Genomic DNA, 113,603 nt, shown 5'->3' with positions numbered 1-113,603 from the left:
GAAAGCAGATCAAAGTAATATGATGCTCCTGGTAGCATGGGCCAACGGGTGGCCTGGGGCTATGGCTGCCCAGCTGCCGTGGTGGCCCAGGCAGCCCTTGCTTGCTTAATAGTCTGACGCCTTTAGGGGAGATACTGACCTGTTAACCACACTCTCCCCACAATGCCCAAATAGTGACTGGGACCAGCCGTTCCTACCTGCGTTTCCAAATACGGGTGACTGGGATCCTCGGGAATAGACTGCTCTGCTGCTGCTGCCACCACGTCCTTGTTGGAGCAAGTAACTGTCCCGTGTTGAAAGATTTACACTGATATTTCTTCAGCTCTTATACCATCTAAAGAGTGTCAATTACAAGCTATGTTCGGCAAGTTACCTTTCACATTACCTCCGTCTAACTCTCCAAAATAAACTTGAATGGAAAGATAGTCTTCCCAGGCCCTTATGTCAAAACAAGGATGAGTTAGGACTAAAGGCATCAGTCAGTGCTGGGGAACTCCAAACTCTGTTCCTGCAAAGGCTCCAGCTACTTCAAAATGAGTGATGTAACTAATGACACTTCCCTTGACACGCGCTCCTGTTTCTACATTATGGTTCTGCTGGAAGTTTTGGGAGTGGATAGAGGCCTTCTATTATGCTCAGTTTTACTCCGAAACTAATTTTGATGCACATTCTTGTGAGAGTCAGGAGCGTGGGTCAGCAAGGAGTAACAAACCTACAGTGTATTAGGCTGCTCTCTGGGAAAGCAGCAGCTCTTCTTTCCAGCCAGAGGCAAGAGTTTGAACTATTCCAAATTATTTTCTCTCCTTAAGAGCTAGCCTTAGTCAAGGAAGGTAGAGCTGCACAGTGTGCTGCCTGGGGAAGTACTGCTCTAACTTCCTTTTCTTCCACTGGATGAGCAGCTCTTTTAGTTTAGATACCTCTACTACAAGTCACTCTCCCTTACTTATGTATGAAACACAAATAATTAACACCAGAAAACATTTAGAAAGTTTTGTTTTGCAGAGGAACAGATTGCTAAGAAAAAGTCATGTCAACGAAAGACTAGAAATACAGAACTTTACTTTCCAGCTTTACTATCAATCAGCATCAAAAATTATATGCCTTAAGATGACCACACAAAATTTTTTTTTCAGCTTGATGTAAAAGATTTCTCCTACTTCATTATTTTTGATCAGTTCTTTTGGAAAATGCTTCTAACCCTTCTTTATTCTGAAATATAAAGGCAATGATATGGGATATAGTGTCTGCTACCTGCACAAGGGGCAGATACGGCAACCAAACTGTAAATACTGTTTATCACAAGAAATAGTACCTATTCCAAGTGGAGCTTATACTTTCACCATAGCACCTGAGATGTTAGGGCCATATATTACCCTCATCAAAAAAGAAAGGCAGCCCAAAAAACAGAAGGACCAGTTCCTTGTAGATATATGCTGCCAGCTACCTTTATAGCTATAGTGATACAAGTCACCCACTGAGATTTAATAGATGCATTCAGAATCCCCCAAAGCTATAGTCTGTGCAGGCTCCAGCATCAGCAGATGCAGGAGCATTTCCATGCTCCCTTCCATTTCCTCTTCCCCTTTCGTTCTTTTAAAAGCTACCTGTGCATTCATGAGCACGGGAAGTAAGTCTGTAAGTTTTGTTTTCAAGAGCTGTTAATATAATGAAGTAAATTACTCCTTGGGTCTTCACCAGCACAGTAGCTAGTTCCTCCTACTGTTCCTGCCCATTTTAGGAGCCCCATCAAGGCTATCCATAAGACCACGGACAATTTTTTGCACTGACATGAAATCAAATCCAAAGTGTGGGCATGTTTCTACAGGAAGCAAGAATAAAAAACATGTTTCTTGCTTTTAAGTTAAGTGACTGGCATAATACTTGTATCAACATAAAATATACATCACAAAGGGTTAAGCATGAACATTTAACATAATGACAAGTATTAAACAGGGAAAAACAGTAACCTGTCACTCATGAATGAGAACATCATGTTAAGCCTTTCATAGAAATAGCATCTAGGAAAAAAAATCTCCTTAGTTTATTAGTAAAATTTAATCAATTAAAAAAATCAGATTAAACTAAGAACTACCTAACAGAAACTTCTGAATGTTTCTTACTGACCTATTAGCTAATCTGAAAGAAAAGAAAAGAAAAGAAAAGAAAAGAAAAGAAAAGAAAAGAAAAGAAAAGAAAAGAAAAGAAAAGAAAAGAAAAGAAAAGAAAAGAAAAGAAAAGAAAAGAAAAGAAAAAAGAAAAGAAAAGAAAAGAAAAGAAAAAAACCCACACTGTAAGCTTAGGTCTGTCTTTTTAGAAAATCAGACTTGAAAATCAAATACTTTTAGAAGTCTGATTAAATTTCACTGTGATAACAAAGAAGACTCTTAATGTACAGTGAATGGAATTTTAAATCAAAAATATTAAACATGATTTCAGTATTTTTTCCTTAGCACTTCTAACCCAAAATACAAACCCTGATGTTTCTAAACGAGTCAAAAACATCAACAACCTGAAGTCTCCCCATTCTGCAGGCAGGCACTGAAGCGCTTTAGTTTCATTTCTTAGAGAAGATTTGCTTAATGACTGATCTTGAGCAAGCCCTGTTGCTGCCAAAAGGGCAGATCAGGTCTAGCTACTGCACCACAGCAGGTTGCCTCTCTCCCCCTCTCTCCCACCCCAAATTAGTTTTTGGGTAGGCTCAGCGAGCAGATTCCCACTCGGTGTGCAGCCCACACAATCCCCATTGCCAACAAGGTAAGTCGCAGGTCATCCCCTTTGAGCAACGTGAACTCGTAGAAACCAACAAACACCAAGTGCAAAACCACACCCTGCTGACATAAAAACTGATCAGGCAATTCATGAATCTGATGCAATATATTCTTTAATATACCAGATGAACAAGTGCATGTGTAAGGTGCTGCGACACATGGAGTACCTTGTGGATGCAAAATCATTGCCATTGTATTTACCTTTCTGCAAATCATTCTGATGAAGTTTGAAAAGCTACTCGATAAGGGACTGAACTCACTGACTTCTTCCACTTCAAAATACTGTGCATTTTGGAATTGGTTAGCTTTAGTCTTTAGTCCTTACATATAGAGTTTCACATCTTTAAATACAAATGTACAAAACCAATTATGCTTATACTTACCTTTTCATGGTTATGATTCAAATTCTCTCATTCCTAAAATGTTCATAAAAAATAGTATCTTACCAAAAGTAAATCTGTACGTAATGCAATAGCCAGAATATCACCAATGAGTCCTAGATATATTTCATCTCTGAAAACCAATCATGCAGCACTAGCACTCTCTTGACTCTCCTCAACCATTTTTGTCCCCAACTAAAAGTAACCCTGTCAGGTCAGAAGTGAATCCAGACATTACACGATTATCTAGGTTTGAAATGCCAATGAATTTGGGGCAACTTGGACTTGTGAGAGAAAGAGACAGTCCTGCTCATTGCCACTGTCCCACTCACCTTGACGTCCCAAATTCCTACTCCTTCTTAATGCCAGCACTAGGGATTGTAAGGGTGCAGCCCTACAACTGTTAAAACTGAGCCATGAAAAGTCGTAAAAAAGGAGAAGGGGAGAGAGGGAGAATGCAAGGGAGAGGGAGAATAGACCTTCCCCTCTTCAGAGGCTGCCTGCAGTTATGCTAGATAAGGTGTGGTCAAAAAATAAAAAAGGAAATATTTAGTTGCAAATATTAACAAAAAAAATGGAACTCATGCTACATAATACTGCTTACTTGTAATGACTCATAATACAGAAAATACCAAAATTTAAAAGGCATTTGCTGAACCTGCAATTAGAAGAAAAAAATCATCACTTCTTGCATCAAGCAGGGAAAGTGGCTCTGGCAGTCAGAGGCAAGAGGCATAACCTCTAGTGTCATTTTACAGACTGAATCTGAGATTTAAAATTAAAGTACAATAAATAGTGTAAGTCATAGTTGTGAACAATCTTGCAAGTCTTCCTATAGTATTATGAAAACAGGACATATTTCTGAGTAAGGTGACAAATGAAGAGCTATTTCTTGTTATTTTAATAAAAAATACAGTGCTTGTAGTTACACTTCTACACATTAAAATGTAAATGTACATACATCAGACTGAACGTTTTTTCCTAGGTAACTTTGTAAAAGTTCCAAAAATAGTTTGTCACTTTACAGCATTATTGAAGAGAATATCCTTTTCAAAGGAATAAATGTCAACAAGTATAGGTAGAAAGAATACAATTGTGAAGACCACAATGAACAAGGTATAGCTGTCTTAGCTACAACGAGGAGCATAGGCCCTGGGTTCGGATCTCCAACAAGAACTCCTCTTCCCCCGCAAAAAGCATATTCGTATATTACGGTGTACACACTACAGATGATCTAAAGTGTATTTTTGTCCTTAATATGGGCCCTCTTTGAAGGATTCTGACAAGTCTTGATTGGCAGCATCATACTGGGCAATAAAATGTTTGAGTTCTTCAATGCATCGCTCACCTATTTCATGTAAATTCTGTCTGAGGGCAAACTGAATGGACTTCTCTAATGAAGGATCTTTATCAATTAGCATCTTCACTACCATGCCAAAGGTTTCACAGTCTTGTCTGTAGATCTAGAAGGAACACATTTGAGATGATTAAATGCAAGACTCTTTATATTAGCATACCAACAGTCCTCATCAAGTTGAAGAGCTACTACAGGGCCAAAACCAAATAACGAATATTGGATTAAAAATGAGTTTCTACTGTAAGACATATTTGTCCTTTCCCCCTCTTCTGGCTTGCTTTAACAGAAATATAACTAGTTCAAAACTAGCCGGATACAAGAAGTAATTGTCATGGGAAGAAATACCCAAAAAAGACATTAAAGAGTGACTTCCTCTTGCAGCAATATTTAGTAAATAATGTTAGGGTAAAGCACAAATACTGAAGTAGATTTTGAGTGCAAATATACATAAAACAAATTTAACCATGGAATGCCTGGTAATCTCTATCTTTATTTGAGGTAATAACTTAGCTGGTAATCTTCCATAATACTTTAAAAACAAGTACATTCAAATAGTTTCACCAAATTTGTTTGTTGACTATCTCTTCCTCATATAAGTCCTTGACAAATATAACTTTAATTAGTTTGCCTATATTGGTAATTCAATCACTAAGGAATGTATCTTCATTAAATAATTATTGGCAGTGGTTTATGTGAACTCATCTGATCCTGTACTACATCATATGAAGAGTTTGCAAACCAGCTATGTACAACTGTTGAGCAGTAACTTCTCATATCACTACAGCTGTTTTTCAAAAACTATTATCTTCAGAGGTTTTCAAAACAAGTCAGTGGACTAACTCCTTTCTTTCTTATTTATTTATTTATTTATTTCAAATTCCAGCTAAGTTTATTAATCCAAACCCCCACCAAAACAAGAATGTGTCAGAAATTCTTCCACTGCCAAATGCAGTTCATTTTCACATCCCTTTGCTCAATTTCCTTTTAGAAAATACACTGGACTTCTGAATGATGATAAATCAGTTTTATTTCTCTGTACCTTCTTTAGGAGAGAAGAAAACAACGTAAAATTTTGATACTTCTCAAAGTAATCATGCTTTGATAATCATATCTTTTAATGCTGAAAGTGTGCTTGTGCTATAACTTGTTGCTTTTTACACAACATTGTCCTCCCACATTTATGTAAATTATGAACACAAATAATGTAATCATATATAATCAATTCCTATTGTATCTATTGTATTCACAAGGAGAAGTCCACAGGAGCTCAAGAATATTCATGTCAGTAAAATAGGGGGAAAAAAAAGGAAAAAGAAAAAAAGCATTCTGCACACTAATGAAACTATGCTCAGAAATGCATTAATTAATACCTTTAATGATGATTGTTGTGAAATGTTTGACATCAAACATCTTATAACAGTTTAAAACAAGACTCATTTTTCAAACACTAGCTGACAAATAAAAGAAAGCCTTTTGGGAGGAACTAATTTTCAAGAGAGATTAAGAAGTCAAAAAGAAGAGAGCAAGTCAAAACAAAGTTGAACAAAACATCCTACAAGAGAAGACAGTGCGCGCACGCACGTGTGTGTGTGTGTGTGTGTGTGTGTGTTTTTTTTCCTGACATTGTGTTCCTTTTCTGCTTTGTAGATTTAGTTTTTCAGCAGTAAAATAATAAGGAATGCAGGCTCTCAAGAGTTCATTTTTCACACCTAGTGAAATATGGTACTTGCTAAGAGAACTTCAAACAGAAAATTTTGTTTCCATTTTTTTCAGATCCTTTCCAAGGTAAAAGTTCAGGAAAAAATCCTGTATCTGATTAGCCATACGACAGACAGATGGTATTTGGCTTTGGATACCTCCTGCCTTTCAAGTACTTGCAGCATGCTTGTTATCACCTTCCTAGAATGATTTTTGAAAGTTTTCTTTCCACCCCTAAAGCCATTATGTTTTGGGTGAAATAGTTCAAAAATTTACTTTTTCTCATTGCATGTCTATTTGTCCTATTTTATCATCTTGAAGTGTTCAGACTGAGGACATGTGAATGATCTTACATAGGTAAACTAACCTGGTGACTGACAGTCTCTGTAACACTGACACGTGGGAAGGACTGACCCTAATGGAGATCACAGACACACCGCTCTGTCTTTTGCACTGGAAGGCACCCAAAAGGTACAACTGAAGGAAGTACTCTACTTCTAATTGCTTTTCAAACTCACGGCAAATAGTATTATTTGCTATTTATCTCAACAAGCCACAGAGAACTGACACGGATATAATTCTTTGATCCTCACATGTAAATATTAACCTAATCCAGGCAACTTTCCCCCCCCCCCAAACTTTCACAATAGAAGACTGAAAGGAGAATTAAGACAGCCATCATCATCCTCCTGTCTGAAGTCACAGAAGTCATTTAATGACACAATAATCTGCAAACTAAATGCAAGAGATGGAAGTTTAAGACTTGGTGGCAAAAGACCTCTTAAAAAACAACAGCAAAGATAGTAGGAAGAGGGGGAAGAAGGCAGGAAGCGGAGCAAGAAGGCAATTCTAGCAAGAGAAAACAAAGGAAATAGCTCCAGCTCCGGTAGCAACAAATATGCGAATCATTTTCTCTCAACTGATTTTCTACCCTGGCTGCTAATTCTGACCCTCCTCCTGCATTGCCGCCTCCTCAGCTGTGCTGATAAACCTATTTGTATAGCTACAGCATAAATCACATCACTGAAATGATCCCTATTTAAATCCCTTCCCCTCCCCCACAATTAATGCAAGTTTAATGATTCAATTTTAAAAACGGTCTCATCAGCACAACTGCAGTAGTGGAGTGGAAATAGGAACTTCATAAACCAGTTTCTCTCAGAAGCCAATGTATGACACAACCAGCCCTCGCAGGGAAGCTATTCTGCCTTGCAGAAGGGAGTAGAGACCAGATGTATCAATCACAGAAGACAGCACAATAGCTTCACAGTTTGCAAAGTTTGCAAAAGCACTCAAAGCTCTTGAAAAAGAAGATGGTGGCCTTATATATTAAAATCCATCTTCTCCGCAGAGGAGGAGGAGGAGGCGGCGGCTATTTCTGGGAAATAGGCAGAGAATGTGAAGTTTGAGGAAGAAAAAAGGAAGAGCAGAGAAAACTTTGAACAAGTAAAGTCACTTGCTAAAAATCAACTCTTTGTTGTAGAAGAATATTGGAAGAACTTGTGGCTCAAAGTTTCAAAATATCCATATCCTTAAAATTCCATCATATATTGATTTTTAGCCCAGACCATGGAAAACTCATCTGTAAACATCTGGAACTGAACACTGAAAATGATTCCATGTGTGGGGAAGGAAGAAATAAGATTTCAGGATTGAAGGACCAGAAAGGGAACGATAGCAACAGCATGGTTATTCTGTCTGATACACGTCAGGTAATCCTAAAAACATCTAAAGCCATAGGGTGATCATTTACCGAGGCCATAACATACTTTTATTCTCTGACCTAAGCTACAGCACAAACATAATGGAAAGAACGTGGAGCACTTTCAACGAGCAGATGAAGGAGAAGCAGAAACAGTTTTTCTACTGGGGGAAAAAAAAAGATGATTTAGCTATTAAGATGTGCATATGCTGAACTCAAGTTCTCTTTGAAAAGATTTCTAAAGTCAGCAAATCTGGCACCCTTGAGTTCTAAGGATCACAAATACATACATCACTCCTTATTTTTACAGCATTTTAGCTTTTATTTTTATACAGTAGCAGCCTAGAGGCTCCATTTGAGATCAACACTCCACTGTGCAAGTCTCTGTAAAAGTGTTTGTGTCTTGACACAGACCTAAAAATGAGATGACGGAACATGTTAGTTAACACTGCTCATGTATTTGAGAAAGCTAACCCCAAAGTTGCACTGTTAGAACTTTTTAAATACAAGTAAAGCCTGAGCAGACATTTACTTCAAGTTCTAGTTGCAGAAATAAAAAAAAGTGCTACCTAGTGCCCAGGTACTTGTTCTGCCCATGGGCTGGAAGGGATCAAGCTCTAGAACTGACCAGGCAAAAAGGAACTTTTGAGAACTGCCTTACTCACCTATCTCCCTCCCATATTGTCTTATTTCAACTGAGCTGTGGGACACTAAACTCTAATGGGGAAAAAGAGAAGTAAGCAGCCAGGGAGTGGTAACACTTTAGACTGCTATAACCCTTCTGTGGTAATGACCTAAGAGTGGTCTTGGTTTACATCAAAGAATACATACTGAACAGCTCAGATGGTGGGTGGAAAACACCATCACCATAGCTTGATCTATGTTTGAGCCCTGGGTATGGTTGAAATCATGCTTAGCTAAGGAATATCTTGGTGACATGCTTATCCACTCAGAGACTCTACATCATTTCCTTTCTCTGCCCAGCACAGCCTGATACTCCTTGCCATATTTATTCTGGAACTGCTTGCATATTTAAAAAACATAGCTGCTGGGTAACATACATAAACAGAAGTGAGAGAAGAAACCAGAATTTAAGACTTCCTTCCTTACAAGAGACTATAGCACACAGAAGAGCAGAATCAAAAACTCTGTCTTCTTGGTCTCACAAGTCTTGCATTCCTGGCTGAAGAGCAGCTTAATTTTAACAGCAAGAGTAGACACAGTATACAAAGGAGATGAGGCCTGGAAAAATAAGGATGCTAGAAAGGAGGTATTCACAAAACTAATTTCAGCCCATGGCAGTTTCTCTCCACACAGAAAGGCTTTTCTGCTTTGGGATGATTCAGAACAGCAAAAACTACAGCTTTGGCTCTAAGTAGCCTTTGGGGAAGGGGGAAACAAGAGAAGTTCCTTGACTATCGGAAGGACCCTCTGGAAGATCATCCTCAATAGGCTAGCAGTTAGCCTCTGTCTCCCCCATGTCTGCAGCTGGTATATGGTACAACTGAAACGGGAAACAGGAGATGCAGATCTCTCCTCTCCCTCACAGAAAGGACTCCACTGAACCCTCATCTCCACTTCTGGGAGAATTGTTCCTATGCACGTGCTAGTAATAAAAGCTTAATATCATGACTGCCTTCTCCAGCTATGAGTTTGATCGAGCATGACTTTTTTGAACTTACTGCCCTCAGCATGCACACAAACATCCTCTTGAACAAGAATCATCAATGGACTCAGGTACGCAAGTCTCATGCAATCTTATACAAGAGGCTGGCAAATTCAGCTCAGTGCAAAAAGTGGTACTTCTGCCCATGAACACAAGTGGGACATCTTGGCACAATGGCGACCACATCCATTGAGTGGATGCGATGATTTAGGAAGCAAAATTGATGCCTTTGATTTCACCTGAAATTTCACTTTTGTAATCCCTTGCTCTTTTTTTTTTAATCAAACTTTCCTTCATTTTTTTTGAATATCCTTTTCATTCCTTATATTTCCCAGATTTAGCTATCACTGTCTTACCTCCTCCAGCACTGCTTTATCACAACTACGGGCAACAACTCAAGGCTCTCTGAGCAGCTGTGCAACACACACATATTTCCCACCATCAGTGCTTGTGAGTCAATGCATATCTTTAGGCATGCCTGTTTCTCAGCTCCTCATCCAAAGGCCAAAGACCCTCAAAGCTCAGTTCACATGGGGGAAGAATTTCTGTGGCTCAGAAATTATGCTAAAGAGCCTACGATCTTAGATACTACCTCACCATTGAGAAGATCCAACATGCCCAGCAACCAAAATCTTGTATCTGTGATTCATGTAAGTACTCATATAGTATATTATCTTCAGAAGAAAGATTCTTTTCAATTACTAAAGGGTATATTTCCCACAGGTACCAAAACCCCCATACAAGGAGGAGAAAAGCATTATGCCTCCTGACAATCATTTCTGACAAATGCAGAGCTTGAACTTGCAGAGCATTATGTACAGCACAGGTTTGAGAGCCAAATCATACCCCTGGAGACACAAAGCTAATGAAAGAGCAAGTTGCCCGAAACTTCTCTTGTTTCAGTGAAGCCTTAAGGCTCCTCTGTGCTAGACAGAGGTAACAGCTTTTGTCCCCCCAGCTAAACCAAGAAAGCTAGGTTGGTATAGCCCCTGGGTGGCATAAGCCAGCTTTTTATTTCCTCCAGAAGTACTAGCCTTTCCTTCCCAGCAGACCTAAAATAAGTCTGACGAAAGTATTCTTCTCTCAACACTGCCACATTTACACCAGGTTTTCCCAGCATGAGTGGACTCAGTATGAGGAATGATTTTCTCATACTCCTAACAGAGCTATGCCAAAAAAATTCGTAATGTAGACCTAGCTCTAAGCTAATTGCATATGCAGTAATATTTCACATTGTAATTGCGAATGCAAGTTCTAGCAAATTGGGAAGCTACTGTTCATTCAAAGACTTTAGTATTTCTCCCATCAAAGTAGTTTCAAGGGATATACTTGCCAAAGACATTTTTTAAAAGGAATTATCTCCCTCCAAATCACTTTTATGTACATACACACTTAAATACACACACACACACTATCGTAGGTTCTTCTTGACTGTGCAAATTAGACTTTATTAAGCTAATGTAAATTTACTCTCCTCAAGTACAATAAGCTAATAGTCCACTGAAAGTATAAACAGAAATTTTCATTACCACGGGGGGAATATAATTACATTGTTATGTTTATGTATAAAATAGCTCCGAAGGAATGCTCAGAACTGGCATTAAATGACTTGCAGACAATTCCCATGATCAAGACATTTAAAAATGGCCTTCAAACAAGATGAACTATTTTTCATGGTTACAAAAAGCTAAATTAATGTGTGACAAATATAATCCTTGGATACTACAGAGGTATACAATTTTTAATTATGAAATATCAACAAGTCTATTTTTCCTCCTTCTTAAATATGCACTAACAATTTTGCACTGACTCTGTGTCATAATTTTGGCGCCCATTAATCAATGTTTATAGGCCAATTAGACACTTATTGAAATGCAAATCAAGAAAAACAAGTTATTTAATCTACTATATAATAATGAACCATTCCATGTGAATTTGTTAGTCATTGACGTGTAAAATATGAAAGTTATTTGCACTTAAATGAAATTCTGCCTCCCTTCCCACTGGAAATTTCAAAATTCCTCATTCAATAGATTTAATCAGCTTTCAAAAAGGTTAAAACAAAACTTTTCGCATTTAAATATCTGGCAAAGACTTGCTAGATGCCTGTTAAATGAGTTAGAAGCTGCAACAGCCACCATTTTAAGAGAAGCATGACTTCTTATTTGAACTCCGGTTTGTCCTTAAAGGCTGCAGCATACACGTGGCATGCGAGAGATGCATCAAGGTCAGGAGCTGGGAGCCACAGCACCTCTAAGGATGGCTCTGGGAGGGCAGCTAAGGCTTTTCAACGCCAAGCTCTGTTGGAGCCACTCGCTGCTCCCTGCACAGGGCCAAGGTGCTTCTCATCAGCTGACTGGCAGCGTTTTATTTCTGGGAGAGCATATATCTTTCTAGCAATAATCTTTCTAACTGTCACCGCTCAGCCCCTCCTCAACCTTTCCTTCCCTTCCCTACTCAAATGCAAAATTACATTCGCTTGTGCATTTACTGAATGCTTACAGATGGCTATAAAGATGGAACATGCAGCTTTTGTTTGTCATGGTTGAGCAGAGCCAAAAATAATAAAACTAAAAAGCAATTAAAAAGACAAGTCCTCAATAATTGTACCAAGTATTTACAACTCTAGTTACAAAACAAGGACAGCGCTGCAGGCTGAGGCTATATTCTTCTGAACAAGAATAGAAAAAGTCAACTGAGATGGCACTATTTAGCAATCTGTTTATATGAACTATCAAGCACTCTCAACTCTCTTTTAAGTCAACATGAACAGGGAAAGTATATTATCACATAGGAAGTATTCAGCACACTGCAAGATAATATTTAAACTACTATGACTTGTATTTCCTGGCCATAAAATTAATTCAGAATATTTAGGAAAGTTCAGGACAGAATTTTATTCATGAACAGAATTTTATTTAGGAAATTTTATGCTTTCTAAATACTTCCTAATCACCCTGAGATTATTACAAACAAGTTTTCAATAAAAAAAAAAAAAGCAAGAAATTTACTTAAAATATATTGCCAGGAAAACAGTATATTTACTTTAAAGAACTTCAGTACCTTAGTTGGGGACTTAAAGTGAATGTTTAAATGAACAAGAACTGATATAGGACAAAAATGTTTATGACAGAATACATTTCACATAATCTTACATTTTGGCAATAGCAAGTACATTATTACCTCAAGAAATGTCTTGCTCAGTAAAGCAGAAGTCGCTCCCATGTGGGAGAGCGAAGACTATTATGTTACGTGGTTTTACTGGAGATAATTCCTTACCAAACCAACCAGCCCACATAATAACAGCATTCTAACACCAACTACAGGCCCTTGGAGATCAGCTTGTGTGTGGCCTAGATTTCATGGGCTTCCTTCTTTACAACAGATGTGCTGGATGAGGGTAGTGTTACTTCATATATTAACTTTTGTGTTCCTTAAACTAATACTGCTGTTTTACTAAGTTCTAGCTCTGTTCTCATAGAAAGTGTGTGCCTTGTGCAAGCAGATGATAAAGCTGAAAAACCATCCATGTTTATACAGGCAATTACAATTCCTCAGTTTCTAAACTTTTCTAGAAATATTGACAATCTCTTAAGGACATATCAGTAACACCTTTTCAATTCATGTTTAAGAACATCCAATTACATAAAATTTCATAGTTTAAGCATTTTGAGACAAAAAATTGTCTCAAAGAGCAACACTTCAAATACCTATTAATTTCCCTGTCTGCTCTGTAATGACCTTATAGCCCAGAAACTGCATTTTCATAAAACCATAAACTAAAACAAAATCCTAAAAGCTATTCTCTCTGAGGCATGCTGAAAAAATCCCACTACTTGAAACACACCATTTTGGGATTAAACTGGAAACAATCAGCTTTATGCCAAAGGAAGGACCGCACCCTGTAACTATTTATTTATAAAATACAGAACTGATGGAAAGCTATTTCCTAAATTTGTTCCACAGTAAACTTATTGCTCTATCCAAAACAGGAAGGGTGAAGTTTATCTACAGAAGACTCTATGTTAATTCTCTTGTTAGAAATGCTTTAATAATCTTCAGTTATCATGTCCACCGACCCTAAAGAAAAGCAATACTCATTTAAGCTTCATCAGAACAGGCTGTGTATTAATGGCAATAAATACAGGACAAATCACTCTTCCTTATCATAAAACACACACAAATGTTTTTATACAGAAAAGTACAATAATTTAAAATCCACACATATGGACTGTGTTGCAGTAAGATCACCAACAGTCCATGAGTTTTTACTAAGTGACTTGTGATTATTTAGTTTCTCCCCTCAACAAAATGATTGATGCTTTCAATTTCAACAAATATCCTCAGCTAAGAATGTTCTCAGATGTAACATTCTGCATTAAGAGGGCTTCTTTTTGTCAATAGGTAAGAGATAATTTTATCCTACAAGTGTTGGTCGCATTTTCTTCAGTGGCACAAAAGTGAGCAGCAAGAGAGGGGAAAAAAGAATCTTCATTTTCTAGTTAAAGAGTAGCTCTTATCTTATAAGACACCTAATAACTGACAAATGCACTGTTACTATAAATTCAAAGTTAGTGGATCTATGATTTTAAGAAGCAGCCCTTTAACGAGTATGGTTTCTCACTGTCACTGTGCCTAAAAAGCAACTTCATCACTCTCTTTTTAAAGTAGGGGTTAAAAAGAATGCTAAAGCAGATTTTGATATGCATGCCACAGGCTGGTTTTCTTCATTACATATGTAATATAAGGAAAATACTACACACAATACAGACTGCATGCAATGAACAATTTTTTTTTCAGAAAGAAAAAGCAACAGCTGCAAGAAAAACAATTACTTAGATTACCAACATTTTATTACTTAGTTTAGGTTAAACCTCAAGGTTTCTGAAAGTTTAGAATTACTTCACACATTGTATTAGCCTCACAAATCAGTTTTATTACTGCCTAAATAATTAATTTTTTTTCCATGTTCTAGTCATGGTCCTGCCTATACCTAAAAAGTCACTCTCACCATCTACCTAACTACTCATCTCACATATAACATTTAATAAAGGAAAATGTAAATCAAGACTATGATTTTGAAGACTTCTCCTGTAAGTTTTCTCTAGCTTGCATATGGATATGTTTTTCCATGTGCAGCTGTGACTGCTCAAGAGACTGTTCCCCTTTCCCACCTGCCACCATCCCCATGCCAGAAACCATCACCCCACTTTAGCTGCACACCAGCACCATGGAAGACTACTCTTTAAATCCATTTTTTGGATTTGGTTACGTGCTAAGAGACCAGTTGGGCTACAGGGAGGAATTCCCTACGATGGGGTGAGAGAGAAGCTGTAGATAACATCCAGAGATGCCATTTATCTACAGCCTTACTAGGGTATTTAGTTTCTTTGAGCTCATTTGGGACCGCTCATTGAATTGCTACCTAGACAAAGCAGACAGGATCCGTGCTTAATCAATTGTATACCACAGCAGGCATCTTCAGTCAAATATGAAATATCCAAAGAAGCAGAATGTAAAGCTACCATATCTCATAATGGCCTTGTGGAGATCAGAAGAGTTGCACGATCAAGTTTCTTATTGCATATATATTCCTTCTTTTTGTAATTTTTGCATTCAACACCCAAACTACTTTTTTTTTCTGAAACTGTTCCCACAATTTTACTTATTCCCACTTCAACTCACAATATAAATCCTATCCAAAAACAGTAAAATAAAAAGCATGCCCCTCTAAAGACAAAGCCACAAGAAGAAAAGATTCAGTCTCTTATGGTTAGTAAATCATATATCTTAGGTCAGTAGCTACCAAACTGTGGTCTAAAGGAACATAAGTAGGAGTTCTTCATTTACTTAGTAGATACCTAGTAAGTAGTAGTGGACTGTGTCCACAGTACTTCCAATTAGAGATTTGATCAGGAGAAATTATAGTTCATAAGAAATATTGAAGAATGACAGTTATTGGCTGGTTCAAAAAGCTTGGGAATCATTTATCTTTTCATTGTGAACTATTTTTCCATGTGAAAAACTGGCATTTTTTTTTATTTTAAAAGATCTTCTGAGCCCTAGATTATTGGATTCCTATCTCCTTGTTATAAGCCTTTATTAATAAGATAGTTAAGCAATGCTGCAGCATCTCAGCACAAGAACTGCTACCTATCAAACTCATTAAAGGAATGTCTGCACTGCTCAGTTCAGTGTCATTGAACATTTTCCAGAAGTTGTCTAATGGGGTGAACTGACAGAGGACAGATTTGGAATGAACTTGGCAAGATATGTGAACATACCCATGACTTTTTGAAGTGTTCGCTTGTCTTCAGGTTCTGGCATCCACTGAACAGCTTTGATTCTTTTAGAGTCTGGTTTCAGTCAGGCCTTATAAAAAGTATTATGACCTCTACAAGAGACTAGCATCACCAAGCAGTTTCTTGTGCGGTTTTGTCTAGCTTTAGCTCTCTATTTTTCAGATAGCTTATAGCAGCTTCCTGTGATGCCTGACACCCGTAAACTTTGAAAAAAGTGTGATGCAAGAAATTCACTAAGTCAACAAATAACAGATATTTCTACCAAGAGATAAAATTTGCACAAGATAGCTATATCAGACTTCTAGGCTTACTGTTCCTGGATTTATTTCATAGAATATCTTATTTGCTCTTACTGTAAAATAGGGAGGCTGTTAATGGCACAAGTAGCTTTTTTTTTACTTGTAATGATGGTACAGCATCTAGTAAATTAACATATTGGTCAAAAAATTATAGATTAAAATAAATTATCTGCTGCCCAGCAACCCAGTAACCTTCCTGCAGGCCAAAGAGATATGTTGAGTGTCATTATCAGCTTTTTGAATTGTGGTCACTCCAGAGATGCAGTAAGTTCTGTCTTTGGACAATATTCCAATATGTAGAACTTGAGCAAATCACACAGAGAAGTAAAAGCACGATTTTGATCCTTAGTTCAACTAACACCTTATAAGATTTCTAAATATCACCAACACCTTGATGATTAGAAGACATCCTCAAACAATCAAAAGAACTGTTAATATTTGCAAGCATGCTTACTTTGCCACATTAACCTTATCTTTAGATAAGCTCTCTTATTTGAATATCCTAAAAAAATTCACTTGGGGGCAGACACTAAAAACAAAACATGTCAAGCCATACAGTTAAAATCAAGGGAAAGAATAAGCATCTGTAAAAAACGTAGAGTATAACAAGAAGTGTTAATACTGCCAGCTCCTTCTGTAATAGGACTCACTAATTCCAAACAATACCATGATATTTCTAACAGTTATGTAATATTTTATAGCATTTTATATATTTATTCACCACAAAGATGATTTCTCACATGCATTCACAAAGCTGTAAGAACTCTTTATAACTGTTTTAAAACAAAATGTTTTGCTGGAGAATTCCTACCAGTTGAATAATCCTATACAGTCCATTGAAAAACTGCTTAAAATTTAATTAAAAAATGGAGTGAATATGCATTTATTCTATCTTTGACTCATTTAAAACTTTTTCTATCTTTCATTTTTTTATAATCAGGACACTTCTAAATATTTATGGTTCTCAAAAGCAAAATTTGGAGGCAGGAATTTTAGATTATTCACTGTACTAATAAGGAGGTAATACAACAGAAGATAAAGAACTAGATAGTGAAACTGGAAACCATGGAGCTATATATGAAAGTATCTATTGAACAGAATGTACTGTTACAATATAAATAAACTTTTTTAAAGCTATATATCTGAACAGAGTAATAACTCTTGCTGATAAAGTCCACTGATGCTGGAGCGATACAGTGTGTTTTGGATAAGAACAGCATGGAAAGAGAGCAATGAAGTTTCTTTTGATAAGCAGAACTAAACAGTTTACTGCCTAAGATAAAAATAGGTTTCAAAAGGTCAAACACTTTAATGCAATAGCCAAAAGAAACAGTACCATGCCATTTACCTTTTAACCTTACTTCATACAGGATTACCATGTGCTCTCAAAGATACAGAATAGACAGGGGTTATTCGTACAAACATATCCTGAAAAATAAGGCATTCCTCACTTTGTGCAGCTTTCCAGAACTTTTTTTTTAATAAAAATAAGTCATGCTAGTCAAGATCTGGCTGAACTACACTGTCTGGAAACAGAATTAAATGAGGAAAAAAAATGTAATGATTTAGAATAGACCAAGTCAAATTCAACAGAAAAAAAACACAATGACTATGAATGACATTTTCTCATTTCATTCAGAATTCTAGTGGGCTGTTTGTTTTTAAAATCAAATAAGGTTATAAACATTGCAGACATTCTACTTCCAAATCATCAGGTGAGACATTTTACTATTTCAAGGATTGCTGTCCACAGACGGTTGACTTGCATGCTAGGGTACTTCATTCTATTTAAGAGTACATTGGACTCATTTAAGAGTATATATCAGAGACTGTATGGAACAATAGCAGGAATTGTTTCACACACACACAGCATGTTGCCTTCCTTAGGTTAAGCCAGTAACTTACGCTCTTAATCAAGAAAATAAGACTACTGCTTTCCACTCGCTGGCTTGCAAAGCAATAAAACCAGATCTCAAAACTATTAGTTAGTTTTAATATGACCCCTTGACTTGCTTCATCTTAACTCTTTTTCATATTAACCTTTTTTGTTCACCTCATCTCTTTGTTTTCCTTAGTTCTACATTGCTTAGTAAACCACACTACAGTTAAAACCACATCACTCTTCCAGCTCCAAAGGCTTCATAGTTAGCTATCACATACATAACCAAAGACTATGGCATCTCATTATATTCACTGCTACCATCACTACTATTTTATCCAAGTTTTACCCCGTCTCCAAGCCTTCACTCAAGCTCTCATTTTATAACCTAACTTCCTGAAAAATCAGAAATTTATTTAAAAATATTTCATATCAATTCAAATATTCAAGTGTGTTTGTACTACTTTGTTATAAAATTGCAACAATTTAGGAATTCATATTTCATGCATTGCTTTCAAAACCTAAAAGCTACATGGTATGTTTCATAACTGAGTGGATATGTTATTTAAAGAACAGAAACAAACCCTGCCCACTGTATACAGGTACATACAGGTGTTCTTTCAGAACTCTCATTTAAAACATATACAGCAGCTTTAGGAGATCCAGTAAAAATCTGCTTGCTTAAAAGTTACCCATACATGCTGAGCAATCCATACTGAAATGAACTGCAAATATACCAACGAAAACTTGTAACCTTATACACACAAAACCTTACCTGACATCAGATACTTTGAGTATTTAGACTCGGTTAACCCGCTATGACCTTGCCCCTTTTAAAACCTTTCTTGATCCACAACAGATGTAACCAGGCTCATCACTTCATCCCTAACAGACTTATGCATATCTTAATAAAATCCTTCAGCTGATATATTTTTCAAGAATTGTCTCACTGTATAGAAACACTTAGTCAAACAGCAACAGGCTGAACAAAAATTGAAGTCTATCATAAGAATTCTCAAAGAAATAGATATGAACCATGTTCGTATAAAGATACTAGATTTTCAAAAATATCCAAAATCACTTCTAACAAAAGGGTTATAAGTGATCAAATCCTACTTTTCCAAAAGTAGAAAGGATCATTTTTATGAGAAATGTCAAGATTCAAAAAAGTGAAAAGACCAGTCTGCACAGAGAATAAGGAGAGAAATCAGTGTGCTCTGTAAACCAGATGTTACTTTCTTGGAAGTCTTCTAGAGCATAGTGCAGGTCTCAAACAAACAAGGAGTTAACCTTATATTTTCACTGATCTGTCAAAAATACATACATATAAAAAATTGTGTCTTCATGAACAAAAATGTATTTGAATTAATTTAGATATAGCAAAGAAGGAGTAGCCCTTGCAGACACTTTTATTCAGAGTCATTCCTCTAGCTTCTTACCACAACTTGAGTAACATCTACACAGACAAAAAGGCTCCAGAGCCAATTTATTAAAATGGAATAAGCTTCTCTCGGTAGTAAAAAGCCCACTCTGTTTAAAATACAGAGGAATAGTCTTAAAACAGTGTTTCCCTGATGACTTTTGGGGATCATGAAAGACAACGAAATCAATCTGACACTTTAATTTGAAGATTTCTTTCCCTCCCCCAATTATTCTCCAAAGAGTGGCTGATAAACAAGGTAGAAAATTCACACACAGTCCAAGAATACATTAGTTTGAACAAATTAAAAAAATCTGTCTTATCAAATCAAGTATAAATCAGTAATTTTAAACTAATCACATCTGGATTAGTATGGTAATGACTCAACACTACAACCATTTTACTGTGTATTTACTAGTGTATAGAAGGTAATTATCACATTTGGAATGCAGATGTAATTCTCAATCCATACGGAGCTTGCAGGAATAATAAGGCCAATAATTTTGTTGCATGTATTATGAAACATTTCACTGTGTTATTAAAAGCATGTATCATTTATAAATGGCTAAAGAAGATGGTAGCCTAAACCAGATTAAGAGTGAGTCAGAGAGCTTTGCAAAGCTCAGAATTAAACATTTAGGTATCCTGTTACCAGAAACTCAGAGAGAGAGAGGAAAAAAAAAAAACATTAACTGACTTGAGTGAAACAGGAAATAGAATCCCAAAGAGTTCATCTTTGCTTCCGATTTCAGAGAAAACATTGTTCATTGCAAGAAAACATCTTACAATAGCATTGTAAGAAAAAAATAAACTGAAGTGAGCCACGCTCACTTGAGTTACTCAGTGCTAAATTTCAGGAAAAAAAATAAGTATTTAAAAATTAATCAAGGCATGCTTGAATTATATCTGGATGTACATTTGAGTAAATAGATTTAGTTCTGTTTGAAACTTATAGTTACATTAAGAAATTACTCCTACTATTTTGATTTTTATTTGCTGAAAACCGTAGTAAATCGAACCAAATCAGACAGAGACATGAGGACAAACAGCAATGACTGACATGTTTGACAAATCCTTCAGTGAGAGATTTCAGGCACTCAGTGCAGGAACGTTGCCTTTCCTGACTTACTATTGTAGCTTTCTGTAGACACCCCAAGGGTACATAGAGGGGAAGACACCATACTGGACTGGTGTCTCCCCACTCCCCACTTGTTTCTGGCACTAGAAACAGAAATGAGTTTTCTTGCATGATACAGCATCTCCACCCTTTAGCCAGGGAGCAACTCCACTGCATTTGCCCATGGGCTTCAGAGCTTCTCCTGTGGAATTAATTCCCATCTCCACCCATATTCCTCTTGTTCCTCTATTCTTTCTTTTCCCCACCCTCTTGGCTGTATTTCCTAATCTTGGCATGAATCTTTTTGTCAACTGTAAGTCCAGTTCCACCCTCGTTCAATTCTTCCCACACTCTCAATTCCCAGCCCTAACTCTCCTGTCACCACAAGTCCTTTCATCTCTTCCAGACTTCCTCCACCCTCCAGTTCAGAGGTCACATCTTCTCACAGCCAGACTTAGCTCCACTCCACCTCTTCCTCAGAAACTCTTACCTCCTTTTACCTCCACATTCCAGATCCTCACATGCATCCAGTCCTCCTTCCATATTCCCCTTGCTGCCACAGTCTACCTCTCTTTATATAATAAACTTAGTCAGGAAGATTCCTAACTTGACATTCACCTGTTTCCCTACACTGGTTCAGCTTCCACCTGAGTGAAAAAAAACTTTTTTTTTCCTTTTGTTAGGCCAGTAACAACAGGGGATACACCAGTTGCTGCCTGGATCCAGGGAAGGTGCAGTTTCCATCCCTTTGCTTGGAGAGCTACGGGTGAGACTGCCTACCAGTCGAAGTAATATAGTTAAGAGGGTCAAGGAAGCTGCATCCAGCCTACAGGTTCCTTCAATGAACAAAGAAACAGTATCGTAAACCGTAGCAGATGGTCTTGGCTGCAATCATCCTGCTTTGTGACAGGTAACAGAAGAGCATTTCAAAAGAGCATTCGGCTCTACGCCAATGAGAGTCATGCGCCTGTGCAGGGGCATTTCTCTATAATTGTGTATTTCCAGGACATCATCACATTAGCTCACAGGCAATAAATAAATAAAAGATTCAAAAATCCTTTTCTGTACATTTTCCTAAAAGTGCAAAGACTCAAACAAAATATACGAAAGATGTTTCTGTTTGAATGAAAAGTGAATATTTAGTTAACAAAATCAAGCCGGCTCACAACCAAAGATACTGGTTATTTTGTCTGCTCTTTACTGCTGAAATCCATGCAAGAACTTCAGGGGCTCGTACAGGTGGGTACCAGCACAGTGCACAATTGTATCAAAGTCCTGCTCCGACAAGCAACCTGGTAGCAGCTGTTACAAGGGTGTCTAGTAACAAATGAACACTCCTAACTGAGCAAATTCTCCAAAATTCTCCAAACCAACGCTAAGGAAATTGAAAAATAGTGTGGTATCCAAAGGGAAGAAGAGTGTGTCGATCATGGCAGCTTTAGATAGCAGTGAAACAGAAATATTTTTAAAATTTTGTCTTCTCTACAACAAAAAGGAACAGTCAATTACTGTGCAAATGCCAAAACTACCAAAGGCCATTTTTCAATAGATTTGTGCCCCAAGATTAACCAACATTGGGTGTCTAAGGCAGTGCTTTCAAGACACTAAGTGTTCAGAGACAGCAGATGCATCATTTCTTCTAGATGCATAACATAGCATGCGAACTCGCTTCTGGCAGCAGAAGCATTTATGAAACCACATTGTGAATCAGAAAATTGGTTAAAAAAACATCTGGAGGCTTTTAACTTTTATTTTCCTGATCTAGTTCATGGCTGGACTCCACAAATAGCATTGTGCCGGCACACAGGACAGTTCAGCAGATGTAATTTCTTAAACTAAAATTGCCAAACTCTAACGTGCAGCAGAGGTCTGCAAAGGTATAAGCTTTTCTAACAACTACAACACTTGCTTAAGGGGATTCTCTGACATCTCCGAGAGGCAATTGTACTGCGGTCTTTCTCCATTGAAACTCTTACAGTTTCTTCTGTTGCCTCTTTTCATAAAGCTTGTAGGAACTAATCACCTTGAGTTATGCCTAAATTGAATTTAGTTGAAACCTGACAATAGATTCAAAAGATAGGGCAACAATGTGATTGCATAAGCTAGTTTCCCTAGGAAGCCAAGTTGAAAAAGCAAAGGCAATTTTCCAACTGTAGATCATCACTGAAAAGTCTGTGTCAGTATACCCTAATTTATTCTGATTTTGTGTTTAAAATGCTTGTGCAGAGATTTTTTTTTATTTAGGCAGCATATACTAAGAGAGTTATATATAAAGTTATATACAATACTAAGGTTTGTGGTGAATAATTATGGTCAAGTAAGTACATACAATAATAAAAGTGTTGGGGTGAAATCAAACATTTAAGCTCTTTGAGGGAAGGAGAGAGTGAAGATTGCTAGTATATCAACTAAACTATGGAGAAACGTATCACACACATCTATTAAGGGTTATTAGTGTCATTTAGAGCTATACTCAAAGTTTGGTAGTTCAGAAAATTAACGCAAAAACAGCCCTATAAGAAGAATGTTGTTCATGTTTTTTGAGCTTCTCATGACCCATTTCTCAGCATTTAATTTTTGTGATTTTACAAGTCAAACTGAGTCTCTTAACCTTTCAAGTCATAAAGTAAAAAGATGAAATGGGCACACTAAAAATGCAAAACTTTCGTTCTGTGGGGAACCTGGCCTTCATTTATCTGCCACCTTTCATGAACATTAAAAGTTGTGACGTCCATACTAGTGTATGTCCAGACAATTACTGAGGATTGAAAAAGTCACATTATCAGCGTAAATAGGAGTCAAACAAAAGAGGAAAGCGATTCTTGTGGGTTGGTGATAAATGATGATATGCATTAGTCATTTATACTCCCAGATAAAAAACTAATGTTTTTACAATCTTAAATTACAAAAAAACCACATGCATAAGCTACTTATGCAACAAAAGATTCTTTTTAAGATCATCTATGCAAGTAAATTCCTAATTCTGAACCCCTTTAGAATTAACTTCTTAAAATAAAAAAAATAAATAAATAAGAGAAAGCAGATACCAGCATAGGAGAGTGTGAGTTACAAAATATAGAAAGAAATAGAAAATTTAGAACCAAGTGACACACACAGTCTACCACAGAGATGTCTTTGGTCAGAAATGAGCCTTTGTTTGCATGTAAAAGCCAGTGATACATTCAACTCATACTACAAAAGGATTAGATTTAGAGGATTAAACTAGGTGCAGCAGCAAAGTTGTCTTCTAAATCCAAAATTCTGTTACATTAAGGTCAACCTAGCAGTCTATAACACATACTTGAAAAGACACAAAACTGCTGATTCTCCCTGAAGCAGATTTTCCCCAGCTACCCACAGGTTCTCTGTGTAATACTCTTCCAGCATTACCTACTGCAATCTTCCTGCCAGGCCTGAAAGCCTGGAGTAGAACCATTCGTGCAGGAGGAAAAGAAATTGCCTTCTGTGTCAAACACCAAGTTCCAACTGTTTCTTACCTTCACGCCCCTGTATTTCATTTACCACTTACCAGGAGTTTTTACATGTTCCCTCAGTTACCACCTTCCCATTATCGCACAGGATTTTGTGAAACTCAACCTCCTTTCCTTTATGACACTTCTCCATTTGCCTGTCATATACCTGTTTGAAGTGTCAATTGGATCCTTATTTTATCTCTAATAAGTCTTTCAGAAGAACAAACCTCATTGAGAATATTCACAGAGCTAATGGGTGAAAAACAGAAGCTAAATAGTTCCCTATGTACTAGTACAAGCTGGGGGCTGATCTGCTGGAGAGCAGCTCTGCAGAGAAGGACCCGAGAGTGCTGGTGGATGACAAGTTGACTATGAGCCAGCAATGTGCCCTTGTGGCCAGGAAGGCCAATGGTCTCCTGGGGTGCATTGGGAAGAGTGTTGCCAGCAGGTGGAGGGAGGTGATCCTGCCCCTCTACTCAGCCCTGGGGAGGCCTCATCTCGAGTCCTGTGTCCAGTTCTGGGCTCCCCACTACCAGAGAGACATGGAGCTACTGGAGAGAGTCCAGTGTAGGGCTACGAAGATGATCAGAGGGCTGGAGCATCTACCCTATGAGGAACAGCTGCAAGAGCTGGCCCTCTTCAGCCTGGGGAAGAGAAGACTGAGGGGGGATCTTATCAATGTGTACAAGTACCTGAAGGGAGGGTATCAAGGGGATGGGGACAAACTCTTTTCAGTTGTCCTGTGTGACAGGACAAGAGGCAATGGGCAGAAATTGAAGCACAGGCAGTTCCTCCTGACCGCGAGGGGGAATTTCTTCCCTGTGAGAGTGACGGAGCACTGGAACAGGTTGCCCAGAGAGGTTGTGGAGTCTCCTTCTCTGGAGATACTCAAGGCCCGCCTGGATGCAACCCTGTCTACCATGCTCTAGGTGACCCTGTCTGAGCAGGTGGGTTGGACTAGATGATCTCCAGAGGTCCCTTCCAACCTTGCTAATTCTGGGATTCTGTGACAGTAGTTTTTTGGGCTAGGGCTAGTCTGGAGACGATTCAAATTTCTGGAGCTAGTTATCAGGCATACAGAACTAGTTCTATGTTTTCTTGTTCTGTTTTAATCCAGTAAGCAACAGGTTTCCTTCCCTTTCCACCTATTCAGCAATGCTGAAATATCCTTAGAAATTCAAAAGATGCTATGTTCAAGAGAGAGCAGTTAAAAGAAACAAAAATGCTAAAAAGTTCAAACTAAACACCTCAGTGAGACAACTAAGAGAAAATTTTGTTTTCTATCCCTAAGATGGTTTGAATAATAAATCCAGCAGCAGTAACTAAACCACCTCTCATGTCCACAATGTCCTTCAGTATAGCAAGAACGAGCAGGAGATAAGGTTGGACTATGAGGAGAGGAGGCTGTACCTCTATTCTCTCAATTAAACTAAAGTTACTAAAGAAACTCCAAAACAATAACCCTACAAAAACTACTTCCTGTATTATGGCTCAAGCTATTTCCCATTTTTGTTTTTATCCTTTATTTTTCTCAGGAGCTTCTCCAGTGTCAGTTTTGTTTATCTTTCCAAGCATTCTTAACTTCTAACAAATTTTCCAGTAGGCAATTTTTCATAATTAATTCCTAATTATATTTCAAGGTCCACACATTTTTTAGACAGTTTCTTTTCTTCTTAATGCCTTTTCCAATCCTGTCTACAATCATCACTTCTTGAAACTAATCTTTCTTCTTCATAGCCTACTCGGTATATAATTCCTAAGTCTTTTTCCAACTTGTTGTGAGTTCTGCTGGATTTTTACTATAACATAAGATACCTTAAATGAAATAATCATTACTAGCTATAGATTGGAGGAAAAATAAAGGAAAAAAAAAAAGGTCAAATCCTTAATTTTCATTTTATCGGACCAAGTAGTAGGCCTTCTCTTTCAAACTTGAACAGTCAGGCACTCAGTGAAATAGGTACAATTCTCTTCCACATTTCCATCCATTCTAAGTGCAGCGATTTTGTCAAATACCTAACTACTACATTTAAGTCTTCCAGAGGTCTACTGACAAACTCTACCTTTTGTAAACAAGCAATTCCTTTGTTTAGTATCTTCGAATCTGCAGTGTTGCTTTATCATGTAAATCAAACATCACTATATTAAAAATTATATCAATGACAAGATTTGTCAACAGGTAGAATCCCCAGCGCTCACCAAATTCAAAATAATGTGCTTAGCACAGGCAAAAACCTGATATATTAAAAAGATAATACAAAATTAACTTGCTATCATTATTTATCTATGGAAGATTTTGTTTGACAGTTTAAGGTGCATTCCATCTAATTTATTTCATGTATTCTAAAAATGAAAATACACTGCTGTTACTGTATACATGAATACAACATAGTTTAAGTTCTGCAAAAAGTATTGCTTTGAGATTTATGTCTTAAATAACAACAATCCCTTTTTATCAGCTTTGCAATGAAAAAAAGCTGCCAGCAAAAAACTGAAACATGGTAATGCATTTCCTTATTGAAGTATACCTTGAGGTACTGAAGTAAAATGAGTTGCATTGACTTTGCATATGCAGCAGTTTGTAATTACAGACACTGCAGTGCATTCCAAATAACTTTCTGATGTCCAGGGAAAGGGAAGAGAATATAGCTATACAACTGGATAGTGAAGCGCTGTAACTTCTAAATCATAGTGTTTCCATCACAAGAAAAGGAAAGGAGCTAGAGGTTTCATATCCCATTACCAGTTTCCTGCTTTCAATTACCAGATTTGCAAGAAGAATCAATGATACTACAAGCATACTAATAAAAAGCCTTTACTTTCTCCATCTTGCAGTCCCAATCAATATGAAAACGCAAACAGCTCATATTCAGGGAATTGAAGCACTCCAAAATTGAAGCACTACAAAAACAGACATAAGTCCACTGAATAATGATGCAAATAAGCATGATAACTTAATAAAGTTGATTTAAAAAAAGGGGATTCTAAAGTAACTATTAAAAGACCAGTGAGATTAGCAAGTCAAAACTATTATGAAATAAAGAAGTGTCCAAGAATGCATAGAAAAAAATACATGATTTACCCAGTATATAAAGAGGAAGTACTAATACAAGAAAACTAATCAACCACAAAAGGATGAAACAAGACAAAAGGATGAAACAAGAATCTCATGGGTTAAGGCCCTAGAGGAAAGAGGGGTCCAGGAGAGCTGGCTAGTATTCAAACATCATTTCCTCCAAGCTCAAGAGCGGTGCATCCCTACGAGAAAGAAGTGCAGCAAAAGGGGCAGGACACCTGCATGAGTGAGCAAGGAGCTCCTGGCCAAATTCAAACAGAAGAAGAAAGTACACAGAATGCGGAAGAGGGGACAGGCTACTTGGGAGAATTACAGGAATGCAGTCAGAGTATGTGGAGATGCAGCGAGGAAGGCTAAGGCCCGGCTGGAACTGAGTCTGCCAGGGGATGTCAAGGACAATAGGAAGGGCTTCTTCAAATACATCAGCAGCAAGAGGAGGACTAGGGAAAACGTGGGCCCTCTACTGAATGGGGCGGGGGTCCTGGTGACAAGGGATACAGAGAAGGCAGAATTACTGAATGCCTTCTTTGCTTCAGTCTTCACTGCTAAGCGCAGCCCCCATGAATCCTGTAGCCTGGACATGAGGGAGAAAGTCTGGAGAAGGGAAGACTTTCCTTTGCTTGAGGAGGATAGGATTAGAGACCTTCTGGGCAGGATAGACATCCACAAATCTCTATGGGCCCGGATGGGATGCACCCATGGGTACTGAGGGAGCTGGTGGATGTTGTTGCCAGGTCACTCTCCATCATCTTTGAAAGGTCCTGCAGAACTGGAGAGGTGCCTAAGGACTGGAAGAAAGGCAAGGTCACTCCAGTCTTCAAGAAGGGCAAGAAGGAGGACCCAGGCAACTAAAGGCTGCTCAGCCTCACCTCCATCCCTGGAAAGGTGATGGAATAGCTCATCCTGGATGTCATCTCCAGACATATGGAGAAAAAGAAGGTGATCAGGAGTAGCCAGCATGGATTCACCAAGGGGAAATCCTACTTAACCAATCTGATAGCCTTCTGTGATGGAATGACCGGCTGGGTAGATGAGGGGAGAACAGTGGATGTTGTGTACCTTGACTTCAGCAAGGCTTTTGACACTGTCTCCCATAACATCCTCCTAGAGAAGCTCAGGAAGTGTGGGTTAGACAAGTGGACAGTGAGGTGGATTGAGAACTGGCTGAAAGGCAGAGCTCAGAGGGTTGTCTTCAGTGGCGTGGAGTCCAGTTGGAGGCCTGTGGCTAGTGGCGTCCCCCAGGGCTCACTACAGAGTTCCATCCTGTCATCAATGACCTGGATGAGGGGACAGAGTGCCTCCTCAGCAAGTTTGCTGATGATACCAAGCTGGGAGGAGTGGCCGACACACCTGAGGGCTGTGCTGACATTCAGACAGACCTGGACAGGCTGGAGAGCTGGGAGGAGAGGAACCTCATGAGGTTCAACAAGGGCAAGTGCAAAGTCCTGCACCTAGGGAAAAATAACCCTAGGCACCAGGACAAGCTGGGGGCTGACCTGCTGGAGAGCAGCTCTGCAGAGAAGGAGCTGGGAGTGCTGGTGGATGACAAGTTGACCATGAGCCAGCAATGTGCCCTTGTGGCCAGGAAGGCCAATGGTATCCTGGGCTGCATTAGGAAGAGTGTTGCCAGCAGGTGGAGGGAGGTGATCCTGCCCCTCTACTCAGCCCTGGGGAGGCCTCATCTCAAGTACTGTGTCCAGTTCTGGGCTCCCCACTACAAGAGAGGCATGGAGCTACTGGAGAGAGTCCAGTGTAGGGCTACGAGGACGATCAGAGGGCTGGAGCATCTGCCCTATGAGGAACAGCTGCAAGAGCTGGCCCTCTTCAGCCTGGGGAAGAGAAGACTGAGGGGGGATCTTATCAATGTGTACAAGTACCTGAAGGGAGGGTATCAAGGGGACGGGGACAAACTCTTTTCAGTTGTCCCGTGTGACAGGACAAGAGGCAATGGGCAGAAATTGAAGCACAGGAAGTTCCGCCTGACCGTGAGGAGGAATTTCTTCCCTGTGAGAGTGACGGAGCACTGGCACAGGTTGCCCAGAGAGGTTGTGGAGTCTCCTTCTCTGGAGATACTCAAGGCCCACCTGGATGCAACCCTGTCTACCATGCTCTAGGTGACCCTGCCTGAGCAGGGGGTTTGGACTAGATGATCTCCAGAGGTCCCTTCCAACCTTACTGATTCTATGATCCTAAGATCATAGGCAGATGATATCATTCAGAAAGGGAATCATCATCAATTTTTCTGAGACGCCTAAGGCAATATACCAGAAATTGAGAGAAAGGTTTTCTTGGTTAGGAAAAAATAAACTAACATGCTTAAACAACCTCTTATGTTTAAGTAAAATAAATAAGTTCAGAGGAAGCATGATACATCCTATGATACAATCAGACCAATGGTGAGTTCATCATTAACGGTTTGCTACACTACATTATGAATGCAAGTTTGAAGTGCCACAGAAAATCGAAGGAAAACAAAATTTACTGCTTCCCAATCTTTCTACTCTCATCTAGCCTATTACTCTTGTCTGGGCTATTCCTATCAGATACAAAGTATGTCTGACCTCATCCAGAACTAGAAATAACCTTTAAAGTACTCTAGTTACTGTTCCAGTTCCTCTTAACTTACTCACCTCTTAACTCATATTTTCATTAGGGTAGTTTTTCCTAGCCTAGATCATTTTAACTAAAAGGACCCAAGGCTCAAGCAGACCAGTAAGCTAATCTAAGGGAAGAGTAACCTGTTCCCCTGGCCCAGATGAAGGCAGAAAATAAGGTTCATCCAGGGTCAGCTTTGAGATTCTCCCTCTTCATTCCTTCCTGGATTCCCATTGGTTCAATATATTTCTTTATTTTACTATAACTGCCAAAACTTAACTGTATATCTAACTTACCGTGCTTTCTCAGTAGCTATTGTTGTCCAAGATCTCGAGCTACCTCCCATTTACATCCCCTTTCGCCTTTAAACTGTAAATAATGTCAACCATACATACATTCGTTGAATTCTCTTCCTCATCCTCTCATACCTCTATGACCAATGATTATCTTTCCCAGTGATGGCTCTCTCTTCTCCATTTTCTGAAAGACACTCACAGTACTTCAAACCTGTCTGCCTTCTTCATTTCCACTTCCTGTGCAATCTCTTGAGTCCACATTGACTCATCAACATCACAATTTCTAGATATCTTCTTTTCTTTTCATCTCAGGCCACATAACATTAAAAACAGAAATCGGAAGTTCTAGATTAAAGGTATTTAACATCCTGGAAACTGAAAAATACATTTTCTGTTTAACACCCTGCATCTTCAGCTGTTGTCAACAGCTTCAATTCTCTCAAGGAATGACAAAGTAAATATCACAGAAGTAGCAACCTCTTGTTCTAGGTATTATACAAATAGAAGAGAAAAGAGACTTTAAAGAAAAAGTCTAAGGATACTATCCTATAAGCACTAATTTTAAAACAGGTAGTGCACATATTTACAGGACTGGGCATGATATAAAAAAGCAGATGAAGAGTGCATGCTGTCAATGTACAATCAGACATGGTGACCATAAGCACATCCTAATTCATTTGTTCCAAGACCAGCAAAGGACAGTGGTTGAGAGGAGAAAAAGGCATGTAGATATATTTCTGTAAACTATGGAAAATGCAATCATTTTGTCATGACAAAAATGTTTTCCTAGTGTGATATTAAAAACAAGTCTTTCTTAAACTAAGATCAGCAATGAAGAGTTTCACTCTGAGTTATCAGTCTTTTTCTTCTCTCAAAACAGCACCTCCAGTGAACAGAGTCCCATTAAAAAGTGTAAAATGCACACACATGCATTTCAGTTACTATCATGTAAATCTTATCAGAAAAACAAGTTCAACAAAGCATGAGAACAAGTGACAATTCATCTGAAACATTTTTCTCCTCAATATAACTGCTAAAACGGTGCTGGATTTGTCACTTAACTGTAACTTTCGTGCAACAGTTGCAAGTAAGTGGCCTGAAACTGCAAAGAAATTGCACAGCAGATCTGGAACTAGAATCTGGATAGTCTGTTGACCCAGCCACACCCCTGTCTACCTACTTTTCATGCATTGTATCTGTGAACTTTCAAAAGCAAATTTTGAAAAATCTGTGATTTTCAGCATCTTCTAGTAAATATGTGACCAAATAAGGGCAAAGAAACAAGCAATTAAGGTAGCTGTTTGAACATTTTGAAATATTATTTTCCTGAATATTTAAAAACACAATTCCTTTGAAAGTCAGTCAGCAGTCATTAACGAAGCCTAGTGGTAAGTAGTAACTTACAAAAAAAAAAAAAAAAAAAAAAAAAAAAAAAAGTATAAATTCCTTCTTCAATGCTGCACCTTTGATTTTTTTTTGACAAAATTAAGGAAAGTACTTTGCTTATTTCATGAAATTAGTCTTCAGAAAATAATAGATTTTCAGAGGTAAGTTATGCCACTGAAACTTGTACATGCAACATTTAGGAAACTGGACATACAATAATGGACTAGTTAATACAGTGTTGCAGACTTGATGTCTAGACAAGATAAGGCAGCAGAAGCACACTTCAAGAATGTCTGCTACTCATGCTCATAAGGAAAAACAAAGAGATATCCTTTGTGTAACACTGACAGTGAATTGCTCCAATTGTGAATATAACACCAGGGACATATTTATCATCACCCTGGAAAAAAAACACACCAGCACATTATGTGCTAAAAGCATAAAAACTAAAAGTATAAAAACAAAAACAACCCCAAAACAATACAATCATATTGCATGTTATTAGATCAAAAAATATAAAAAGTGCACGAAACTGATATAAAAGCAGCCTATCACCATTCATAGATCCTGCATTCTATCAGAGCAAAATTCTCTATTATTATATTTTCAAGTACCTAGACCAGTCTTCGAAACATCAACCTAAAGTGTTCTATCCTATCACCTTGGGACAACTTACAACAACAAATTTCAAGGTTATGACTGTGGAGATAAGGAGGGAAGGACATTTTTAAAGACATAAGGAAGTGCCTAGCTCCCACCGAAACACAACAGACAATTACCTCACTTCTGCATTTTCAAAAATCATTCTGCATTTCTGACCATTCACAAACAGAACATCAAAAGCCACCACTAAGGACCCTACTACTGGCTACAGCAAAATACACAAGATAAATCTTTACACTGCAAAATGCTCCTACGGCGAGGGATAAAGATCAAAAATAAGATGCACCAGCAGGATGGAAGAGGTCAGTTTTCCCAGCGCTTGCTGTGGAGAGGTGTCAGGAATGATCTCGTTCTGCCAAGGACATAGCAGCAGGGCCTAGGGCAGAAAGGGAAACCAGCCTCTTTCCCAAGGGTGCTGAGCCTGTGCTGGGGAGCAGGGCCTGATATGCAGGTGAGGCCAGCCGAAAGAAGGGATCATAGCAAGGAGCTGGGACCTTGCAGCTCAAGGTGGGCACAGCAGACTGCAGGGAGAAGCAGGGAGTAGGCCCTGCAGTGGTAGATAGTCTCAAGAGAGTGAGCAGTGAAACACTGGAATAGGTTGTCCAGAGAAATGGTGGAATCTCCCTCCCTGAAAATATTCAGGGCTCCCCTTGACAGGGCCCTGAATTACCTAATCTGAGGTTCTTCTTTCAAAAGAAGGTTGGACCAGGTGATCCTCACAACTCCCTTCCAAGCTCAACTCTTCCACTATTTCATGACTGTGCTGGTCATTTCACAGAAGAGACCAAAGGCTTCCAGGATCTGTTGCCCCGCTTCAGTGTTCTCAAGCACCTGTGTATCTTAGCTATATCTTTTCTTCTCAAGGAATATTGGCAGACTTCAAATTCAAGCATATACTTCGGGGTTTTACTTATTTGGGAGTCATACAGATAGCTCCTAGCTCTATGCAGACAATGTCCAGATTTTTCCAAGTCTTCATGCATGATCACAATTTCTACTCTCCTTTATTAAACTCTCTGTTTCAGCCTCAGTTACTACAACTACAGGTCTGCAGTAGGTAGTCACTAAACAACAAATAGCAATTTGTACTTTTTAGTTGAAACACTTTTGCGCTATCCTAATCAGCATGCAAAGAATTTTATGTACATATATTTCTAAACTACATGATTTAGACATGAATGCTTGACATGAAGTCCCTCATCAAACAAATCTAACATACAACATTTTGCTGATGAGTCACAGGGATCATTTAAGATCATGTTCCATTTCAAGAGTCTAAATTTGGTGACTGTGTCATAACTTAACAGAAAGGATGGGTAGATTACAAAAGAACAAACACACCTGTATGAGTATTTCATCTAATTGCTAAAGGGTTTTTGTTTAAGAGAAACAATAGACTATACTACAAGGCCCCTCTCCATGTGCAGCAGGCTATTTCCCTGCAGTACTGCACTGAATATTGTTCACTGCCGCACAGTGTGTATTCTGTCAGTGCAGTTTTTGCCTCTGGGTCTACCTGAAATAGTAGGATACTATGAATTAGAAGTAAATATTTCGAAAATTTTTCTTTTCTTCCTGCTTGTAGCTTTGCAAGGAGATGAATGACAGGAGAGCAAAGCACAGAGGAGTCTAACAGGAGCTCAAAACAACAAGAACACTTGGCAATGACAATAAGATTATACATGACCTGAAAGAGAGACATTACTAGATCTAGAGCTTCAAGAGAAAGCACAAGAAAATCTGGGGAGATGAAACCAGACGAGGTCTAACGGGTCAAGCCTTCTAATCAAATCTCACTTTCTTAAGACACTAGCTGGACCCTCACCAATTCTCAGACACAAACCCAGTGGCACAAGGAGTTATTTCAATCCCGTCAGATTCCATTTCTTCTGTGGCTGTTCAGTGAGGGCTAATGGTCAGAAAGCCATTCTTTTAGGAATCATACTTTGCCGGGTGACAATTTTACCAATTTTTGCAGCATTATTCTTCGAAATGAGTATTTAAATTTTACACAAAAAGACATTCCAGAAATAATACATTAAAACTAGGTATTCAGAAGCTAGTTTAGACATCTGAATGAAATTTAACTTATTTAATCTATTATTATGAATTATCAAGTCAATCTCTCTTTTCCTAAAGTGTATTTAGGCTTACAGTTTACTTTTAAAATTAATACTATTACAAGTCATACTGTATCGTTTATACAGTATTGCTTATATAGATGTAATATATTAAAAATTGCATGCTAAGGACTAGTTTTACTGTGCAAAATCAGAAACATACTTTAAATTAAATAGAAATAACAACAAAGTATAGATTATATTGAGAAGTTCATCCAAAAAACCTTTAGCAAGTAGTTCATCATGGGACTAAAAATTTAGTTTACATTTGACTGGTTGCTCATTTTCCTCCTTCCCTGTCAATACTGGAGCATTCAAAAACAAAACTTACTTTTAGGTCCTGACAACTGTAAACCAGTGGGACAGTGCCTATATTTCTACAGAGATTGTAAAATACTGTGAATCTTCATAAAGCTTACAAAACAATCATGTAAAACATTAAGACTATCATAATACAAAATTTTCTGGAATTAAACATATTGCTGAAGTAGCAATTAATTACTTCCAAACATCTACCTGAAAAATTTCTAGGTCATTTGACAATGTTCAATTTAATTGATTAAATCCATATCTCTCCATATTAAAAAAAAAAAAGGATTTTGTTCAGTTGACTAAATGTATGGAAGATGCTTCTAGTATCATTCTAAAAATCTCATTTTAATTCTGTGAAAGCTGAGCGCTTCAATATTCAAATCAACAACAGGAAAAACTGGTTCTATGAAATCAAAAAATCTTTAAATTACCCCTCAGGCTATTCTGAGATATAAGCTTCTAAAAGTTTTCTGTTTTGCAGAGCATAAGCTAGATTTCTTCAGAGATAAGTGCCAACTATGCAACAGATAAAAACAAATGTCCTTTTCCAGATGATCTAATGTTATTATGCCCAAATTTCCATCAGCCTTGACTATAAGCCTATCCCTAGGAGCTGGAGGCAGACCTTCACCAGAAATAAATTAAGTTTGTGATTAGCAGCAGCATCAAAATGATCACAATTGCTGTTTTCTCAAAATCTGCTCCTATTCTTCAATATTTTCAGTTTGTTGTTTTTAAACAGTCAAAAATTAGATATTTGGCTGTAGCTAATTCCATGTACAAACTGGTGACCAGACACACACAGACTGTATCGTGACCCTGGTAGTTCCAGCATGCAAAGCAGGAAACACACCAATGTATGATTATGCAAAATCATCAAAAAATTTGAAAAAAAACAACCAAGCAAGAATTTGACTTTAAAGTGTCAAGAAAAAGGAAGAGTGTAAAGAGTCAAGAAAAAGAACAGTAAATGGGCCTGCAGGCAATGGAACAAAGGCCACTAGAATTAAGAAGGAAAAATGAAGACCCAATAAGTTTTATAGGATTATCTAGGACAAGACCAGAGAGTTATTTTCTTGAAGATGCTATTATTAGATAACTACGAGGGGGATAAGTTATCTGCATTTTCTTTCAATCTATCATAGGCACATACTGCCAACATTTTAAAGCAGAGCAAGTTTGAATAAAGTCACCTCTCCCACCCAAAACATACACTTTAAATGCAAGTCTCCAGATTTTGGCAAAGTTATTCTAAAAAAAATTTTTTTTTTTTTTTTTTTTAAGTCAGAGCACTTTACTCCAAAAATTCCTTTTCAGAAGGTACAGAAACATAACACACAATCATTTCATTGTTTATACATGAAAATCAATAGGCAATTGTAAATATTTTCCTTAACCTGCAGTGACATGATATTAAAGACTAACTGATAGATGAATACATTTCTACTGAACTTCCTCAAAGGTTCAATGTTACAAGTAACAGAAATCTCACTTTATATTAAATAGATCTGCAAGTACATAACAAGGAAAAGATAGAATGTTTTTGAGCACAATAATATATTAGACAATATTTCTTTGTCATCTGAGTAAAATTCTGCTGCAATCACAGCAAAATCCAGAAGTTCTTAATTTTCAGATAATGATGAAGGCATCAAGATTCGAAGTTGATTAAAGCAAAACAAACAAACAAACAGAAAAAGCTAGGCAATTTGCAGGGTCAATCCCATATTGTAAGTATTCAATTTAAGAGTATTACAATATAAAAATAATTTGCAATCATTTGATCTCATATAAAACCATATTTCTAAGTATATTTCAGACATTTGTTTTATGGTTGAATTTGAAACAATTACTCAAAGAAACAGACATTTTCTTGGATCAAAAAATAAACAGGTATTGCACATAAGTTACAGAAAACTACCACTAATTCTTGTGTATGGATAAATTTTATACTTCTTCAGTAATGTATAAATATTAAATAGGTCAAGATGTCATCATCATACTACCTCAAGAGATCAGATTACATTAATATGCTCCAAGGAGGAAAAAGACCAATATATTTCTAGCAGATCAAAAACAGAGCAGGGCAAACCATTACACATGCAGTGTTTCAGTGTCAAAAAGCCTGGAGGACTCACCTGTTCGATCTCCTTGGTCTTAGTTGCAATTGCTTTTGAACGGCCAAGAAGCTGGCCATCCTCATATAACTCTGTACTATCCGTCATGTTTGTTTCCGTTTCCTCTGTTTGTTCAACATATAATGGAGCTGAAGATCCAGCCTTAAAAGAAAAAGATTTTTCACATTTTTGAGAACAAAATAAAGACCTCAAAATATGAGAGTAAAATAAAATATCAAATACAGTTATTCAATTAGATATAATTTTGTTCATCAGGACTATTACTGTTACCAGGTAGCAGTTAGAGGTAGGGGAGTTAGAATCCATAGATAAGTGACATCATAAAAATAACTGTGATCCAGTCTCTTAACTGTGGAAGCAGAATGATGTCAGATAACTTTTACCTGCTCTTCCTGTGATAAAGAACTTGATTATGTGATACTTACAACATTAACCAGCAAGAAATCTAAAATAAAAGCGGGGTTAGCTTTCTAGGAAAGAATAAAAATAATACAAATCACAGGCAAACAAACAGGGACAGGTCACTTGGCAGGAATATAAGAATGTGGTCAGAGTATGCAGGGATGCAATGAGGAAGGCTAAGGCCCACTTGGAATTAAAACTGGCAAGGGATGTCAAAGGACAACAAGAAGGGCTTCTTCAAATACATCAGTAGCAAAAGGAAGACTAGGGAAAAGGTGGGCCTGCTGCTGAATGGGGTGGGGGCCTGGGTGACGAAAGAAACAGTGAAGGTAGAGTTACTGAATGCCTTCTTGCCTCAGTCTTTACTGCTAAGGGCAGCCCTCAGGAATCCCAAAGCCTAGAGATGAGAGAGAAAGTCTGGAGAAAGGAAGACTTTTCCTTGGTTAAGGAGGATCGGGTTAAAGATCGTATCAATTCATGACATTGCGGGTGTTAAGAGCAAACTTGACACCCACAAATCCATGGGCCCTCATGAGATGTACCCAAGAGTACTGAGGGAGCTGGCAGATGTTACTGCTAGGCCACTCTTCATCATCTTGGAAAGATCGTGGAGAACTGGAGAGATGTCTGAGAACTAAGAAAGCCAGTGTCACTCCTGTCTTTAGAAAGGGCAAGAAGAAACTACAGGCCAGTCAGCCTCACCTCCATCCCTGGAAAGGTGATGGAATAGCTCATCCTGGATGTCATCTCTGAGCATGTGGAGGAAAAGATGATGATCCGGAGTGGTCAACATGGACTCACCAAGGGGAAATCCTGCTTAACCAATCTGACAGCTGCCTTCTATGATGGAATGATCAGCTGGGTAGATGAGCGGAGAGCAGTGGACGTTGTGTACCTTGACTTCAGCAAGGCTTTTGACACTGTCTCCCATAACATCCTCTTAGATGAGCTCAGGAAGCGTGAGTTAGACAAGTGGACAGTGAGGTGGACTGAGAACTGGCTGAAAGGCAGAGCTCAGAGGGTCGTCATCAGTGGCGTGGAGTCCAGTTGGAGGCCTGTGGCTAGTGGCATCCCCCAGGGCACACTACTGGGGCCAGTCTTGCTCATTTTTTTCATCAATGACCTGGACGAAGGGACAGAGTACCTCCTCAGCAAGTTTGCTGATGATACCAAGCAGGGAGGAGTGCCTGATGCATCAGAAGGCTGTGCTGACATTCAGACAGACCTGGACAGGCTGGAGAATTGGGCAGAGAGGAACCTCATGAGGTTCAACAAGGGCAAGTGCAGGGTCCTGCACCTAGGGAAGAAAAACCCCATGTACCCCATGTACACATTGGGAGCTGACCTGCTGGAAAGCAGCTCTGAGGAGAAGGATGTGGGAGTTTTGGTAGACAATAAGTTGACCATGAGCCAGCAATGTGCCCTTGTGGCCAAGAAGGCCAATGGTATCCTGGGCTGCATTAGGAAGAGTATAATCAACAGGTCAAGGGAGATGATCCTGCCCCTCTACTCAGCCCTGGGGAGGCCTCATCTCAAGTACTGTGTCCAGTTCTGGGCTCCCCAGGACAAGAGACATGGAGCTACTGGAGAGAATCCAGCATAGGGCTATGAAGATGACTGGAGGGCTGGAGCATCTGCCCTACGAGGAACAGCTGCGAGAGCTGGGCCTGTTTAGCCTGGGGAAGAGAAAGCTGAAAGGGGATCTTATCAATATCTACAGATACCTTGGGGGGACAGAAGGGGGAAGAAGGTCAAGAAGATGGGACTAAACTCTTTCAGTGGTGCCAAGTGACAGGACAAGAGGCAATGGGCACAAATTGAAACACTGGAAGTTTCACCTGAATATGAGGGAAAACTTCCCTGTGAGAGTGACAGAGCACTGGAACAGGTTGAACAGAGAGGCTGTTAAGTCTCCTTTTCTGAAGACATTCAAAACCTGCCTGGATGCAATCCTGTGTAACATGCTCAGTGTGACCCTGCTTGAACTCAGAGGTTATCCACTGGAAATACAGGAAGAAGAGAGCCTAAACCTCACTTTAGCTGTTTGAGCCGGACAGCTAGTAAAAACTATCTAGATTGTAGAGGGAGCCAAAAGATGCAAGACAGGACAGGAATGAATTGCCTCTAGAACAGGATCTGATTTTTTTTCTCTCTGTCAACGCCTAACCTTTAGATGACTATAATCAAACAAGTTGATCTCTGCAACGACACCTACAAACTGTTCATGTGATCTAAGATATACTACAAAAGATACCTCTGGGGAGACTGAGAAGCAGCATTTGCAAGACTCTGGAGAAACTATATCCATCATCTGAAAGTTACATCATCTCAAACTTTAAATGAAAGTTGAAGAGAAGAAGAGTTAAAATGATCACAGGACTGATGACAGGATTAAAATAGACTATCTTACAAAAGAGACATTACACAACATATGGTTTGTACTAAATGACACATAGAAGTCTCCTGCTGGAGGTAAAGGTGCTAGTTAAAAACATCATCCTTACTAAGGACTTGCTGCCATCTCTTTGCCAGAAATTACTGCCTACCATCCAGGCTGATAAGATTGGGTCAACTCTGACAACTCCACAAGTCAGTCTTTGTATGACTAAAAGCCTTAAGGCAGATCATACATGTTTATAAGAGAAAGGCAAGGAATTCTTGAAAATGGTTTACACACACAAGATGACTAGGCGTCTCTCAGAAGCCCACTCTTTTCTGGAATGGCACCAGACAACACCTAAATGGTTGGAGAACACCTAGACACATTCACATCAGCAATCTCCACCAATTTGTGTCCTCCTACAATCAGGGACTCAGGCTATTGAGTAGGTCTCATATTTTCATTACCACAAGATCCACAGCTGAACTGAAGAGCAAGATGTTTGCTAATCTCTTGCCAGTCTAGCTGCATGAGCACTTACCAAATGAACTTCAGTAATAAATCAGATGGGTTAGTTCAGAAAAATCAATTTAAACTGTTCAAACTAGACAACTTACTGTTCCCTGACATGTATTAATACATGCTTGCAGAGCCTACTCTACTAGCAGATCAGTAAAAGTAATCATATTTGACAGAATGGCAGTAACAAATACATCTTCTCCTACTATTGCAGGATCCAAAAAAGACCATGTATCCAAGGGCAGCAAAACAAAATGAAAAGTGATAAAGACTTTGATATAGCAAGGGGTAGACTCCAAGGAGGGACAAGAACAGATGGGTATAAACCGACAACTTAATTAATGTTGAGTATTAATGAAAAAAAAAGTTCTGGAAAAATCTAACTGTAGTAACATGGGTAAAATTTTTAAGATAGAAGAGGACCGCTTTCTGGAAAGGAATACATGACATAGCAGGATGCCATGGCAGGAAACTGAACTCAAAGAACTAGAGTTTTCCTTCTAGTCTTACATTTTAATTGTTCACTCACACTTTGACTCAGCAGTCCCTTGCTAATTTTAGGAAGCTCATCAGGCATGCAACCTTACAACAGCGCAAGAGTTCCTTGGAGAACCCCTGGGGGAGTTGGAGCCTTGTTTTGTCAGTTGTAGATCTAAATGAATTCAAGCCATACCCGCAAAACTTACCGTGTTTTTGTGGAATTTTTTTAAAATAACAAAAATCACAAAACACAAAAGCCTTAGTCTCCCTCTCTCTTCCTTTCAACAAATACTTAACAGCACAGGCAGACAAATTCAGGGATAAATTACAAATTATGACTTCTAGAAGAGTGCAGAAAAACAAAAGTCTACTGTTGTAGCATTTTAAATCAATCTACGAATATTCCTGTCTTACATCATATTCCGTAATTTCTGGTAAATTGCTTTCATCAGCCTTCTCTGACTTTTCAGCTGCCCACTTGCTTGCAGCTTCTGCAAGTTCCTTTTCTGATAGTCTGCTGCTCTTATCCAAGGCCTGTACAAAAACATTAAATGAAGGTTTAACATGAAATACATATATACATGGAAATGCACCTTCAAAAGTTAAAAAAAAAGTTATTCAGATCCCAAAACATTTAAAAGACAAACAAGCTGAAGATATCTTATTTGCTGATTGATTCATTAAAAAAAGAAAAAAACAAAAATCAATGAATAAGCTAGTGAAAAACACTACTTTCAGAGTCAACTTTATTAAGTTCACAGGGTAGACAGAACAGAAGAATTGTTCAATACTTTTACTGAGTTTAAAGAGACCTGGATCAAATAGGAGCTAAGGAGAAGTCCGATACAAGTAGGGACTGATTTAAAAATTCACTTCGCTTTGCAGTGACAAAAGGCTGTAACAGATTTAAACACAAACAGTAAGCACTGCATATACTATTCAACTAAGCTAATTAGAGACAGAGAGTATTCTATACATACTATAACCAATGAGAAATATGTCTATTAAAACCACGATTTTTTACTTGGGATAAGCGTTGATCATTTATAGTAGAATCAGTCCTGGCTTTATGGCCTTTTAATGGTCATACAGATGGAAACAGTCATATAAATAGTATTTAAAAATCGGTATCACTAAGAATATGACCTAGCTTCTACTAACAAAGCAACAAATAGACGTACCAAAAACAATTTAGGAACAGCTAACTTTACAAATCTCATTTTGATGATATGGATGCTTTATTTGTAAAACTGTATATATAAAAGCATCCATTCCAGAATCTATACAACTGTAAATATTAAAAACTGCAGCATTAAGATGGATATCCAAAAAAGATAAAAAAGAATCCTCCTACTTGAAAGATTGTCACAATCCTCACCCAACAGCTGTTTTATCTTTATTCAACAAATACAGAGCTGAAAATCATGGACCAGTTATCATCAATTAATTTGAAATTAGATAAAGAGGCAAAGGAAGCAAATACTGTGACCTGTAGTAAGACTGCTTCATCTTCAGACCTTTTGTGGTTCCCTCAAGTAAAATATAATGCATACATCTTTGTGCTGTGATACAGCATAAAGATAGAATTCACTTCTAGACCAGCTGGGATAGAACCATCTGGGATTCAGTATCATAAAGATGCATTTACCTCAGGTAGGATACCTCTTTTCTTTAATTATAAATTACAGAACTAAAAAAGTCATGAGGCTAGGAGAAGTTTCATATTAGATGGGGTACTAATACAGTTGCTAAGAGAAAGGGTGAAATAATTCATAATGTAGTCTGGCTCACCTTTCCCAGCTACATAATTATTCTTACACTCTCTACCAACCATCAGTTGCCAAGTTTTTCCCCAATGTTCTTTTTCCCCAAAGGATGACTGACTTCTACCTTCAGTCTGACTTTTTTTATAGCTGCCAAAAATCTTGTATTATGGTTCCATTATATACTCCTCCCTTTCCTCAAATGTACCTCTGGCCAACACTAACAAAAATAAAAGACCAATATCTTTGTAACTGATAGTCAGCTTTACATGAGATGAAGATAAATAAAATCTCACATGACTTAAAATATTTCCACAAGCTATGGCTTGTGGAAACTAACCACTCAAATATGAACTAGAATATAGCAAAGAGAATTTGATTAATTTAATCTCACTAAAGTTAGATCTATAGGCCTATATATTTTTAAAAAATCTTGAGTGCACTTTATGTAACAAAATAATGGTATTTCCACAGATAAACTATAGGACAGGAAAAAAATTAAAGGAACATGAAAATGTTTCTCAGAGAAAAATATCTGCATACCTCTTCAACCACTGAGGCTATAAAGCACCAAGAGAATCACCTCCTAGCATAATTTTTTTTAAAAAAGAAAAAAGATAAAAGCAAAAGAAAAAAAAAACTTGTACAAAATAGAAGTCTTGTTGTTTGTTTTTTTCTCCCCTCCCTCTCCTTTCTTATGTATAATATAATAACAGCAAAAACCTGTCAGCTTACTGATATCTTTGCTGGGAAGGTTTCCCTGTCTCATACATCTACCTTTTGCTTTAATTATGTTGGATACAGCCTCCAAGGCTTGTAGTCCAGACAGCTATTAAAGAAAAACACAAAAGATTTCATGCAGCAGTTAACTAAACAGATGCTTAAGATCAGATAACACCAACATGTATTAATTCACATGCACAAATATGTAAAAAAAATAATAATTAAAAGGCATAGATAAAATATCTTTCAGATTTGCCTACAGTTACTACACTGAAAAGAGATATTGCTGCAGAAACACAAACCCTTATAATTATTTCAAAGGTAACTTAGAGTGGTGAAAACTATCACATTTAAGCTATAAAATAAAGCATCTAACTCATTTATCAAGCTTAATTAAATTGTAAAACCCTGGCCCTAGAGATGTTTATCAAGTTTCACCAAAACTTTTGCTGTTGATATTTCTAGGTCAGTGAAACACTTACATAACATAACTGGTTAGTGTAATCCAGTCATCTCTCCAAGAGGCCCCACATAGATGGTACAACGTATTACCGGTAGATTTCAGGACTTACAGAAACAAGTGATAAAACATCACTGAAGTACATGCATACTTCATTTCTGCAGGATGCTGGACAAAGATTTGTACTGTCTGGGGAAACGATTTTAATCAAACTGCAAGTTTCATTTTTGTGTAGCTTACATCAACTCTGTCAGTGGATATAGGCAAGCCTCTGGCAACAAAACAATACAGCATAAATGAGACTCAGTTGGAGAGGAAAGCAAAACGTTTAAACAATACTTGACAATTCAAGCTCTCGCTGCATATTAATACCATACAAGAAATTTTGCAATGTCTCCCTATTCTCACAAATTTGTATTAAGCAAGGATTTGGTGTTAAGCTGCAATAGGCTAAGTTTGTAAGCAAAACAGGTGACTTATTATAAAATTTATTTTATAATCCGAATTAGTGCAACTTGTGCCATATAACATCTTTTATTTCACTCTGCCTATCTACATCGCTAAAAGCATAGTGCTTACCTCCCCCTTAAAGACATCAGCAATTAGCTAATTGCTAGCACAGCAGTTCTAAAACAGCTGCATAAGGGATAAGTACTTAGAAAGACGTAGCACAACCAAAGCCTGTTTTTTTTCCCTGCCAATTATTTCCTTCAGTCTCACCTTTTCACAAAAACAGTACCTTTCTTCCTTGTATGACTTTTCCTTTAAGCATTCCACTTTTTTTCTTTCAAAGGACCTCAAAAACTAAGCTAGCACATCATGCTACTTCGGGAGAATGCTACTTTTTATAGGAACTTAATCACTTAGAACAATACATTGCATTGTTTCTTTATTTCTCATTAAAGCATTTCTCAAAAATTCAGGGAAAATACTCCCAGAGAAATGTTCATTTTAACCTCAAATATAATTTTAAGGCAAGCAGTCTATGAAGTGAAAACCTTTTCATTGCCACAGGACTGCTAGAACAATACTGAATGCTGATTGTTCATTAGTGTTTATTAGGCTGTCTGTTCAATGAATTTGCATAATTATGTAGTTGGTGCTTAGCCCGCAAGATTTTTTGATGGGAAATTAAATAGGACCATTCAGAATATAAAACAGCATTTACTAAACTGTTCTGCAATGCGGCTCTGCTCCCAAGTAAATGTACCATTCTTGCGAGGAGCCCTGCTTTTAAGCCAACTCTACTATTCACATCACCCTCTCAGTCAGTCAGACACTTTACCACACTGTCCTATTGATTACTTTCTCCTAAAACCTGTTTCCACATTTTTTCTTTGCCCTTTCTTTTCTAGCATACTCCAGACTTTGGGAAATGCCAATTCAAAATACATTCAAAATACCCTTTCTCTTAAAAGTACGAGAAAGTGCTATGGAGTAAAAGACTTGTCTGTGTCATCTTTAGATACACAGCATTATCAGCATCTTCCCACCACATAAGGAGTTAGTAGAAACCCATCTTCTGTTGGACTGAAGAACACTTCAAGATACCCATTTCCTTAACGGCTGCAGACAGCATCTCTCCGTCTCTGTGTGTGCCAATCTGTGTGTGCGCGCGTGTGTCCGGGGCGGGGGGGGGGGGGGGGGGGGGGGGGGGGGGAGCAATCCGCAACCATAGCGAGAGAAGCACTCAAAAAGAAAATTCACCTTTGACGAGGGTACTGCTGTGGAACCTGATGGTGATGTGTCTCTTGATGTTTTCAATGATTGAACTGAAGTCCTCTCTTTACCTAAAATTGAAAAAAAAGGGGGGGGGGAACACAGTTGCAAAATTAAAGATTTATGTTGCAAATATATTTATTGGCTTGGAAAAACTGTAGTGACATTTGCTTAATTCAGAAAGGAAATCTATACTACTCTCCTCACCCCCCAAAACACCTGGTGACAAACATCAAGGTTATAACATTTACTTTTCTTTTCAAAGATAGAAACAATATAAAATATAAGGTTGGCATATTTAGAAAAACCCATTTTCCTTTTTTTCCAGCATTCAACTGAAAGGACATGTCAATATTGTCTGGCAAGATGACATAGTTTTGCTTTTTAATATTCCTGGAATTAACTTGTTAATGGTGAAATGAATCTTTTTATTATAGAAGACCTACAATGGGATACAGTCCTATACAGCATCAACGATAGGCTAGACTGTCTTTGTGTTATCAGTCTTAAAAAAAAAAAAAAAAAAAAATCAAATCAGCAAAATGACAACTCAAATGTACTGTACTCATCACAATTAGTGCACAGGCTTCTCCCATATCAGTTATGGGTAGCCCATAGTGCAGAACTGATTGCAGCACAGACTACTAGTTTTCAGACTGTGGTCCACAGATGACACATAAGGGATCCACAAAAGGTAAATAGGAAAAGCAGATCTGTTGTCAGTAGGATTAAATTCACTACACAATTCACATTTACTGGGTAATTTTTGACTGTTTATAAATTGAAAACTACTGATAAAAATTACTGTGGTTTCAATTACAGTTATATTGTTTCAATTAAAGATATAAATTAAAAACGTATCTATCAAATACTTACTCTATATCCAAATTTTCATAACAGAACTATAAACAAATATGGATTTAATGAGTTCAAGTAATAAACAGAAAATATGACATTTCATTCCTAAAAACTGAGCTATCTTCTATACAAACTTTGTGCTGTAAATTAAGACTGCATTTTATATTGTGTATTTTTAAATAAGATTACCTATGAAAGTAAGTCTATGCTAAATGTACATCATGTTTCATAGGTATTTGAAAAGCTGGCCTTCTACTCTTTCACCACAATTTCATGGTATCATGTGTATACAGCAGACTGTTAATATACAGCAAAAACCAAACAACTGCTCATCTCTGCATATTGCTGGAGGCAAGCGAGTTACTGCTCTGCTGTCAGAGGTCTATTATTCCCTGAAAAATCTTCACAGCTATTTTCAACAATGCTACTGAAATGACAGGCAAATGTATTTTTACTTTTACACTGACCACATTTGGCAAGACAGCATATGACTGGACTTTAAAATGCAGTAGACAAAAGTAAGCTTTCCATATTGCGCTATAACCCTTGATTTGATGAAGACATTAATTAGAAAACTTATTCAAAAACATAACAAGCAGTCACATTTAAGAATTTCTAGTGGCCACGAAACTGAAGATGAACTATGAGTTGTCTTTAACCACAAAAGCTTTCAATAACCAAATGAAACAGGAAAATGAACAGAAAAGGCTACAAAAATTTTGAAGTTCCTGCAAACACAACATATCCAATACCAACATAAAAAAGATGGAAATAATCACAACCAACTTGCCACACACTCCCAGAAACACTGAGTAGCTTGCTATCATCACTAAGACACTAACAGGAGTCATACTTTTGTGATACCTGCTTTTCAACACTGTAGATGACCTACCTCCTTTTAAATGCACCAAACTACTCAACCTCTGCCTTCTATATGCCTCCTTCCTCACACTGGACTCTTCATACATTATCTCAGTTGAGTATACTACATAGTTCTATCTGAATAGATGAAACTAGATGAAAGAGGTGGCAGTAAATTAACCAAAATTAAGGAGAGAGGCAACCTCTCATTTAATTTTGAGCCATTATTAGGAGGCTATTTATTTTGAATGCGTATATGGCTATTTCTGAATCCACCACAAACCCTAAGGTTGCTTTTTAAGCAACCTTACTTACCTTCTTATATTCTCCTGGGCATACCATTCTACAGATTCCTTTATGGAGTAGCCTGAGCAAGAAATATTATTTTACTTCTCTCCATAGCTGAAAGTCTATCCTCTCTCACAAGCCTTTTCTGTCCCATCAGTCCAATCTCCTATCTTTACCCAGTTTTGTTTCTTCACATCCTGCAGTTGTGCATAGTCCTGTATTTGTCCTAACCTATGAAGGTCTGGAGAGCATGAGATATTCATCCTTCAGGGAAGGTCATCAGGCCACCAAACTGTTTCAACATCAGTGTCTAGTACTGCACAGAAATCAGCTTTGTTTTCTTAAAAGGATGCACACCGCAACAAAACATTTCAGAGATTGTAATTTTAAACAGTATTACAATATTTAAATGGACACAGTACTAATAAGTTTAGCATGAAACAATATAATAATACATTTAAACATGTAAATGCAGAGTAAAACATATTAAAATGAGACATATGTCATATGTCCCATTTTAAGTTCCTTTTAAATACACGGCATGTGAGCTTACCTAAGACAAATCATACTCAAAAATTATTCTAAAAGTTTAATTTAAGCCATGTGTATCTTGTAAATAGGCCATTTTAGTTCAGTTATCTACTGGAGCAATTTAGAAATATTTTTTTCCAAGAAAGAAGTTGTTATAAAGAAATAGGCCAGTCTGCAAGACAACTAGTCTCTTAAAACCAAATTAAAGATGATAGGGACAGAGATGTTTGACCATGCAGTGAAAAAAAGAAGAAAATCTCAAACACTGTAACCCAAATGTAACTATGTTTCTTGGCTAGCATTGTTTCTCCTTTCTGAACATATCTGACTCCACTTCACTACTTTGTTTTTCAAAAAAAGGGAACACTACATCAGTGGTTTTGAACATTCCTCTATTTTTAGACTCCTGATAGGCTCTAACAGGTCTATGGACTGTTTCAAAAATTCCATACAGACAGACATGTAGCACATACATTTCTTGGTCTTTTTTTTTACAGAGGCTGTAGAAGCTGTCCATTATCCCTGTGGGAATCACAGATTACAGGTTGAAATAAAACATTCTACATTATTTAACTTCATTCCTGCAAAAAATGAACTTATTTCCTGTAGAGAAAGCAAAAGCTCTCTTAAAATACATGGAGTATTTTCTTGCATTTTCCCCATAACCTTAACAACATGTTTTCCTATTAGAGTTTAGTGCTTCAGTAATTCTGCTATTATACTACAAACATGTGGTAGAAATTTGCTCAAAATTGCATGAAATTCCTGAACCATTCCACAGTTTTATATAGTTTATCTCACCCTTTTTTCCTGATCTTACTAATTATGATCTGCATATCTATAACCTTCCTGTAACTTTAGTCAAACATCTCTTAACTTCCTCTTTCACATTTATGTGAATTTGTATTTACACAAGAATTGCTGCAAAACATTAAAGAATTTCTGCTGTCAGCTAGAAAGGTAATTTGCCTTTCACCAAGGAGTGAAATAATTTTTCAATATTTAAGTAATGCTAACCAAACAGCACAAGATCTTTTTTGATAAAAAATGCTACATCATGGTCCAGTGTGCTGCCATAAAAACAAACAAGATACACATCAATGAACAAAATATTGAAATAAGAAATTTGAGAAGACAGAAAATACTGTCAAAATAAATGGTAGGTTTTTATAAATCATCAGAAAGTATTTGCAGAAAGTAAGAGAAATCTGATCTGACTAATCCACAAAAGCTTCACAAAAAGCAGTAAGTAAGATTATAGTGTATTTAAAACATAATCAATTTTGCTTATTTTTGCAAGTTATCTAAACACAAAAAAACCGAAATGTTATTTATTATTAATATTAAAATAAAAGATGATTCATTAGCTTTTTGGAAAAGACTAATAGCTAAGCTTTAAAAAACAGAACATACACAATACAATCTTGACTGAGATACATTATATATTGCTTTGAAGAAAGCAAGATTTGAGACAATCTGAAAAAGAAGATAACGTCCTATATTGGAGAAGCTGTGCAGCTAACAGTAGTGCAGCCATTGTACAGATGCTATTGAAATAATACCTGCAGTCTCCCACATGAAATCTCTACAAGTATACATAAGGGAACAGACGGTTCAATGAAACAACTAAAGAGCAGACAAGAAAACTGGAATGAAATATCTAGTGCCCTCATCGTGTAAGAGAATATGTAAAGAGAAAAGTCTTATACAATGGCAATCAGTTTCACCTCACTAACCACTTTTCATCATTAATCCAGCATTACCTTGCTGAGAAGAAATATTTCTTTTATGTAAAGATGACATACTTCTGCTATGCTGGGACTGGTGGAAAGGATAGACTTTGCTTCTTTCAGGAGAGTAGCTCCTACTGCTGACACTAGAGCCGGATCTGCTGTGCGGAGAATCCCTTCGGCTCACAGGCGAGTCCCTGAAGAAAGGAGAGTCCCTCTTATGAGGGGATCGCTCCCTCATGTAGTGGGAAGGATAGAAGCTTTTTCTTCTGAAGCCATCTCTGATGTCCCTTTGAAAACAACAGAAAAATAAAAGTTACTTAGTTATCCTTACTTATTTTGCAGAACAGCACAAGATAACAAAATTACAACAACTTCTCTCTGGTAAATACGAATAGATTAACTGTCATCTGCAAAACAAGTCAGAAAATTGTCTGAAAATTGTCAACATCGTTAAAGTACTACACAATGAATGGAAAGCAAGTTAGAAAATAGAAACAAATGAATCTGTAATAGTTTTAATTATTTCCTCAGATTTCATTCAAATACTTCATAGCTAGAAGCTACTTCCCTCCTACTACTTAGCTAAAACAATAAAAAAGAGAAAAATATTCAAGAAATTAGACTTTCACATTTTATTTCTTCAAATTCACTCTATAGTCTGCCTCATCTGAAACAAAGTCTTAATATTATGATAGGTAAAATGCATATGCAAATATTACTCACATTATTCCACTTTTTCTTCCATTCCATCTTTTTTTTTTACCCTTATTTTCACGGGACTATCTCCCTCATTTGACTTCACAAACCTTACACTGGGAAATATCATTCAGGTATCATTTTACATCAAAAAAAGACAACAGAAAACTAGAAAATGGCAATCTTCATCCAGGGCCAAACCTCAAATGAAAAATATGATGATTTATACCTACTAAAATTCTTCCTAAGCAATTTACATGATACTTTAAACTTTTCTATAAAGTGCCACACACACATGCTCAACATTATATAAAATCAGAAAGCATAAATCTAGTAAACACCAAAACTTTCTAATAGATTTTTACATTATTATTTCAGACCAAACCCAAAATGTCCAGGTTGCCTGACCACATAAGCACATGTGTGTGCATGTGTGTGCAAGCAAAGGTCAAAAAACAGAATCAAATTGTACTTTTCCTATAGAATCTCAAAATTTACAAACATCCACATGAACATGAACTGAATCTAGACCAGTGACATTGGTATTGGTCAGAAGATACACAGTGAAGAGTAGCAAGTGCTTCTCAGCTCCCTTGACAGTCACAGAATTGCTAAGTAAAAAGATTTCCTAGCATTTATAGTATGTCAAAACGTATGTTCTCTCATTGTTTTTCTCCTATTTTTATTACAGGTCACTATTTTAAATGAGCAAATGTCCCACAAAGATCTGGTGGTCCCATCTAGCCCAGTGTAGCTAGAGCCAGTTTTCTGTTGGTAGAAAGAGGGAAAAAAGCCCTCTAGCGTACAATTCCTACAGCATGTTACTGGCCCGTATTCGTGGTGGCTAACGAAGGGCTTCAGCGTGCCGAGGTGCTCGGGACTACTCCAACTGCACAGGTAGTGCTGCGCTAACGCAAACCCTTATTACAAGCACTTGCACTAATGTGATTTACACAGTGTTGGCTTACTTTTTGCACAGACAGCATATCTGCATGAGTGGTTCTTCAGCGCAAGAAAATCCCACAGGCAACCTTTAGCTTTTTCCGCAAAATTATCTCAGGGTAGGAAAAGAGAAGATGCTCTCACATGAGCTAGTGAGAATACAGATAATCCTTCAACCTATTTCTCAAAGTAATTGCATTTTTCCCAAGTCTGAGGAAGTAAGATATCAGGTAAATAAAATGCATCTTTGTTTAGCAAATTTTAATACGAAACTAAAGTAACAACAGCTCAGTAGCTCTCAGCAACTCTGTTTTTCAGGAAAACAGCACAGTTTTACAGGAAAATGATTATTTCACTGTTAACAGGCCACAGGTCTTTTCTAGGTATCTTACCTCCTAGAAAAGCATGTTTTATAGGTCCACATACCAAAACTGACACAAGACAATGTACATTACAACAGATTTATATCTAACAAATATACTTTTATATATATATATATATATATATATATATATATATATATATATATACACACACACATATCCATTTCCTTTCTAGACACCTTGTTTTCTTCTGTTTATTGGGACCCTTTTTTCATTTCAACTGAGTCACCAGAAGGAACAGTTAAAGAACAGTTAAATATACAGTGCCATTGTACAGCTGTGTGCAAAGAACATCCTCAGATGCACCCAAGCTTAATGCTGCTTTCTGTCAAGGCCACAGAGCAACATGCCCAGCTGTGAATACTACTCTTCAGAAAATAGGTGAAATAACTGGAGACTTTCCCAGAGCAAGTAAACAGAATGATCAGAGATTGAGAAAACATATTTAATGAAAAAGCAATGAAACCCCTTGGTCTGTTTAAGTCTAGGAAAAAGAAATCTGAAGAAGTTCAGATGAGCTCTCAAACACACAAAATCTAATGTATAAAATTTTACAGCTATATAAAATAGGAAAGTAATGCCTTATCTACAGTAAATGTATAAACAGTTCAAGTAGCAAAAGACTTAAAATTGCAAAAAGGCAGATTTAGTTCTGACATTAGGAATACTGAAAAGACTAGTTCAGCTTTCAACCAGTTTGCTTAGAGATGGTCTCCATTAGTAAATAAGTAAGAAGAATACATTTATTTTAAGAACAGGCCAAATATCTATCAGGAATGATATAGGTACACATGATTTTCTCTTGTAACTCTCTCCCTTTGATTTCATACTAAATATCATTTTTGATCAACTATATCATCATTTCTATTGACTTCAAACACGTACAGAATTTGACAAATCATCTCAGCTTTCAGAGACGCAGTCCAGGACAAAAATGAATTAAGATTAATTTTAAACATATAATTCAGTGTTTTGTGTAGTAGGGTACACACAATGTAAGTTCAAAAGGTTAATGGGTAATGATCAGTGTAAGGCAACTGATTTTTTTTTAATGTGCAACTAAGCAAAATAATAAAAAGTTGTCTTGTGAAAATTCTAAGATTTAAAATGTCATTTGGTGCATTTGAATGTTCCTGGAACATACAGAGAGCTTTTGATTTTCTTTTTTTTTTTTTTCCTTTTTAAATAAAGCACAGGCTTTCTGGCAGACTGGTACACCACTTTTCTGCCCAAAGCGCATTTTTATGGTACGTTATTAAGCCTCAGTATACAGAGAAGTTTATTATGGAAGTGTTTACAGAGCCTCGGCTATTGCGTACCTATAATAAATGCTCTAATATCCACACAAGCATTTACCAAATATCATTGAAACACACTCTTAGACAGGAAAACAAACAAACAAACAAAAAAAGCCCCATTCTACAGGAACGTAACAGAAATGCACAAAAAGTTAAAATCTCATGTTCACTTTTTGTCATTCACCACTCTGTGTTAATTCTTAACTAGACCCTATCTCATACTAAACACCCAAGTTATTTGCTGTATTAATCAGCTTGACGAGTTAGCAACACTGCAGCATTTCTGATGTTTACACTAACGCAACAAACCACACCGAACAGAACAAAATGAGCATTGTTTTGTACCAAAGCTCGCATACACCTGCAATCTGGTAATGAAGGCCCCAATTCAGCAAAGCAGTTACGCACATGCTTAAGATTCCAACACATACTCAAAAGGTTTATTGAGCAGGGGCTATTTAAGTAGAGATTCAAAGCTTTTGCTCAACTGCAACTTTAAAATAGGGCTGTTGCCTTTAATAATGAATAGAGGATTGATCTCTTTTAAACAGGATCCCTCCTACAGTTATACTTAAGTCTTCACATTTCTTAAGTCCCAAAAGTACAAGTTTGTTGAAATATTGCAGGGAAAACTAACAATATTAGCATTTTTAACCTCCAAGAAACTTCACCACAGAACTCTCACTAAAGCTGATGACCTTGGATGAACACTGCTCCTGAAATTTTAAAAGTAAACAGTTGCAGCTTTATATACAATCCACGAAGAGCAGCTGAGGGAAAAGCATAGGTCTGACAGTGATTGCAGTTAACTGCCAGTTCCATGCTTTTTGGGTGGAAAAACAGGAATACAGAATGGGCAAAGGAAGGGTTTTCTGTGTCCCAGGAGACCAAGGGAGCACAACATGGGGCAGCTCCACAGCTGCCAAGGGTTCAGGGACACTCTCTGTCCCAAGCTATCAATGCCACACACTAGGGACCTCTGCTCTCACCCTCCTGACCATTTTCAGCTCAGCAAACCGCTCAGCAGCAGGGTGGCAAGAAACCTAGGACTGCATGAAGCCTTCTAGTTTACTAGAGTGAGTGGTACAGACTAAACTATGCAATGCAGATAGTGGTGTGTCAGAATCAGTTTAACTGAACATAGCACCAAACTTCAATCACTAGCTAGATATGAAATTTCTAGAAGAGAGATGCACTTGAAAGCAAGTCACATGCCACAAGGGAAAAAGTCAACACATAATCATAAAAGAAAATTCATCATGGAAGATCAATAATCAATAGGAAAAAGGGATCACAATACATATGGAACCAATTCAGCCTGTGAAGAGGAATCTTAGCTGGCTGTCTTTGAATTCAAGCTGCAGTGGCCCTCTGAGCTTCTACAGGATCATTAGTCTGCCAATAAACTGACACTTACTACTCCTTCAAATAAAAAAGCTGGACTTTTAGACCCCAACAGGCATCTATCTTTAGAATTAAAGTATTAACTAATCTACTATATGTAGATTAGTTAAGCTACACATCCTCTCCACCCACAGAGGACATTTCTCATGCGCTGAACAGAGATTGACAACTCAGCTGCACAGTCCTGGGGAGCAGAAAATTTAGTTTCCTTTAATACCTCACAGATGAGCACAGTCTATTAACTAGATAAAAAGCCAACATAAAATATGTATGTAGCCCATTCCATCTGAGAGATTATGGTTATTGTCACAAGGTTTAGATGCTCTATTTATAGGCTTGGGTCTTGCCCAAGCAATTTTATAAAATAAATTGAGGAAATGATACATATCCCCCAAGATAAACAAAATGCAAAAACAAAAATAAAAAACAAAAACAAAAAACAGATGACTTGAAAGAGGTGAGACTTGAACTTGAATCACACTTCTCAACTTTATGCATTTTCTCTTGAAGTACAGTATTGGGAGGCACGGTGGAGAGGAGGACAAGGTGGACACAGAAAACCTTTCTTACCTTCCTCTAGAGGACACTGCAGGAGCTAACATGATTCAGATGAAATGCAAAGATTTAATAAAATACATTGCATTCCAGACCTTATATTTGATATGCTAAACATCCAAAAAGCAAACATGAAGAGTCAAGAACACCTCTACTTCCAACTTCTTCAAAATAAATTTAGGTGGTAGAAAATTCCAGACGGTAGCAGTCTCTCTCTTAGAGCTCATTTTCTTTCTTTTCAAAGTATACAGTACATAACTGTGCATGAAACGAACAATTTACTTTAATTCTGCTTTAGAGTTCACTTATTATAATCCTTTGTTTTTCCTCCAAAAGATATTTATGTAGAATTATATTATGCTAAAACAATACAATGAATCACAATAACGTAGATAATAAATATTCCTGGTTCCACTGACCTTCATTTGAACTCAAAACACATTAAAAATGATGACAGACTTTTCATGAAAACTGGTTTTCAATGTTTTATGGTGGAGCAAATAATGGCAGCATTTGCAAGTGACATTTGCATTTACTTTAAATAAAATTAACATAATTAGGTCTACCCAAAGTCATCTTATTAACAGCTTTTCACAGGAAGGCAGAAGGAAACAACTATTACAAGACAGTGATAAATCTCATAAGAGAAGTATTGCTGAAAATAAGAAATATACATCAAAAAGTTGAAAGTACATAAATGCTCCACCATATTCATTGCTGCATGTGGTACTGCAGAAGTCATCGTATGCTAGCACTAAAATTCTAAGCTGATGGCACTTTTCCATCTTACTGATATAAAAGCCATTAAAATCACTAGTTGCCCCCTCCACCCCCCAGATGTCGTGACAGATAGGGAAAGAAAAACCACGATGACTTGAGTATTGCAGTACCATTAGAGAGGACTGCATGTTACATCCTCTAATGGAATAGCTAAACTATAGACTTCGAATGTAACCATAAAGCAGATTACTCCCCTCTTTGTCTTGAGTTTAGAGTACCCTCTTTTCTACTTCCATCAGTGATGTACTTTGGTAAGCTTGCTGGAAAACGAGCCCTGCCAGTAAAAGTGTATCTATACTTAAAACACTTCAGTATCTGACAAAATACTGTCAAGCATAGAGTACGGAAAAACAAATAAACAAAAAAAATAGAATCCAAATAAATACATATTTGATTTCCAAAGAATTAAGAACAAACAGCTTTGTACAACTGTATGTTGAATAGAGACAAAAATATAATGTTAAATAGACAAATTAAGAGCAAATTAGAAAAAATAACTGCATTCAAATGTATGTGGACTTGGCATCTCTTCTTTTTGAAAAGAGGGCTTAATAAGTCCCTATAATTTCTCTAAAATGGAAAAGAAATCATAGGTCTAAAGTCCCAAACATGTACGTGCTTAAAGTGATGGGCCAAGTTTTAATTTCTATTAAGAGTTACAGCAATTTCAACAGCACAGAATTTAACTCCTAAAGTTAATTCTAACAATTCAGAATTTCTGGAATTCTAGGACTTTTTTCCCATTAATAAAGTATTCGCTAAAAAATATTATCATTGGACCAGATTTCATACTCTTGATTTTTGAGTACTGTATCATCACAGAACTGTCATGCTGTTCAGATATCGAGCTTGAGGAATAAACTGCTCAGTACAGGAGTCGTTGAATCAATTCCTAAACAGACTTCATTCAAAAGAGAAACCATTCAAATCCTGTATCTCAATTTATAAGCTTAAAATTGGAAGAAAGCCAAGAGGCAAGTTATGGGATCTTCACATATTCTAGATTTTTCCCAATACCTTAACAGACTGAGAAACAGATTATCATCATCACTTCTATAAAAGGTTCTAATGGGAACCCAACTAAAATATCAGCCTTAAATGATTGCATATAGCCTACTAGGTTAATTGGCAAATGATAGCCCTTTCTAAATAGGAACTTACATTGTAATTTCACCCCAGAAATGGTAAGAACTTTAAAAAGTTTCCCCATAGTACAGTAAAGCTTAGGGCTGACTGGATGGAGGACGAAAAAAATTCACAAGTACTCTATGAAGTAAGCATAAAGGTATTGAAAACAATCTTTCGTGGACAGTAACATGCTATAAAACACAAGTAAACAGCTCTATTGAAATTTTTAATAGTCTTATTGTTTTTTTAAAAAGCCATTAAATCAGTGTGGAAAATAACATGAGACTGCAGAGAAAATAAGTGTGGTTAAGAGTCATGCAACTTTATATTGCCAGATTTCATTTAAAACAAGTTTGGTTTTTTAAAACATTTGAACTTCATATTGCTTCTGAAAAGAATAGCATACAATAGAAATGCCAAGAGACCATTAACTTGACAGTTAGTGCTTGCCACAAGTAATTCAATTAAAGCAAACTTTTTTTTTTTTTTTTTTAAAGTAATATATACACACTAAGCACCTGAAAGAAAGAAGACTTTTGTACTGTTTTCTAGGGGCATAAGTGAATTTTATGTTCAGCAAGCTATTGTTCTTTTTACCAAACATTATGTTTAAAATTCTTCAACACCGCAATGCAGAAACTATGAAATATATATTAAAGGATTTCTTAAGGCTTTTTTTCGGTATGCTGCAGAATGACATTAGTTCATTGATAGTTAGCAACAAATAATGTACTATATTAGAATATACTAATATGATCAACCTTTGTGGTTAACCTTCTAATACTATCAATAAAAAGCTATAAAAGGAAAGAGCATGCTGTGGACCGAGTTTGTAAGCAGTAATACCTTATGTCAGTATTATGGACGTATAGTAGTACACTTACCATTATAGTTTTTTTCTCTTTCCAAATTTCTTAATGAGATGTATAAATCAGAACAATGTTCCATTTTTCTCTGCAAAACAGAGCTATGCCTCATTAACTTCTATATTTTTGTACATAAACGAAAGCAAAGTTTGCAGCAATTAGCCAGTCAGGTTTGATTTGCTTACCTCTAAAGTCTGCAATAGTCATTTGGTCTTCTGCATTAGAAATTAAAATTCTCTAATAGAAATTACCACGCTACCTTTGCTTTTGAATTTCTCAAGATAGAAATCATTACATACACACAAAGAAAAATTTTCGGTATGCAATTTCTTTTTCCTTTATTTGATTTCATTCCTTCTTTTCTAGTATCTACCAAGTTGGTTCAAAATCAGGTAAGACACAAACCTTGAGTTAAGACAGACGTTTCCCTCTTACACTCAGCTCAACATGCCTTTTTTTTTCCTTCTTTTTTCCCTCCTCTTCTACAATCATAACAACATACCTGAATATCTCCTTCCTTTTATAAGGCCATTTTTTGTATATTGCAAACAGCACTTCCTTGAACACTTTTAAGACAGATAAGCCGTGTTAAATTCCTTTTGTAACTGCTGAACACTTTCAGTAATTTCAACAATAATGGCTAATTTTATAATGCAGTGCCACAACAAGTCACACTGATTCAAATTGTGCTGCTACAATGGCTGCCTACCCCCATCCTTCCTCAACTCCTCACTCCCACTCCCTGTCTACCCTGGCACTGATGCTTTCCCTCAGGGAGCTAAGCTGACAGAAAAAATATTTAATTGGTTTTGGTGGGACAGCATGCAGTGCCAGCTCAGTGAAGAGTGCAAACACATGAGACAAACATTACCAATAACAGGCAGAAGGAAAGACTTCAACAGCACCAACTTAGATAGTAAAATTCAGTTCCACAGCAGTTTAAACCTATAGGAAGATCAGACTTCATGACCTTCATTCATTCATTGCTATTATTCAATATAATAATAGAAAAAGACTCAAAGCAGTTACTTATTAACATTTTTTTCCTAAAAATAATACGCATACATAGCTAAGCTATACTAAAAACAAAGTATTCTGGCCATGAGTAACAAATAGATTCAAAAATGAACTTTTAAAATGAAAACTATTTAAGAGAGACATGTTCTAGTGAGAGATAAGTAATGGTAACCGAATAGAAAGTTTTTGAATATCATTCACTGCTCATCCTCTCAACTTCAGCCTCCTCTGTTGCTGTAATCCTTCACCTTATTCAACAACCTTTGTGCAAAATTATTCCAAAAATGCACACAGTAGGATAAAAATCATAAAACACATTCTTAGTTTCTAACCTCATCAAACCTGAATTGGTCTGAAAGATAAGTCAATGCATTAAAATCTCTTTCTTTTGCATTTTATTTCCAAATGGCATGTACCTGCTCTTAAACATAATTTCCAAAAATACTTAAATATATTAGACAAGTTAGAAATTCAGTAAGCACAAGGCAACTGTTAAGAATCAAATTTTTGATTAAAAAGACATTCATACAATTGGTTGACACCACACTTTTGCATGTCACAGCATCATTTTTCACTTGCATTTAAAACAAGAGAATTTATCAACTGACAAAAGAGTATTAGAAAGTTTCACATGCAAAAACCTTGTATGATTACATAAATATATATCAAGAAAAAACATCAAGGTTAACATCAAGAAAAGATGTATTATGCAAAAACAGAATCATCTTTTTTAAAAATAATAGCAACCGCATGAAATCATTGAGTTGTTTTATTGATAAACTCTGCCTCAGACATAGATCATAACAGACTCGCTAGTCACTACGTGTGGAAATGTTACACAAAAAATCAGCTCTTTGCAAAAACATCCTTAACAAAAGAATGCTTATTGTCAATAACCTCAGACTTGTTTCTATTTTCTCTCCTCTACTGAAATGTAGAACATTTCCATTTCCTTAGTTAAAAAAAAAAAAAAAAAAAAAAAAAGAGTTAGGCAACTTATGTTCACTTAAAGAAACAATATCTAAACCAAACTATCGTAGTATTCCAATCCTGTCACAGTGGGAATTAAATTCCCTGAAATTTTTAATATGTTTCAAAAATAACAAACAGCTCCTTGGAACCTACAAATGAAGCGTTCATCATCTTAAGGGAATTTATGTACAACTCCTCTGCGACACCGCGCCCTGGCCTGAGAGCATCAGGACTACGTTCATTAAACCAAAACATTGGCTGGTGGTTGAAACACTTTAGCTAAGTTCCCAACTTAACAGGAGATGTCTGGTCTCAAGAGAGATTCCCTTCCCTCTTCCTTGCCCCAGTCTCTCAGCATCTAGCTGTTTTTCTATATATTCCCTAGGAAATCTTTCCAGAACAATCAAGTCCTATCCATGGGAGTTTGTCTCATTATTTCCCCAAAGGGTATTAAATTGCTAGTTTCATACCATCTACTGCCTGACTATTACGATAGCTATAAAAAAAATACCTATCACTAGAGATGAGCCTGTTTTTTTCTATTCTTCTTTGAGGTGAGCTGTTAGCCAAGACCTCATACTGCTCAGGTACATCATCTCATCTTCAGGCAAGTTGCCCATTTATACAATGCAAACAGAGGATCTCCTGGCATTTAACATGATGTAAACATCACTGATAAAAAGGAAAATCATTTTCCAAACAAGTCACTTGGTTTTAAGTAACAAATCCATGACGTTATTTCAAAATTTAGCTGAATTTCCACATACTATGGATTTTTTTCTGATCTGTAGATCATAACACATTTACTGATAGTTGTAATAACCAATTCTCAATCAACGACCACAGTTTAAAAACATGTAGGTGATGGATGATACCACTTCTGTATGCCATTGTAAGAACTTACATGGACTGCAGTGGAAAACAAAGTTACACATACAGCAAGTTATGGTTCCTTAAAACATAACGTTGCTTTTGATCAAAAGCAGGTGGCAAAAATTCATGATAACACTTGAGAACTGTCACAATTAAATTTTGTTTTATGCGTAACCAAAAAATTATTTCCCTTAATCATAGAATCACAGAATCATAGAATCAGTAGGGTTGGAAGGGACCTCTGGAGACCATCTAGTCCAACCCACCTGCTCAGGCAGGGTCACCTAGAGCATGTTAGACAGGGTTGCATCCAGGCGGGCCTTGAACATCTCCAGAGAAGGAGACTCCACAACCTCTCTGGGCAACCTGTGCCAGTGCTCCGTCACTCTCACAGGGAAGAAATTCCCCCTCACGGTCAGGAGGAACTGCCTGTGCTTCAATTTCTGCCCATTGCCTCTTGTCCTGTCACACGGGACAATTGAAAAGAGTTTGTCCCCATCCCCTTGATACCCTCCCTTCAGGTACTTGTACACATTGATAAGATCCCCCCTCAGTCTTCTCTTCCCTAGGCTAAACAGGCCCAGCTCTCGCAGCCGTTCCTCATAGGGCAGATGCTCCAGCCCTCTGATCATCCTCGTAGCCCTACGCTGGACTCTCTCCAGTAGCTCCATGCCTCTCTTGTAGTGGCGAGCCCAGAACTGGACACAGGACTCGAGATGAGGCCTCCCCAGGGCTGAGTAGAGGGGCAGGATCACCTCCCTCCACCTGCTGGCAACACTCTTCCCAATGCACCCCAGGAGACCATTGGCCTTCCTGGCCACCAGGGCACATTGCTGGCTCATGGTCAATCTGTCATCCACCAGCACTCTCGGGTCCTTCTCTGCAGAGCTGCTCTCCAGCAGGTCAGCCCCCAGCTTGTCCTGGTGCCTAGGGTTATTTTTCCCTAGGTGCAGGACTCTGCGCTTGCCCTTGTTGAACCTCATGAGGTTCCTCTCCTCCCAGCTCTCCAGCCTGTCCAGGTCTGTCTGAATGCCAGCACAGCCCTCAGGTGTGTCAGCCACTCCTCCCAGCTTGGTGTCATCGGTAAACTTGCTGAGGAGGCACTCTGTCCCCTCATGCAGGTCATTGATGAAGAAGTTGGACAGGATGGGCCCCAGTACTGAGCCCTGGGGGACGCCACTAGCCACAGGCCTCCAACTGGACTCCACGCCACTGAAGACAACCCTCTGAGCTCTGCCTTTCAGCCAGTTCTCAATCCACCTAATCAATAGGTTGATTAACTTGTATCGAATTTAGGTTATTAATTTGGGTTATTAATTCGGCTTGCAAGTAGGAAGAGAAAATAAACTTGGTGCAAGAAGTGTTTACTTTTATTGTTGTCAATTAAATACTTAAAAGTCAATGTACTAGCAACTATTCCTCATTCAACAATTCAGATTGCATTTTTAAGAGTATCAGAACTTTCTTTAACTAGATTCTGACTACCCACCTTTACCCCAAAGTATATTTTATCAACTCTTCAGAGACTCATAACTCAGACTATATTTAAATGTAGCAGAAACCTTCAAGGGAACATTGTCAAAATACAAGAAACATCATACACATGGAATCCTGGACTGAAGTTACCTGCTGGTAATTATGTTTTTCTGAAGACAAGCTTATCCACTTATGGCTCAACTTATGGCTCTTAGCAGGAGTTAAAAGTAAGATTTAGAACAGCTCTAAGTTTCATATAAAGAGAAAGCTCTACCATGTAATGCTATATATTCACAAGCTCAGTAGGACAAAAAAATAAGAATTTTTAGTTAGTGGGAAATTCTGCTAACTTGACAATTCCTGTATATGAGAAACTTTGAAATGTTTTGATTAGAAAAATAAAGCTTCCATTACGCTATTCCCAAATGAAATAGAACAGCCAGATCTCTCTATTACCCACAACAGTTAACGGAATCTCCCACTAGCTCAGGCACTTATGGGAAGTTGCAGGGTCCTGGCTGAACAGCAGGAATACTGGCACTGACCTCAGCAGCTCATCAGGAAGAATGATTAAAAGAAAAAGAAATTAAATGCTCAATACGTTAGGACTTTGGAGTTTAAAACCCTCCCCTCAACCTCTGATGAGAATCCCTTCAGCAATTAAATCAGAGCTCTGAAAAATCCTTATGGATAATTTTATTCCTCTTAGGGGGAATTTTTGAAAAAGAAAGTATTTTTCATAATCAGAATGAGAAATTCTGTAACGAAATGAAAGATCTTCAGTAAAGATCACAGCCTTATGCTATGCAAATGAAAATACAAAAAAAATTAAAAGCAATCACTCAAATACTACTAGTTTATTAGCAGAAGTAACATTCATGTTGCAAAATAACTAGCTGAAACAAGCAAAAACATACAGTTAAAAATAAGAGTAGTATTAACCTCCTCCACATATTTCTACATTGTGGAGTGTGGGAACAAAAATTCTAAACCTGAAAGCCTCTCTACCAGCCTCCCTTCCTCTCCCCAGTCTCTCACTCTCAAGTGACAGAGCGACAGCAGCCTCACCTTGAATGACATTTATAGGATGATTCTAGATCAAGCCAAGCAGGTCATACCAACATAAATAATATCAGAAACTCAATTTGGGACAACTTTCTTAATAAGAAAACAGCCTAATAAAGTTATGTCAGCAGAAACACTCACAAGTGATTACATACATAGAACCCAGAGACTTTAAATTAAAGAGGGGAAACGGACTCATCATGAAAACATAAAGAGGCTTGTCTGAACTGAAACTTTCTTGCATTCAATTGCACTGACCTGTCATAGTGCAGAGTTGTAAACAGTTTTTAACTATACACAGGTTCCTGTATAGGGTAGTTTTAAAATCCTAAGAGATCTGCTTAAGATCTGAGTTCTTCAAATCCACGCAAAATAAAAAACTGTGATCCAAAGGAACCTAAAGCATTGGTAATACATTTGGATGCGTGTAATTTCTGACTAAATACCAAAAATCAAATTCTGAAACAAAAAAAAAATCTCAGTTTGCATACATATCGGTTGTCCCAAGTACAAAATAGCTAGAAAGGACGTTAAGAAAAACACATTTCAAAGGAAATGTGGCAACTAACAAATCAATAACACTGCTATATATGACACAAAGCATGATATGAAGTCATTTTAACTACAAAGGGTAAAGTAAAACCTCCTTGTAAGTATCTATTGACTATTATCTTGTTCCAAAAGGTTTCATGTTCCAGAGAAAGAATTCAGAAGCCAAGGTAAACTAGTTTAGCTATCAGCCCAATACAATGGGTCTTCTGAACGAAAACAAGAACTCTGCAGACAAGTTCTTGTCTGGAGTTGTGGACATGTATATGGAATCTACCACAATGACATATTATAAAGAAACTGTAATTTAAGTATATGAATAAATATAAGTTACTCTAGTAGCTTGTGTGAATACCTGAGACATTTAACGTTCTGGCAAAGTTTCAGTTTGGGGAATTCCACCCCTTCATCAGCCAACCAAGAAAAAAGCATGTGCTAACAAATACGATTAGAACTCTATTTATCAATCTCTGTCAAAGCAAACCCATTTTCTTTGGGAGACTGCCACACTGATTTCCCTCCACATATGCTTTTTAATAAAGAATGAAGTTCCTGTATAGCATCCCATAAGACCTGTCAAACATTGCAACAGAACAACAGACTTATGAACATTTTTAGCACCGTCTCATAAATCCCTTTGGCTAAGTTTCTCTTCTATAAGCAAGACAAAGATCAGTTTACACTATATTGTGGGAGGTCTTCAGGCTTTGGATTTAAAACTTTCTGATAATACGCTGTGTTTTAAGTGAACATAAAATATTTTAAAACAGGTTCACTGTTTCATTTAATTCACTGAAATACGTAAGGGGGGGGAATATTACCACCTTTAATTCAAAAAGTTTGATTAAAAAAGTGATTATGTAAAGATAACTGCTTTGGCCTACAGCATATCTGGAAAAAATTCTCACGAATCCTGAATATTAAATCCTGCTTTATAAAGAAAAGAGTCATCAACCCCTAGCTTACATAAGGAGAGACTCTTGCCAAAGGTTCCAGTGGTTCAAAACAACCATTCTTACCAAGGAACAATTATTTTATTAATGCAAAAATCTTCATACACCTCTAGAATACCCTGTCATCGCATACTACACCAGCAGGCAAATCATTAAATGATAGAGTAGTTCAAGCAGAGATCAGAAAGCCAAGACTGCTGGATTTCTATCCCCTACTTGGCTACCAATTTTATCCATGACATTGAGTAAACGCATTAATTTCATTGTGAACATTTACCTGTCTACAAAAATGGGGGTATATTATGCTTTATCTCTGTAAAGACATAATTGGAAGTTTAGTGTTCAGAAGGCCTCATAAAGCATTCAAATGAAAGGCAACATGCCATTGATTTAAAAGATTTCTGAAACAAAATATAGAAGTGACTGAAGAATCTCAGTTGTTCTCAGATCACTAGTTGCTTAAAGTGTAGTATCAACATTTTCCCCTGACAAATTTGTTCTATTTCTACCATAGAATCGGTAAGATTGGAAGAGACCTCTGGAGATCATCTAGTCCAACCCACCTGCTCAAACAGGGTCACCTAGAGCATGTTAGACAGGGTTGCTTCCAGGCGAGTCTTGAAGATCTCCAGAGAAGGAGACTCCAAAACCTCTCTGGGCAACCTCTTCCAGTGCTCCATCACTCTCACAGTGAAGAAATTCCCCCTCACAGTCAGGCAGAACTTCCTAGGCTTCAGTTGAGAACTGGCTGAAAGGCAGAGCTCAGAGGGTTGTCTTCAGTGGCGTGGAGTCCAGTTGGAGGCCTGTGGCTAGTGGCGTCCCCCAGGGCTCAGTACTGGGGCCCATCCTATCCAACTTCTTCATCAATGACCTGGATGAGCAGACAGAGTGCTGGAGAGCAGCTCTGCAGAGAAGGACCCAGGAGTGCTGGTGGATGACAAGTTGACCATGAGCCAGCAATGTGCCCTTGTGGCCAGGAAGGCCAATGGTCTCCTGGGGTGCATTGGGAGGACTGTTGCCAGCAGGTGGAGGGAGGTGATCCTGTCCCTGGGGTGAGCCCTGGGGAGGCCTCATCTCGAGTCCTGTGTCCAGTTCTGGGCTCCCCAGGACAAGAGAGACATGGAGCTACTGGAGAGAGTCCAGCGTAGGGCTACGAGGATGATCAGAGGGCTGGAGCATCTGCCCTATGAGGAACGGCTGCGAGAGCTGGGCCTGTTTAGCCTAGGGAAGAGAAGACTGAGGGGGGATCTTATCAATGTGTACAAGTACCTGAAGGGAGGGTGTCAAGGGGACGGGGACAAACTCTTTTCAGTTGTCCCGTGTGACAGGACAAGAGGCAATGGGCAGAAATTGAAGCACAGGAAGTTCTGCCTGACTGTGAGGGGGAATTTCTTCCCTGTGAGAGTGACGGAGCACTGGCACAGGTTGCCCAGAGAGGTTGTGGAGTTTCCTTCTCTGGAGATCTTCAAGGCCTGCCTGGATGCAACCCTGTCTAACATGCTCTAGGTGACCCTGCCTGAGCAGGTGGGTTGGACTAGATGATCTCCAGAGGTCCCTTCCAACCCTACTGATTTTATGATTCTGTGATTTCTTCTTGTCCTGTCACATGAGACAACTGAAAAGAGTTTAGCCACATCCCCTTGACACCCTCCCCTTCAGGTACTTACAGACATCGATACGATTCCCCCTCAGATCCCATGTTGTTTTATTTCTATTTATTACAAAATGTACTCTGTGCCCTGCAGACCAGTAGATCTGTTTTATATATACAAATGCATTAAGAACCAGATTAAGACTACTTCCTAATTTCGCATATGCCATAAAAAAAAAAAAAAAAAAAAAAAGTAGCAGCAGCAAATTGTCTTCATTAACAAATGAAAATTCATCTATATCAGTAACTAGATAGGAGACATTCTAAGTCTCCTATCTTAGCCACTTCTCAGGAGTCTGTATTAAACGAACTGCCATTACTATTGATTCAGAATATTTTGTCTACACATACTGCAATCCTTACCTTAAAACAATCTGGACCTTGAATAAGTTTAAGTAGAAAACTTAATGCACATATAACTGGGACTTACATTTTCCAATTTCTCTTTGAAGATGAGTCTTATCCGTCTTATGTTGCCAAGTTTCATGTATTTGATAACTAATGAACTCTGTTGACTAAAATGAAACCACTGATCTTCTAAAGCATTTCACACATAATAGTTTATCTGAATTTAAAGTAATGAGCTGGTTCATAAAATTCATTGTTCTGAGGCTCATAGTGAAGTACTCTATCACTAAAGTCAACAAAAGTGGATTGTTCTCTGCAACTTTTCCAATGTGTCATTCATGGAAAGAACTGAGTCAAATGCTTCAAATAACCTTGGTGGACATAACATTAAAGATAGGTAACAACACAGCCCTAGAAGAGTGATCAGCATCAGAAGCTGGTATATGATATAACATGCCAAAAATGTCATGTGGTATTTGAGCTCTACTCTGCTCATAATTTATAAGTTTCACAAGTCTTACAGCACCAGCAATTGAGACATTAAAACCGCCATCCTCTGTGCAGATAGTTCTCTGTTCGCCAAGCTGAAGGAATTCTGCTTTGATATACAATGTACAATTCTTTGTAATTGTCATATAAACTTGAATCAAGTGGTACATAATTGTTTCAGATCAAACAATGAAAGTTACACAAATCACATCAGTTCCCAGAGTTTAGAAATTGAGAAAGAGTCCCTTAGATCAGCACAGGAAATTGAGAAAGAGTCCCTTAGATCAGCACAGGAAATCTGGGAACACTTTTTAAAGTCTATGCCCAGAACATCCGCCGAATTCTTTTATTTTTTGTACATAAAAACATGGCATTATGGTTAAAAAGCAAAAAAAGTTGTGATTAAGATAGCTGTTCACTAAGCAGGTTTCAAAACAGCTCTCATGAAGTGAGTGGTCCAGAAAAGAACAAAATAACCAGTGATGTTCTGCTCAGTGGTAGACTACTAGCAAATGACAGCTGCTTAAAAACTGGAGCATAACCCCATAAGAAGAAAGGGGGAGGGAGGGGAAACACAGCTAGGAATCACATACTGGATGTGGCTAAAGAATAAGCTCACGGGGAATTGCCACTGGTCAGTTCACATAATTGCAATTCAAGCCACGTGGCTGCAAAATGAGCATAACTTTCTTATTTTTTAGATAAAGCCAAACAGCTCTAAAAGAAAACAACAGATGATTCCTTCAACATCAAGGAAATTTTCGCCACCCAAAACTCCACATTATTATTATCAAGTGTTTCTTGATATTCAAAGTAAGTAACTTCTTTTAATTTGGGGGAATACCAAGTGATGTTTTTCATCACTTCAAAGAAAGAGGGTAAGTGGAACAAACATGAAAAAAATGAAGAGATTAGAAACTTTTTTTCTTTTTAAACTTAATTTGCCAAAAATCAAACTAGGAAAATGTGAATTGTTAATGTTTAAGAGAAAATGCTAAACACAGTATTGACAACAACTTCTTATAGTACATTTCTAGTTGCTGAATGAATTTTTAAAAATAAGGGGAAAAAAAGATCAGTTTGACTATTTACGTCAAGTAAAGAGCTGTATTTGCCAGACAGCATAGTAACTGTGCTGATTACAAAATCCTATTAACTTTATAGGTCTCCTGAGTATCTTTAGTTTCACAAATCTAATTTCACACTATGTTTCAGCCATGTTCCACACAACTTTTAAAAAGTACTCCTAGTTAAAAATAATCTTAAATCTGCCTTTCCTACTCTAAAGAAAAAAAAACAGCTTATATGTACTCCTTAAGAACTTATGGAAAGTAGCTTTCATCATATCCAAAGAGATAGCTTTGTCTTATATAAACATTACTGAGTCTTATGTTTCATAATGCAAATGTTTTCAGAGCAAAAGATAATTAAGAGTTTTCACCACAGGAAATAACATACTTTGAGTACTGTACTTCGATTTCCTCTATTGAGATCCACTACATAGCTCAATAGCAAACAATATGCAAAAAAATCCTAATTATTTCCAAGTATGCAATGCTACAAGTGTTTAACAACCTGATCGCAGGATTTGATTTCCAAGAATATTCCATGTTCTTGTTCTCTTCTGTTCAGTCAGACTTCTGACGTGCTACAGTGTATTTATACAATAAATCAGTAAGGCTTCCTTCAATTATAAATATATCTCTGTACTCTCAACCGAACCAAATGTCTCTATGAAGTTTTCATATTCTTATAGCTATTGTGTTACACTTACACATTCTAAAATGTATAATAAAGACTGAAACAGGACTACTACCCAATACATTACTAAAGTCTTCGACAAAACAGGCTGAAATTTTATACTCCCATTTTTAATGGAAGAAATTAAAAAGAGACATTTAAAGAGAATCTTTTTGACCACTGGGTGCCACTCTTGTTCTGTGTAAATAAACTGCCTGGCACTAACTCAGTCCCTTTTTACAGTTTTAAACAATTGCAATTCTTCTAAACAGGAAAGAAGAAATGAAAGAATGTTCACACAAGTTTCTACAGAATGCAAACTATTTTCCAAAACCCTTTACTACTGCTTCCAGCCTCAGGGAAAGAAGTTCGAGAGAACTCTAAAGCAGACAAACCCTTATAGTAGTATGTAAACTCTTCTTCTGTGAAATCACATAATGATCTAGTTATGTCTAAATTGCCATGTTCAAAGGAAAATATATCTATTGCAATTGTGCAGCTCGTAATATCGTATTGCCATTGCTAGTAACAGGCCATAAGCTTTGTACTGAGTTTGCAACGCCTCAACTCTCAGGCTTGTCAGGCTTGCTCGGTCTGAACGTTTCTTGACCTGCCTGCAGTTTTATTTTACTCGGTGTAGCTGAAAAAGCTATTTCTTTCAATTGACTGTGTGTCTACAGCTAATGTGTTTTTCTGTTGTTTGTCTTTGTACGGTACAACCGTAGCTTTATATAGATTGCAGTAACAAAGAGTTAGCCTATGTAGAATGAGATATTTGCAACTAACCCAATGACATAGCACACAGAAACACAGGCCTGCTAAGACAGCAGAGGCCTTGAGAAGTGGAAATACAGAACGTGGCTTAGAGGAGGCACAGGCATGGGGTGATAAGAGATAGGGGCACAAGCCTGGCTCTGAAGAGTCTGGCACAAAAATGTTGTTTTGCCAATGATCAATTGGACAAAACCGGTTTTAGGGGTAGCAAAGAAACAATATCTAACATAGTTAAAAGGCATCATATATAGTAAATTTGGATGTAACATGGACCTGTAGACCAACGAAGAAAGAGCAAAGGTGTAAAAGCATGTTAGCAAACATATAAAAATGACCTCAAGTGGATCCTAGCATGGAGAAGAACATTATATTCATCCCAGCAAAGGATTATAGATGCTGCAGCTCACCATAACACTCCTCACATACACCAGAATGAAACCACCACAGTTAGGACCCAGATGAGCAGAGGAAGGGCAAGCATAGTATCAAGAAAAGGGGTATAAGTTAAGAAGTTCATTTTTTACCTTTTTAACTGATTATTATTACTGAAACTTTTTCTGCATAGATATAATCTTTCTGTAATAATTATATCTGTACTAACACTGATTCTTGGATTAGTCTGTTAAGATTTGAATTATACTAAGAACAAATTCTTGGCTTTACATGAGGTATATATAATTTCTTCTTTGCCCAGAGAACAAGACTTTGAGCATGATGTTGTTTTGTGCACTTGATTTATCATATCAACAGTCCCATATTAGACATTATTGCAAACATATGTATGTTAAGAGTCCTACTGTTTAATACTGTTCTTAACATTTCATAGATAGGAACTTGAGGCAGAGATTAAAAGCTGGTCACAGAAGTGAATACAACGTATTATGGCAATATGTAGTCATCAGTCTAGATGAGAAAACATACAACTCATCTATTTTACACCAAATCAAATACCTGTTTTAACCAAAGTTACAAGATAAATTAGTCAGTGCTGAGCTTCATAATACTATTATGCACTCCAGCAAGTTTTAAAGTTGCTGTTTCTTTCCACTGTACTGTGGCCTTAAGTTCCTGCAGCCATAGAAGCAAACAGTAGGCAAATCAGTAATTTCTCTAAAGTCATGCAAGGGTCATTCATGCAAGTGAACTCATGCATCAGGAAAATGCATCACAGTGCTTGCAGTTCCAGGCCAACATCTTCAGTGCATTATCATTATTCCTCTCATCATTTGAATAAATATTAAAAGAAAGAAATGGTGCAATATGAAGGCCTTCTAATTTGTATTTCAAACAGTATAATCAGAAAACACTTTTCCACTAATGTCTGTTACTTGCATAGATGTCCTTTTCCACATCCCTGTCATTTTATTGCTCTGCTCCATGAACTCTTTTGATAATAAAGATCAGAATGTACTTAATATTTACAATAAGTACAGTGAAGACAGTTTTGTTGTCACTGAGTATCAGAACAAAATACACATTACAAAACACTAAGATTTTTTTGAAGGAAACTCCTAAAGAATAAACAAATGATTAATGACAGATTGACAAATTTATACAAGAACAACTTTTCTCTGTTTCTGCATTCAAAGCATAAATGTCCTTAAGTACATGTACCTACATGAACCTTCTATATGAAAAGACTATGATCAAAGTAGATTTACAGCGTGGAACGGATTTTTATGAGATAGTCTCCAGAATAGAAAATTTTTAAAAAAGTTATATTTTCAAAAAATTCCAACAGTCATTTAACAGTTTACTGCATGTAGTAATATCTTCATGTACATTAAAATATAATTTTGTAATTAATTTGTAAAGGTAACATACAAAAGTTCATATTTTATTTAAAAGACTAAGGCAACAAAGAGGGAAAAGTAGTTCTTCAACTACGATCACCAGGGGAAGAACAGAAACCCTAGATGGATCAGTGACCAGAGTTCCTAGCAGTTGCTACTAACAGTATATTCAGATTCAGAGCAGGCATAAATACACTTCAATACCTGCAACCAAGTGACAGCACATGCATGTCAGCAACTAAGTAAATATGATGAGCCAATTTCAGGAAGAACTTGAAGGGAAGGAAAACCTTTAGACAGGACAAGATCCTAATTGGCCTGCTCTAACAAAACCTGCTTTGAGCAGGAAGCTGGAATAGACAGCTTTCCAACCTACATGATTCTGTATGTGGCACTGCTGTCAAGTTTTACAAAATACCTGTATTCAGGCTGCCGACTTATAGGATGATCGTCCCTTGGCCATCTGTATCCTGATTCATCCTGCAACATATACAGAGATTGTTGTGTGAATTATATCTCAGCATCAGATGTGAAATACAGATAGTAGCCAAATGATGCTTTCATTCTACAGTAAACAAGTATTTGATGAACTGAAGAAAGTATTAATCTTTCACAGAGAGATTTAATCTATCTGTCCACACTAACCACTTAACTTTTTGTCTTTCTCTCTGTTTCTCTTTATCATTACTAAAAGAACCAAAAAAACTAATTATCTTGAAATGCTGTACGAAACACAAACAACTATAAGCATTTCCAAACTATGTATGTGCCCCTGATTTTAATGAGGGGAAAAAAATCTCTTCTTTGAAATGTAAATTCTTATCACTAACTTGAAATTACAGAATTTCAGACAGGTACATAAATATTAGGGAGCTGGGGGGGGGGAAGAGGAGACAGCAATCATGACTTTTCAAAATCACCACAATTTTTGTACTTAGATGTAAAAAAAATGTAACCAACATTATAAGAAAATTTAAATTAGTGAGTATTTTTGCAAATGAGAAATGCAACAAGTCATATGTACAAGGATTTGTTATATATGAAGAAAATACTGCAATCTTTCTTCCACTCATTTAGAAAACTTTACACTGCATTACAGAGAGGGCTTCTAGTGATGTCTGTTTTCCCACATCAGACTCTGAGCTATCCAGAAAACTGGAAAAGGGCTCCTTTCCATGTTCATAGAGTAACTAGAAACCACAGAAGCAGCAAATCAGAATACAGCATCATCAATCACAAGAGCCTTAGAAGCATAATAATTGCATAAAATCACCAAGTATCAAAAGCTAGATGCTTTTCTCCCTCACTGTATTTCAGTTTAAGAGAAAAACAGCAATGTTTGAGTCATCATTGTTCAGCAATCAAGTATTAATGAGAAGACAGGCATTATATTAATGAAAAGAGAATCACCTTATGTACACCTCGGTGTGGTGGACCGCTTCTTCGTTCATGGGCAAAACTGCGACCCTCCTCGTAGTCTCTGTAGTCAACATGACTATAATCATCATATCGACTGTAACTTCCATCCCCAGGTCTTTCGAGCAGTGGTGGTTTCTTGGGCACAATGTTTACTACTCTATGGTAGTCATCCTAAACCACAAAACAAGTGAAATCATATTACTTTTAACAATTGAAAATCTACAATGAAAGTACAAAAAATACTGGAAAGTAATAATCTTAAAGCTGAAATAACAGAAAGAAACAATATTCATTAGAAATCATGTCAGTCTGATGTTGGAATAGCTTATTGCATCTAATTGGACACCATTAGATGTAGATGCAACTCTTCAGGCACTGCTAGTTTAACTAAAGATGTAAAAACCCTAAACACAGTTAAAGTTTCTTTTGAAAGTGTAAAGTAGTAGTGTTAGCTCTTTTCTTTTAAGCATCAACTACATATATTTCTCAGACATCTTCACTGTTAACTTAAGAAAAGAATGCAATAAAGTTACACCTGTAATGACTATAAAAAAGAGCCTATTTGTAAATGCTATTAGTTTTTTTTAACATCAGTAATATCCTCCACACTATGAAGATAATGAAGACAGTCCGTGTGTCACAAGCTAAATAGAAAAACAACTTTTCAATACATTCCAGCCCTTCTTTTCTGCAAATATTTGATAGCACTTTGCTATAATGCGGAATTATTCTATTTCCTTCAAATTTCACACACAATTTGTCAGTTAGAGACATCCTTTGTTTATTAAGCACAAATTGCAAGAAATACAAATTTACTTTCCAACAACTGAGTTTTCCATAAAACTAAACTGCCTGTAAAAAACAAGCGAAAACCTAAATTCAAAACCTTATCTTTTAATTCTTCGTCCTTTAGCAAGATATTTTTTCTATGGACCTTAAAAATTCAAGCTATAAATGCAGGCTTGAGTCAGTTCATGCAATTTGGAAGGTGGAAAAGATGTGCACAAACCAGAATTTTTTCTAGTTGCAGAAATCACAATCTAACAAAAGTTTTTTGCAGAAAAATGCAATAAACATGCACTTAACAATAAATATCATGCAAAAAAAAGTTAGTTCTGATTTCAGAGACCACCCAATATATTTGCTACAGGGCAATCCAAAGCCAGCCTACAGCCATACTTATGCAAAGTAAAGGCTATCTACATATATACACACTGCCACAAGCCTTAATCAGCCCTTACCTAATTGAACACCTTCCCAAAACATTTTTTGTTATGTGACTTTGAAAGAAGATACACTCTGAAGCTAAAGAAAAACTGCTCTATACTTTAACCTCACTCAAAAGTCCACCTCACAAAACAATATTGACATACTAATTAACATCAGATTTGGACAAGTCTCTTGCTCTCTTGAAAAAGAGACACTACACTCTGGATCACTAGCATGTCTCAATTCCAACATATTAACCTACCAGAAAACACTGAGGCGTTCATAAGAGAGACTGACGAATAAATTAACTCCACTTTCCTTGACAGGCCAAAAATAAGACAGATCTTTATACACACACAGTTCCAATGGCACAGTCTTACAAGGAGAGAAATCGCCTGCCAAACCATCTTGAAGGAGCAGTCATACAAGGAGGAGCTAAATATCCACCTTTTAGTAAGGCAAAGCAACATCAGTCTTGGCTGGTCTGACTACTGTGGGAGTTTTTGGAAACAGATGGATAGTACTGATGGTGATATATTATTGTATTCTGCTAGTCCCTTCATCTTCAGTTGAAAACATTTAAAATGTAACCCTAACATTGAAATATCAGATTAATTCTTTCTTGCATTAGAAAGAAGACTGCATCATATCTTTTAAAACTAGAAGTAAAAATTCATAATGTATGTGCTATGCTTTGTTCCCTAAAAAGCTTGAAAGACTAACAAAATTTAAGAATGTCACTGTTGCAATGATTTGATTAAATTAGCAATATGCTAGTAAAGTCAAATGTGGCTTTATTTAAAGAAATAATACTAAAGAAAAAAAAAATCTGTGAAAGTCCATTCTGCCTTCCCCTGTGTTCTATTCCTCATGAGTATACTGGAGAAGCAGCTAACTTAATACCCCATGCAAACTTATCTGATTTCTGGTATGCTGAAAATGCAGAAATTTTGTTGTTTCCTGTAAAAAGAGTTAAAACTGACACAAAGTGGCCAAATACTAATACACTAATCAGAAGAGACAAGACTATGTAACTAGTTACTAAGTTACCAACACCAGTAAGCCACAGAAAAGACAAGATGAAAATGGAGTGAACCCAGAAAGTATGCCAAATCAGTGTATTATCACTCCCAGATTTAAAAGGAAGGAAATAATAGCCAGATAACAGGCTTCGATGCCTACAGTTTATATTGTCAAATGTATATTGCATATCATATAAACAGAAACATTCAGAAGATGTTCTTTAAATTCTATTTAAATTGTAATAGCTGTAAAAGACAAAGTTCCGATTTGTTTTCTCTCTTCTTTAGTCATCTCAGACAGAAATAGAGAAGAAAAAACATTATTTTACCTACTTTGGCACAGTGATTTTCTAAAAGCATTCTAAAGTTAATCTAGTGAAGAGTAACAGTAGATTACATATTCTTTGCTTTTACAAACATAACAGAGTGGAAGTCTCAATGCCTCCAAAACAAATTTCCATGAACACTCTTCTTGGCAAGCTTTTAGCTTGCAAGGCTCTAAAATACAATTTCTGTAGTCAATAGCTATTCTAGAAGTTTGTAACAAACATTTGTTTCTAATCTTTAAACATTAAGCTAAAAATGGCACCAGTGACAAGAACAATGCTGAAAGTAGTTATTTTACCATCTCAAATAACTTCAAAAATGTATTAATATTTTAAAAAATCATTCTGAGGAAAAACTACAGTATAGCATGGCTTTTGGTTCTTCCAGAAGTTACTAAAAATCCTGTGTGTAATTACACACAGAAATATACTGAAAATCAATTTATCAAAACACGACTACTCTAAGATGCTTTCAAAGGATTTTGGCAGAAAAATGTACAAGGTCTAATTCAGTAGGCATCCCATTAACCCTGTGCAGATTCATTTGCTAGACTGTTGGCTTAAGTGAATGAGAATAGAACTGAATCAGGGGAGGGGAGAAATATCTAAAGGTTTACTAGAAACTTAATTACTTATATAAATCCAGCCCTTATGGTATAAGCCCAGTCCTAAAGAAACATAGTATACACTTGCATCAGGATGAATCCTTGGAGGAAGGCGTTCTCTTGGAAGTCTTTCGTAGTCATATCGCCCTTCAGACCACATTTCATCTCTTCGATATGCCACTAAAGACAAGAAAAATTCAATTAACCAAAACCAAACTTACTACGAGTATCCAAAATACAGTCAGCTTATAATAAAGGCTCTCCAGCTTCTCCCAGGGTAATATACAACTCAAAGGCTCAATACATACACTTCCTTTTGTAAATGAAGTCCCTTTAAAAGTGAATTTACTTAGATTGCTAGAAAGCAATCAGGCGAACTTCCGTTAGAAAAAAGTTAGAAATCAAAGTTTTGTTGGCATCATTATTCAAAACCTCAAATTGCAAAGAGCCCATGTTAACCTCTTCTAAGAGTTAATAAACACAGTTTTATTGGTACACCTTTGATGTACCAGACTATTTAAAAAGCCATTTACATTCTCAACAGAACAAACAAACCTGAACAATGAACATCTGAGCACAGTTTGAAATAAGACGAACACTTGTGGCAGACTTTGTGGTATGCATTCTTCAGAAAAGCACTCACAGTTTGTGCAAAAATAACTGGGAATTAGTGCAATATAATCAGTATAATTACAGATACTTACAGCAGTCCTATTGAAATTTAAGCATTTTACAAATACTAGCTGTACAAATTCACACAGACATACCTTACACAAATGTCGAGATTGTTCTGCTAAAATTAGAGAAAATAAAATAAAATAAAATAGTTTGTTTCTCTGTTATAAGACTGAACAGTTCCTGCTTTTTAAAACATATTGTAATTTTGATTGACCACTTGGAAAGAGGTTAAGATACCACCATTCCAACAGTCAGTACAAAGCTCCATGATGCATCAGTGATTTAAATGCAAATGCTTCCTGTTTTAAATTGGGATCTGGCAGAACAAAAAAGTTTCTCTTCTTAAAAAAAAAGTAGCCTTCAAAATCAAAATTAATAACTAAATTCAGGTGGAAATAAAACCAACACCATAAGAGATTCTAGTCATGCTGTATCAGACAACACAAACTGGAAGAGCCAAAGAGCATTCTGACAGTTGTAAAGGTGACGCACTTAAATCTCAAATTATATAAACATCTATGGCTGAAAATAGATAAGAAATCGCTAGAATTTCAAATTACTTTTCAAAGTAATTTCAATTACTTTTCAAAGTTCCCTTTCATTTTAGCTACCAAAAATACTCAGTAAAAGAAAGATACAGCAGGACATATTCAGAAAGAGGAATACGTAAAACTATCTACCCCAAGACTGACAGAAGAAAAATTGGAGATAGATTTTTTGAGGTTATATAAAAATAATTATTACTATAGATGATCAAGAATCATAAGAGTTTATTAACCATTAGAGAAAGTTTTTTGTTGAAAACAACAAATATTTGCATACTCACTTTTCTGTCAGTTTTAGCAACTGGCTTCTGAAATCTCAAAGATTACCTACAAAAAAAGAATTAAATAAGCAAAAAAAATCACAAATTTATAAATATTTTTTAAGAAAAATAGATATTTAAAGTCTAAATCCTTTTCCTGCCCATTCCCCATAATCTGTCTGCATTAGCACAAAATATTTTATTAAACTAGACTAAGAAATCCTGTTCTATTTACGGATTTGACTCTAAGTAGGTTCCATAACTGAGACACAGGGCTAGTCTGACATTGTCCTACACTAAATAAAAAGCTACCTAAACAGGTAAGAGTTTGGTTGTTACAGTTTTTCTGCAAGGATAAGATTTAGAGGATCTACTGGGCCTGGCCTCTCCAATGTGCAATGCCTAATTCTAAAACAGACAACACGTAGCTGTTTTTGCTGGTTAGGTGCACCCATAAGAAGCACTTCTCCTGACATTTTCACAGTAACTGCATCAACTTTTCTTCATTCTCTACTTCAAGGACTTCTGCTAAACACTCAATCTCATGTCAGCAGCAACATGTGCATTAACTGTTCCCAGGCAGGCTCTGAGCCCCTTCTTGTGTCACCTGGACCATGCTCCACCTGCTCTTACACTGTCCCCTCCTCACTTCTGGTTGTCCTCACAATTCTCCTTTTTACCTAGTAGAAGAGTAACTGAATACATCTGAATACTAATGAGACCATGATGTTGAAATATGTTTAAGGCGCTGTTTCTCAAAATATCTTGCTCTTGTTCCTTCATGCCCACCTCTTTTCTCAACATGGACCATTCATTCCACCCACAAGCAGTCACAGCCAGAAAGCCTGTAAGCCTTTGGTGGCATATGGCCCACATCACTTCTCTGCATCTCCTAATCCCTGTCCTACTCACCCACATCATACTCACTTCTTGTATGTGTATAGACTTTGGTAACTGATGGCTATTCTCACCCGGTTTTGGGGCCAACAGCAAATATCAGAAAAAGGATTAAGATTCTGCCTGGCGGTTTCCAAATTTTTGTGGATTTTGACAAATGCAATAGTGCCCAGACAATGCTATATGAAACACTCAAGTGTTACTGTGAAGTTAACTCAAAATAATTTTCAAAAAAAAAAAAAAAAAAAAAAACTCAACACATTTCAGACAAATGCCATTAAAGTTGAATGCAAGCTTTTACATCATACTGCTCTGTCAGTTAAGCCACCTCCAGCATCCCAGCACACATTCCTGGCAGCAGGCACTGACATTCACGTATATGCCCTATCGAACTATTAGACAGAAAGGCTGATAAAAACACTCCCACTTTTATCACTGTTGAGGGACCACTGTGAAATCAGCAAGAATTATCACCAGTATTTTGACAAAACAAAAATACAAGTTGGAAAAAAAAGGGTGGGGGGGAAATAGGTATAGATATACCACCACAAAAGCCAACAGACTGAAGGGGGAAAACAAAAGAAACAAACAGACAAAAAAAAATAGAATTACATTAGACAAAAAGTATGGGGAGAGAAGCAAAATCCCAGCGAAGAGATTCTACAGTTAGAAGAATAAAATAGAGAAAAGTCAATGAGACTATCAAACACATTGCCAAAAACATTAATACGGAAAAAACAGGTGACAAATTTTATACAGAAGGCTAAATGTACAATTTTAACTAGGATCAATGAGATAAACTAAGGATGTTTTTGAAAATATCAGAGAAAAAAAAAGGTTACAGGGAGGAAAATGTGTTTTTCAGTACCTTGAATACATTTCATTTATTACTATTGAGAATATTTCTATTTCTTAAGTGATGTGACCTATTCAGAACATAGCTTTAACAATGTATCATCAACCACAAAGAATCTAAACTTGTAAAAGCAATATGAGAAAATTCCATTAACAAGAATTCAAGAGATCAGATCTCAAGTTTACTACACTGTAACCAGATTTATCTGTTCTCTCAAGACAAAATTGTCCTGAAACAAAGATAATAAAATCCATTTTTGTCTCCTACTTAACACCACTGTAACTGATACTATTTTCTATTAGCGTATACAGCAAAAGTGCTATGAAATTTCTTTAACATTGTGACAAATAATCACCTGCTCTATTAATTTAAACAGCCTCTTCCTCATTTTTGGTCAGAGATGACTGTTCTCCCTAAAGCACGTTCTTTATTCTCTCAAATATCGATACTTCAGCATGCACAGAAACCACTCCATTACCGCAGCACAAGCTGCCCCGCTGTGGCCAGCTGCCAGGAACGGCTTTGCTCTGGTTATCACAGCGCTATGCCTTGCTCTACGCTAGTACAACAGATGTAATACAAAAAGGGTTTCTTCATCAAGCAGATTACAGGAATGCTAAAACTTTGAATTTTTGCACATCTGGGTTTGCTTTGTCAGTCAACGATTCATTTTTCATTCTTTCTTCCTTTCTACGGAACATCAGTAAAGTTAAAAAAAAAAAGACACATTTCTGAGAGCCCTCCAGTATTTTCTATATAATTCTTGTCTGTTTACACTTGCTTGAACATCAATTTTCATCACTCCTTGAAATATCTACTTCGCCAGGATCTCGAATTTTGAAGATTGTGCTATCAGCCTTCCGCAGGTGCTACAGTTCTGAAACAAAACATGCAGCTTTCTAACCCAGATGGCTACGTCTTGCCATATGTGAACAAAGCATAAAACCAAAGCTGTGCTGTAAATCCAGAGGCAGACAGCAGCAGCATCTCTGATGCTACTCAATATACCTGATTTTATACTGCTACTATGACAAACAACTGAAACTGAAAAATCTTGGCCAGTTTAACTCTCTGCTGTGGTTTAGAAAGCTCTAGAAAAAAAACCTCAGACACTCTTAAAGAGCAAAATCTAAGAAAGATGCTCAGAGAATTGCAAGGAAACAGAAATCACAAACAATTCTGCAGCATCAGGCAATTGCCACCTTGAGACTAGAAAAAGACACAGCTTTTTTTTTCAACAGTTGCATTGATTCCAATAATTAGTATTTGATAGCACTTCAAACATATCCTGCTACCTCCTATGCAGACAGCAGGCAGGACAGATAAAGCATGTTGGGGGAAAAAGTAATCTCCCCCACATATTCGGGAAATGCTTAAAACACTGAATAGACATATTCTATACTGGTAACACAAAAAAAGCAGAAATGTAACAATGGAGAGAAAAATCCACCACAGTAGTAAATAAAGTTCTTTACAATGAGGAAGCCATAAAGAAAACACAGAGATTCAGAGAGTGGAATCCAGCTCTTCCTAACAAATATTATGACATAAGTTTTTCAAAAGCAAATAGAAGCCTAGGCATATTCAACTTGGATGAGATACCAAAAAAAGTTAGAATTAGAGGCTTTCTGTGTTTTCCTCTCCTTTCTTCATAACTATTATGATTAGAAAATATAAAGCTTCAGTATTTTTATTATCTAAACTACTATTCAAATTTTCTCTGAATATCTTTAGTTCAAGTTGTTTGCTGTTGCATAGAGTTTCATACTCTGACTACAGGTTAAAATAAACAAGGAATACTTACCTTCTTGCAATTTCAGCACCGTTCAATTTTACTGAATATCCATTTGTGTTAAAAGAAGAATAGAAAATATTTGAAGCACTGGTATCATGCCTCTCTTTTCATCCCTTTTTTATCTGAATGATCTCAGTCATTTCAGCCTCTCTTCATACAAGAGGACAACTTTCCATGGCTCCAGGCAATTTGTGAATCTCCTTAATTTTGCAATATATACTTTTTGCAAGGTAGGACTTACAGGAAAAAAAAAGAAATTATTTTTAAAGCCAATTAAAAGTTGTGGGGGTGGGGGAGGGAGGAAGCAAACCTCTGTTCATACATTTTCTTCTTCATGTGAAACACAGAAGAATTGTAGCAGGAAGGAAGGTGAGAGGGAGGGGAGAGCATTGAAAGCAGTGCCAGGATTGACTGTCCTATACAACCTAAACATTCCCAATTACATGTATCATTGATTTATAAGAAGGGGGGGGGGGAAATCCATGTTATTGTAAGATCAATATGAGAAAATTCCATCAACAAGAATTCAAGAGATCAGACCTCAAGTTTACTACACTATAACCAGATTTATCTGTTCTCTCAAGACAAAGTTGTCCTGAAACAAAGATAATAAAATTCATTTCTGCCTCCTACCTAACACCAGTGTAACATTCCTATTTACATATATCACTGATTTATAAGAAGGGGGAAAAAATCTATGTTTCAGCTGTGTTTCAGCTATAGTTATATGAAGAAAACTATTCACTGACACCATGATCCAAAGGTCTTATTCTGGATCAGAGTCATCTAACTCAAAAGCTTGTAAAATATTTAACTAGATCCATGCTTCCCCTTAATATGCATTAATCCACACTTATTGACATGGAACCTCATCTGCCATTGTATCATCTATTTTTCCAACTCCTTACACCTTTGACTCTCCTTCTGATCTTTCTGACTTAAAATAAGGAAAAATCATTTTAATAAAGCACTGATTTACCAAAGTCAAATTAATTCCCAGATCAGGAAAAAAAAAAAAAAAAAAAAAAAAAAAGAGTCAAAGTGTTTAAGTTGAAAAAAGAATAGTAGTAACAACAGCAATCTGATGAGGATTTAAAACCCCACTGGTTTATGCTTCTAGTCACATCATTTTAATCTACCACTGGGAGCAAAAGAAATTAAGGTAATGCTTTGGGGTTATATTTATATAAAGACTGATGTATTAGCATTTATATTTATGTGAACACCTGTAGTTACAAACATCCTGTCCTTCATCACTGTCAATGCCACAAAAGAATATTACACAAGGCTGTTATGGGGCTGCTGCGCTAAGAATATCAATGCAAACAACTGTATGGATCACCGCTTCCACAGTGCCCTTCCATCTTGCAGCACCAACATTTTGACAACAAATTATGTCAGCTCACCACACTCCTGTCATAACAGGTCAAAACCTCAGTGCTTTAAGCATTTACACTTGAAAGTACCAACAAACCCTGAACATTTCACCAAGCCAATCAGTAACTCAGCCTTTGCTAATCACCTGCACAGATTCTGTGGATTTCCACACTTTTTTTGTGTCTTTCTTTCAGTATCTTTGAAGTCACAGACACCTCTAATAAAGAATGATTTTAAAATGATACTTCAAAATTCAGGGTAAAGCTCCTACTTAAAAAGCATAAGAGAAAAGAGAGAACTGTGAAGAGAAGTCTTAAAACACTACAATACTAATAAAGACTTTAAGTATACAACAGAATGATCTGTTATTAAGCAAAGTAAAAAGACTTATTCTAATACTTTTCAGGAAATCAGCTCATAGGTGACATGCTTAGCTTTTATTTACCCCTCCAGAAAAAAAACAGATATTGATCGCATCAACATGAAGCTTCACTGAAGATGTACACAGAGGGATTTAAACAGCCTCTAAACATTTGTTTCTAGTAATTCAACTTCAAAAATAATTCTCATAAGTATGCAGAAATAATAACAGGGTAAGAAGGGTAAAAAGACAAAGGAAAATGAGAAACGGACTTTTCTGTTGTGCATGGGTTAAAAAAGAAAATAAAAGACCCTAAGTTTATACATTTGTTGTCCAACTCATACATCATTCTTGAAATCACGGCTTTTTGCCAAGGAGAGAGTATCCTTCCAGTTCCTCCCATATCTGCACTTCCATTCATACCAACTTCTAAGAAGCTACAGAGAGCAACGCGGATTACGGCCAGGTGGATACTGTTCTCCGCAGAAGCCGCAGGAGGAACCTCCGTCCATCTTCAAAGGCTCTCGTGGCGCTGCCTTGCTAGACAGGCCTCCGGACTGCCTTTTCAGACGCACCTGGGTGCCTAAGCGATCAAACGAGCCCGGAGCTGGGACCCCAGAAGATCTCGGAGCCGGTGAATGCCCAGCCGCTCCTAACGCCGGGCGGAGGCAAAGCTCTCCGCTCGCGAAGCCCCAGCCGCCTGGCGCAGGGCGCGGCAACGCCGCCGCCACCGCGCTAACCCGCGGCGTCCCCCGAAGCGGCCCGGCACCGGCTCTCCGCGCCGGCCCGCGGTGCGCAGCCGAGGGCGCCCGCGCGTCGCACCCGCTCCGCAGCGCGCAGGCCGCGCCGGGGGGGGAGGGGGGGCCGAGCGGAGCCAGGCCGCGGCGCGGCGGCAGCCCCGGCGCACGCGTGGCCCCCCCCTCCCCGCCAGCCCGGGGCTCCGCGCCGCGCCCCCCGCGGAGGGGGCCCGGGACCGGGGCGGGGCCCCGGCGCGCGCTCCCGCTCGCGCTCGCGCTCACCGTGCGCGCGTGCCCGCGGCGCGCCGGCCGCGCCTCTCCCGCCGGCGGCACGCCGAGCCCCGCGCCTCCTGCCGCCGCTTCCGGCGCCCCCTCCGCGCGTTTCCGGAAGCACCCGCCTCCTGGCCCTCGTTCCCCCCGCCTACTGGTCAGGAGCCGCGTGTATCGCGCGACGTCAGCGGAAGCGCGCCGCCGCCGCCGGAGCGGAGGCGCTTCGCGGGGCCGGCGGCGCGCGGGGCCGGGCGCCGGCGCCATGAGCCCTCGGGCGGCCTGAGCGGAGGCCCGCGGAGCCGGGTAGGGGCTCGCTCGTCCTCGCTCCGCGCGCGACCCGCCGCCCCCACGGGCCGCGCTGTGTGTGCGAGCGGCCGCTGTGTCGGCGGGGCCCCGCCGGCGGCGGAGGGACAGGCGCGGGGGCGGGGGCGCCGCGGGCGCAGCTCTGTGTAAAGCCTTTGTGCTTCCCTGGGGCTTTTATCTTTTCCGTAACGGAAGGGTGGGGAGCGGGGCTGTGGGCTAACTGCTCCTTCGCAGGGGTTCAGAGGGATGGGACAGTGACGGCTCTGTGGCTGTGCTGGCGGGGGGAGGAGGAGGTGATAGCAGAGAGGATCTGCGCAGAGGAGGTAGCAGTTTATCGTTGTGCAGCAGTAAGGCAAGGCTAAATAAGCAGTTGGTAGGATCCGTGCCAGTGTAGAGGAACCATTGTTTAATCTAATTTACCACTCAGTACTTCTATACAGTATCTATTACTTCTGTACAATTTCAGATAACCTATAGATTCGTAGTTTTAGTATCAGCTTGCAATTAACAGTGCTCTGAAGCGGAAGCACTTTGTGTCAGCTAGGGTTTTTAGGGGGAACTGAGCTTACTAAGTGAGCTGCCTGGTCCTGCCATTTGTAGTTGAATTTCTAGGTTAAACTAGACCTGACTGAACCACACAATTTTTCAGAACTGCCTGTCTCCAGTATGCTGGGAATCTGTTTAGAAAGGGAGCCTGGTTAAAGCTAATATAGTCCTTGTTGATGGCCTGGCTATTATATCGTGTTGTCCCAACACTTTTTGTATTTAAATGGAATGTAAGACTACTGCTGATTCAGATTGTGGATCCTCGTAGTGTGTATTCCTAACTTGGATGGACTGATAGACCTCGCACTCTTTCTGCTGCTATTACCAGCTTTAATGACCTAATTCTGATCCTATTTAATATCTTCCTTTTAAGATCTAAGTAACTATGTAGAGGTAAAACTGACTCAGTTCTGATAGTTTATTACTTGTCCCTTGTGTAGGAAAGAAGCATAGCAAGTGATTGATTGCCCTAGCCTGGGACCAAAGCAAACATGGATTCCGTTTCCTCCTTTACAGGTGTTTGATTATGACCTTGAGCCAAGCTCATAATGACGTTCTTATACAACTAATTATATTTGTTTATTTGGGTCTAAACTCTGATGATCTGAAATAACAAATCAAATATGGAGTTTTAAGCATGAAGGTTAAAAAAAACCTCAAATTGATTATTATGAGTAAGCAACTCAGCACGTGTTGAGTAAATTATCTGCAACTTATTTATAGTTTAATTCATTGAGTCACTAACTTGACTTATGCACTTAAAAATAGAAAAAGTTAAAAAGCTTAAGTTGAAATGTTGATGTTAAGGCATTCTTATGTCTTGCTGTGTTAAGACATAAAAGGTTTGGCAAATTCAGACTCCACTTGATACCCAGTATATCTTTCAGGAGACTTGATCATCATCAGCATATGCCAGAAGAATGGCTTTGTTTGGTTTGAGTTGCTGGATAATACAAAAAGATTAAATTCAGAAAGTGATAGTAGTAAGAGATGACCCCATCCCCCAAATTATTATGTGAAAATGATAAATGAGGAAGGATTAATACTACAGCTTTGCTGATCGTCTAATGGGAGTTGTGCTTAGCCCTAGCCCCATGGGGACATTGTACTGGCTTCCAGCTGATGCTTTAAAGGTAAATATCCAAGTGATACCTTGAAGATTAGGAAATCCGCACTGAAACATTTGTTTTATACGGAATGCTTCTGTTTTGTTGGAGAGCTCTAGTGGGATGTAGAAACCAGGTTTTACATGACTCTTAGGTGAGTCTCCTGAAGCAAGTTGAAAGCTCAGGGGGCTTTCTGTGTTTCCCCCCACACCCTTTAGTCAGCCTGTGAAGTGAAATCCTGTGGAGCAGAGAAAATGATGACCAAGGAGAATATAAGGAAAGTATTAAACTTGGACAGACTTATGAAATTATTAAATTCCTAAAGAAAAAGGCACTGGAGCCTTGTAACAGAAGAGTATCTCTTCTAGACAATTAAAGCAAGGATTGGATTTTTTTTTTTTTTTTTTTTTTTTTTTTTTTTTTGCAAAGCTGGAAAAAATTGGACTAATAAATGTGAAACTGGTATGGAAAGTTATCATTCATTAATGACAGGGGAAGGGGAAGTCATTCATATGACTTTGGTGCTTTGTACTCTACCAGCTGTAATGGCCTCATGATTTCAAAAAAGGAGAGGAAGAAAAAGTATGGCTTAATTATGACAGAGTTAAAATTCTTAAGGCTTCTGAGGCTGGGAGGAACTGTACCAATAGCTGGATCTAAAATTCCACTTACAACACCATATCTACAACAAATAGCCAGGGATCAGCATTTTAACATGCCTAAGATTTTTGAGAGATTGGTGTTAGTAAACTATTATGCTTAAATGTTAAATGCTTAAATGTGAAAGACTTAGTAAGGACAACCAGGTTTTTGTGGAGACCTGGCTGAATGCCCAAATGTTGCAATTTTGCAAACCTGTCTGTGTATCTACTGGCTTAAATGAGCAAAACTATTTATAAGGCATCTCAGTGCTCCCTTAGTATTTGCAACAAGACAACTCCTGCAGGTTTAGGGAAGTATTCTTGCCTGGAGTGGTGAATTTGAAACTTAACATGAGAATGACATGAGTAGTCTTACAGCTACTTTACTTTTTATTAAAATTGCATCTCTTCAGTGAGTCAGATATTAGAAGTAAAATGACAGAATCCTGGCATCATAATACTAAACAAGTTGCCAAGAGTATTTGGGCAGTCAGAGAAGCTACACTATTTCACTTGAGTTTATCTGATGGACCAGAAATGAAGCTCAGCCTTAGTTGCCTGGAGGCCACGATCCAGGGTGGAACATTTTAAACGTGTTAGAAGAAGCAGTGTACAGCTGAAAATGGCAATTCTGTAGCTTGCAGTCATAATAACTTCCTCTGTACTGAAATAATTGGCCAGTAATAATCTTCATGTGACATGTCACCTTCTTTTTGGAGGCTTGCACTGCAGCGTTGTGGGGCATGCAAGCTTACTGTTCTAAGTTGTGCTGCTCTCCCTAGCATCTGTTCATCAATATGGGATTTGCTTGGTCCCTGATGAGATGATGCTGTAGTTTCTGTTGTCTTTGAGGCAGAATAAATTGCCATGTATGGCCATGTGAGGTCCACCTCTGCTTCCTCCTCTTCTATTGCAGTAAATTAGCATTGGCAGCATGCCATAATGCAGCACTAAGATTGCTCTTACCAGCTCTATTGTGTTGCACTATACATCTGGATAACTGCACTTAGGTGATCTGTTGTATGGCTTGTTGCCAAGTCTATTTGGTTACCTTTGTCAAAGATGTTAATGCCAAGCAGCAAAGATTTAGGAGTATGAGTCCAGTATATGTAACACCAACTACAATGTATCGCTTTTGTTGCAAATTTTCATTTTGTTTTCATTTGCTTAACCTCTATGTTGCCATTTTTACTCATGTCCAAAAACACAGTTTCTGTAGATGGGAAGACTGAAAATTCAGTCGTTTAGAAACTGCTACTTGAGATGCAGTAAACGTGTCAGAAAAGAGAAGCAAAGCATTTGGGTAATCAGTGTTTACTGAAAGTGTCATGTCTTCAGATTGCTGAATCATGAAACACTGGAAAATAACCACAGATAGAGGATGATATTAGTTACTTTGGCACTTCAGACTCCCCACATGAGAAGTCCCTTAACACATCTGTGCTGTGAGGAATATTGATTTCTAATACTTTGGTTTTTTTCATCCCTTCATCATCATTCTCTACTTGCATTTTTTAAATGATTTGATCTTGCTGAAGAAGTGATTTGATCTTCAATAAGGAGGCAGTTAGGAATCAGGTGTTCTAAAAGCTGGAATAAGGCTGCAGGAAACTGGAGAAGCAAGGATTAATTGGATTCTATAGGGAGCTTTGTACTACTTGGCATGCCCTCTTGTAAGGGCTATGCTTTATTCCCATCTTGCATTTTTACTCATTTAACTGTTGGACCAAGCCATGGCTACAGGATGGATCAGAGGGAAGAAATGCTTTGCATAGACTTTTGGACATTTGTAAAATGTTGGAAGGTTCCAAACCTGAGAAAAACAGTCTGCTGTTTTTCAAGTTAGTTCAGTTATTCATTACCTAGCATTATCTAACCTGCATGCAGTTGTAACACAGAATGATTAAAATATTTTTGAATTGATCTGTTGTATCTAAGCATATTCTTGGCTACTTAGTCTCAGAGCCTAAAAGAGGTTAGAAAATAAAATAGCTTCAAGATTTCCCTGATTCCTACTGGTAGAATTACCTATTCAGAAGGAGGAGTGACTATAGGGGAGATGTCTATAATCAGCTCTGCAGATCTGTGGTTCCAGAGTAATGTAGAAGGAGGAGCAATAGGTTCAAGACTGAGGAAATACTGCTTTAGCAGCTGGGCTGCACTTTTCAACCAGTGAGGTTTCCCCCACACCCCCCAGGAATTAAGACTCTTGCTTTAAGGAAGCTTGTTTTCCTTAACCAGATGTGGTTTATTCTATGTTGAATACAGCTTAACTGTATAAACTTGTATAAAGGATCAGATCATGCAAGTACTTGAACAAAAGTAATTAATTTCACATACTGACTAGATTATTAATTAAATGGAAGATTACATGTTTCTTTCTTGAGCTAAACCTGTGTTTACTGCACAAATCACCAGAAGCTTGTTTTAAGTATCCTAACATTTCTGTTTTGTCATGACTTACAAATTGATTAGAAAAGAAAAATAATACTCTTCAGACCTTGAGTGGGAGTAATGTAATATCTGTCTGCTATACAACATGAAAAAAAAATGCTGTTTTTATGTAAAATGATGAAAGGACATTGGAAGCTATACTTTCCCCAACTTTATGATGACTGAGCTATATTTGAAAAACAAACCAAAAAGCCTGACAACTGCTTTTTTAATGGATTGCTTTGTTGAATATAGGTAATTAACTCCCCTCTCTCTCTCTCCTTTCATCAGAAAAATGAGTGGTGGCTTGGCACCAAGCAAAAGCACAGTGTATGTGTCCAATTTGCCCTTTGCTCTGACAAACAATGATCTATACAGGGTAAGCAATCTGTTTTAAGAAGTTACATCGTTCAAATTAAAATTGGTGACAACTATTTGAAGTGTAAATGCAACATTAATACATACCTATTATTTACAGTGAAGTTCATCTTACTAAATTGATTACTAAAGAAAATGCAATAATCCCTTGTTAAATCTCTTTATTTTGTTCTGTATTTCAGATTTTTTCAAAATATGGGAAAGTTGTCAAGTAAGTGACCTGATATGTCCTGCTATTTTTTAGCTTTGATTTTAAATATTTAATGTCTTTGCTTCCCTTTAATGTCTTGTGCTTTTTATAATTTAAGTGTGAAATGTGGCACTGTATTGAAGTCCTGTTCATTTTTTAAAAAATATAAATTTAATTTAATGGCTGACAGCTCTTGCAGTTACATGCAAAATATGAGAATATTTGAGTTGAAGACAAGTACTGTTTTGCTAACCACTTTTCAAGAGCAAATACAATGTTGTATACCAGTGGTCTTTTCTCTGAAGTAGCCAAAACAGTATTTTTTTTTTTCTTCTAGTAAGTGTTGTTCCCCTTCCTCCCTACCTCTCAACATCTGTGTGGATAACTGAAAGAGTGGGAGTTTCTACATACATGAACTAGATTTTACAATTATCACAAACTAGTTGCCAGAATTTCAAACTATAATTCCTTTATTTGTGCCTCTGGAGGGACTTTTTGTTGTGACTGTTTAGTATTCCATTCCAGATTAAGCCCCATTAAGAAAATAGCCATATGTTTAATACATAGGGACAATAGTTGTAGATATTTGCCTCTACCAAATGATAGACTAAACGTTATTTTAAGGAATTTTCTGGGGATTTTTTGTTTGATTTTTAGTTTTTGTATGTGTTTGACTTTCTTTTAACCAGTCAGAATAGCTAGATTTTTAGATTTGTTTTCAACCCTCCACCAGCAAGCATCAACTCTAACTTTTAGCAGCTGCTGTAATAATTTGTGAGAGATAGAGCTAAATTCAAAGTTATTGTATTCTCAGCAGTGTAATTCAGTTGACAAAACAGCACAAAATGTCAATCAAAATACAGCTTTAGAAAAACAAACTTATTAAACTGACTTTGAGAGGAATACCCTTAGGTAGGACTCTGGCAGACATGCAGTGACCAGTAAAACTGGGCTGCTGTGGTCTTTTTGTTTTCAGGGTGCGGCTCTTTGACCTGGCCTAGTCTATTGCTGAACTACTGGTTTAGAAAAATCCTGAGCCAAGTGTTGTAGTACTGTTGGTGTTTAATAGATATTAAATGATGGACCTAATGGACCTATTCTACATATTTGTTACATCTGACCTCTCAGTTATTCTTTGGTAAGGAGTTCCACAATCTAAATATGGAACTATTGGCAGATACGGCCTGTTGTTTTGGCTTTTATTCAAATAAAGAGGATCAGAATAGCATGGAATATTGACTGTATGATGCATTGTTTATTTGAAAGGTGTCAAAGCAGCATCTCTTTTTTTCTTTTTTTTCCTTTTTTCTCTCCTAACTAATAGCTTCTGGTGTTCTGTTGGCGTTTTTGACTATCATAGAGACTGGAAATGATGTTTTCAGATGCCTTTGCAGAATAAATCGTGTTCTGGGTCTTGTGTGAAACACCTAATTTAGAATTTGCACTCTGTCTGCGTGGTTGTAGTTGTGTTGCCCACTTGTATTATTTTGCAAAAATTACTTACTGTTGCTTAATTTTTCCTGATATTTCATCTCATCATTGCCAAAAGTAAAAACCGAACACAAAAAGTCATGGAATTACCATGAATAATTTTTGTATCTGTAGCAAATCTGTAGCAAAACTTTTACTTAGGTGTTTGCCATTTTGCAAGCTGATGTGACTGTGAACAGTGCAGATACTGTGTATTCAACCAATGATTCCGTTTCCATGTGAAAACAATTAGTTAAGAATAAAAATTTGAGGATAACCAGCATCGATTAGCTCCCGAGAAGATCTTTCTAATAGATAGCTTGATATCTGTTGAGTCTTTGGTGAGAGATATTGCAAAACGTTTGGGAAATTGAAGTGTTTCAAAGATATCTAGGTCGACTTGGACTTGGGCTCTTTTGAGGTGTGACTTGACTCAAGTGGGCAAAGTCATGCCCACTTGTTTGCCTTACTAAACTGCTTACCTCAATATGTGCTGATGCTATGATGATTTCAGCTAGTTCAGTAGAGAAATCAAATTTATTAGGGCTCCAAGAAATTGCTAACCTGTTACAAACCTGGCACCCTTGTTTCTTTCCATTGTTGTGCTATTAACAGGTACATTAAATACCATAACCAGAACTTTAACAGTTTTGTATTATTCCCCCAAGAATTCTAATGGAGCTCTAACATAGCAAAGGAATTAATAGAATTGTTTTAAAGTTGATGCTTCAACTTAAGGCGTTTGCTCAGACACATCCTTGTGAGAGAGCATCTGGTTTAAAAAAACAAAAACCAACTGTTATGAAATCTGTCTTAGTGTGTGAGTGTATTTGGGGGAAATAAATTGAGCTTTTCTGCTAAGCTTTTATTTTCTGAACTTTTTAATATGTAGATCATATGTTAGCCACACATATTCTCTCATAGACCTTCTGTTTGTGAAGTGTGGGGGGTCTTATTTCTTACATTGTTGGGTTGCCTTGTGGTTGAACCTCTTTCTGCTAGTAGTGGATACAGAGAGGACGTGGAGAGTTCATTTTCTACCTTTTAACATGCACTTTTATTTTTAACTTATATGAAGGCTGCTTCTCTTGGTGTTTTTCAAGAATAAATAAATTCGGTATAAGATTGAAAGAGCTGAGGTTAAGTTTCTTTTTCCCTACACCTCCTAGCATTCTTTTTCTTTGCCTTTGGATTTTATGGCATCTAAACCTTTTTTAATTTCTATATCTGTTACTAGATATGGCACTGCAGCTGATGCTTCCTATGTTAGACTGAAAATTTTACTTCTTATGTCCTGCAAAATAACAAGCTGTAGATTTCTGACCACTTTGGATTCCAGTCAGAGATCCTTGCAGAACAATACTGCAGAATATCTTGTTGTTCCACGTGCTGAATGTGTTTAGTTAGTTAGTCATACCCAAACACAGAGTTCTCAATTTGGATATAGTTCAGTACACTTTGTTTTTCAACAGTATTAGCAATGGCCAAGATTACTCTTTAGTTTTAATTTTACTTCCAATATGTGTATTTCCCTCCAGTTATGTCATCTGCATATCTAAAGATGATATTCTCTATTCTTTAAGTCATTCAAGGAATTAAAGAATGATACAGAACTCTGAAAGATTCCACATATTTTTTAAATTATCCCCCTTCTGCCTGTAAGCATATTACTTACATAGCTGTTGTTTTGAATTTTTGTCTAACGAGCATTTCTGGTTTTATATAGCAATTAGGAAAATGTATTTAACAAAGCCAAGATCTCATTAGGATCTATAACTAAGGAAAAAAAATCTATGAAAGAATTTTAGCATATCAATAATGCAGTTATATTTTTTCAGAGTTACTATTATGAAAGACAAAGATACAAGGAAGAGTAAAGGAGTTGCCTTTATTTTGTTTTTGGATAAAGAATCTGCACAAAACTGTTCTCGGGCACTCAATAACAAACAGGTAAGTTAGGGAAAGTTGTTACAGCAAAAGGGTTGGGTTTAGAGCTCCAAAATACTTACTTATCTCTTTTTTCCAATTTGCTCTAGTTATTTGGAAGAGTAATAAAAGCAAGTATTGCCATTGATAATGGAAGAGCAGCAGAATTCATTCGCAGGCGAAATTACTTTGATAAGTCTAAGTGTTATGAATGTGGGGTGAGTAAAACCAAAAATGGACACACGTATTCCAATTTTTGACTTTAAGTTTGTTTCTCCTGTTTGACGCTGCTAACCCTGCGTATTATAGGTTCTTCTTGCTGCTAGTATTATCAGCTTGTGTAACAGTGAGTTCAAGAATGATAGTACCACTTTTTTCTCGTATTTGGGGTTTTGAGGGTAAGGGGAAGATATGTGCTTGTAATGATTGTGTCACATGCTGATGAGAAGACAGCTGAATATTATCAGTACAATGCTGTGAGAGAAAGAAAGCCTTCTAATCTTTACTTCAGATTATTTGCTTTTACTATATCTTTGGGAGTTCATATGTCCGGGGGTAAACAGAAATTGTCGGAAATAATTGTGTTTGCACAAAATAAGTGGATTTTTTTTTTGTTGTTTTTCTCAGGCAATTCCTTGTTTGTCTTGAATATAATATCTTAGATGTTTGAGATTTGGATAGTATTTAACACCAAATACAAACTAGAATTATTTAAATCTCCATTCCTTACATTGTTGGGAGCAGAAATGTTGACTCATTTCTTATACTGTTAATACTGAGGTTTATATCTGGTCTTTAACATAAATGCACTCTAGTGTGTTCAGCTCTTGCAGCAACAGAATAAAATTTGTTTCATTTATAGTGTTCTGAATTTGAGGCTAAATATACATATCACCACCAGTCACCTTGTTTCCATGGCAAATTTATAAATAAGAATTGCCTTCTATGTACTAATACAGCATTCCATTTATCTTGTTAATTGCTTCCATCTTTTTGCTATGAACAATGCTTTGTTAACTTTATTATATTAACTTTCCTCCTGATTTGTTTCAACGTATAATTGTTTGTAGTGGTTTCTGTTAACCAGTATTCCTTTTTTTTTTCTCTAAGGAAGCAGGACACTTAAGTTATGCTTGTCCTAAAAATATGCTAGGAGAGCGGGAGCCACCAAAGAAAAAAGAAAAGAAGAAGAGAAAGAAAATAGTTGAACCAGAGGAAGTGTATGTATATTTATTTACACACTACTTCTAGGTAGCTTTTTTCATACTGAATGCTTAAAATAGAAGTTTATGTGTTTTTTCTCTTTCTGTGCGTTGAAGTGAGGAGGAAGAAGAAAGTGAAGAGGAAGGCGAAGACCCTGCTTTAGATAGCCTCAGCCAGGCCATAGCTGTTCAGGTGCGAAATCAAAGCATTGTATATTTATTTCTAAATGCCTTGCTTTTGTATTTGTCTTTCAAAATTAGTCTTACAGACTCTAAAATGCACCTGCAGGTCTGCCCATTATGTAGCCGTCAGGATACGGTGCCTGACAGAAGTTGTAGACTATAGTTTGTTTCTTCGTGTTGCAGACATATTCAGTCTTCTACTGTTTCACTGTTATCTGTGCTTTTGAATTGAAATTCTTCATCCTTTCCTTCAAGCATTTTCACTGCTTAGTTCCCTGTCATATCTGCTGTGATGCTATATTAGGTTTTTGGTCCACAAACCCCTTTTTACCCTGGTAACTGAGCATCCAGACAAACAATCATGTCTGAATGAACAGGTATGTCCTTTGCCCTCGCTTACTGAAGAAAAATCTTGAACACTTTTTTTTTTGCAGCACTTCCTTTACCCAATACAATCCATCACTGTCTTCAATAGAACCTTTTCCTCAGGACATGTTTAATGCAGCTTTTGTTATAATGGTAGTCTGACAGCTGTATTATTACCTTCTTTTATCTTCTGTACAGACTTTTGTTTCACTGCACAGAGCAAGCCTGAACTGATGTACAGATTTCATGGCTCCCTAATCTTCAGCTGTTCCTTTACCCCTTTAAAAAAAAGTTCAGTTAAGATAACTTTGTCCTTAATATAACTGAATCGAGGTGAGAATATGTGATCTAGTATGAAAAAAGTGTTGCAAATACACACAATTATTCATCTGAAAATACTCCACCATTGGAAAATATAAATTGTAAGTGACAAATAAGCCAGGAAATACTTCAGTTTCTTTCATCCTAAGTTTTTGATTGGGAAGTCGTGTGTCTGAGTTAAATTAAATATTTCCTATTTTTACTTTCAATTTTGTAATTTTCACATCACAGAATATGAATGAACACCTGCAAAAGGCAGGAGGTAACTTCTTAGTAGAATAACGCTGCTTCAATAATGCCAACTTGTAATGCAATGTAGAATTGGCTTCAAATTTCAATTACTCTAAAATTTTGCAAGTTTACCATGTGCATACAAGTCCCCCTTTGAAAAGCAAAGGGTATTGCCTGTGGCCTGCATTGGGTTCAGAAGACATTTTTACTATTTGCATATGCGAATGACCTTCAGAAAAGTTTTTCCAGTGCATTCATCAGGCAGTTTATCTGGAAATGGAGGTAAAGCCTTTGAATTCTTCTGAAATAATTCAATGCATGCTAATAATTAGCACTATGATCTGTAATGCATCTTAGTTATTCTTAGTACTATCTAATACTTTCCCTTCTTTCACTATAGCAAGCCAAAATTGAGGAAGAGGAACAGAGATGGATACAGACTGCAGGAGAGTCATCAATTTCAGATGATTCAAAACGTCCACGCATTAAGAAAAGCACTTATTTCAGTGACGAGGAAGAACTTAGTGACTGAAATAATACTATTTTATATACGTGTGTGTATGTATATATGATGTACATTTTGTAAAGTGCTACAAGGATATACGTAATGCAGGTTTGTCTTGGGTGTTGAAGACACTTACTAAAAAACGCGTAGCAGTTCTGTTTTCCCTTCAACACTCATTTTTTATTTCCCAACACAAAATTTTTGATCTCTCTCTCAACTTCTGCCATCAAGGCAACTGCTGAAGATAATAATGTGTTTCTAAACTTAAATCCAGAGAAATGTCTGGGATAATACTTCGTGTAGTTAGTGTCTATACCTGAAACTGGGAGTGAAATCTTTTTCATAAGAGGAACTCTGAGTTCCTGTAAGGATCACTGTGAGCACTGCTGACACGTTATGTATTGGTCAGTTAACAGCCTGTTTGAAAGCAGTGCTGTAGTAGTACGTGAATTTTGCCATAGCTCCTCTGCCTAGGGCTGATTGTCAGCCTCGATCATTTAGTAGTCTTTTAATTGTTTATGCAGTTATATAATAAAATACTGTCTTGTAAACTTGTTCTGTGAAATTATTTTAGACTAAACAATATAGCCGTCGGTTTTCCAAAAGGTATTAAGATGTTAGTTTTTCTATCCTATGTGCAGTTTTAGTAACTTGCTGGAATCTAAATACAGACTTAGTAAGAGGGGCAAGTTAAAAGTGCACTAATGATTAGCTTAATCTTAAAATCTTCATACTTAAGTGTTTTTTTTAAGAATGATGTTTCTGTTGCTCTTGCAACAGAAAGGCCATATCTTTTAAAGATGGGAATGTGCATATATTTTAATATTCTGTAGTCTAATATTTGAAATCTCCCGACATAATAAGGGCACTGTTTCTCCTGACTGCAATTTTGGTGTCTAACCACGGTCATTATGGTTCTGCACTGACTTTAAATGTACTTATATCTAACATAGTTATAGCTAATCATATTTACTTTTTAGACTGAATCTCCTGACAAAACCTGAAGGGCCTATAAAGTTTCCAAAGTGCCTGAAAGTCAGCTCTTACTTATGCTTGGAACTGTTGCAGTCTCTGAGTGAAGTGTTTTGGCACCTGTCTTGCACCTAAAGCTGTTCAGGTCTTTCAAATACGATCTCTAAGCCTGAATCTCTGTAAGATTCTAGTCAGACATCCTCTCGCAAGCCTCAGACACACTAGAATTGGTACAAAACACTGCAATGGTTATCACTCCCAAAAGTACAGGTGGGTGGTGGTCGTGATAACCTTTTTATATTGGCCATTTTGCTCAAAGTCAAACTTTTCATTTTTAGGAGGTGCAATATAAAACACGTTCACACTTTCACTTTTGGCAGAAGAGACCAGCTGGCCTGTGTTTCTATTTTCAGCTCTTCCTGTTGCTTATCAAGACTTGGTTTTCTTCCAGATATAGAAAATGTAAGTCTGGATATTCTATTACACATTCTCAGTTAATGCCAGTTTACATTTAAATATGTAACTGGATGACTGTTTAGACATGAGAATAAGGTAATGAAGTGAAAGGGGTTTTTTTGTTGTTTTTTCTTTTCTGTACTAACTACTCAAGACACAGAGGGGTGGAGATGTACTGGGCTTTATGTATAGAAAAATCTTAGTCTCAATGTTCCAAAGAATGTTTTTACAGCTTACTTTATGACTTTCTGCTGAAAGCACAATATCTTCAAGTTAGTATAGTATGAGGTTTTAGAGAATTTCAGAAAGATCTCTTGATACTGGGTAGCTGGGTTCTGAAGTGCCAAGTGCAATTTACTACTAATAAATGCAAATCACTGCACATCATATGTGTAATAATTAAGATCATTTTTCTACAGTGAAGAATTCTCAATTCTGGTAAGAAAAAGTTCTTACCGTCAACATATATTCTTCTTGGCAAATGCCAGGCTATTGTTCCATGGTAGTCAGAAAAGCAGTGGGTTTTTTGTTTTTTTGTTTTTTTAAGAAAAGAGTGGGAGAAGAAATGGAGAGCAAAAGAAAAAAAAGGTTATGCTACTATTGCGAACCATGACTTGTCTACATCTGCAATACTATGAAATAGGATAGAGGACAATTTGACATCATCCATGACTTTGTTCTGGGAATATTTGATAATTCGTAAGAATTAAGAGGCATTCAATGAAGTGATCAGGCAGTGAATTTCAACAAACTTTTATTTCAACACACTACATAATTTAGTAGTGGAACTCATTGCAATGGGATTTTTTTTCAACGTGATAGGGTCAAAACAATTGGACTTTTTTGAATAATTATGATATTCCACAAATATGGTGGCTTAAATATAATCTACTCAAAAATCCTAAATTACTACCTGTAAGTGTGCAATATACAAATTATCAGTCTAGAATTGCTACATTCTCATGTGCTTTTCATAAGTGTTTGCTACTGCTGTCTTGTCAGAAAAAACAAAACTGACCTTCGTTCTGACCTAATACAGCACTTTTTCAAGAGTTTCAGTAGCTAAAGCGGGTTGATATATCTTTGTATGCTGCGGCTTCTGCCTCGCTGCTTTCCCCCCAGGAATTGCTTTTGTCAGCATGAAGCAGTAGCTCAGTCCAGAGTGTTGCAGCTGACCTGGTCTCACTTCTCCGTGCTCCTTTCTTTGAGTGTTAAAGTCACTTGAAGAGGCGGGTGGTACTGGAAAAGAAGCAGATTAAAATAAGCCTGCTTCTGTGCAGAATTGGCACCTAGAGTTCTTTCCTTAAATCATTTTTAACAGTTTTCTTTATACTGTTTTTACTTTTATTTATTAGCAGTACTTTATACCTATAAAAAAGAAAGCGCCTAGTGCCTAAAACAAGACCCAGAGGGCCTTTGGAGGAGGGAGATACTTGCACTGGTTCAGGGACCAAAGTTAGAAGTACAAGTTCCTATTCTTTGTTGACAAGATACTTTATTATCTTTGGGTGGGAAATTCAGAATGCTAGCGTTAAATAGCTATTAAATTAGAGAGGAAGAGTACCTGTTCTGCTCTCACATATCTGAATTTGTTACCTGAAGCAATCCCTGATGCAACTGCCTCATTCTGGGAAGAAGGCCAATGCTTGTCGACTACCTCTCCTCGGCCTTTGAATGCCAGGGGAGTTGCTCCTGTTTGTGCCCTCCTTGACCTACACCAGGCAGCGTGGCTTTAGGTTCCTATCCGAGCCTGATCAGTGTTTAGAGGCTAGCTGGAACGTTAACTTGGATTTTAGAGCAGGCCAATAGAGTACAACTATTTTTTAAAATATGGGTGAGAGGGAGGTGCTTTTGTGATAGTTTGGTATTTTAAAGCACCAGCAGAGGCATCTGTATAGCCGTATTATCAAAAGAGAGAAGAATAAAAACCATCCTGTAAAACACCTTCCTGTTATTGCCAGATAAATTGCAAGGTTTTGTGCTCTCTCTCTCTCTTTTTTTTTTTTTTTTTTTTTTTCTCTCTCTAAGTACTTCAAAGCCCCAGCTTAGCCTAGCAAGCTGCATGCTGTTGTCAGAGGACACTTAATTGACTATGATTATGGAGGAAATGATTTTAAGTGTCAAACAGATTTTTTTTTTTTAATCATGTCAGAAACTTGGATCTTTCTGCAAACATCTACTCGTTATATTGTTGTCTTTTGTATTTTCAAAACAGAGCCTGAAAATTGTCAAGATGTATTTTTTCTGGATCACAGGACTTCTTGTCTATTGAATTTGCTAGTAGAGTAGTGTCTCAAAACACACTTGAGGTTGACTTTTATCTCTCTTTGGAAAAAAAAAACGGGGCTATGGAAGGGTATAGGAATCTTAGTTTAACTGGTTATAAATTTATTACTTAAATTGTACCTATGAAGCACTTGTTAAAGCATTGCAGCTATAAGAAATTGGAAAACCAGAGTATTTTAGTCCACTTTTAACAGTCTCCCACTATATTCTTGACATATTCAGGTTACTGCACTCAGCAGAGCAGTAGAAGGGGCTGTAAATACAAAGAACTACATGTAGCTAAATAGGTGATGTCTGGAACAAATTGTAAACACTCTGTCTTTGGCTTCTGGGTCACCCTGCTCTCCGGGATAGCCCTCTGTTAACCTGCCGAGGTGACTTACTGTGCCAGGGGAGCATGAGCTGCCTGTGCTGTTCTGGGTGTAGTCTACTGAGGCACAAGATACTGAATTGCTTAGAAATGGGATTAAAAAGGGGGGTTATGAAGTGCTACTGTGAACACTTAGAGGTATTAGTATAAAGGAAAAAAAAAAGCTTTGTTTCCTGTTTTTGTTCTGTCTGGCCTCTCCAGTGTCGTCGTAATCATGTGTATCTTTATATTTCCACTATTGCTCATTTATAAAAATATAGACTCTTTCAGCTATGTTATCATAAAATAATGGTATTAGAGAGTTGATTGCTTCTTACTGGTAGAAACTGAAAAACTGTTTTTAAGTATTCTTAAAATATTCTTACTAAACAGCTTTGTTTATCTGACGGATCATACCAGGGTGAATTTTCTCTGTAGCTATTGAAGGCTATATTAAAAATTACTACGGTGTTCCTCCTTCAAAGGAAAAGGTGTAAACCGAAGGGCTTAATTTCTCTCAGGGGGGTAGATGAGATTCTTGTATCTATCCTGGTGTTTGGAAAAAGTAGTCTACAGAAAAAGGAGGAAGTCTAGAAGTCTGAGGAAATTCTGTATGTAGTAGAAAGTAGTGTTTTTTGAAGTTGTTTGTTTGAGTTTAATTGATTCTCTGTGAAATAATGTTTCTTCAGTGTCAGGCTAACCTTGACCTTGTTGTATATTCTGAAAGCCAAGGTGTCTACTTATACAAGTATTTAATGGATGTGATAGGTAAACCAGAAGGTAAAGAGTTATAAAAATCACAATAAGATACGATAAAAGCATGTGCAAAAAACTAAGCCACCAATGTAGGTCACAATGGCATGAAAAAATACCTGAGTTACTAATACGAGAACTTTCCTATCTGATTAATAGGATGCTCCAGAGAACCAAATGCAACTCTGAGATTATGAGCCTAGCAAGGGCAACAACTGCAAGCCTGCATTAAGATGAGCTGATCCATGAAATTCCAATTTTATCAGTATGCAGCTAAAGAAAATTAGAAGGCTTCCAGATATAGATGTTGCATCAAGCTTGATGCAGCACAGCACAAACTCTCATTTGGTTGCAGGGATAAAGATGCATGATTTTAACTGTTTATGTGATAGCGGAGAAAATCTGTATAAGCTTTCCACCCAATTAAGAGGTGCTGCTATAAAAGGAGAAGGGACTCAAAGTAGAACCAAAAGGGCTATTAAGGACTGAATGGATATGCTGTGAAGTTTCAAAGCACTGAATTGTGTTATTAGAGTGAACAGGCTAGAAATGCTTGTAATACTTTGTGCTTAATTGAAGTGTGTGTTAAATCTGAAAATTATGAACCTTTTTGGTATACAAGTCTGTGGCAAGCGCAAATGCTCAAGGAAGGGAGAGGAACTAAAAGAGGATATAATCCTACAAAGGACTCCATTTGGAATGCCCTTGATGTGTGGATTTGATTAGGTGGCAAAGAGCCATCTGCCCATGATGCCTGGAGCCATAAGTGTGCATATAAATTGGAATGACTTTGCAGCATATGGCAGGTTAGGAAAGATGAGAACATGCAGTACTTGGACATGATGGTTTTGAGTTCATGAACCATGTATCTGAAAGGAGTGATTCTAGTCCTTGAAATTACATTCTTTTTTTTTCTTTCTTTTTGAAAATACAACAGCTAAAGATTTATTTTCATCAGCTGCATGGTAACTCTCTGAGAAGGGTTTTTATGGTGGGAGGCTTTCGTAGGAAATCCTTAACAGAGGAAACTCAGCTAATTAAAATCTGGAACACTGTTCTGCAGCAAGGGTGGATCCTTTGCGAGTCCCATGCCTGGGGAGTCCCAGAGCATGCAGGGCCCCAAAGCATTATTCATGTTCATATTTAATTTAGCTAAGGCAGTTGGAGACTGTCCAGAATCCTGTCCCTTTGCTGCACAATTATGGTCAAGTTCACTATAGACTATGTGAGTTCAGGACAAAGTAGCCTTTGCAGAATTTCTACTTTTTCCACCTTTCTGTTACTTCACTGTGGGACTTCTTACTATGTTGCACACATGTTTTAGGCCTACAAAATGTTATAGGACTGCAAACTACACAATATGTTGTTATTACTCCTACCAACTTATTGCTAACAAATTTGGTATGGTGTTTTGCTGAGGATTTCATTTACGTAAAATCATTTAAATGTCTGAAATGGAAAACTGGTTGTTGGGGAGATGGTGAGCCCTCTTGATTTGAATGTTGTAGGAGCACTGCATGCAGATTCCTCTCCTCTTTCAAGGAAGGGCAAATCAGTTATAATTATAGCAGCATTCTCTTGATATATTACTTGTGATTCCTAGGGGTGGGAGAGAGGAAAGAAGGCACTAGGTAGGCAGGGCAGATAAATGAGTAGGCTAAAGGTCCATCCAGAATGAGTGTGTATCACTTATGCTAAATATTTTCTGGTGTCTGTACAGATTCACCACCTAAGAGTACTTTAGATCAGGATTTATTAGGATTAAACTAATGTGGCATCCCAGCTTGGTGTACATAGGTGTCATTTCTAACTGGAAAGATCTGATTTATATATGACTCTTTCAGAAGCATAGTAAAAGCACTGGATAAATTATTTTAATGCAGATGGGACTTGTTAGACCTTCATGTTAAGTTATCTTCCTGCTTTAACTGGCTTCTCCTGGGGACAATGACACATGTATGTTAGTAGAACAATTTATTGTGAACTGTTTCTTACATAGCTGATATATTTAAATAGATTCTGACATGAGGGAAGGACAAATAGTTAACAAAACTGATTTCATGGAAATCTTCCAATTCTATGAGAAACAGATCTGAAATATTATTAAAGATGTTTATAATCAGCCAGAGAAACTAATTTAGTAGGGGAGAAATCCTTGAATTTCCCTTAACATCTTAAAAGTCTCAAAACTTTAGTTGGCCAAAAAGAGGTTTTCTTGGTCTTTTTTAGCCCCAAACTGGAATGCTTCCTATCAATTCTGTTGCCCATTAATATGGAGACAGCTTAATATATTAGTACATCCTGGATGTTCAGCAAAGATTGTTCCTGCTCTTTGCCAAACCAACTCCAAAAAATCCGCAGTTTAAAGTCAAATAAGTTAAAGTTAGAATAGACGTTTTACACACAAGTCATCTGTAGTAACTGTAAGCCTATGTTTAAGAGGGGCTTAAATGTAGACAGCTTGGATAAAAAAGACTTCAGAAGCTTAAAAAAGAAAAAGAAGAATTGAGAGATGAGACTGAGAACACTGGAGGAACAGAGACCAGCATCAAAGTAAGGAGAAAAGAGAAGAGGTAAAAGATCAAGAAAAATAATTGTGGTCTGTGATTATGATTGTTTTTAACATTAATTCCCCTCCATTTAAAGACATATAGGAAGTGAGTGATTTTATATACTGTGGTGAACATTTGACTTCAGCTTTGAATTTGGTATCTGATTTTCTCTGGTGTTGAGCTTCATAGCAGTATGAGAGAGATTTCCCAGTACATTCTTTGCTTCTCCAGTTACTGTTCAAGAACTCTTTAGCCAACAAACAACTTTGCACCTGCAGGGTGTGCCTCACTGTAATGCATGATGTTTGAAAAAAAGAAAAAAACTCTTTCCAGCTATGTCATTCTTTTAGTTACTCTGTCCTACTAATTTTCCACTTTTCCTGTCATTAATTTAATTTGATATCTAAATAAGGACCTAAGTTTACAAGTAAAGTAGTCATTCAAGTCATATTTCCTTTGTCAAACTGCCCAAAATGCGAGTTCAGTTATCACATTCATCATCTGTCACGTTTAGCCCTTAAAAAAACAAATTATCAGAAAAATAGAAAATGTTTAAAAAGGAATGCAACCCTAGCAGGTTAAGTAAGGAACTAATAGTACAAGTTCATCCCATGATTTGTTCTAAAGTTTTTGATAATTGATAATGAGTGAGGAACAAGTCACTCCAAAATTTGCTGATAGTTGCTTGCTTGGAAACTTTCCTCTACCATCTCTGTTTATCTCTCTTCTTGCAATATGATTGTTGCATAATATAAACAACCTAAATTGAATTCACTGAGATGATTAAAATATATATGATCATCATTAACTGAATTATAGCATAAAAAAAAAAGCAATGAATCACACAGGCAAATGTTTGCTGCCACGTTTGATGACAGATGTATCAAAAACAGGCTTTAGCTGATGAGACAGCCAACAAACTATATTTCAAATGTCTAGGCATAGTCTTTTGAAGAATACACATATTAGTTTCATATTTTCCTCCAGTCTGAATGGTAAGTATATTCATTCATATCTGATTTTAAAGATATATTTTGCCCTATAGTATTATGATCAGCAGTGGTTTTTTTGTTGTTTTTTGGGGGGGTTTTTTGCTGTTGCTATCTTGAAAAGTTTATTAGCTGTTCCATTATTTTCTTCTTTAATTCTTTTCCCTCTCCTGTTCAAGGATTAAAGAGTTCTTCATGGAAATCTGCTGATGTTTGGCAGACATGCTTATTTTAGGAACATATTTTTATTTTTAATATAGAAAACAGTGTGAGTGGGAATTTTTATTACATCTTGATATGATTTCAGAGATACTGTCTTAAGCTTACTCAGTTCATTATTCATTGTACTTTAATTCATTTAGAAATAAGTATTAATTGATGGTCCCTTTTAATAAGAATAAGCCAACCAGCAGAGCATTATTCTGTATTTTGACTTGTATTTCTATAGTTCCTTATTCAGGCTATTCCCAAATGTTCATATATCTTACTAGTACCACTACATATGAATACCTATTTAGGGAAATTACATTTCATCTCAAAGAAAAGACTCATAGGAGGGAACTGAGAGACTCAGAGAAACCTCAGTAGACTGCTGTCATTTACATAGCACAAACGGTTTCATTCAGGAACAGGTGAGTCATATGAAGTAAACAAGCCACCTTGCTGAGGAGAAATCCCACATCACCAATCATTCATTCTTATGGGTTTCCCAACCTATTTTTGTCATCTAAATAATGTGCTCAAGTTGTACTCAGTGAAAGGAAAATTGACTCTGTTAATTTTCAAATAGTACCACAACAGTAGGAAGCAGTAGGAAACAAGAAATTAAGAGCTTACAGGAAACAATCAAAAGCAAAAAAATTCCTTAAAGAAGCAGTGATAAAGACATTACTGTAAACTATCCTAAAATGGGATAAAATAAGGAGTGAAATAAGAGGCCAACTTAGCTAAACCATGAGCTCTTAAAAAGTGTTAAAATGTAAAAAGAAAAACAGAACCTAAATTTGCTAACTGTAATTAGCACAAAGATACAGAGACAAAATCAAAACATCAGCCAATCAAATGAGAAACAAGGAAGTGTTGGAAGAATAACAAGAAAGTAGGATATGTTCATGGGGAGGATAAAATTCAGGGCTCAATTGATCCACCCTTCAACAGGGAGGAGTTCTCTGTGCATAAGCTGAAAAGGCAGAAGTATTTAATTCCTGGTGGAATCAGTCTTTGCTAATCAAGTCAGCTGTAATGCCAGCAGCGAAGTATCAAGATGCAAGCTGCAATAGGGAGAGAAAGGTTTAGAAAATACTTAGATGCTTTTAAAATAGCTGGGCCTTATGGAGTTTGACCCAGAGTACATAGAGGCCCTAGGCAATTTTAGGAGTTGTCTTTGAGAATTTGCATTTACAAGTATAAATTTAGTTCCTGTTCAACAACCAAAAAAAAAAAAAAAAAAAAAAAAAAAAAAAAAAGATGGAGCTGAGAAATTCTAGACGGATGCTTTAAAAAAAGGAACAAAATAATTGCGTAAAGGCAAAGGACAAGAAGTAAAATAAATGTGGACTGTAATAAACCTGATGTCTTTCTATGTAAGGATATAGAATTTACAAGTAAAAGAGATGTGTTAGATATTCTATATCTTGAATTCATTAAGATTTGTGATACTGTCTCGTATGACATACTAATGACATGGTCTAAATGCTGCTGGTACCCTGAATGCAAATTTTTTTGGAAAACTGTTCTCAGTGATTCATAGGACAGACTGGTGAGAAGTACTGAGTGGGGTTCTGCCAAAATCTGCCCTGAATGCTATACTATTCAATACTTTCCTTAACACCTTGGATGATGAAATGGAGAATATGCTTGTAAAAGGTGCAAATGACAAGCATCACATAGGACACCAGCCGTCCTGGCTTTTCATCTGATTCTGTTGAATATTGAATGGACATAAGAATAGATCTTCCTTTTCTGGCTGTTCCTAAGCTAATAAGCTACCTCTGGTGACCTCTGTGAGTACCTTCTGCTCAGCTCTTGCTTCTCCTCATGCATTTTCCACTCCAGCAGGCTTCTGCCCTCTGCTCACTGCTGCAATTACCTGGGCAGAGCTGACCTGTGCTCAGGGCTTCTCTTTGTCCTCCAGCAACAGTGGCTAGATGATGAGGAACTAAGCAGCATCTCTAGGCAGACTGTGTTAATAAAAGCTTTTCAGAAGAAAAATGGGCTAAACCCCCCTAAAACTGATTTCATGTAACTGACTATTTTCTTGGCTGATCTAAGTTTTCAGTAAGCTTTCTTTACCAGAGATGCTAGGCCTCGTAATGGTCAGTTCACAAGCAGCTTTATCTTTCATTTTTCAGGGAGAGATCCTTTAAAGCTGGGAGAAACTGGGGGTTTTGGTTTGTTTTGATCTCCACAGTCCCTCTCTAGCAAAGGAAAATTCTCTTTTCCTTGGAGGCAAGTTATAAGATCTTCAAAGCTAATAACTGTCCTTTGTCTTTCAAGTGTATGTTGAAGCCTGGGGCCACAGACTTCTTCCTGCTTGTACCTCCTACAGCCCCCAACAGGCTCCGCTATGCCTCTATCTCTGATGCCAATTTACATTGCTATCAATAATATCCCATCCCGCGTTTATAGAATACTTTACTGTTCTTAGATTGAGGGCACCCCTATATTTGTCTGGGTCTATACTCCTTTGTAACAGCAGGCTGGTGCTTTCTTTGATGAAGCAAAGAGAGGCACCCATTGCCAGTACACTAAATGCCCAAAGCTGAAATAAAAATTCTCAGGGCTTAGCTGAGTCCAATTCTCTTCGATCTGTCAGCATGGAATTTGTCAGCATGTGGGGGAAAGAATGAAAGGCAGACGCTTGAGCACAAATAAGGGACAAAAAAGGCTCTTTAAATGTATTTTTACATTCAAGACTTTTTTGTTAATTGGAAAGGGAGTCTTACATGTAATCACCATTTAAAGAGGAGGCAACTGCAAGCAGTTTCCAATTTAGATGCCAAGAGACAGTAACCCTGTGCGAGGTATTGGTCACGTTCATAAGATTTCTTATCTAGCTGTCTGATGCTATCAGTCTCCAGTCCCTGCAAATCCGGCGACCCTCATTACACGGACATATCGTGAAGTGCTAAATAACAATGTGGTTAGACTGATGGAGTCAGTGTCATAACAATTTTGCAGTCTTCCCTTTATGTTTTCAGAGCAATATGATGAAAATTTCCAGGTCCTGCTTCGATAGATCACAGCTTATAATTACAGTCACGTTGCATGGGAACGTGGGCATGCTGCTGGCTAGGACAGAGAGAGAGACAGACAAGATCGAAGCCTCCCCGTTATTTTTTACCCTCTTTGACTGTGTTAATATGTGCCTATTTTAGGAATTTTGGTGGGAATGATTTTAAACCTCTTTCCTTCCCTCATTTTTATAGCTCTGGAGGCTTTAGTCATTCCACTTTATTTCCCTTTTAATCAATTTTTCTTTTGTTTGACCTTTATCTATTCCCACTGTGTTCATTTGACTGCACTACGTTATTCCTTTTCCTCCCTCGCCGCTGTCTCGGCTTTCCACCCCCTCTAACTCCGAGACTTCTTGTGTCTCCACCTCCCTCCCTAGAGGCAACCCCTGTCATTATCACCTCTCCTTGGCTCTTCTGTTCCCTGACACGAGCGAGAAGTTCGATGACACACAGCTTCCTGCTCAAGAGGAGGCTGTTCCTGGCCAGCCTTTATTTATTTAATAACTCCCTGAACAATGGTGCTTTACGGTTTATTGTAGAAGGCACAAGAAAGAGAAATGAAGCAGTGGTTTATTGTAGAAGATACAGAGAGGAAAATGAAACAGTGGTTTGAAGAGCGGCGATGTAGATCTGTGGATGTAACCGCCCTGCCTGGGTCCTGCCCAAGCTCCTTCTGTACCATCAGGTGTGATAGCATCATGGAGTAAAGGGGTCTGGGTCAGAGTTTGACCAAAAGCTAAAGCGAACTTTTGAACACTTTGCACCAGATCAAAATCCCATAGTCACATAATACAAAACACTGACAAAATCACTCTGGAAAATTAAACGTTCAGAAAAAAAGGGGGGGGGGCTAATTCTGTGATGACAGGTTTTATGACAGATCAGGTATTATCTATTCTCAGCTGGGTTTTGTTGGCTCTCCTTCAGCTATCCACAAATCTTTTGTTGGTCAGTTCTTGGCCCACATACAACAGTTATGCCCCAAGCAAAGGTGATTCCTTTAAATGCAGGCTCTCAGCCCATTCCTTTCTTTCCTGTAGTTGCTACAGTTGGACCTCTACAGCCAGAACCTTTACTTTGGACCTTGCTTTAGTACCCTGGACATCTGCATTGCCGTAGTAGCCAACAATGTGGCACTGCCACCTGTGTAGAGCCCAACAGATACCATATAACTGTCATTTGCCTTGAGTCCTATCAGCTGTGATCCAAAGTAGATGCTGGATCAGAAACTGCTCAGGCTCTTGGGAGGAGCTGCTGGGCAGTAGTCCCTCAAACAGTATATGATATAGTATATTGTGTCATTGCCATGGGCATGCTTAAAGAAGAGGCATCAGAAATACTTGACTAGTGGAGCACCTAACCATGGCTTTGAAGAGGGCCTGTAAGAAGTCCTAGAATGCTAGTATATGGTTCACTTGCTCAGGGATGTCTTGTTTGTACCATGGAGAACTTGACTGCGGTTGGTGTGGGAGTGTGGACGTAGTTTGTGAGTACAGCAGGGGTTTTGTGGTACAGCCCACAAGCTTCCCTTCTGTAGGGGCTGCTTCCACATCTCCAAAGAGGGATACCCATGGATGATGACTGAAGTTCTCTGAGAGCGGCAATATGGGTAACTGTGGTAGCATAGGGGTAAACAAGATTTCCTCAGTTCACAGCCACCCCTGAAAATGTCTCAGGCTAACAGGCAGACTAAATGAGGGACAACCTCCTTGGTGGACATTTTGCTTCCTTTTTTCATGATAGGTCTTATTTTCTGGGCAAGCTGCCAAGTAGTAGTTTTTTTTTCCAGCAGAACTGTCTAGTCTCCTCAAGCTATCCTGCTCCCCGACCTTTCCGCAGCAGAGAAGTTCCCTTCTCCAGCCTGTCCCACCTCAGCAGGTTTGACAAGGCCATGTCAGATCTCTGACTCACCTCAGGGCCTTGGTATGTGTGAGACTACTTCTAATCTCTTACTTTCTGCTTGCTCCCTCTCAGAAGGTTCCCCACTGAAGAGGTACAGATTCATTCACCTCACACAAAGAGAAGCTGTTTATTTCTGCCAGAAAAATCTTTTGGTGATAGGTATCCAGATGGGCTCTATGTCCATTCCTTGACAGTTATCAATGGTCATAAGTATTTGACTTAAGCGACACTGGAAATAAGGTGACTGAGTACATTTTCTGGTGAAAACTAGGCCTACTGAGGCACCTGTGTGACCAGAATGTTTTCTAGTGAGTTACTTTTTTTTTCACTTAGGCAGTTAATTCCACATGAAGTGCAATTTAGGTACCAAATTTCTGATTATTTACACAAAAGTAAGAACTGCACAGTTGACTTCTTAAAGAGCTACTCTAGAATCTCCAGATCAATTTAATCTCTTAGAAGAAAACATCCTCTTTTCCAAATAATGCCCTTAGTTTAGAATCAGCCAGACCTTTTCAAGTTACTAAACAAATGTATCTAGACAATGATACAGTAATTGCCCACAGGAAGATCAAGGAAATGTTCTCTCTCCAGTCATGTTGCATTTACCCCTAACCTCCTAGGAGTGAGATAGAGCTGAAGAGAGATATTACAGTTTCACACACATGTCCAGCTCTGTACCTTATGTTACCCGTGACAAGAAAAAAAATACAAGAGGAAAAACGCTAAATATGTTCTTCTAAGAGACAGACGCCCTGGAGGCAGAGATGCACAAAGCAGCTCCCACAGGAGAAGAATAGGATTAAAAATCTGGATAGTTTTATAATGATCTCTGGTATGTTTTTATTGTTATGATGTAAAAAAGCTATTTTCTAAACATAAAAATGTGAAATCTATCTGATGCTAAAAAGCAAAGGAGTGAAGACTACATAACTTAGAAAGTCAGAAGATGAGTGTGGAAAGAGTCCTGCATAGCTTCATCTGGGCAGATGATGTTTTGAGAAAAAAAAAAGCTGACTTTGAAGGAATTTTAAACATATCTCGTTTCTGAAGTGCACAAATTGCTTTAGGCATTAAAGAAAACTGTAACTCCAGCTTCAGAGAGGGACAGACCAATGAAAGACAAACTAAAAAGCCTGAAGTAAAAAAGCCAAAACAAGTGGGGAAGTAGCTTATGTTGTCTTCAAAGACTGTGTTTTCCCAGTATAGACATTGTGGTCAACATGTTCTCCTCCAAGAGCAATGCACACCGCACTTAATTCAGTATAACTGCAGGCTGCCACCAAAGACGGCCGTCTTTCCCTCTTCATGTCCCCACTCCCACGGGTGTTCCTGTTCTCCTCCTTGCATCGCCTCGAGGGACTATGCAACTTTAGGGTGAATCAGCTCCGCTGATCCAACAGAAGACTAATGGGTTCTTGGTGCGGTAGTTTTCTTTGGGCTGTTCAAATGAACTGGGCTGGAGGTAGATGGGGAGGGAGGGGGAAGAAAATGATTTTTACCTCTTTACCTCTATCAGCTTCAGCCAGAAAATTTCTGACTGTGGTCATAGACAGAAGGATTTCAAAACTGGTAAAGTGCATGAGGAGAGCTGTTCTTTGTCCATACGCTGATTGACCAACAGGAAAGGTCTGGGGGAGGAGGAGGTGACAATAAAATGGGTTGGAAGTGGCAGAATTCTGAGGGGTATGAATGCTAAGTGTATGGGTTATCTGGAGAATGGGAAACCACCATGTCAGCCCTTTTTGGAGAACAGAGGGAGCTGGACTCATGCATTTTCCATAATCTAGTGACCTAGGAGAGTTTTTACTGAGGAAATTAAAATCTCCTTTAGCTTCAACCAAGAAATATTGTTTTTTTTTTTTTTTCATTTGCTGCTGTTCACATATTTGCTGCTGATCACAATCTAGCAGATGATGTGCTGTGAAAGGTAGAGGCAGCATAAAATGCCTTGCTGAATAATTGATCACATCCCTCCAGGCTATGTCAATGGATGAGTGCGTATGCCAGTTAGGAAGACTGTGTCCTCAGCTAATGCTCTTAATTGACAAACACTTGATCTGAATTAAAATAGTGTGTTTAAAGACATCTTATTTATGTCAGAAAGGTTTTCATATTTGTGCTTGTTTTTCTGATTAAATGTGGGCACCTTTTCGCCCTTTTATTATTATGGACGTTTGGAAATGGACAGTTAAGAAACATTGGTGTAAATCTTGATCACACTAAAGCAATGGCAAAGCTCCTGATCATGTTACCATACCTAATTTTTCATCCAGTGCATGTTGCCACTAACATGTCATAGTTCTCCAATTTTCCCCCAATAGTTATAGTTCCCCAGTGCAGAAGGTTGCTGAATTCCACAGGGAATAAATAGCAGAGATTTCTCATCTTTGAGCCCATTCTATGCATTTCTTGCTCTTTGCAAGAATCTCAGCAGTATAAGAAATTTTATCTGAAATTTTATCTGAATTTTACCAGAATTTTACTTGGATTCTTAAGCATCTAAAAATTTTATTGTGGCTGATGTTATGCACATATATTCTGGAATTTACTTTGGACTCTGGAAGGAAAAGAAAAGCTGTAGAGATTAAGATGGAAAAAAGCCAGCATTTGTATCAAACGGTGTCACTGTGAGTTTTCCTCTCAGCCTTCTGTCTCATCCCCACTTCTTCAGTGTTGCTTCTCCTGAAATTTGCTGAGTCAGGCTCTTAGAGGCCCTGGGCCAGTCTCGTCTGTTGCCTTTGGGAAGAATACAGGTTATTTGGAGCCAGCTGCCTGGATTTTTTCCCCATGTGACTGTCTGTGCTGTCACATCCAAACTCAGTCATATTTGTTTTACATTCACTGTGATAAGCTGATGTGTTATTTCTTATATAAATTATTTAACATGACCTTGTAAGTCCAAAGTTAACGTGAATTGTAAAAGGAGAGAAAATCAAATCTCATCTTTAATCATTTTATTTTCTAGTCTTCTTAAAGGCATTTTTACTTTTCTTTCGGGTCAGAACCAGGTCCAAAGTATATACAGGTGTGTCTATGCACTTCATACATACTGCATGTATCCCTCTACACTGTAGGAATATTAATCAGGATATAAGGTCCAAGGTGAAGCTTTTGAAAGTTAGAAAGTGGTGAGTTTAAGATCTCCATATTACTCCTTTTTCATCTATATTCTGCACTGAACAAGACAGAGATACCGCAGATGGACAATACGTGCTGATACTGCATAATGCACTTTGCATAGGGGAGCGATTCAAGGTCATATAGCCAGCTGTAACACTGGCATTTCCTAACTTTGGGGTAGCTGATTTTGCTACTCACATAACATTCTTCTTAAGCGGCTTCCTTGCTGCTTTTTTACTAAAATTTCTGGTTCATTTCAAAGAAGAAAAATCACCCATTTAATGTGTATCTCAGGCTATGGCCTGATGCCCTCTTCCAGATCCAGCTGTGTTGGGGAGAGTTATCCTCTCTGCAGGCCGTAGTCACCCACCTCTTGCCCAGTAAAGATTCCTGTGTCGTTGTATCCCCCTGCTAAGCCCTCCGTCCCCCTCCAGGGTCAGAATGGTTAAACAGGACAAGCAGCAGGTTTTGCTCACTCATGTGCCTCATTCGGATTGAGGGGGGCTTAGGGGAAAGTCAGGGTTTCCAGGATGGGAATTCACAGCTCTCTCAGCAGACCCTTTCCTAGTTGAGAAGATGATGAGTGGTCAGTGAGCAGCTGCCTTCTGCATGGATGCGTTTGCAGAGGGTGCTTCTGCCTCCACCTGAGCAGCCTAAACAAGAGAAGCACAACAGTCATTTTTCATAGTTTCACTCTCAGCTAAAGCTACGTGGATATTCTGGTGACAGAGGAAAGGCATGTTCCCCAGAAAATATTATAGGTTTCATACAAACTGTGCAGCTTCTCAAATGAAAGACTGTGATTTTTCAAGGTCCAACTGAATAAAGCCCCGAGCAACTGAGTCAAAGCCAAACTTGTTTTGAGCAGGTCATTGAACTAGAGACCTCCTGAGGTCCCTTGCAATCTGAAACATCTTGTGCTGCTATGATTTTTTGAAGTGAAAAATAACCAGATATGTATTATTTGCTGTCATTAATGCTATAAACCAAAAACAAATAATAAATGCTTTGGAGAATTTGAGGGTTCACTTTATAGCTGAGACAATCTGAGCTGGCTGCCTCCAGAAGGCTGCTCTGCCAGTCCTTCTGCCTTCCTGTTAGTGCTCATGTGCTCCACAGTACCTTGATCCACTGGCTAAGCTGGCAGAAAGCTAGATAGTAAGTTCAATGGGATCATGGGCTGGTCGGAGTGTGCCTGAGGCAGTACAGGGTGAACAGGTAAGACTAAAAGGCCAGGATTAACTCTGGAAAGACAAGGTCTTAGCTTCTGATGTCAGCTATGACATCAGTACAGTTTTATTCTTTTAAATTAGTATAGATGTGTCTAGACACTTTCTGATTCAGTTGTCCCATAATCATATCTAATTATTTAATACAGGGCTTGATCCTTCAGGATTGCAACCCCATGATGTAGACAAGTCCCTGCACCTTCATCTTGCAATGTCCAGGGCAAGGGTTTAGACTGCAAATGGCAGGAATCAAGTCCTATATCAGTGAAGTACCACTTACATGGCTGTTATTAAATAAGTGATAATCTACAAAGAGCTGCTTTGCTTTCCAGTACATTGCCTACTTGGAGGCTTTTCTGTCTTTTGATTGCAGGTCAGATTCCTATCCTTTTTGATGATGTTAGGGCAATTTATTTTTTTTAGCGATTTTCAGTGCAACTTCCAATGCTGCCTTATTGCTCAGGTTACCTATTTTTATTTTA

At 37.6% G+C, this 113,603-nt stretch overlaps 2 protein-coding genes across 4 annotated transcripts; one reads left to right on the top strand and one right to left on the bottom strand.

The window, feature by feature from the left end:
• Window positions 1-2,863: 2,863 nt before the first annotated feature.
• Window positions 2,864-83,556, bottom strand: PPHLN1 (periphilin 1). Of its 3 annotated transcripts, none has more exons than XM_062567471.1 (10): window positions 83,486-83,556; window positions 77,202-77,247; window positions 75,780-75,877; window positions 72,527-72,706; window positions 71,535-71,596; window positions 49,395-49,651; window positions 45,082-45,164; window positions 40,843-40,962; window positions 36,648-36,788; window positions 2,864-4,611 (listed from the first exon to the last, which is right to left on the bottom strand). In XM_062567471.1, coding segments are annotated over exons 2-10 (1,152 nt in total). In that variant the 5' UTR covers window positions 77,203-77,247; window positions 83,486-83,556; the 3' UTR covers window positions 2,864-4,401. The 3 variants fall into 3 exon arrangements, with proteins under 3 accessions (XP_062423455.1, XP_062423472.1, XP_062423464.1); XM_062567488.1 differs by having other exon boundaries at window positions 49,437-49,651; XM_062567480.1 differs by having other exon boundaries at window positions 75,786-75,877.
• Window positions 83,557-83,686: 130 nt separating this feature from the next.
• On the top strand, window positions 83,687-95,825 carry ZCRB1 (zinc finger CCHC-type and RNA binding motif containing 1). The gene is made up of 8 exons (XM_062567458.1): window positions 83,687-83,776; window positions 88,794-88,881; window positions 89,063-89,091; window positions 92,379-92,490; window positions 92,577-92,684; window positions 93,577-93,686; window positions 93,786-93,861; window positions 95,170-95,825. Exons 2-8 carry the CDS (start codon window positions 88,798-88,800, stop codon window positions 95,299-95,301), a joined length of 651 nt encoding a protein of 216 aa, XP_062423442.1. The 5' UTR covers window positions 83,687-83,776; window positions 88,794-88,797; the 3' UTR covers window positions 95,302-95,825.
• The last annotated feature ends 17,778 nt before the right edge of the window (window positions 95,826-113,603 follow it).

The sequence above is a fragment of the Rhea pennata genome, chromosome 1, assembly GCF_028389875.1.
Source record: "Rhea pennata isolate bPtePen1 chromosome 1, bPtePen1.pri, whole genome shotgun sequence".
Taxonomy (NCBI): Eukaryota; Metazoa; Chordata; class Aves; order Rheiformes; family Rheidae; genus Rhea; species Rhea pennata.
This window is presented reverse-complemented; position numbering and strand designations above follow the sequence as displayed.

Excerpts from the sequence above, each read along its gene's own strand:
- PPHLN1 (XM_062567471.1), bottom strand. Across the intron at positions 71,597-72,526 it reads CACACCGAGGTGTACATAAG|GATGAATCAGGATACAGATG; the intron begins GTGATTCTCTTT and ends TATATGTTGCAG. Across the intron at positions 36,789-40,842 it reads CAGAAATTACGGAATATGAT|GCTGGATCTTCAGCTCCATT; the intron begins GTAAGACAGGAA and ends TTTTCTTTTAAG.
- ZCRB1 (XM_062567458.1), top strand. The coding sequence starts at position 88,798 with ATGAGTGGTGGCTTGGCACCAAGCAAAAGCACAGTGTATGTGTCCAAT. Across the intron at positions 92,491-92,576 it reads GGGCACTCAATAACAAACAG|TTATTTGGAAGAGTAATAAA; the intron begins GTAAGTTAGGGA and ends AATTTGCTCTAG. Across the intron at positions 93,862-95,169 it reads GCCAGGCCATAGCTGTTCAG|CAAGCCAAAATTGAGGAAGA; the intron begins GTGCGAAATCAA and ends CTTTCACTATAG.